This window comes from Gallinula chloropus, assembly GCF_964237585.1.
Source record: "Gallinula chloropus genome assembly, chromosome: 19".
In the NCBI taxonomy this organism is placed as follows: Eukaryota; Metazoa; Chordata; class Aves; order Gruiformes; family Rallidae; genus Gallinula; species Gallinula chloropus.
This window is the reverse complement of record NC_140104.1, coordinates 9,265,040-9,408,239: the sequence shown is the minus strand read 5'-3', so window position 1 is coordinate 9,408,239 and position 143,200 is coordinate 9,265,040. Positions and strand designations below refer to the sequence as shown.

At 47.0% G+C, this 143,200-nt stretch overlaps 1 protein-coding gene across 1 annotated transcript; it reads left to right on the top strand.

The window, feature by feature from the left end:
* Positions 1-24,763: 24,763 nt before the first annotated feature.
* On the top strand, positions 24,764-140,971 carry LOC311199131 (sphingosine-1-phosphate transporter SPNS2-like; the record flags this gene model as incomplete). Its single annotated transcript, XM_084273176.1, has 12 exons — positions 24,764-25,058; positions 63,108-63,173; positions 84,057-84,193; positions 102,948-103,099; positions 105,659-105,725; positions 107,951-108,093; positions 109,812-109,964; positions 111,584-111,773; positions 117,194-117,259; positions 124,552-124,650; positions 130,870-131,033; positions 140,929-140,971. 12 exons carry the CDS (start codon positions 24,764-24,766, stop codon positions 140,969-140,971), a joined length of 1,575 nt encoding a protein of 524 aa, XP_084129302.1.
* Between the last annotated feature and the right edge of the window lie 2,229 nt (positions 140,972-143,200).

The window sequence follows — 143,200 nt, the reverse complement described above, 5'->3', positions numbered from 1 at the left end:
CTCCCTGCCCCCCACACACCTAAGACCCTAGCAAACCAGCCCACAAACTGTCCTTTGATGCTCTGTAGCACTTGTATATTCTCAGCTGCCAAACACCTGTCTCCTCAGGATCCTCATCAAGCCATCTCCAAAAATAAAGAGGTAGGAACATACATTTCACTGTTAGAAAATGTGATTTAGAGTTTCATTTCACATGGTGCTTTTTGGTTACTGTTTCCAGTTTCATCACTGAGAGTTAGACCTTCTCCTTTCCTAGGATGAAATTGCTGACCTCTTGGTGGAGATCTGAGTAATTCTGGCAGCACAGGGCACAGATACTAATGGATGCATAGATCACATATGGATAGGTCTAGTTTGTAAGTCAGGCAAAAAGAATTTGAGCTGAATCCTTAATAGTAGTAAGTGGATTAAAATATATATATATCTATCTTTTCAATGACTCTATTGCACCATTATTCTGGCTGGGGGGGAGGGTGGGTTTGGTGGGGGTTTTTTTTAGCCACAACAATCTGGCAGGGTTCTGCCTTCCCTGTTACAGGGTTGCAGACAAAATGTGTCTGACAAGCTTATTTATGCTAATGAGAGCCTTCTTGTCTTACTAGTAAAGTGCTCTCCTTGCAGAGTTTTAACTGAAATCTATGAAAAAAGCCTTTCTCTCCTGAGCAATATCAAAGGCATCACCACCATTATTTTAATTTCTTTGTCTCCATCTTTCCTTCTCTAGTAGCACAGGTACCTGTCTTTCCTCTTTGCTCTAGTAAGTTTTAATGATTTGGACCTATGAATGGCAAAACATACCCCATTACTTCATATTTTTTTCCATTCAGACAGTAAAGCTATTTCTTATTGTGGTGGTTTAGGCCAGATGCCCACCAAAGTCAGTCTACCACTTCCCTTTTTAGTTGGACAGGGAGAAAATAGATATTGAGAGGCTTAGGAGTCGAGATAAGGACAGAGAGAGATCATCCTGTAACCAGTGTCATGGGCAGAAGAGACTCAACACAGGGTGAAGGAAGGAAAACTGATTTATGACACTGCCCTGCACCCCCAGTGACACCAGAGTCGGGGGATGAGAAGTGTGACCAGATCTTAAAGCAGCTCCCCCCACCCCTCTCTTCTTAGCAGACTGCACTTTAGTCAGGATTTTGCTCCCTTCTTCGCCCCCACTGTGGCACAAGGAGGGGCAGGGACTGGGGGAATGGGGGTTTGGGTCTGTTCCTCACAAGCTGTTTTCCTTCTGGGCCGGGAGGGACATTCATTCCTCACCCCCTGCCCCTGCTGCACCGTGGGGTCCCACCCACAGCAGACAGTCCTCCAGGAACTTCTCCAACCTAAGTCCTTTCCCACAGGGCTTCAGCTCTTCCCCAGCTGCCCCAGCGTGGGGCACTGCTATGGTGGGCAGTAATAAATCACAGCGTCTCTCAGTCCCAGACCAGGACTCCACCATCACAGCATCTCTTGCATGTCTCCACCTGCTCCATCCAGCATGGGGCCTCTCCATGGGCTGCAGGTGGGGTCTGGGCCTTTTCCCTGGGCTGTGGGGGGTCACCCGCTCCACCCTGGGTTTCTCCAGGGGCTGCAGGGGCATCTTTCTCTCCAGCACCTGGGGCGCCTCCTCCCCCTCACCAGCCTTGGTGTCTGCACAGCTCCTCACATCTTCCCACTCCCTTCTCCGGGGGCAAAATGCCTCTGCCTGCAGGTTTTTTTCTCCTATATGTGATTCCCAGAGGCTTTGTGACCATCACTGATGGGCTCAGCCTTGGTCAGCAGCAACTCTGGCCTTGAATTGACTGATGTTTACAGTCTGGGTCCTGCAGAGAGCTTCTGGCTGCTGCCTGCAGGAGACATCTCGGCCGCAACCCCCTTCTCTACAAGTACCCAGCTATGCACAACTGATGCTCACACGTGTGGCCTCATCCACCTGTGTGGTAAAACAGCTTTGTGTTTCTTTAAAAAAAAAAAAAAAATCAGTGTCAGGTGTTGGGTTTTTTTCTGATTTCACCATTTTTATAGCTGGTTTGTTTAGGGGTTGAAGTCTTGGAAAGTCTGGTTCACAATGTAGGTTGTGATGAAGACTTAAGCAGTTTAGAAAGCTGAACTCTGGTCTCATCTGGGCACTCAGAGGAGTGACATTCAAATTCACCTTCTGTGCTTCCCACAGGCTTGCCAAACGGGGGCTGGGATGGTGAATGCGTTGAGAGGCAGATCCTCACAGCACTGGGAACAGTGTGGGTGCTCCAGGCTTCTGAGATGTGGAGAATCTAAACACGTGGAGTGTTGCTTGTTACCTCAACAGGTGATTCCTGCCTGTTGCATTCCTTGTGTGGCTGCTCAGCCATTAAGCAGAACCTAAAAGCAGCTCTTCTCCCAGGGAGATGTAGAAGGCTCTTGCTGGGATCGTTCTGAACAGATATTTTTTCTCCCTTCTGCTTATGATAACATTCCCAAAAGCTTCATTAATATGCAGAGAGAGAAGGGAAAAGGTCAGTATTTCTGAAGATCTGCCTTGTGTCTATGATTCTGGTGAGCTTTTCCTGGCCCCCAGGTATGCTGGCACTGCAGCAATCAGGTGTTTGCAAACAGCAGCAGAGAGGAGGTGTGGATCAGACCATCACTAATAAGGTGTCCAAGCAACCAGCTCTGCCTTCTGTGCATGAGGGGGCAGTCCCTTTCCCATTCAGCCATCAGGTGAGCTAAGAGGTGATCTTAGCCCATACTGGCTGGCAGATTAGGGGTATGGCAAGTGCCAAAATGCTGGTGGTATGAAGGCTGCCATCCTCCCACTTTGCTGCTGAAAGTTAAATAACTTCCAATGAGGTCTCAGCAGTATCATTCCTACTGCCCAGGCAGATGTGCATTTTCCAACAGCTCTTGAGGAAATCAGGCCTGGAGCAGCTCAGAGTTAGTGCTGAGAAGACAGCTGCAGGTTGTGCCTCAGCAATGCAGAGATCAGGTAATGTGATGCTCCAGAGAGCACAGTAAGGTGGGGATTTGCTCCCCTGAGTGGTGATGTCTGGGGTTAATACTGCACTGCAAAGCTACTCTGAGTGCAGGGAGAGCGGCACAACGAAGCGCTGTCCTTGCTGTTTTGTCACTCTCTGTCTCTTGGAAAAATCTTACCAAACCCTTGAGAGGATGTTTTCTCCTTGCCTACAGAAAGTTGGGCTCTTCCTCACCAGTGAAGTGCTCACAGCTGGCACTTGCACAGACAATTCAGCTCTAAGATATTACAATAGCTTCTGTTTCGTTGCTGCTGTGATCAGACAGAGCTCTTCAGTTTCCTCTTTGCCACTTCCCAGCCTAACTATATCCAGACAAAGACTGTAGTGGAAGGAGAGTTGCTACAAAAAAAATCCTGGGCAGTAGAGACAATTAGGGGCATTCAAACATAGGAAGCTTTAGCTGTTCTCTGTCACTCCTCTTATGTTTCCTAATCCTGTTGTGCTGACCAAAGATTTCAGACAGATTAAAGCAGGAAATGAAAGGGGCTCCTAGGATATAGTGTTGATATGAGGTAGTCCCTAGTAGCTTAAAAAAAGTCATCAAACATGATTATGAACCTAATGGGGTTCAACACTGCCAAGTGTGAGGTGTTGCACTTGGGCTGGAGGAATCCCAGACATATTGACAGCCTGGGAGAAGAGCTCCTGGGGAGCAGCCCTGCTGAGAAGGTCCTGGGTGTGATGGGGGATGAGAAACTTCCCAAGGGCCAGCAGTGGCTCTTTTAGCTGGGAAGGGCGATGGGATCCTGGGCTTCATCAGCAGAGGGGTGACAGCAGGGACAGGGAGGGGATTGTCCCTCTCTGCTCTGCCCTCCTGAGGCCCCAGCTGGAGTCCTGTGTCCAGAGCTGGGGCCCCAGTACAAGAAAGATGGGGAACTGTTGGAGAGGGTTCAGAGGAGCCACAAAGATGCTCAGAGGGCTGGAGCAGCTCCCCTACGAAGAGAGGCTGAGGGAGCTGGGCTGGTTCAGCCTGGAGAAGAGAAGGCTGTGGGGGGACCTCATTGCAGCCTTCCAGTCCCTGAAGGGAGCAGAGAAACAGGAGGGGAATCAGCTTGTTCAAAGGGTAGAGACTGGCAGGACAAGGGGGATGGAGTGAAGCTAAAGGAAGGAAGGTTTAACTTGGATCTTAGGGGCAAGTTCTTTCCAGAGAGAGTGGTGAGGGGCTGGAACAGGCTGCCCAGAGAGGGGGTGGGTGCCCCATCCCTGGGGGTGTTCCAGGCCAGGTTGGCTGGGGCCCTGGGCAACCTTGTGAAGCTCCAGGCCTGGAGGTTGGTGTTCCTGCCTGTGGCAGGGGGGTCAGAACTCTCTGATTCTTGGGGTCCCTTCCAACCCAGACCAGTCTGGGATTCTATGATTCTATGAAACATCTACAGATTTATGTGCCAGAGGCAGTGGGTGAATCTTGAAAGGCTGGCAGAGGTGATAGTTTCCTTACCTCAAAAAGGAGAGTTTTAACCCAAAATTAAGCATAGAAATTGTAGCAGAGGCAAAGACTTGGTGAACTTGACTGCAGCTAGCATCAGTGAGAGTAGGAGTAGGGGCTTATGTTTAGCTTTAACGGGTTATCACAGAATCCCAGGGGTTGGAAGGGACCTGGAGAGCTCATGGGGTCCCACCCCCCTGCCAAAGCAGCTCCCCAGCTCATACTGCACAGGGCGGCGTCCAGACGGGGCTGGAATATCTCCAGAGATGGAGACTCCACAACCCCCTGGGCAGAACTCTGAGCTTGATCAGCCTGTGCTTGTTCTCCAATACCTTTTATCTCTCTTTGCCAGTTGGTATCTCCTTGGTCTGAAGGCAATGCTAAGGAGTAGTCTCCAGGAGTTTGTCTAGACTACCTGAAAGCCCATTGGTACTTAAAGCCCATTAGCTAAAATGACTTGATTATCATATTAAAAAAGGTGAAGCTGGCAGGATGGTTTGTGTTCTGTGGCTGTAGCTGGAGTGGTTTCTGGCACTGGGGAATCTCAGGGCTCTACTTCTGTGTTGGAATGGCCAGCAGTTCTGTGCAGAGACTGAAGTAGCCCAGCATCTGGAGTTCACCCACCTCTTGGCCAATGAAATGATACAGAATCAAGATGTGCACGTAGCTCTTGTTTCTGAGCATCAGTTAATAAAGTAAATAGCTTTGTTCATTCCCTACCACTGCAGGTTGTGAGGTCAGCTGGTGTTTTATGGCTTTAATGGTTGTGAGCTTGCTTGATAGATCAGAATTGCTGGAACAGACTGTGTTTAAAATTCAGATGATCCATTTTCATATGAAATCTCTGTGGGATTTGAGCAGTTTCCAAATGAATGCATGGCACATTTAAATACTGACTAATTAGACTTTAACAAATCAGTAAGAATCGGACAGTGGTGAGAGCTCAACCTATTGAAGGAACAGAACAGCAGTTCATTAGAATAATAATATATATATGTGTGTGTGAGAAAAGCCCTGATGTTTCATGTAGTACTTTCCATGCACATAGGCTTGGAAATGCTGGTTAAAAATGCAGTGACCTCTGGGATAAGCCTTGGCTGTGATATGCAGGGCACCAAGTTAAAATGAGCAAACAGAATTGAAGTCCTCACAGATAAAGTGCAAAGCTTGGGTCCATCATTGCTGAAGGATTTGTTTTCCAGACAGTAGCAAGAGATATGAAGTAATTATTTTAATGACAGAGAGGCTGAACTATTGATGTTTTAAAGTGACCCTAGGCATCTTTCCAGGGTGTAGTGAATATTTGATTGCATGCTATACTACATTGTTTTAAACATCTGAAAGGTGTAATCCAAGGAGATCCTGATGTATTTTTCTCAGTGAATTTTTTGCCATGCCTAAGTGCTCTCTTAATAGGAAGTGCCCTGAGACCCAGGACAAAGTTTCACAGGGAGGGACCAATGGGAAAAGACTGCTGTTGGTGGAGTTCTGCTGAGACCAGCTGGATTACTGAAGACAGGACACTCTACCATCAAACTTATCAAGCAGGCTCTGGGGTGAATAACTCTGTCAACAGTGTTTAAAACCTGGTAAAAAGGCCCTAGCTGTATCACCCTGTTTTGTAAATGGTCAGATCCATGACACTTTGCCTGGCCTCTCTATAGGGTTTGCTTTTTGCCTTCACATAGTCATTCATCAATATGTAAAACTGCATGGGCACCACGCAACAAAATTACTTCCTAACTATTTAAAAGCATTTTCCTTATCTTCCTAATCTGAAACTCACAGTTTAGATAGAGCCTAGAGTAAATTTTGCCTTGAAGTACAGGTAAACTCAATCTAAACAGCTGCTTCTCCCTGTGAATGGTGTTCATGCAGATGTTTAAGGAGGACTGGAACTGTATTGTCCAAAATAATCAGGTGGAGTTACAGAACGGTAACATACTAGCTTGAGAATGATGTTCTTTCTACCAGATGTACAATTAGCCCCACAAACACTGACCTACTTTCAACAGGGCTTGTATCTCCATATATTATTGATCTTCTAAGCTTTAATCCTTCATACTGTCAAACTGACACTGCTCATAAATCATGAATGGACCCTGACAGCTATTTCTACCAAGAAAGAGCCAAGTCAGCTTAACCTGAACTCACCTCCTTTCTTCTTCTGCAAGGACAGACACTTTAGAGTGTGGTTCTTGAGCATATGTGGAAGTAACCAAAAGCTACCATTCTGCCTGCATGTGTTTTAGAAAAGATGCCTAAGCTTCACTCTGAGTAGGCAGAAGCCTGTTAGTCCAAAGTGATAACATGGTGCATGGTGCTAGGAGAACATCATGTCAGAGACAGTCTGGAATGAGGTACTTAGGGATCTGGTTTAGCTTAGGATGGGAATGGTTGGACTTAATGATCTTAAAGGTCTTTTCCAACCTTGTGATTCTGTGAATTTACTAGAAATTGAAGTATGCCAAAGAAGGCCTAAACAGGAAAAGAGGATGGTGTGTTGCAGGGAGTGGGGTGTACAGTTCTGCCTAGGTCTCTTCAGGCAGCATAAAAATTTAAACAATAACTGATATTTCAGAACTCTAGCCTTTGTTTGAAGAATCCTGGTAGAAGTGAACTGTTAACCCCAAATGTCTTCAATGCTGGGGAGAGGACAAAGAGAGCTTTTTGTGAGGGAGGATGTATCAGTGCTTGTCTGCCTCCTGTCTGGCAGCACTGTGTCCCTGGCACTCTGAGACAGCTGCTCCCAGACAATCCCTAGCAAATGCCCTGTGAGGCTAAAGAAGGAGGCAGCACTGTGGTGGAAATCACTGAAAGGCTGGGCCCATGGCAGGCACCTGTAAGAACTGGTTTAGCCTTGTTTCACTGCTTACAAGCAGGGACTTAAAGGGGAGCTGATGTGAAACATCACTAGCTTGTGGCACTCAGCAGCTGCTTCTCAGCCTTGATTTAGACTGTGCACAGGAGTGGTGAACCCCACGTCTGTTGTATGGAGGCTGAGACTGCAGAAGCCTTTGAACAAAGGTAAATGGAGCACTTGAGGTAACAGCAGTAAGATATCAGTGTGCATTGACCTTCACCTGGTCAGACCTAACTAACCCCCCATGCACATCTGTTAGGGTGCTTTCTAAGTCCCACTGCATGGAAACCAGAGAGCTGAAGGGATTTGTAACATCAGTGTCACAGGTTTGGATCATAATGGCACATTTAAAAGCAAGGAACTGCAAAAGAGAGTGAGCCCAGAAGCAATCCTAGAACTTCAATGGGGACACAGGTGCAGGGAGACACCTCATGTGGCCAGTAGCTGTCAGCAGATCACTCTTGTCATGTAGCTGTCAGGAGTAAAGCAGCCGAGGACTGAAGTGCAGTGGTGTGCAGAAGGAAGCCTTGGTGAAGCTGTATAGGCTGCTGTGATTTCCTGACGGCCTGGAATGAATTAGGACAGGGATGTATTTATACTGCTTGATGGGTTATTTAGTGCACATACATATTTTAGCAAACCCCTGGTTAGTTCCAACAGCATGTATCTGTAAGTCTGTGTCTTGTGCTTGAGTGGCACTCCTGCTAGCCACTGTGGGAAGAGAAGTTCTCCTTGCTTTGTAGAACATAACGTGATGCCAGGAACAGAGTTTGAAAGACTAGTTGAAAAGAAAGTTAGGTGAAACCATTCACAAATGGATCCTGAATCCTGCAAATGGTTTTATTCTTAGCATTACTGACAAATGCATGTGAAGATTCCTGCTGCTATCCTAATGCTTTAGAAATAGCCTGTAAGGTCTGAAGGTAGTCCAGGATCTGTTTTTTGGCTGAAACTCCAGACTTGATGCTGGGAAGGAGAACAGGTCCTTGGAGTTAAAAATAACAGGGAAGACTGAGCAATAAAACATCTTTTCCAGGCTCCTTTCTCCACCTCTCTCTTGCTTTTTACTGCATCCTTTGTACAAGGAGATTATTAGGAATCCATTTCTAAGTCAATAGCAAATTATGAGCCATTGAGCACCTGGAACTATTCCTGGTTAGAAAAAGCAGAGACTCAATTCTGTTTTCCCTTGCAAGGACTGTTTCAGCTAACAGAGCAGACAGCTATGAGCAGCCTTTGCTGGCATTGGCAGAAGGGTGGGGGGAAGCAGGAGGGCTTGGGTAAGGGCATCACTTGTGGTTTTACCCCAAAACACTGGTAATGAAGGCCAGGGTGTGCAAGTGTTTCTGCAAGGAGCAAATGTTACTCTTACAAGGCCAGTAATCCAGTTAGGGACCTTCTGGTGCATCAAACAGAGCCAGATAGATTTATTTTATTATTTTAATGTTTTCCTTAGGTCCAGAGACCTTTATGTCTCTGGTATAACTAGAGGGAAGATACCTATACATGCAGAAGACTGAGGGTCACTGCAGGTCTCAAGCTCCAAAAAGCATAAATACTAGTGCTCCATATGGCACTGAACTACACACTGCACTGAGTTTCAATTCCAGCTAAGCCCATACTGCTTTTTCTAGATGCTTCTGTTTGCTTTGCCTAATCTGTTGAGATGGTTGGCAACATACTGATCAAAAATAACTCAAGTGTAACTATTGGTTCTCCACAGAATGGGGTCTTACATTCAGAGAAAGCTTGGAGATGTTCCTGTAAATGCTCTACCCCTCCTATAGCTTAGGATGGTATGTTAAGATAATTAGTGTGCTGTGTCTTCATGTAACCCCCAAGTACTCTCTACACACTCTTGTTGTACAGTATAAAAATAGCTTGTTACCTCAAAATACAAGTCCAGTTATCTGGATAAGGTGAGCCAGATATTTCCTTTTTCTGGGCTCTGTTTGCAGTGGCAAATGTATAAGGAGGGATGGAAAGAGGGAACATGTTCTTTACCTACCCCCATTGGGTTTTTGGGGTTGGCTTTTTTGGTGGGTTGGGTTTTTTTTTGATGAAATGGAAGAGGAGGCTTGGGCCCAAGTCAGTTAGATGGGGGCCTATCATCATTTTGGAAATGCTTATGTTCCTTCAGTAGCTACTGGCTTTCTGTTGCGCTATATAGCAGTTAGAGCTAAGGCACAATGACCTTGTATTTGCAAGCAGTGCAACTACATTCACTAAAGAAACTGGCTATCAGGTATGTTCTGGTTCAAGTCTGAGTTGTTCATAAAGTATTCAGATCTTCATAAAGTATCCTATGCAATTAATTCAGCAGGAAACAGTACTTTGTATATCTGTGGCACCCTCCACTTAGGAAGCTCGAAACTGAAGCATATTGCAGTTATATCCATGTCCATACAAGCATATTTTATAGACAATCACATCCAGGTTGCAGCAACTTGATTGTTTTAATTGGCTACTATTATGATGGTGCATATCTCTGAGAAGACTGTCCTGAATTCATACATCCCTGTATTATCTGGGTTTGTAAGGCACCCCCTGAATTGTTCCCTCTCCCATGTTTAGTCTGCAAAAGGCACAGACTGATTCCTCAGCAACCTGCACATGCTTGAGCTTAGGAAGGGTGAGACCAAGGTTAATATTTCCTCTGAAAAAACTTCTTTGCTCTCTGCAGAAACAGACTTACCAGTAGTAAAACCAAAGCAGACATATCCAGCTCCAGCTCTGCCTGTTCCCAATGCCATTTGGAGGCTGTTAGGATTCAGTTTCTGTTCATACATTTGTGTTAACTAGGGAAAGGCTGCGTTTTACTGGGCCAGAACTAGCAGTCAGTTTTCACTTCGACTTAGTCACCCTTCTACTTCAGACAAAGCTTGAACCACTAGAGGTCAGGGGAGGAATGGACCAGAGATACCTCCTGCAAAACTGAGGTAAGGATAGAATTTGGCAGGAATGCATATATCATCTAGGTGAATTCTGTCAGCCTTGGTATTTAGATAGTCCCCTGAGGGAAGCACAGGAGAGTTACTGGCATTTGACATCTTTATTTGCTCTTCAGCTGTGGTGCAGAATTACAGTGAGACCTTTAGCAAGTCATCGAGTTGCTACGTGCCACAGACCCCTCTCTGTCACGTGGGGATTTCTACTGTGTGTTGTGTTTTGTTACTTCACCATGTGGCAGTGTTTGTTTCCCACAGTATGTGGGAGAGGTAGTCTGGGGGAGAAGAACAGGACCCCACCATCCACTGGGGATGACTGAAATGCAGATAACTCACCACCTCATATCTCCAAGCATTTCCTTCACCTAGAAGTATCTGCAAACTGATCTGGCCTGAAGTTCATCTGCATGGTGAAGGCACCTGACATAGCTGGAGGACATATACCAGATGCTCTCTTCTATTATTTTTCTTCTATTTTTGCTCTTCATCTGGAACACGTTGGTTATATGCAGTGAAGTCAGTCAGAAGAAGACAAGGGACTGGGGAAATTGCTCCTCGTGCAACCGTGTCCATAGGTGAGCTGAGGGTGGCAGATGGCCATCTGCCAGGAGAGGGAGCTGCCTGTCCTCTGAAGGAGCAGGCACGGTGATGTGGTTAGCCGGGTATGCAGGCTCCGGGCAGAGCCTTGTCCCACCCCTCCCCGCAGGACAGTTTGTCACCTGGACCTGCTGCTTCAAAGGCTGGAGGAAGGCCAAGGAGGAAGGGAAGCAGAGGACATGAGCAGATCTTGCAGTGGCCTTTTTCAAGGCTGAGAGAGGTGTTTGTTCCCACCATTGTCCTTACAGCCAAACAATGGGGCTCAAATGCAAGTGACTGGTATTCTGCTGGGATGGCCACAACAAAATCAGTGGGTACATGGTACCACAGAGTATTAGCTGTGGGAGCCCTGTCCATGTGCAGAAGGAATGTTGAGGTGTAACAGGATCTGCATTGAAATTGTTGTGCCCGAGTTCCTGCAACAACAGTCTTTGCTATATGAGGATTTTCATATTGCTTTGACTATTTCCCCCCCCTTTCTATTTGTTCTGTCACTTTTTACAAGAAGTCTGGATGAATTCATGAAACCTTTACTTGTGCTCCAGGTTGAAGGCAGCCATGCAGGGCACTGCATGGCTACACCCAAACATTCCTCACAAAGGTATGCTCTACGCCTGCTGCTGACCTCCCAGGCTGAGCAAACTGCATCTCTGCCTCTGTACAGGGCAGCTGCCCTCAGGGCCTGTTAGGGGCTGCAGCATGAAAGGTGAGGAAGTAACAGAGGGGGTTTTAAGGCAAGTCATGTGTGCTGAGGATTTGGGATTTCTAGCACAATAGTTGCTCACGCTGCTCTGTAAGAAACAGAGTACTTCCTTGTTCCCACAAGGTGGTTTCACTGCAGTACTCAAAGCCTTCCTCCTCCCTTGCTGCAGAGTAATAGGATTGCAACCTGTCCCCTGAGGGTGAAGGAAAATACTTCACATATTTTTCTTCATCTGCTCCTTTGCTGTAATTGGTAGCCCTGATCTCTTGCAGCTCGTGGCAGCAAGGAGCCCCTTCCTAACTGCCCAGGGGAGCACCCCAGTATACTATCTTCTGGGTTGCTGTGTACAGGCAGGACTCTGGCTGTTGCAGTACCAATGATATGCATGCTTTTCCATGCTGAAAGAAGTGATTGCTACTCAGAGGAGTATTAGGCATGTGTGAATGATTGCACCCACAGCTTCAGTGTTAGTGCTACTCATTCTCCATCTGCTCCAAGGAAGATCTAGGAAAGCTGCCAGGAAAATATAGTAGTAAATAATGTTTCTATTGCACCTGCCATGAGAGACTTGCAAAGTGTTTTGCAAGCTATGCTGAAGTCCTGCTGCCACCAGGAAATGGCAGTACATTCTTGCACCTTCTGGTAATACACATCCTGGGAGGTGTGGGGAGAAGACTTAACCCTGGGCAGCACGGACCTGCTGAAGTCTGTCTATTTCTGGGCTTGCAGAGCGAGCTCCTTGTGATGCCCCCCAGGATCCCATTGGCCTTCTTGGCCCTGGGGGCACACTGCTGGCTCATGGACAACCTGTCACCCACCGGTCAGCCACTCCTCCCAGCTCTGGATCATCGGGTACTTGCTGAGGGTGGATGCTGTTCCCTCATCAAGGTCGTCGATGAAGATATTAAACAGGACTGGACCCAACACTGAGCCCTGGGGAACACTGCTAGTCACAGGTCTCCAGCCAGGCTCTGCCCTCTGAGCTCGGCCCGACAGCCAGTATTTGTAGCAGCTTTACCAAAACCTACTCAAGTCAAAGTTTAGATTTCTTTCTAAAACCTGTGTAGTTCAAACAGGAACGCAGCATTTCTCAACACGGGAATTTCAAGAACTAGAAGTGTTGGCGGGTAGCTCAGTGGGGTAAAAACCCCGCAGTGCCAGCGATGTTGGTGCTCCGGGGCTCTGCTATACCACAAGCGCCCACTGGGCGGGACGCTGCGCCTTCCTTCGCAGGCCACGGCACTTCGTTAGGGGCCCGGTTAACTCCCCGAGAGGGAAGCGCTTCACCCAAAGCTTCGTGAGACTCATCTGTGCTTTCTCTTATCGAACATCCGAGATTCAAAGATCTTAACTAAACCTCCTGGCTGCTTCTCGGCTCCTGTATGTTAAATCGGTAGCGCTCTGGCGGCAACAGGTACCGCGTTGTGTAGCCTGCTCTGCCACACGGTGCCTTGCAACAGGAGCCTCCCCCCACAGCAGGCTGGCGTTGTCATGGTGCTGCAAGGCCTGCTGCACCCCAAGGAGTCTGCCTCTCCCCTCAGGTGGAAGCACGGCTTTTCCAAAGAAGCCAGGAAAATAAAAAGTCAAGATGTTTGTGTGAAAGGCCTTGCCTAAAGGAGTGTGGGCCCCAAACTGTGGGCTGATGGCTGTGCCCTGTGAGAAACCCATTGGGTTCTGGCCTTAATGCCAGTGGATGCTGCGACTGGTGGGTGAGAGCCTGTGGAGAGCTCCTTCAGAGGGAATTCTCTCTGCCTCTCAATTCCAGCGTGGACAGGCCATCGGTGGCTTGTCAGGAGGTATCACAGGCCATCGGTGGCTTGTCAGGAGGTATCACAGGCCATCGGTGGCTTGTCTGGAGGTATCACAGGCCATCGGTGCCTTGTCTGGAGGTATCACTCTGCCTTTCGGTGACAGGTGCTGTGTTTGAGGACCTCACGTTAGGTTTTGCAGTGCAGTGAGTTCTGGTTGCTCCTTGAGGGCTGCCTAGTCTTTTTTATTTTTTCTTTTTCCCTTCACCTTGCTGCTTTTAGGAGCCATTCAGGGTTTTTTAGGCTCACAGCTGAGGCTTGAGGCCTGACAACACAATGGTAGTTACCTTTCCATTGTAGAATAGCTGAGCTGTAGGTCTTTGTGCTATTACAGATCAGGAGGATGAATCAGGTTGCTGGCAGATCATAAGTGATCCCTTCTTTCCACATCTACAAACCTAGATCATGATTTTAGAAGTTGCTGTCCCCTAGCCTTAGGCTTCCTACATAAGGAATTCAGATCCAAGGCTATCACTGAACCTATTTTTCATAATGGTAGAAAATGTTTTGTGGATGGGATCAACACTGATAAAATAAACTTCCTCAGCTATTATCCAGCTATTATCTTCAAACCATTGTTTGGCTGTGGTGCAATCTAAAGCTTGTCCAAACAGACCTAATGCCAGACTGTTATTTGTCTTTTCTGTCATAAAAGGTTGACTTTATGATGTGACTTCAAACTTCTCAATCTGCCTGCAACCCAAAAGTTGTGTAAATTACTTCTCTGAAATCCATCTGCAATATAGAGAAGAGTCTGACAACTGATCCCCTTTCTGTCTTGTTACAATGACAAGACAGGCTGTAAGGAACCAGAAAGGGACAGTGTGGATAAAAGGTTCTACCAGGTTGGTGCTAGAAGGCTTCTCTCTTTTATTAGAATCATATCTGCATAAAATCTTTGTAGCATTATTAAAGCACCATATATTACTGGGAACTAGCATGTGAAGACAAACCTCCTATATAATAGACTGAAGAGCAAATGCTATTAAATGTAAGGTCAGATAGTCTTTGGTATAATACCTAATAGATTTTTCTCATCAGAATATGCCTGAATCAACAAGAGATGTTATGACTTCAAATATGATTCTTGCAAGCGTTAAGGATCTGATAAAGAAGGTGCTGAAAAACATCATTCTAGCTTGGGTTACCATAAATTGATTGTATTTAAAGTAAACAAAAGCATAAATAAGGGTAGGCTTGTGATTTAATATTCTGTTTCAAAGGGAAAACTGATTAGGGAAACCATCACGTTTGGATATGGAAAAGGCCTGGAATTTCTTTGCCAGCCATTGTACAAATATTAACAGGATCTCTCCAGAGTACAAGACTCTCCACTCCAGCATACTGAAGGAACTGGAATGCAGCAGCAAAAAGTGTTTGAACAAGTCTCCCCTTTGAGAACAGGATGATATAGGTGGAGGAGACAAAACCAGACAGCGCTGAAATAAGGGTACTGAGTAATGATGTTCCTCACAATACAGGTGGTCATATCAAAATTTATATCGGTTTACATTTATGGAAAATTTTAAACTGCAATGGAATTGAAATGGATAAAATTCAGCAAAACAAAATGCATGAACAGATCAACAAGGATTTCTGTTTTATACAACATCTAGATGCAATCAAATGAGGGAGAAGAATAGATGGAAGGGGCAGCCAAAGGATGCATCTGACCTGCCAGATGGGAAAAATGAAATTTCACTTCTAGCAATCAGGAAAGGATAAGGGTGTATTAATGTGCTGTACAAAATAGGAATCACATCTTATCTACAGTTTTGCATCAGGTTCTTAATCTGAAACAAGTGCAGAAAAAGGTTATTCATTTCCCAGTCATTCTCAGAACACATTTTGTGAGAGAGGGGAAGTGTCTACCTTGTGAGGGTCAAGATTCCATCTATAAATACCCTATAGGAATGTACAACACAAGAGAAACATTTAAACCAAAGGATAGCACTAGTCAAAGAGCAAAAGGGTATGACTAGGCCAGAAATTAACTTAATCTGGGAACAAGATAAAGATTTATAATTCTCAGAACATGGAGGCTTTAAAAGACTCTCCAAACTGAAGATATGTGGAGAAGCAGCATATAGAGAATGGAGATCTGGAAGGCCTTTAAAGACCCATGTGTTATGGGGAGGATAATATAAATACAACTGAACTAGCTGACTTGAAAAGTACTCGGTGCTCTCAAGAGATAATTTTTTTTCTATGTGGCTGGAGACTGAACTATGTTTTTAGGGAATGCAGTAAGGTGGAATCTCATTATCTCCATCAATTGTTTAACAAATGCCTCTTGCTTTGGTGTTTTGGGATGACTGGGCAACTTTCTGGCTAATACATGTTTTGCTACAATGCTTTCAGATCTGCCTGTGGACATTGAACGTATGCATTCTGAAAGAACATGGGCCAGCCTCTCTCTTTACATTTTCTTCCCTTGGAAGTAGAAAACATGTTTCCTGATTCTACAACCAGGCTTTAATTCAATGAAAGGAACTGCCAATGGCAGTTTGTGCAGCTTATGAATAGCAGGAAAACGTGAGCTACAGTTGTATTCAACCAGATCCTCTGCTGCAAGACACAGACCTCACTTGCACAGGTTTATTTTTAATGTTAACAGTGATAGCGGTGGGGATTCATAATATAAGGTATAGGATACATCTGTGTGAATAGTGCTGCTTGAGTCATTTTAGGAAATGATGCAGGTTGCAGACCTTACAATATTCTTCCTGCTGGAGTGGGTTTTTCCAATCTGCAGCCCAGGCCTCTGCCAATGCTTAGTGCCTGGTCTAAGAAAAGGGGGAGAGAGGCTCTGTCTGCAACCAAATGTGTGCAAAGTTTTCTAGTGAACTGGGCTGTAGCAAGAATTGATCTGTTTGCAGCTTCATAACCTTAGCTATGCCCTGGATCTGGAGCTTTGAAGGAAAGTAGGCTCTGTTGTAGGTGTTCAGGCAGATAGCCCTGAGCAGCAGAGAAGCGACAACAGCTTCCACTGTTACACTTGTAGACATAATCTGGCCTTGTTTGTTTTACCTTGGCTTCCATGGTTATGGGACTGGATGTAAGAAAAGCTTTACATTGGTTTTCCTGCAAGTTTCACTTCAGGATGAAGTTTGAGAGGATTAATTCTGGCAGCTCAAATGAACAGTAGTTATGCTGATGTATCTATCTCAAAAGAATTAGGTGGTAAAAAGAGCCAGTTGGAAGTAGTAGTCCCAAGACATTTGTCTTTGGTCTCTCTTTACAAGCTGGACAGGGAAGTTCAGTAGTGAAGCAACCCCTGCACATTCTGTTTTGGTTGATCATGTGGACTTGTCACCGATGTGGGCTTTGGAGCTTGAAACCACCAAAAGTTGAAGTTGGTTTCTTCCATGCCATATACCTAGTTGTCAAATCCTGTCCCATACAATTGTAGGCAATCATTCAGTCTGAGGATGCAATTGCTCCTAGTCCAGAAGAATCCATCGCCCACCGCCTATGATAAACCAAATAGTTTCACTGTAAATGCTGAAAAGGCACAAAAACTACTGTGTGTGAAATAAAATAAACCAGTCTTACAAAAATCCCCATCAGCCATTCAGGTGCTGAGGCTATAGGTGTTTTTCTGACTGCAAATACTGTAGCCCACATGGAATTCTATAAATTCTAGTGACCCTGAAAATGTCTTAACATAAATCACATGAGGTTATGAGACTGGCATTGTCATTTTGGGGACTGGCATTGTCATTTGCCCCATGTCTGGGGCAATGGATACTGAGCCCTAACTACAGCTGCCAGTATGAAGCTGCAATTTTCAAAGTTGCTCAAGGAACTTTGTCCTAAAATGAGTTAAGTCAACTTGATTGAGAAAGCTATGCACGTAGAGCTGTACAGTTTAGTCTGTTCCTCTTGGTGTGACCTCATCTTTTTATGGGCCTTCATGTGGGCAAGAATAAACAGCGGAACCGTTTCTGTTAATACTGTTTTTGTAAGGATCCCCTTCTCATGGCTTGAGTCCTTTTGCAAGATGCCAGGAAGCTGTTTATAAATTGGTAACTGCTGGGTCTGTCCTTATTGTTTTGGGATTCCTCTGTTCCCCCACTGACCTGGCAGTGCCTTCCTAAAATGCTGGGGTTGTGCAAAAATGCTATTTCTGTAACTATCCTTTCCACACTGGATTCTTAAATGCTAGTTAATCTGACCTCAAGTATTTGGCTGTTCTGAGAAGTGGGATGCTAGCAGCAAATATGCATGTTATCATAGAATCGTGGAATGCTTTGGGTTGGAAGCAACCTCAGAGAGCATCTAGTTCCAACCCCCCTGCCATGGGCAGGGACGCCCTTCACTAGATCAGGTTGCCCAAAGACTCGTCCAACTTGGCCTTAAATGCTTCCAGGGCTGGGGCTTCCACAGCATCTCTGGGCAACCTGTTCCAGTACCTCTCCACTCACAGTGAAGAATTTATTCCCAATGTCTAATCTGAACCTGTCCTCTTTCATCTTGAAGCCATTACCCCTTGCCCTATCGCTGCAGAATCTGACTCCTCTGGTGGGAGGAGGTAGTAGTTCAGGCTCAACATCATTCAAACACAGGACAAAACTTGCCAAAAATGTGGTATACTAGTAATTGTAGTCCCTGCTGGGACCTGAGGTGAGACCACAAACTTTGTTTATTTGGACCATTGAGGCTCCTCTGAGTGTAATGATGGTCAGTACTTTTGGAGAGGGATCACTACATTCAACAGTCCTGCACTTCAAAGGCCATTCACTAAGAAATGGTAAAGGACAGCAGTGGTGTTTGCCTGCTGTACCAACTGCATCTAGCTACTGTGGCTCTGAGCAGTCTGCTGTGCCTGTACATTTTTTTGGTCTGGGGGTTGCACATGTATTTTCTTGTTGACTGTAGGGAGGGGAGAGGGTTTTTTAATTGTTTGGAGGAGGTTTCTTTTGTTGTTGGGCTTTTCCTTTAGTGTTGGCTGGCATGAGATAGATGCTAGGCTGGCTGGAACTGAAAATTCAGAAATATTCAGGCACTCCTGTAGGATTGTAGGGGAGGGTGAGAGCAGCTGCTCATATTGTTACAAAAGCTACATGTTTACACAGACATACAGCTTCTTCTGCATCCAATTTATCATTTCAAGCACCACAGTGCAAGGATTAGAAAGGAACCTGGCCTTGGGATGCCAATTTCTATTCATGGATTTCTTTCCTTTTGCTTTTATTCACCAATTCTGCCTCTCTTGTATTTCTGTTGAATTCAAGGGATTCAAACACCACTAGGCTTTAAATATTGAGATTAAGCCTCATTTACCTTCTGAGAAATTTTTAAACTTCTGTGCGTTTTGGGGCACTGTTTGTATCTTCTGTGCTTAATGGGATTGTTCTGAAGGGGATGTGCTCTGGCTGTGCTGCTCTGTATGTATGGCACCCTGCATAAGCAGGTTGACTCACACCAGTGCCCAAAGCTCTCCTCAGTGAGACACAGCACATAGGAGTGTGGAGGACAGCGTGGTGGTAAACAGAACAAAATCCAGCTGGAGGCCGGTCACGAGTGGCGTCCCCCAGGGCTCAGTCCTGGGTCCAGTTCTGTTCAACATCTTCATCAGTGACCTGGATGGAGGGATTGAATGACCCCTCAGTGAGTTTGCAGGTGACACTGAGCTGGGAGGAAGTGTTGATCTGCCTGAGGGTGGGGAGGCTCTTCAGAGGGATCTGAAAAGGCTGGACCCATGGGCTGAGACCAATGGGGTGAGGTTTAACAAGGCCAAGTGCAGAGTGCTGCACAGGGGACAGAACAACCCCAGGCAGCACTACGGGCTGGGGGAGACTGGCTGGAGAGCAGTGATGGACCTGGGGGTGTTGGGTGACTGCAGGCTGAACATGAGCCAGCAGTGTGCCCAGGTGGCCAGGAAAGCCAATGGCATCCTGGCTTGTCAGACATAGTGTGGCCAGTAGGTCTGTGGAGGGGATTGTGCCCCTGTACTGGGCACTGGTGAGGCTGCACCTGGAGTGCTGGGTCCAGTTCTGGGCTCCTCCCCATCAGAAGGACATTGAGGTCCTGGAGCGAGTCCAGAGAAGGGCAACCAGGCTGGGGAAGGGGCTGGAAGGCAAATCCTCTGAGGAGCAGCTGAGGGAGCTGGGGGTGTTCAGCCTGGAGAAGAGGAGGCTGAGGGGAGACCTTCTCCCCACCTACACTGACCTGACAGGAGGGTGCAGAGAGGTGGGTGATGGTCTCTTCAGCCAGGGGACACGAGGTGGGACAAGGGGCAATGGGCTCAAGCTGTGCCAGGGCAGGGTCAGAGCAGATGTGAGGGAAAAGTTCTTCCCTGAAAGAGTTGTTGTGGCTGGAACAGGCTGCCCAAGGAGGGGCTGAGTCACCTTGCCTGGATGTGTTTAAAAAAGGGATCTGTTTTAGCTTAGGATGGGAATGGTTGGACTTGATGATCTTAAAGGTCTTTTCCAACCTTGTAATTCTGTAATTCTGTGACAGTAACCAGGGGGTTACATCACTGAGCTCTGAACACAGCTAAACTAAAAGGTTGGTCTCTCTAGATAGTTTAAGGAGCCTGTTTGAGAGTGTGACTGATGGGGAACATGGAGGTACGTGCTAATGGTTACCCACCTTTGCTGATTGGGAAGACCTGCTTGATGCTCAGGTTTCCCTGGTACAGCATCTCACACAAGAAACCTTTGAGCTGGATGAGTTCGTAAATGCTGCTGTGTAATAACAATTGTTAGTAACAGGTTAGTTCAGCTAAGAACTTTCTGAAGAAAAAACAAGCCAGGAGATATGGTGGGCATAATGAAGAGTGTAGGCATGCAACTGCAGGTTCGTGATGCTTGTTCTTGCAGAGCTGCAATCTGTTTGAAGCCCAAGAATGGGTAGGGTTAGAGAGAGTTTGGTCGGCCTATGCTTTGCTCTTTCAAGCCTCAGTGACCACCTGACGCTATTGCCTTTCATCAAATGTGGTTAGGTTAAGGTGTTTTATCTGGATAACCTAAAATCTGGCATTTGGGATCCTGTAATTTGGTGTTTTGGCTCCTCAAACTATCTGGAGGAACCAACCTTTTAGTTTGGCAGCGGGTTTTTTTTCTTAAATTAGAGACTCTGTGTGCATGCCCCATGTTTGAGTCCTGATCTTGAACCAGATTAAGCAAAAAAAAAAAAAAAAGGGGCAAAAGTTGCTTTGAGTCATCATTATTTATAGTCTAACATGTTACACTGCCATGGGCATTACTGCTCCTGGTGACAGTGGTGTCTAGATTGGTGTATATTTTGGCAAAGGGTTACTTCAGAGAGGCTCCAGCCCTTGGAGAGTTGTGTGTTAGCAATTACTGTGACTTTGAAGGACAAAAAGTTATTTTTCCAAGGCTTTTATTAACTGAAGAGGGGATCTGGATTCTAAGTAAGCTGGGCTAGAGATGGAGAGGTGTTTCCTTTTAATTCTCGTTATTTCCAAAACAGCAATGTGATGTGGTCCCTGGACAATCTAGTTTCTCAGGCTGTAGTGACTGCTTAGATTAGGGACGGTCCATCTGGTTATCAACAGGGCTTATTGCCTGGGTTTTGGCTTCCACGGGTAGTCCAACTCACTATTTGCCTCTGCAAAGAGCCACCTCTTCCTCTCCCTCACAGCAACAGCTGGCAAGGGGGAAGGAGGTAAGAGAGAAGGTACTTGTTGGCACCTACCACCAGAGGATCGGCCCTCGCCCCTTGGGGAGAAGGTGGCAGGCTGGACATAAACATCTTGTAAGGCCAGGTTTAAACCATGGGTCAGCTACTGGGCACCTGTAGTTAATACTGGTGTGCTGCAAACATGGTTGTGTTTCCTCAAAGATAAGTTATAGCTGTTGTCAAACAGAAGTGCTTTTGCTCATATTGGTCACCTCTAGAACTCTGGACTGGGGGAAAAAAAATCAGTAAGTATAGGATAAAATAAAATAAATATTTTCAGGCTTTTAAGATACCCTGGAGGGGTAAATTGTGTTGACTGCACTGGGAGAAAGCAGTGCTACTAACAAGTGAATTTATTCCTTTCCTCATTGAACACTCAGCAAGATGCTTGCAGTACTTTTCAGCAAAGCATGGTGTTCAGGCCTTCTGCACAGTTTAAGATATTTTCATACCTGTGTTTGAGGCCACTGGGACAAGACAGCAATAGAGGAGGGGCTGAGGTGCTTCTAGAGATATGCCCAAGGCTACATTACCTTTCTGCAGAAAGGCTGGTTCTCTTATCCCTAGCTACTTATCTCTCAGCTGGAATCTACAGAAACTGGCCAGAGCTCATTCTGGAGCAGAGATGACATGCATAATCAGGAAGAAGAATGAGCTAAAATCAGGCTTGCTTTGAATTGGATCTACACGCCTCATGGTAGCGTTCCCAGTGTGAGGGACTCCTCTGGCTTTAAAAGAGAGTACAGTATCACCAGTATCTAGAGAGGCACTGCCCGTCTTTATCACCAGGGCTATGAGAACACTATTGTTTTACAATCACCATTTTGAGATTAGGCTGGTGTAATGAGCTTTTCTAGGGGCTCTGCTCAATCTACCGACTGAAGTGAGCGCAGAAAATATTGCGTGCTTGATAAGCAGAGTATGAACTTGTATCTTCAGGGTTGGGACTTTAAGGCATTTGGTCTGACCTCCTGTGTCATCAAATTACAGCCAGTTCGTTCTGCAGGGAGAGCCATAGGTGTTTGAGTTCAATAATGCACTGTCTAGAAAGGCAATCAACCTGGATCCAAGGATGGAAAGAATATAGAATACATCCCTTCTTTAGCATTTTGTTCCAGAGGATAATCATTCTGTAACAAATGTGAACCAGATGATTCATTAGGATTTTTCTAACTCCAGCTCTTGGGCATTGTTCTCTCTTGCTATGCCTTTACCCACTTGATTAGAGCTTTTAACTGGCATTTTTCTCCCCATGATAGAACTTGCACACTGTAATCAAATTGCCTCTCAGCAACCTGTAACAGCAAAACCCAGCAATGTCTCTAAGCTAGAATCTATTCTGCTCCTCTTACGAGGTAGTAACCACTGATTTTAGCTGTTAGGTCATATGAATCATCTGTCATTAAAGCCAATTCCATCACATTTTTTCCAGTTCCATTTGCTTTTTCTTTACATAAATCTCGTGACACGGATGTACTAGCAACTGCTGTTTGTCTGTGAGCTGCTGTGTGGAACTCCTGTGTCAGAAATGAAAGGATGTTGGCCATCAGGAGAGGACCTTTCATAATAAGGTCTTATTTGGGCTGGCTTCTTTTTTTCTAGAGGATGTGCAGTATCGAGGGGATTTGAAGGAGTCACTCTCCAGCCTTTTTAGGCAGTTATTTTAATGTGGAGTAAAACCACCTTGGTGTCAGTGTCAGCTGTATTTGTGTGCTGGTGTTAGTTAGAATTTAAAAGCAAGAATGGAAATAAAACTGTTTTTAAGAAAAATGTGCTTTCTTAGTTGCTTTCAGGGGAGTAATTTGATCCGTAAGACTAAGGTCTTTAGTTCTGCCTTACCTTTTAATCTTGTTAACATCTTCTGAACACTGGTTTCTGTGTGCAAAGCCCAAGGATCGCCCAAGCAGTGAAAAAGAGTGGGAAAAGACTTTGGAGCAGATCATATACATTTGAGGAGTCCTTGATACTTTGGCTGGCCTCTGTGGAACTCCTTAAGCCTGCGGTTCAGCTGTGTTTAGTGCCTGATATATCTAACAGTGCAAAAGTTTTGCCTCCCCTGCTAGCCAAGCCTTGTGGTCTTTGAGGTAATTCTCCCCCCCCCCCCCCTTTTTGGAGGGGGAGGAGGGGACAGGACACGACTCAAGATTTTTTCATTTTTTTCTTTCAATTCTAGTCTGTTTTCATCCTTTTAGGCTATAGAATAGTTCAGGTCAGCATTGTCACTTGACCACATTAGTGTAGAGCACTAGTTTTGGAAATTCTGAAATTAGTAGGAATGTGAAGAAGTTTTGTTAGTATAACCTTTACCATATAGTTGGCTACATCTGAACTGCAGATGCTGCTGTGGGGTAAAAAATGATTCCCTAGATTTGGACAAGTGAACCAAAACATTAACTAGATTAATCTAGCTACACTACCTCTGTGAATCTAGCCCTGGACCACCTGTGAGGCCTTGTTCTCAACATAAAATCTTCCTTTACCTCTATCTGGGAGTATTGTGTGCCATCAGAAATGGCACTCGCTCCTTTCCTCAACAGCTCAAACAGTGTTCTGACTCACCAGAAAGTACCTTTTTCAGCAGCCCCATCCTGGGGGTTCCTTCTGCAGTATCTCACCAGATTACAGGCATAGTTGGGCCCTGGTGTCATAGGTGGGAGCTCTGTGGGAAGGGAGTGACAAAGCCAGGTATGTTGAGCACACACACACCGCATTGTGCTGTGAGTAATGCCTCACCTCTGAGATGGGTGACTGGGGTTTTGTTTACGTGTGTATCCCAGGGACAAAGGCTTTAATCACGATGCAGTTTCGTAGGCAGCATCAACAGACTGAAAGAAATCTGAAGTCCCAGCCTACTGCTCTTTAACAAGTGCACTTGGGCCTTCTAGAAGTCATTTTCTTTCTTTGGTTTACGTTAGCTTTTGTAGTTTCACTACAGGTACGACAGGCTGGAGCCGCTCTGGTTGTTCAACACTTTTATCTCTTTGAAGACTTCTCCTTTTGAAATGAAATTTCTCTTGGCTGTTCTTAGCTCAAAGGTGGAACTTTATAGGGAGCGGGAGAGAACTCTTTTCAGTGGAGGAATCTCGGAGCAATTTTACTCCCTTTGAAGACACAGGCTGCTCCTGAAGCAACTCCTGTGCAAGAGGAAAGCTGTCTGGGGCCAAGCAAGAAGCCGTGAGCACACTTCAGTCCTTCCCTCCTAACACTGTCTCCTTGTGACTGTAGATAGTTCTGGGGATTGGAAGGAGGCAAGGAGCATTTTCTTGTACGCATGTTGTCAAACCCCGATCTAAGGCGGGGGGGGTACTCTGTGCGGGCGGCTCAGGCAGGGTTTACCAGTGCTGGCAGTGCCTCCGCGACTGCGGCTTTGCTCTGGTGTGGCTTGGTTTTGATTTTTTCACACCAGCAAAGCGTTCTACCGCTCACCGCGTCCTACTCCCCGCAAAGCAGCTCTGACAGCCGCCCGCCGGCAGCGCTGAGGGACGAGCCTCCCCCTCAGCACCCCTCAGCCCCTAAGGCGGCCTGAGCACACCCTTTCCCGCCCAGGGGGGCGCCAGGCGCGCGAAGCTGCGCGCGGCCACTGAGGCGGGAAGGAGGGAGGAGCGGAGCCTGCGCCGGGCACCGCCCCCCAGCAGCTGTCACAGGCGGCGGCGGCGACCGGTCCCGCGGGCAGGAGGGCTGGGGCGGCCGCGGGATGCGGCGCTGAGGGCGCGGCGGCGGTGGCTACTTCGCGCGGGCTCCTGCGCTCCGTGGTTGCCTCTTGCAGCCCATGATGTGCCTGGAAAGCGACGGTTCCTCCGGCAGCAGCCCGGGCTGCGGCGGGCGGCTCCGAGCCGGCGACGAGGAAGAGGAGGAGGACGGCGAGCGGGGCTGCTGCGGCCGGGGCGCCGAGGGCGAGGTGCAGACCCTGTCGGGCAGGATGAACCCCCCGGCGGCCGGCAAGCACCCCGAGCGCCCGGCCGCCCGCCACAAGGCGCCGAGCCTCGGTCGGGCCCGGGTGGCGGCCGCCGGCATCCTCAGCGTGGGCAACGTGCTCAACTACCTGGACCGGTACACGGTGGCAGGTGAGGGCATCCCTCGGCGTCCCTCCCCGCGAGGGGAGCCTGGGCCCGCTGCGGCGGGAGGCGTCCCCTACCGCTTTGCCCGGGCACGGTGCGGCCGCCTCCGTCGCCACTGCTGCTCGCCCGGTAGGGCCGTCGCGGGTGGGGGGGGGGGGGCTCCGGTTGGCCGCGCCCGAGCCGGGGTGAGTCGGCGGTGGGGCTGCGGCGTGGCCGGCTGCGGCTGGTGCCCATTGTGCAGACCCTCTGGTATTGTTCGCTAGTTTGTCTGAATTTTACCCCAAATAGAAGGAGGCGTCCTTTGTTTGTCGCGGCGCGGCAGCGGGGTGAGTGCTGGGGGGGCTGCAGGGGAAGGGCCGCCGCCGGGCAGGGCTGGCAGGGACGGGGTGGGGGTGAGGGGGACACTCGGGTGATCTTTGCGGGCTGACGGGAGAAGCGTCGCCGGTCTCTGGTGTGGATGCTGTAGGTTGACAGGTGCAGTCGCTGCCGGATAAAAGACTCCGCTGCGGAACGGGGGAAAGATAAGGACGCCGCCATCAGTTTTGTTTCCCTGGGTGACTGTCTCATTGAAACCGATCACCTCCGCTTTGTTCCTGCGGACTCCCCTCCAGCCCGGTGCAGGCAGCCTGCCCTCCCCTCAGCCCTTGGCCAAGGAGGGTCCCTTCCCTGCAGAGCTGCCTGGTAGTTGGCGCTGGGCGGGAGGCGCCGCACGGCAGCTGCAGCGCACTTCGCAGGGCGCCTGCTTTCGGGGGGTAAACACTCCCCAATCACGCACTCCCCGACGGATGGGAAAGACTCTGTGTGCCTCAGCGGTTACTACTACTACGCCGGAGCTGGGCTCCGAAACAAGCGTGTCAGGATGTTTACTGCACGGTCCCCGGGGGCGACTCCTTATGTATTCTTGTCAGGCAATAACAGCAGGGAAGATGGTGATTACCGAACTTTTGCTAATTAGAAGTGAAGGAGGCTTGTTGATATTAAACTGTCTCACGTAATTAAAACGTAATACATATTCCGTGTTTGGCAATACTGATAGTTTTATCTTCAGAGCTTGTAAAGGGCTTCATGCATGTATAAATCCTGCTCCGTGCATATACATATTGTAATCACCAGGGCTCGGTGTGGTGTTAAACAAATCAGGTATTTGTTTATAGTGCATCAAAGTAATGTGTGTTTGTAGGGCAGCCGTAGAATGCCAGGGACATAAATCTAGGTGTCGGAATAAAGTTGGCCAGGTTGGCTTTGTTTTGTCTGGGGTAGGGAGATGGGGGAGGGTTAGAACAAAAATTCAGCTGGCATGATTAGGGCTTTGTTATTGGTATATTTAGACAGGGTTTGCTCCTTCGGGAAATGTAAAGGCTGGTGTTGGGAAGTATAGAGCGCTCGGTTGGTAGTCATGCTGTAGGAGGAAGCTTAAAGGTAGGAGATTGGTTATTAGTGAAGAAAACTGCAGGTTACACCCTCACCCTCAAACAGGAATCTCTCCAGCAGAAAGTTTTACCACAAAGCACTATTTTCCTTTAATGTGTGGAAAGTTTCCTTTTCAGGAAGCTATCCTACATCTCATTTTTAAAAACCACTTTCTTGTTCACCTATTTGCTCTGGTACTTCCAGCAAGACCTTTGTCATCTTGACTTTTCTGCCTGTGAGAACAGAAGGTATGGGATGCTCTGGCAAAGGTAGGGAGAAGCATCTTCATTTCTGGGAAGTGCCTGACCAAGCAGAGGATAAAAATGCCTGCCTGCTGTGATATAGTATGGCCAGTCCCAGTGCTGTGACTGCCACTGTCTCTGGAGTAAGCTCTGGTTTTGCAGTGTGCAGTAAGTGCCTTGTGCATCTTCACTGCAAGCTTTCAGCTTGGTAGCAAAGCGTTAAGATCTCAGGCATCAGAGTGTCCTTGGGGGACAGAATCCCATTTTGCATGACCTTTCTGTCTTCTGTGAACCAGTATTTGTTTTTGAAGCAGGCCTTTTAATAAAGTGCTAATCCAAAACAAGGAATTGTTTAAATCCGCTCTTATAGTAGACTTTTGGTAATAAAAAGGATTTTTTTTTGAGCTCAGAAGTAACTTTTATAATAAAAGTTTTCTCCAACTTTGCTCTTAAGTGTGTGGATACCACATGCTTATGTGACATGTGCTCATATATGCATCAAGCTAGGACATTGAATATTCACCTGATGTTTCAAGACAGGTAATAATTAATGAATACAACTCTTTGGGTGTTCAAAGTACACTTAAAAACTGTTGCAGCAGCATAATAAGGGAATTTAATACTAGCCATGTTATGGCAGGGGAAGTATCATCAGAAGTTATGATCTGCCTAAGGCCAATGAACTCTTCTGAGAACTGGAATTAATTTCTGGTTCCAGCTCTATTTGAAATAAGTATTGGAGAAGAGCAGCAATACCCACACCAACTGGTTCTTGAGGGTTTCTGTGTCTCTAGGGTGATCCCTCCTGTGGGTTCTCTAACGTCAAAGAAGAGTTGACCTTTGGCATTAACCTTCCTCCTCTTGTCTCTACCCAACCATTTTGTTTTCAGATGGAAGTGTTGGGAGCTTTGGGACTTCTTCCTGCTGTCAAATTTAGTCAAAAGCGGGTCAGTAGAGTCAAAAGCCATTAGTAGACAGCTGACAGACAGGCATAAGTAAATGAAGAATCCAGTTATATGGGCACAGTGCTACCAGTGTATCTTCTGTCTGTCTTGAAAACTTGTTTGCAATCATTTTGGTCTTCCTGGTCACAAATGCAAGTATAACAAAAAAAAACCCAACAAGTGTGTGTGTATATAAAGTATACACAAGTATATATTTAAGCATCTATATATTTAAGAGTTCTTTGTTGCAAATGTAATTACCTGGGTGTCTTCCACTAGTTTCTAACATAACCATACAGAAGCTAGGTATCCAGTCAACACAAGGATATCTCATGTGATAGAATGAACTGGGGTGGCCTCTCCTGTAACATATCTTGCTCCTAAAAGTAAAAAGCAAATGCTTTTTGCATTGCTAAAAATTAAACAGCAAATGTGGTATTTCTTAGTGTTTATATTCTGGATACAAAGACACTGTGTCCAATGAGTAGTTCTCAGCTAGTATGTTTTTTTTCAGGTGCAAACAGGGCTGCCAGTTTCCCTAGATTTGATTTAATTACTTCCCAGTATGGGCTAAATGAACTTAGGATGGGCTGTGCCTTTTGGTATCTGGGATGTTCCGTGTCAGAACTGGAGCGCAGTTGCTGAGATACAGGACATAACACAGTGTGAAGATAAGCTGCAGCTCTTTTGGGAGGATACCTGATGAAACTGGGTCTTTGCTGAGGACTGGGCTGCTTCTTATGGTTTAAGAATAAATTTCTTTTGATAATTTAACAAGCCCATGCAGTGTCCTTGTGTTTATAGAGTGGGAAATTTCCAGCATGTACAAGGGATGTTAAAATATAATGCTGTTTGGGAGAAGCTGTCCCAGACAAAAAGTGGGAGTGCCTCTCTTGTGGCTCTTCTGAAGAAAAGATTGAAACCTCTGTGCTCACCATTACTGACTTGAAACGAAATGATCCTCCTGCAATTTTCTTAATAGGTCTTTGATCATACTGAGAAAACAGTTGCCTGTGGAAAAAGCATTCTTTCAAGAGCCATGATCTGCTGCTGCTGTTAGGAAAGCAGAGTATGGGAAATGGAAAACAGCAGGAATGGAAGGATTATAGATGACCTGTGAAACTGCAGCATTTGGGCCATCTGGTGATGCTGGGACATACCTTTTCCTTGATGAACTTTGGGGAAAAGTCATCCTACCCTTCAGAAGCTTGGAATGCGGTTTCACAATGATGCCATGGATGGGTGACCTTTTGCAGAGCTTGCTGTTGACGATGAAAATAGTCTTGCTTAATTAGGGTGTCACCTCCACCTTCTAATTCAGATGCTACTTCCTGGCATTTCTGTAGTGCCTCTAATTTAAAGGTAATGATTTAATTAAGCTGGAGAACTACCCAGCAAAGTCAATGAGTCTTACTATCCCACTACAGAAGGGGAAGCAGAGTTGTGGAGTGTCGGCAATTTGCCTGTGGTAATGTAGTTAGTGCCAAAGTCTTGGCAGGTATTGGCCCATCCTTGAGTTCTCTATCCCAGTGACACAGTATGCCATAGGCTTTGGTCGGCTGTTTTTGTCCTGTAAATGTCTGTAACTTGCTAATAACCATATTTGTGTTAATTAGCCTCTCATTACAACACATAGTTGCAAATCAAATGCCATTCTTTGAAGATACATGCATGCAAATGATTGCTGAAAGTTGAATGTCAAGTTTAGAACTATGCAGTACAAGCTCTAACTGAAGGGTGAGGAAAGGTTCAACACTAACTCTCAAGTGTAAAGACATTCAAGAGTTTATAAGGCAAAACAGCCTTAGTTTTCTTTTTAAACTTGTGATCTCACATTTGTGACAGCAATATATTACCTCATAGCATGTGTCATGCTGAATGATCTTTATGCAGTCTGAGATCTCATGTGGGTTATGTGGTAAGGAGAACCCCTTATCCTCACTGTAACATGAATATGCTCTGTGCTTATAGTTTCAGGGAGGAAACCATTAAGTGGCAGGGGTTTTTTCCCCTCTTGTTGAGCTAATCTCAACCTAGGAATGTCTCAACCAGCCATGGAGGGGCTGTAATGCTGCGTAATATTTGAGAAAAATATTGACAGAACCTACTTGACCCAGCAGTGCTACCAGTTCACACAGAAGAAATTGCAGAGAGTTGACAATGTTTTGCTTGGACAATAGATACTTGTTACTGGCTCAAAACTCAGACCTCATTGCAGCCTTCCAGTCCCTGAAGGGAGCAGAGGAACAGGAGGGCAATCAGCTTGTTCAAAGGGCAGAGACTGGCAGGACAAGGGGGATGGAGTGAAGCTGAAGGAGGGAAGGTTGAAATTGGATCTTAGGGGGAAGTTCTTTGCAGAGAGAGTGGTGAGGGGCTGGAACAGGCTGCCCAGAGAGGGGGTGGGTGCCCTGTGCCTGGAGGTGTTCAAGGCCAGGTTGGCTGGGGCCCTGGGCAACCTTGTGTAGCTCCAGGCCTGGAGGTTGGTGTCCCTGCCTGTGGCAGGGGGGTTGGAATTCTCTGATCCTTGGGGTCCCTTCCAACCCAGACCAGTCTGGATTCTATGATTCTGTGATCTTGTTCTGAGCACTGTGTTTTCCCTGGGTGATGGGCTGTATTGCATACCAGCTGTCTTCCTGTTTGCTGGGTCCAGTGTGAGTTGGCAGGATTTGTTCCTGAATATTCTACATTGCAAGTGAAGTCTTATTATGTTTAATCATAGTATTTTTCTTCCTTGTGATGTAGGTTTGCCAGATAGTAACTATCTTTGTTATTATGTGCAGATTTTCCTGTTTGACTTTGAGATCCTCTTTCACGCATGTTGATTAATTTTACCCCCAAAGCATCCAAATCATCACAGTCAGTGAATATGGTCTTTACTACATGGAGTAAAGATCCTCATAAATACTGAGTGTGTTCTTAAGAATAATGTGGTGATCTTACTAGTCCCTTGATCTCTGAGACTGTCACAATTAGAAGCTGTGCAGCAAGGCTCCTCTGGTCAAAAGTGTGGGAATTCTGTAATCATTCCTTCAGGACTTTTCAAACACCACACCAAGCTGCCACAGGGTTAAACTCCATCAGTCAGCTTGGTTTTAGTTGCTCCTACTCATTACACATTTATTCTTCTGGTGGGCTGTACACCAGAAGCAAATTAGCTGCCCATTAGGCAGCTATGGCTACAGACCACCATGAGGTCTCTCTCCCCTCAGCTTGCTGCTCTTCAGGCTGAACAAACCAAGGGACTTCAGCCTCTCTTCATAAGTCTTCTCCAGACCCTTCCCCATCCTCATTGCCTTTCACAGGACACTCTCCAATAGTTTTGTCTCCCTTTTGTACTGTGGCACCCAAAACTGCACCCAGGACTCGAGGTGAGGCTGTGCCAGTAGAGCAGGACGGTCAGCATCAGAGCTGTTGGCTGTGGATGGAGGAGTCTGAAGGAGGTGAGCCAGTATTGGTTAGTGTAAGGGGCCCTAGGAAATTAGCAGATATGGTTTATTTGGTAGGCAGCATAACCAAAGGCTGAGGAGGGATGGGGGGGGAAGATAACAGTAGCTCTCAGCAAGTGTCTACAGATGACATCTACCAAATGTGGTAAGCATTGCAGGAGAAAGCATGAAGATTAAATGGATGATGGAGGGTGACATTCTGCTGGTTGAGAGAGATTTATGGAAATGGGTGCTGTGGATGGAGGGTGATGAGTGTTCAAGAAAAAAAAATAATGTATGTCCAAAATGAGTTGTAAAAAGGACCAGTGAAGAGCTTGCAAGCCATGGAAGTTAATGGGAGTTGAGCAAAGTGGGATTGGGCTCAGAGCACAGAGGTGTCTGAGTGGGATGAACAACTCCTGAATGGGTTCCAGAGAAGTTTAGGTACTGAATTTGGCATGGACCTCTCTTAAATATTTTATTTATGGTGAACTGGTCTAAAATTCTTGGACTGAAAGTCAATAAGCAAACTTGAGACAGGTGCAAACTCTTAGTTCTGAACCTCCCTTTGAGTTTGAGGCTATTAAAATAGTTCCCTGCACTATTCATAGGCTGGGTGAGTCCTCAGAGTGGACATGCACAGTATCATCATCATCATGCACAGGCATCTCATACATATTTTTTTCCTTTTTTTGACACATCTGTTTTCATTGTTGTTTTGTGGGTGTTTCTGTCTTTAGGTGACCCAGCTATTTCCGTGGGGAAAGGAAGGGTGAGGGAGGGAACATGGATTTCCGTGCTGCTGCTTTCACAGCAGTATAAATAACCAGCAAAGTGAGAAGGTGAGGGATGCTGGATGGCTGAAGGGATGTGGACTGGTCATTCCTTTGGACCGACTTACTGCTAGCCAGGAGTGGCTGAAGGTTGCCTTGGGAAGGCCCAGGGATGAGTTGTTCAGGACTCTCTGGTGATATCTTTCCACTCTTGAGGATGCTGTGAGTTTCCTGAAAGCCTCCACGCAAAACGTGGCTGGGAACCACAGTGTTCTCTCTCAGTAAGTGACAGGGTAATGCCTGAAGCTCTTCTGCCAGTACTGCAGCATGTGGGGGGAGTGATGTAGCTGCTCCCACCTCTTCTGTACTTCTGTTTTTGAAGGAATACCAATCAATCCTCATTTTCCAGAACTCTTGTACCACAACTAAAGTTGTAGAGCAATTCTAGCTGAAGAGAAGGGGAAGAAATACAGGAGAAAAACCTCAGCTCTGTGCCTTGCCAGCCATTAATCCAGGCTTCAGGAATAGAAAAATACCAGGAATAGGAAAATACCAGGGTTATATTGCCAGTGAAAAACATTATCTTCTCCAGGCTTTTTTTTTTCTTTTTATTACCTTTTCTATGTTGGTGGCCAGTAACTGCAGTGGCTGAAGAGAACAGCAGAGGGAAAGCCAGAGAAGAGCTGCAGGAGCAGCTTGGAGCTTGGCTGACAGGATGAGAACCACAGGCTGGAATGAAAATCCCTTCAGCCTTGGCATGTGATGATGGCTTTTTATGTTAAGGCTGCACTGAACCAAAACTGTACTAATCCATTTTACTCCTTGTTCAGGCTTCTGCCAATAATTATGTAAATAACAGAACGCAGTTAATTATTTGTTTCACAGCTTCCCATTTTCTTCATTCAGATGGGAAACGTGTCATTGTCTCAGAATGAGCCCTGTGTTCTTGGCAAGGGGGAAACAAGAGTGGGTGAAACAGCAGAGACAGCAGGGCTTGTGTCCATGTGAAGCCTCCAGGGCTTGAATTCAACCTGCCTGGAGGTTAATGGGATTCATCTGGCTGTCCTATGAGTGATGCTCTCTCTGCATATCCTCACTTAGAGAAGTGATCCTTCGGGACAGTATGCAGCAGAGCTGTGTAGATTTTGGGAGGGGGAGGGTGTCTTGCCCTGTTGCTGAGCTCCAATTTTTCACTTCTTTCCCTCTGTCACCTCTGTATTTCATGGTTTGAGCCTGTGTGGTAGTGGCAACCTTGGGCACTTTGTGTTTTGGCGGGGGGGTGTGTGTGTATATATATGTATAGTGACTTCAGCAGTTCTGCTACCAGGTGAACAGTATGGAGAGCCTGCAAACCACTGTGTGCTCTTGCTGTACACCTCTTCAGTGAGACTCTTCACCTAAAAATGAGCTGATATGAAAGGATTTTAACATTTTCATTGACTGGATTTTCCTTTTCATATTGCCTTTAATGTTGAGTGGTTTTCTCCAACAAGCTTGTGCTGGTAAGCTTTATCCCAGGTAGACCCACGGTGGCTTGGCTATCCTGAGCAGCATGAGTTATTATTTAATTTGATGCAATATCAGCTGAGCAAGTTACACTGCTCTCCAAGATTTAGCAATTCAGCAGGTTGGTGTGTGAAATGCTGGTTATGGGACACTGAACCTGGGCTGCTTAAGAACTGTGGGGCAGGGACTAATTTTGTGCAGTTCCAGGCATACTGTTGGTAGTAAATAATAATAATAAGTAGGGAATTGCAACAGTGTTAATAAGTGCTGACTGTGTAAGTTAGGAAACAGACTGCAAGAAGGAAAAATATTTTCTAATGCACTGGTGTGCCTCATAAAACCTGGTTATTGCATGTGTCCACGTGTTAAGCTGTTAGACCTCAAATGCTGCAGCTAAACTAATGATTAAACATTTACAGTAGTCTTGTTATTTCTGTCTAGCAGCCAGAAGTGCTGAGTAACTTTCAGGATAGCAATCTTTTATATATTCAGGAAACAAAATACCCGAGGGCCACAGGTGACTGACTGACAGCTACAGTGCTCTGATTGAGCTGATCAGGAGCTGTCAGTTTGAGTCTTGGATATATTAGTTCCTTCTCTGACAGGGAAGAGGAGAACAGAAAGCAATGGAATGTGAAAGCATTGGGAGAGGAGACTTTTTTTCCCTGTTTGCACTTTGTAACTTGGAAGTACCAAGCAAGGTACCTGGTACCAGACGCTTGTAAGGACCGACATTGATCTCTCTGTGGTGTTCTTCCTATAATAAGACGAGCAAAGTACAAAGATGCCAGTTTATAGTCATTGATTTTTTTGAGTGTAACAAGAATGTGTTGAGTCCAGAGGAGGGGTATTAAGGTGATGAAGGGCCTGGAGCATCTCCCCTCTGAGGAAAGGCTGAGGGAGCTGGGGCTGTTCAGCCTGGAGAGAAGAAGACTAAGGGGGGACCTTCTTAATGCTGATAAATATCTGAAGGATGGGATGCAGGGTGAAATGGGCAGCCCCTTTTCAGTGCTCTGTGGGGACAGGACAAGGGGCAATGGCTGCAAGTTAGAGCACAGGAAGAACTTTTCCCTAGTGAGGGTGTCAGAGCCCTGGGACAGGCTGCCCAGGGGGGTGTGGAGTCTCCATGTCTGGAGATATTCCAGCCCTGTCTGGACGCCGCCCTGTGCGATATGAGCTGGGGAGCTGCTTTGGCAGGGGGGTTGGACCCCATGAGCTCTCCAGGTCCCTTCCAACCCCTGGGATTCTGTGAATCTGTGAAATGTAGTTTAGCATAAAAAAAAAAAGTACAACTCCCGAGGTTCTGGTGATCAGTCAAGAGATGGTTGTTTGGAGCACTGAGAAGTGTGTGTTGCTGCCAGCTGGTATTAAGGCAAGGGAGATTTTTATTTTTATTTTTTCTAAATGAGAAGAATCCTGACGGGTTTTTGCTTGTTTTCTTTGGGTTTTTTATTTATGCTTGCATACAGACTGCATAAACAATTACACAATCCCCAATGAAAAGCCTTGACTTGCTGGTCAAAACAAAAGGTGCCAATTCTGGCAGTCACCGGGTAGTATTCAGCACAGTGAGTGAATCTTTTGCCCTTTCCTCCTTGCCTTTCTCCCCAGCAGCATTTCTCAGCTGTCGAGGGAATAACCAACTTTATTTCATTTACCTCTCTGTTCATTTAATCTCCTGTTTATATGTATGCAGTTGCTGGGTGCTTGCAAGCCATTTCCAGTTCTTCCCCAGCACGTAGTGCTGTGTGCTTGCTGGCTCCCTGGTGCACTTTGAACTGTACAGAAATGCTGAATAAGCAATACACCTGATTTTTGCTACTTTAGCCTACTTCATTGTAGCAGGGTAGAACTGCTAAAATTTAGGGTCTCGTCTCCAGCGATTTCCTTCCTAAATCTTCTCCAGGCTGAACCAGGCCAGCTCCCTCAGCCTCTCTCCGTAGGGGAGCTGCTCCAGCCCTCTGAGCATCTTTGTGGCTCCTCTGAACTCTCTCCGCCAGTTCCCCATCTTTCTTGTATTGGGGCCCCAGCTCTGGCCACAGGACTCCAGCTGGGGCCTCAGGAGGGCAGAGCAGAGAGGGACAATCCCCTCCCTGTCCCTGCTGCTAGAGGGGAGATGCTCCAGGCCCTTCATCATCTCCGTAGCCTCCTCTGGACTCTCTCCAGGACATCCCTGTCTCTTTTCTCCCAGGGAGCCCAGCACTGGACACAACACTGCAGGCGGGGCCTGACTCATGCCATCTTCCCCTAAAACTCCTGGATCCTCAAACGCTTCTCCAAGTGTAGTTAAAAATACCTTTGTCCTCCAAGGTGTGTCAAGATGTGCGTGATACAAGGGTCTGTTCTTGGCAGCTACTCAAGGTGCAGTTGGTGTACTTCAAGCTACGAACAAGTACCAGAATCACCAGGATTTTGGACCTGATTGAGAGGGGTTACAACAGTAGCTGAAGACAAGGGAGGTAAATCCCGTTTGCTCTGCATGTCATTGTTCTTGTTAAATGTCCTTCTCATTTGGAAGTGACTCAAAATTAGTAATACCTCAGTAGTCATATTATGTTCAGAAATACATAGTGGTGTAAATGTCAAACTCTGCGCGCTGTCGCAACCTTACCTTTGTCTCACAAGCACACATCTAAACACCTGCACTGCTGGAAGCCACTCAAGAATAAATTAGCCATGGAGTTAATTTTTTAATAAAAACCCAAGTTCTATGAGTGGCTGGGTAGAGGTTTCTGTCTGTAAGAACATGGAAATCAATCTGAATTGAGGTTTAGCCTCCATTTAAATATTTAATCAAGTAGTATTATACCCTCTTCCCACATTTTCTCTACGAATGGGAAATACATTCATCACCATTTAGGAACTACTGGACTTTGTAACCTGATGTTTCATTTTATTCACGCCACAAGTTGTCCAGCTGAAGTACAAAGTGCTTCAAATTTAAGTGGGAGAGATTTGCTATGTGATTGCTGTCTGTAGTAAGTATTTGTAACTACAGAACAAGCCCAGCAGTGGGGGAGTTTGGTTGGTCTGGGTGGTCATGGACGTTCAGCCTCTGGGGTAGAGACTGCCCCAAAACAGCAGGGAGGATCAGTCGTGGGGTGGGCATCACTAGGTAGGAGATCTAAATCAATGATCTGATTGGTGTTTTGAAACTTCAATAGTTGCATTTTTGGCTGGCCAAACACCATGTTTCCCAGTGCTCCCGTTTCCTTGGTAGATTAAAAGAAATGCTTAAACCTTCTTGCTTGCAGGAGTTTGGCTTCAGTGAAAGAAGCTGGTAAGAGGAAAAATTATTAGCAGCAGTTTTCCCACTGTTTTCAGGGTGGGGTTTTTTGTTGTTCTGAAGAAGTAAAGATAGCTTTTTCTTTTATTTTTTTTAATCAGTGCCACTGACATAACAGATCACTGTTTGCGGCTTCCATTGGAACGTGTGGACTCCAGTTGCCTTGGCTAATCCTGAGTTGTAAAGACAGGAGACCTAAAATACAGAAATTAGTCATGCAGGAAGTTTTTATTTAAAAATAGGTTTGTAAGGATGGTGTTTCTGAAGTATACCTGCTCTTTTATAATTGCACACTTTAGATATTAATACATATAATTATGAAAGTATAATTTAGACTCAGGTAGGTAGTGTCATGACAATTTTAAGGTAGGTTTAAAAAGAAATCATACCTAAACATCTCAGCAAGAGTAATTTTCTTTTTTAGCAATGTTCTTAGGCTTAGTGTGGAAGACCTGATCCTAGATGCTGATGGGTTTTAGGTTTGTTTTTTTTTTCCCAGAATACTTTATAGGCTGAATTGTCCTGTCTTTTAAAGAAACAGTTCCAGGGTGCTTCTGTAGGATCTCAGGGTGAGAGGGAGGCAGGAGCACACTTGGAGGACTTTTAGCTTACAAGTTATGGTTAGAATAGAGTCTCTTGGCAGCATTTAAAAAGCCAGGTAGTAAAAGTGTTGGTAGCAAGCTGAAAAAGTGTATAATATCTGGGAGTGTTCTAGATGTGGGGTCAATCTGTGTGCATCTTCACATGCAGATACCAGGCTCTCCTGCTCTCTGATGCATGTAACAGATTAGTGTCCCTTTAAATCTGGGATACCATCTTCCCAGTCCAAATTGCTATGTGGCATGTGGTTTGCTGAGGGGAAAGCAAGTAATTTTTGTCTACCAAAGGATCATGCCATGTCAGCTGTCTGATTCCCCCTGTAATTTTGCTGTGGACCACTGTTCAGAACCCTTGGGGCCAAGGCTGCAGCTGCACGCGCTCTTTAAGCTCCGAATGGGTGCGTAGAGGGTCCTCACTCTTTTCCTTTCCTTGTCTCCCTCCCTCAGCCTCTGATTGGTGCATAATCAAATTAAACAGTGGCCCCAGCCCCAGTGGAGAAGAGCTCCTCTGTTCCAAAGCTGTCCCTCTAGGATTTGCCCACAGATTTCATCATTTGCACCTGCCGCTGCTGGCTGCTGCTGTGACCTCGTGTGCCAGCAGCCTGTGCTGATAAGTGTGCCCTGTTCCTTCTATCTCAGTAGCTTTAACGACACTTAATTCCTTGCCAGTCTTCTAAAGCTTGTCTTTGTCCATAAATACTCTGCATTATACTTTTACAGGGTCCGGTTGAAGAGTGCTTTCAGTGCATGTAATGAAAGCTAGAAAGCACAGTGTGATGAGGCTTCTGTTAAACACATAAAGGCAGCAACCCAAATCACCAGCCATTGATGTCAAGTGATAACTGTGTAAGGATGCAGGGTCGCTGAAGACAGCAGCAGTTGCTTGTGAAACATTTGCAGATCTCTATTTGAACACCACTGCAGGTTGGTAAAGCCTCTCTTAGCTGTTTCCATTCAGCTCTTCTGGGCATTGTGCCTTCTCTGGGGGGCTCTTCCCCATGCAGGACCCTGTGTGCCCAACACCTGCATCAGCAGCTGCGCTTGGGGTAGGAGTGAGGTGCAGCAGCACTTGAGTGGGAAATGGCTGTGGGGCTGTAAGATGTGCCAGCACAGCTCCTTCCCTTGTGCTTTTCACTGTTTCATGAACCTCTTAGACTCAAACTAACACTTTTTCAATGAGGAAAATTTGAAAACTGTTTCTGCATTGGTACCTACAGGGTATTTCCTTGTTTCATGAAGCCATGTCATTTACATATCTTACACTTCAAAGTATTCATTTGTTTCAATCTAGAATTGTTTGGTTCTATGCAGATTGTGTACCTGTTCTCTTTCTAGGACTGAGAATTGTTGAGACAGCTTAGTGCAGTGGAGCTTTTCAAGAGCCCTGCTTGCAGTAAGCAGCAAAAAGTGGCATTTAGTTCCCTGTGGGTTTCATTGCTGCAGGCCCCTCACTGTGGATGATTTTTGGGGAAGTTTTCATTTGCCCAATGGATGTTGCACATCTCAGTGATGGCTATTAGCAAGGTAACTGCACCCAGGGAAGGGATGGAAGATGTTGGTGGAATTGAAGAGGGTGCAGCCTGTGGTTAAAAACATTAATCTCTTTAGCTGCTAAATATCTCCCGTTGGTGATTGCTAAATGTAGTTACTTAGGTACAAGCTCAAACAATGGAAAAAATATGAAATATGAAACCTTTCTTTGTGCTCGGGTGAGAATATGAATCCTGCTTTGGGAAGGAATGTTCACCTTGCCTTTCCGAGCATTGTCTGCAGCAGATGAGCCGCTTCCTCCACCTCCTCTGGGCTGAGGTTTCTCCTTTGGAGAAGGGGGCTGAGAGGTGGTGCTTAGACTGACTGTTAGAGTAATTATCTAAATGAACAGACATGGTTTTAAAGATAGTGTTGTGTGGCTTTATTGTGTGGAAGGGGATAGAAATTACAGAATCAGAGTCACAGGGGTTGGAAGGGACCTGGAGAGCTCCTGGGGTCCAACCCCCCTGCCAAAGCAGCTCCCCAGCTCATATTGCACAGGGCGGCGTCCAGACAGGGCTGGAATATCTCCAGAGATGGAGACCCCACAACTGGGAAAGAGTTGCCTTTGGCCTCTAGCAGTGGCCCCAGCTGGAGAGCAAACTGAAGAATTCAAGGCAAACTTAAACCAAAAATAAATTAAAACACAAACCTTACAGCTGTCAGCCTCCTGTCAAGGGGCATGTTTGCAAACATTATGGGAACTTCATGTTTCTGCTAAGATTTGTGCTTGCAGAGCAACTCTGTTGCTGTTAAATTGCCCAAACCTCTTTGTACAGGCACGGCATCATTTCACACCACCTAAGGTAATCATGAGAGTAACTTATGGGGAAACTCCATTCCTAAACAGTTGCTCTCAGCCCCAGTTTCAGGGAAACTTAAACAATACAACAAATACAAAACCTTAAAAAAAAAGACCAGTGCTTAAAAATAGAGAGGAGGCTGTGTCTAATTCTGTTAGCCTTGTGGGCCTAATTTGTCGCTTCTGGTGACTTGAATTCCTCCCAAAATGCCGGTTTCTCTGCAGATCTGTAATTCCCATATGCTGTAATTTTGCCCCTTAGAAATTCTGACCACTGGCAGCTCCTTTCTGGGCTGGAGTTTTGCATGTTTTCAACTCCTCAGCATGGTCTTTTTCTGGTTAATCTTGGTGGAGATGCTTGCCTCTCAGGAAGGACTGAGAGGCTGTCTTGTGTTGTAGTAAGGCCCTGAGAAGGCGGTGGGGATGAGCAGGGGCAGGAGGTGCCTGCGCAGTGTGTAAAGAAGACACTTGGGTTCCACCTTGGCTGCAGAGAAGTTCGTGTTCTTCAGCAGCAGTGTAACCACCCAGCAAAAGGATGTGCTGGAGAATGAGGGTGTTCTCTTCAAAATGTGAGATTGAGAGCTGCTGCAGGAAACATTCTGAGGTGTTTGCTGTGCAAACCCGCAAGGATCTCCCAAATAACCTACTCTGTGCTTTAGCTTGTGTCAGCGAGCAGAAGGGTCAGATGGGACAGGGAGGGGATTGTCCCTCTCTGCTCTGCCCTCCTGAGGCCCCAGCTGGAGTCCTGTGTCCAGAGCTGGGGCCCTAATTTCTTTCCAGAGAGAGTGTTGAGGGGCTGGAAGGGGCTGCCCAGAGAGGGGGTGGGTGCCCCATCCCTGGGGCTGTTCCAGGTCAGGTTGGATGGGGCCCTGGGCAACCTTGTGTAGCTCCAGGCCTGGGGGTTGGTGTCCCTGCCTGTGGCAGGGGGGTTCGATCTCTGTGACCCTTGGGGTCCCTTTCCAACCCAGACCAGTCTGGGATTCTATGATTCTGTGTTGCTGGAAGTCTTTGGCTGGTCTGAAATCCCCAGCTATGTGCTTTGAGTTTCAGCTAGCACCTAGTCTCTCAGTTTAGGCCATGTGTTTAATTGTTATTCAGTAAACTGAAAGAATATATAATTTATTATGGAGTCTGGAAACACAAATGCTGAAGGGAGAGATGGATCTGAGCTGCGCTTTCATCTGGTTTTCATCATTTAAGTTGGGTTTCATCTTGGTGGTTTTTTGTTGTTGTTTGTTTTGGGTTTTTTTAGGAGCCCTGAGAAATAAAAACATATTCTTTGTTGTTTGCTTTTTACATGAATTTTATCCTCTGGGCATCACTTGCTGTTGTTTTAACTGTTCCTGTACTTAGTATGCCTTAGTGTGGATTTCTCAAGTTGGAAGACATGACAAGTAAATGCAATTAACTGAGCTATTCAGATCTTCAGGGGCTTAGGATGTAACCTAACCTGTGGGTGGAGGTCGGTCTTGAAGTGCAAAGCTACTTTAGGCTCCATCTATTTTTACTTTTCTCTTCACCTCTAGATTTTAGTAGAGTTTTGGTGCTTACTGCAGTAGTCATGGATGCTTCTGAAGTCTCAAATGCTTGGGGGAGGCTTTTTGGTTATGTGCTGTGTACTATTTCCACTCACAGTTGGGAATTGCGGTGAAGGGCTCTGTCCTGCAGTGATCTGTGCAGACAAGTAACAGCAGCAGCTGTCAGGAGAAGGGAGCTCAGCTCAGCAGGTGGGTTGCCCTGTGTGCCATACCTGTATGCACAAGTTCCTTCACCGGCCTTTCCTCACGTGTAGGAGGGGTGTCTACTGCTGGCAGCCCTCAGCCATTGAGGGTGACCGTTATTATCCCTGCTTTGATTCTGTGAAATTAGAAAGGATAGCATCATAATAACCCTATGTTTGCATCCTACTCATTACCTTAAAGGGGAATAAAGCTCCTTTCAAAACATGAGCTGTTTTTTGCATGGAAACCCACATTAAACTCAATGAGATCACTTCACAGTATGCTATTCCCTAAGTCCCCTGTCCACACATCTCAGTTTATTTTATAATCTCTTTTAATAGAGATTATAAGACAAAGACAACTTTTCAGTCTCTAAAAATGATAGAACAAGAGCAAATAGATATTATTCAACCTGTAGAAAATACTACCTATGCCAGGGTATTGGGAATTTTCCTGCAAGTCAACCCCTACATTGTTTATCTTTGCTAGAACCCGAAATTCCTGTTGTAAATAGTAACCAAGCTGTGACTGAAAGGGTTAGGGAAACAAAACTCTGGTGCTCTGGTTTCTTCCTCTGAATTCAATCTCAGGTGCTTATCCAGAGAAACACTGGTTAAGCTTATATGAGCCACAATCTGTGTTACAGACTTTCGAAGGAAACAGGTGCACACACACATACACACACACCCCTCTCCCACCCCCAAACCCCACCAAAGTCCTGTTTACCTGGCCTTGACCAGCCTCATCTTTGGCCTCAGGAGCTCTGAGTTCAGCCCTGAGCCCTCAGCGGTCACGAAAGCTGCAGTGGAGAAGTGTTGGCCTTCTGCACAGTCAGAGCCTTGCCCTGGGGTCTCCAGCCCGTGGGGTGACTTCTTATCTTGCTGTCAGCCCTGCCTCATTCCTGAGGACCTCCCAGCAATTGCTGGACCTTACCCTTGCCTGTGGACTGGTTCTGTGCTTTTGAACAAATCAGTGGGGTTCAGTGTTTGGTAGGAAGCAGGAGGCTGAGCCCAAGTGGTCTGTAGGATGCAGGTGTGGCTGCAGCAGCGACAGTGCTGCAGTGCTCTGCTGGGCTGTCCCTTGCACGGTGGGAAGGCAGAACCACCTTCTGTAATTTTATGACTGAAGAGGGTGTAATTTAAGCAAAAGGCTTTTCTTGATAGGCTGCAACCACTCATTTTTCAAACATGCTGTGAGATGAGTAGAGAGTTTGTATAAACTTATTTGATTGTGAAGAAGGAATATTTTATTTTGGGCTGAAAGGTTTCAGAAAGGAAACAATTCCTATCTTAAGCATCATATGAGAGTTGAGTAATGTGAAGTATACAAGGAAAATAACTGAGCTGAAGTCTTTTCAGGGCCATTGCAGAGTGTTTATAGTATACAACTGAGATCAAGATTTTACTGTTCTGTTTTCCTATATTGGAAAGGATAAATGGAGGCAGGAACAGAGAGCTCAAGCTGGGTTTTGTACGCTGCCATGACATATTTCAGAAACCAAATGTGGTTCAACAAAAGCAAGTGGAGAGTCTGGCACTTGGGGAGGAATAACTGCTGGAATCAGTACAGGCTGGGGGAGAGCTGCTGGAGAGGAGCTCTGTGGAGAAGGACCTGGGGGTCCTGGTAGATGACAGGGTGGCCATGAGCCAGCAGTGTGCCCTGAGGGCTGAGAGAGACAATGGGATCCTGGGGGGCATCAAGAGGAGTGTGGCCAGCAGGTCACAGGAGGGGATCCTCCCCCTCTGCTCTGCCCTGGTCAGGCCCCACCTGCAGTGGTGTGTCCTGTGCTGGGCTCCCTGGGATAAAAAAGCCAGGGATGTCCTGGAGAGAGTCCAGAGGAGGCTCCGGAGATGATGAAGGGCCTGGAGCATCTCCCCTCTGAGGAAAGGCTGAGGGAGCTGGGGCTGTTCAGCCTGGAGAGAAGAAGACTAAGGGGGGACCTTCTTCATGTTGATAAATATCTGAAGGATGGGATGCAGGGGGAAATGGGCAGCCCCTTTTCAGTGCTCTGTGGGGACAGGACAAGGGGCAATGGCTGCAAGTTAGAGCATAGGAAGAACTTTCCCCAGTGAGGGTGCCAGAGCCCTGGGACAGGCTGCCCAGGGGGTTGTGGAGTCTCCATCTCTGGAGATATTCCAGCCCTGTCTGGACGCTGCCCTGTGCAATATGAGCTGGGGAGCTGCTTTGGCAGGGGGGTTGGACCCCAGGAGCTCTCCAGGTCCCTTCCAACCCCTGGGATTCTGTGACTCTGTATTGCTGTTTATACTGCTGCAGAGTCCTAAGGCCCACAAGAGTGGATCCTATTGCAGGAGTTACTGTCCTCTTTAACCCTGCTGCATCCCTGTAAGTGGTGCTGGACAAAGAGGATAGGGAGGAGGTTCTGCCATGCCAGGGGACTTGAGCAGGAACACAAGAAGCACCAACAGCCTGTGTCCCAGAGTGATCCTAACCCCTAACCCTACCTGCTGTGTGCTCTGGGGTACCTGGGTACAACCTCTGTGGCTTGGCTTTCCCACCTAGCATTGCAAGGCTGGCTGGCATTTAAGAACTGCTCACAACGCCCTTGAAAATTAATTAATTAATATGAATGTCCTGATGTTGCTGATGTCTGTCTACCTTGTGTTCAGAGAGCACAGCAGCTAGAAGAGGTGGACGCTGAAATGGCTTCTCAGGGAAACAACGGTATCTTTGCATCTACCTGCCCCAGTTTTTCCCAGCTGCTGGAAAAACACTGCTTCTCCCTTTGCTGCTTCTCCTCTGGCAGGTGCAAAGCACCATGCTCTTACAAATGAATAGGCAGTTAATTTGTGAATGGGATGACTTGCATACCTAATTTCCTTTCACACTTCTTGTTTGCAGCTGATGTTGGTGTGTATTAAAACATGAAGCTTTCCCTGCATTGTGCTGGGATAGTGTGAGCTTCAGTGCAAAAGGGAGAAGGGCTTTTAAGTAAAAACATGGTGGGTGGCATTTAAATACCTGCACTCTGACAGAAATTGATGATGTAATTCAGAGCATTTCAATTTGTATGAAGGACTTTGAGAGGCCATTGATGCAACTGGAAGCACTTTAGAAGGCTTGGAAACTAGTCTGTTTAGCTGTAGCAATAGAGATGAGGATAAGGACACAGAATCATAGAATCCCAGACTGGTCTGGGTTGGAAAGGGACCCCAAGGATCAGAAAGTTCCAACCCCCCTGCCACAGGCAGGGACATCAACCTCCAGGCTTGGAGCTACACAATAATGACCAAGCTTTTTGAGTTTGCCATGAAACTTAGGAAAAAAAAGAAACTTAGAAAAAAAGTACTTTTTTGCATGTGATTGAGTGAGATTCTTGGGTTTGGAGCACGGTTTTTTCTGCTTTGGGGATTTTCTGCCCAACCATGTAGTTTTAATGTGTTGAGTTTTAAAAGAAAGCATTAAGTGCAACAAGAGGGGATTTCAAGAGAATGCCAAGTATCACAAGGGTAACCAAACACACGGGGGGTGGCAGGTCTGAAATCCTGCTTCTTAAAAAGTTATGACTGAGTCTGGAAGTGTTTGCAGCATGAGCAGGAGTGTATTCTCTTGTCAGATGGGAAGCTCAAACAAGACAAATGTCTGCTGGTGGCTCCGAAAGGATTTGCATTCTGTGAAGCTTCTGCTTTCCTTGCTGGAGAGCAGGTTTCTGGGGAGAAGGTTCTTATGACTGTCTACCTTTATTTACCTTTATTAACCTTCTTCCTTCAGTCCTACTTTCAAGACCACAATCTGCACCCTGAATTGGGCCATTTCCCTAAAACTTACTGTAAAAATAAGTACTTAAAAATTATAAAAGCATAAGGTTTATTAGGGAGTTTGTAGTAGGGAATCAAGACCTCTTTTGCCTATGTGTTTCAATAGCCCTTTCAGTATGACTGCTGTTAGTTTTAGACTATTTTGTTGATGCCATTGCTCCATCCCTGCAGAAATCTCACTCCAGCTGTGGATGTGAAGGGTGTAAATAGCAGAACCAGCAATTTTCTTCAGGAATTTTCTTTGCATTTGAATGGAACACACACACACAAAAAAAGGCATCTGATCTGACAAGCAAACCTAATGGTGGCTCTAAGAAAACAAGGTTTTGTTTTTGTTTTCAAAGCAATTTCTGCAGTTTTTCCTCCGCTTCTCTGTTGCACAGTGTAGCTGAATGGAGATGGATTCTGCCTCCAGCACACAGCAGGGGCTGTATGTCTGGAGATGTTTTATGCAGGCTTTGCTTTTCGCAGTACCCTGGGGTGGTGTGCCTGAGGCAGGTTCTTTCTCCTCACCCCCCAAACGTGGCACTAAAAAGAATTTAAAAACTAAGAAATTGAACACAAAAGAAGGTAGGAGTATCATAGAATCATGGAATCATAGAATGGCATGTGTTGGAGGGGATCCCAAGGATCAGAGGGTTCCAACCCCCCTGCCACAGGCAGGGACACCAACCTCCAGGTCTGGAGCTACACAAGGTTGCCCAGGGCCCCATCCAACCTGGCCTTGAACACCTTCAGGGATGGGGCACCCACCCCCTCTCTGGGCAGCCCCTTCCAGCCTGATTTAGGAAGAAGTTTTTCTGCATATATATATATATATATTCCAGTCCTGGTAAGCAGAGTATTTTTGGATTTGGTTAAAACAGTGCCTTTAGGAAAGGATAGGTGGTGACTCTTTCCCAACTGGGCTGTGTAGTGAATAAATGGGTGGCTGTGATCCTTCTGGCCATTACAGCAATATACGTTAGGAGGGTACTAATTTCCTCTGTGCTGGCTGCATGCCAGGCGACATGCAGCGGTGTGAGAGGTATTAAAAAACAGTAGGTATGTGATGGGCACTTCTCTCAGTGCTTTTGTTCTCTTAACTTTTCAGGAACAACCAGCTATATGCCAGTTCCTCAAAACGGCATCATTTTCTGCCAGGATCACCAGGTGCCTTCTAAGCATGCCTGGGGTGTTTGGAGGGAGGTGTTAATCAGGCTCATTTCCTAGGCAGGTTGCTGTTCCAGATTTACACATGTATTAGCACAAACAATTTCCCCCTCAGTGATTTCCAGTTTTCTATACATTTCTGATCCTTATGAGATCTGAGTCTGTGCTTGGGGACTGCAGGAGCCTGATGAAGAACTAGGAACAAGACTTTCAAGGTGATCTACTTTGGAGTTTTTGTTCCTTATTAATTACCATGGCTGTAATGAGCAGGTGGCTAGCACAGTGAGCACGAGTAGCAGGAAGAGCAGTTTTCATGTTTCGGAGAGAGGCATGGCAGGTAAGGGATGCTTACTGGTTTCTTTCTTTTCCCAAACCACTTGTATTTGGTCCTTCCTCATTTCAACTTTCTCTTCAGTGCCGAAGCAGGCAGAGGACAGTGAGTTGCAGGTCTTTGCAGTCATGCACAGATCTCTTTGGACTTATCACAGAGAGAGGAAGAAATTAGACAGCATAGATGGAATTCTTTTGTTTGGTTTCCTTCCTCCCATTGCTGCTGTCATGAGCACATGAAAATCACCTCTAGCAAAACACTTAAGCTGAGATATAATCTGCCAAGGGAATTTGGGCATACAGTACCTGCTTAAAATAACAATAAATTAGACAATTGGATGCTGTATTCTCAGTGCAGCTTTAAAAGTCTCTGGCTTGCAGTATAATTACAAATAAGATTTAAACAATGCCATTCATTCCTACAGGCTTGCTATGGGTCATGAATTACATCCTTCTAAATTAATGAAAAGATTAATTTTCTCTTGTTTTCATTTCCATCACCCCCAGTACCTTGCAGGGAATAGCTTGCAGAGTAAATCACTTCTGGGACCCTATCTTGAAAGCCATTCCAATGCAGAGGGTGGTGAGGAATGCTGCAGCTCCCTTGGGAACACCTAGTGTGCCTGTTCAGACCTGCACAGAGCTATCTCCTGGAGTTTGGGTGGCATTCATGGCTGGCTGTTGGACCCACTTGAAAGCGCCCCGGCGAGCTCGGCACCCGCCTGTTCGAAAGGCAAGTTCCTTGTGCGGCGGCAGCTCGCATCTCGTGTTGGGTCCTTGTGCATTCACCTCCCAGCTGTATCTGCTGCATGAGGGTGTGTTCTGCACCTCTGCCCAGACCAAACTTCTCCTGGGTCAGCGCTGAGGGATTGCCAGAAGCAGAGGTCAGCTTCCTCGGAAGCGTGGTGCACGCTGTGGTACCTGGAGCCGAGCGCGATGCCAGCCGCAGGAGGACTAAAGGCTTTGGCATGTCAGGCTTGTGCAAGACACCTGCAACGTGGGTACCCCCCAGCAGAACGCCTGAGAAGGAGGGGTTTTATCTGAGAATCACTTTATCTGACAGCACCCATTATGGTGCTTGGAATTTGCAGTACTTCCTCAATCATTTACTCTAAATTTACTCGCCACCCAAGCACTTTGCAAGACTTTTGTGAGTTCCTTTCAGTAATTAGACAGCACTGAGGTGTTTTCATCCCCTTTGCCTCAGACTGGCAGTGCCTTTTCTAATTTCACCCCCCTCTCTATTTTGGGGCATTCTAATACCCATATGACTAAAATGCTTTTCCTGCTCAACATCTAAATCAAGGATAAATGATCAAAAGGATTGACATGTATCCTAAAAGAAGCACCTTTAATACCAGTGGCTGAAGTGCAGGACCAGAGAGCGTGGTTTACCGTTCAGATTGAGGACCAAGTTGCCTGTTAATTTTAAAATAGATCTTTTTCTTCTCTAATCAGGAAGAAAACATGGTCACAGAACCCCAATGGTTTGTTTCTTCAAAAGGATCTCTTCTTTTTGGGTTCTCTACAAGTTCAGTAGCTAAGCATTTTCTTCCTGAACCAATCTCTTGGATGTTTAGTTGTATACTGTGCACAGGTGGGTTAGGGAGAGAAAGATGAATCCTATTTGTTTTACTTCAGTTACATCCCTTATGTGCAGCACCTCTGTCCAGTCTTGATTATCTCTGAAGATTTAACAGTTTTCCACTTCACACATAAAAATATCCTGAGGTAAGGAATGAGAGTTAGGGACAGTCGTTCCCAAAAGTGATGTTTTATTGCCCAACTATGAAACTTTCTGTTAAACTTCTTTGCAAGAACATCTGCCAGGTCTGTTTTTCACCACAGTTGTGTGGTGGTCTATCTTACCGCAAGGCTGATACTGTTGACTAACAGGTATGGGATAGTGTATGACTGTACAGATCCAGTGCAGTGGTATGATCTTGTTATGTATAGAGAGGAAAAGCCAATATGGCTGCTTTCAGATCCATAATCATAGAATCATAGACTGATCTGGGTTGGAAGGGACCCCAAGGATCACAGAGTTCACCCCTCTGCTGATGGAGCCCAGGATCCCATCGCCCTTCCCAGCTGCAAGAGCCACTGCTGGCTCATGGGAAGTTTCTCATCCCCCATCACACCTAGGTTCTTCTCAGCAGGGCTGCTCTCCAGGAGCTCTTCTCCCAGGCTGTCAGTATGTCTGAGACTCCTCCATGTTATTTTTTAACTTGCTGTCAGCAAGTCACCTACACTTCAATTTGTGATAATCAACAAGGCAATATAAAGAAAGAAAGGACACAGCCCCCGCTCATTTTAGGGGACACTGCAATACAGCTGGGAAAAGGAGGAGGTTGGGTTCCCCCTTTAACTATAGAAGGCTCTAATTTGTTAAGCTTCTGCTGAGGAAGTGTGCATTAATTCCTTACTGACAGGTGCACCTTAGACTGAGGACAGCTAATCACGAGATCAAGAGGTAACCATAGCACATAGCTCAGAGAAGCCCTAGGCTTGGCAAGGTCTCACAGACCAGTTCACAGCAAGTTCATCATAAAAAAGCTCTTTCCTGAAAGCAGCACAAATAATCCTTGTTTTCCCAGCTCTGGGAACAGCATTCTCCAAGCTTTTTTCCAGAGGTAGTGGATGTTCAAAACCTTTTGCCTTTGTGGTTTCTTTCACATCTAATAAATACCAACAGGTTACAGGGACTCCCTCATTTCCCTGGCTCCAAATTCCTATGAAATCTGAAGCAGCACTGTATCTTTGAGGTCTTCTTCCTTCTTCAGGTGAGGCCAAAACTAGCCAAAAGATTAAAACAGTAAAGGGTGAGAGGATAAAGAATAATGGGAGGGTGGGGGGTGGGGTAAGCAATTCACAGCTTCAGTTACCAGAATTGCTGAAGTTCTTTATTTTGGTCATAGTGGCCACATTTTTCCCCAGCATGACATTCCTGTTTCAGAACAGCTCTATGATTCTGGTAAGTGCAGGCTGCAGTATCACTCTGGTTTTGAATCCAGGAAACTTTGGGTGCAAGGTGAAGGTTTTCTTATGTCCTGGAAAGAATGTACAATTATGACTTTTTTTCCCCCAGGTTCCTGCACTCACCTGTTTTTACAGCAATTCATTACTCAGTGCCCCAAGGGATAGCTCCTGGAATTTGGTATCACTTTGAAGTTCACACAGGGAAGTTAGAGCTGTGTTTGTCACTGGACAGTGTCGAATTGAAGTGCAGTGTGTAACGTTCCTAGAATGCTGCTAGGGTTGGTCTTTGGCCAAGGAGTCAGCCCACTCCAGCAGACAGCAATCCAGGCTGAGAACTGGGAGAAAAGTCAGGAGGTTGAGTCTCCTGCAGTGCTGCTTGGTTCTATGTGAGCTCGGATGTGTCACTCTCACCCTGTCCCCTTCCCTGTGTCAAACAGGTCCTGCTGCTCACCTGCAGGATAAACGCTGCCTAGACAAGCAGCACCCTGGAGAAGGTTTGTTTGCACAAGTCTGTTATTAACAAGCACTTGGGAACTTGGTGTCATTGCAACACTTCTCACCAGTGCCTGTGCTTGCTGTGGTGTGTTGATCCACAGGAAATGTTTCCTTTTCCTCAGTGCTGCCTTGCCTTCAGAGTGGCTGGACGTTCTGGGTGCCTTGTTTTGCCTTGCAGCAGTTAAAGCACCAGCAGGCTTGTCAGCTCTGTCCTATCACAGATGCCAGTTGCTGTGAAATCAGGCCCCTGATCAAAGGCCTCTACGTTCACAGTGTCAGAGGCTTGGCAGCCTTTAGCACCTCTTCACAATCTACAAATAAAGTTTGACCATGGAAAGTGGTTAAAATGGGTCTGCTTTAGCAACAAAGAAAGAAGAGCTGCCCTAAATCAGAGAGATTCTCCCTCCTAATAACAACAACGTTCCTGACTGTTTTTTATTTGGAATGCACATGTCTTTTAATTAAATCTTCCTTCTCCTAATTTTCCTTTCATCTGGGACTCTTTTAAGCACTTCACAAGAAGGTAATAACCAAGCCCTGCTGTATCTGTGACACACATGATTATTGTTATTATCTTCATTAGGCTAATGCAGACTCTGAAATTCTGCATGATCAAATAACTTACCCAAGGTTAAAGAGTGGTGTAGTGTCAGGATTGGGAGCAGAGTAGTCCTGTCTCTTATGCCTGGGTTGAATTCAGATCTTGCTAACATGGGAGGAGTGAGCATCACTGACCTGATGCCACAGCCCTGCAAATGTTGCTGTGGAAGATGCTTAAATTTGGGAAGCTGCTGCAGCTGGTGCTAGGTAAAGCACTCTATAAATACAGCAGGGCAAGCCCTGTCCCTGCAGTGAGGATTTCCTGCTGTCGCTGCAGTCATGTGGCTGCACTGCTGCCCCCTCCAACTTCAGAGAAGCCCCATTTTAGTGCACTCTGTTCTCATCTGTCTATGTAGGTGTAAGGTTTTGTGCACAGATTTTACTGCTTTATCAGCCACAGAGCTCTTGTAGAAGATAGTAAAACCTTTAATAGGTCATATTTAAAGAGGCTAGACTGAGGCATTTAAATATCTCCTGTGATAACTCCAAAGCTGGTTCCTTTCCTCCTTTCCCTCATCGTGCTGTGGGTAAAGCTCTGGGTTTTTCTACAAGGTTTTGTGCCCCCATACAGATCATCTTGGAATACCTGTGTCCTTACTAATTAACTGTACAAAGCTGCCTGCCTTGTCAGCTAGAGTTATTTAAAGACACGTTGCTTAGAATAACTAATGCAGCCAATTGACAGTTGGGCACCATGCTGGATCATTTCCTAACAGAGCCTGACCAGCCCCCAGAATGTAACACAAGTGCTTACAGGAGTTAGGGAGGAAAACATGTGGGGGTCCAGGAGCCTGCACTGGAGGCATGTAGTAATATACCCTCATCTGCAGGAAGGATGTTCCCCGTGGGCTCTGTGAGGATATGAAAGCAGCTGGTCTAAACAGGGCCTTTGGATTGATTTACACTATGCATCTTGTAGGATTACTGTATGGATCAAGGGGCTGGTCATGAGAGAGTCACCCAGGTGGAGACAAGAAGGGGAGAGGGAAAGAGGGGTGAAGTAAGTGTTAGGTATGAGAAGCTGCTGTACTGATCTTGGTGTTCTCCAGCTGAGGAGATCCAGAAGGTCCTGGTTATGGTGCTAGTGAGGACAGGGAAAATATGTGGATGAAAGGGAGCAGCACTGTGCAAGGGTCGCTTTACCCTCCTAAGCCTGCTTGCCATATTCAGCAGTGGTGGCTCAGGGATGTTTAAAGCATATATTTAACAGTAAGGGCCATTCTGGGATTGCTAAAGTTAGGGCTGGTATTTTTATCTGCAGCTAAAAGCTTTTTCATCTGGAAGTTAAACTGAGAAGATTTAGGTAGGTGCTTGAAATAGTAGGGCTTTGGGGGGCTCTTCACAGATGTCCTCTTGGCCTAGAAGTGGGCTGCAGCACCAAGTCTGCAGCACAGTGTTACCCAGGTTCCTAACGGTGGAGGATATGCTGTAGGCAATCCCAGCTTCTCCTGCCTTTGCACTAAAAGTCTCAGGATCCTGTCCAGATGTAGGTTGCAGAGGGAAATTCGTGTAGTGGGCAGGAACTAGCATTGCAGAGACACTTTTCAGAATTGGTATGCAGCTTGACAGGGGCACTGGAGATGTACTCATATACCCCTCTGCTGGCATGATTACCAGAACTCTCTATTAGCCCAGGGCTGTGACAGGAGATGTATTGTGCTTTGAGAAACTGGCACTTCTGTGTAGCAGAAACCTTTCTGGACCCTGCCTGCTGTTCCCTGCCAGGTGCTGCTGTTCTGCAGCACTCCATGCAGGGCTCCTTTGCATCCAGCATCTTCCCCCTGTTTTATAAACCCTTCCTTACAGCAAAAAAAGAATAGAAAGCTCCCTATGATTAGATACAGATATGCCAGTATGGCCTGGACAGCTTGTGATGTTCCAGAATAGCTTGGAGGCATTGCTGAGCAGGAGTCAAATGCAAATGAGAAGTGAGATGCAGTGGCTCGGAAGCATGTCCAGTCTGAGTGCAGATTTGATAGAAGTCTTCCAAACTGGAGAAATTAGCTGTCCTCTGCTGTAAATCATCAGCTGATAATTACCCCAGTTGTTCACTCGTATCTGTCTTCTGTGCCATTAAAGCCTGTGTGGTTACAACATGGGAGGGGGTGGGTAGAAACTCCATGCTCCCTAGAGCCTAGGACATTGGCTTTATTCTGTTAGCCTGTTATAGCCTCTACAACCCTGGCATCTGTGGGGTTTAACATTAGAAATGTATTTTTTTTTTTCCAGTGAGATGTGATCTATTGACAGCCCCAGAGACACACAAAGTCACAGGATCACAAGGTTGGAAAAGACCTTTAAGATCATCAAGTCCAACCATTCCCATCCTAAGCTAAACCAGATCCCTAAGTACCTCATCTACCCTTTTTTAAGCACACCCAGGGAAGATGACTCAGCCCCTCCCTGGGCAGCCTGTTCCAGGCCCCAACAACTCTTTCAGGGAAGAACTTTTCCCTCACATCTGCTCTGACCCTGCCCTGGCACAGCTTGAGCCCATTGCCCCTTGTCCCATCTCCTGTCCCCTGGCTGAAGAGACCATCGCCCACCTCTCTGCACCCTCCTGGCAGGTCAGTGGAGGTGGGGAGAAGGTCTCCCCTCAGCCTCCTCTTCTCCAGGCTGAACACCCCCAGCTCCCTCAGCTGCTCCTCACAGGATTTGCCCTCCAGCCCCTTCCCCAGCCTGGCTGCCCTTCTCTGGACTTGCTCCAGGACCTCAATGTCCTTCTGATGGGGAGCAGCCCAGAACTGGACCCAGCACTTGAGGTACAGCCTCACCAGTGCCCAGTACAGGGGCACAATCCCCTCCCCAGACCTACTGGCCACACTGTGTCTGACACAAGCCAGGATGCCATTGGCTTTCCTGGGCACACTGCTGGCTCGTGTTCAGCCTGCAGTCACCCAACACCCCCAGGTCCCTCTCTGCCTGACAGCTCTCCAGCCAGTCTCCCCCAGCCTATAGTGCTGCCTGGGATTGTTCTGTCCCCTGGGCAGCACTCTGCACTTGGCCTACATACATGCTCGTGTGTGAAAGGTACTCCTGACAGCACAGGCATTTGGGTGGGCTTCGTTTTCCCAACCTGCCTGAAAACCTGAAGTGGGACAGGGACTATCAGGAGGTGACAGCAGAGAAGAATCCACCAGGAGACAAAGTGACCAGCTGGAAGTTCTGCTTGTGCGAAGTGTGGTTGAGAACTGATACTCTGATCTCACGCACACCCTTAGTACTCAGTTTGTGTGTACTTCAGCTGGTTCTGAGTGAGAAATAGCAGCCTGTTGACTAGAAAAGGTGATAGCAAGCATTCAGTAGGATATGGCAGTGTGGTTCAAATGTATTTAGTTAAAATACATGCAAGAAGCTGTACATGTAAAGGCATCAAATTGATTCTGAGAACATGAGCCCAGTCATGATGTATTGTCTCTCAAAGAACTTGTAAGTGGCTTTTTCCTTTGTTCATGTGTCTAGCCAGAAAACCATGAGAATGGACTTGTGAAGTCCATAGCCACATCCATACAAAGGCAGCAGAAATCTTCAAAAAGAGATTTTGTGGATGTTTCTTTGGATTTCCTTGCAGTCTGTGGCTTGTGCCAGTTCCCTGACTCACTGTCACTCCCGTACAGGGATATGCCAAGTTTTCCAATAAGGAAAACAAGGGAGCGGTGAGTCACTGGCTGAATTCATATGCACTTGATTTGCTCTATCATTATGTATACTGCTTTTATTTATTTTAATTAGCTCGTATACCGAGTCTCTGAGATATGTTTCACTGCATGAATTAGTTAGGCTTTGTTAGTCTCCTGTGAAGGAGCCAGAAGACGACTGGAGCTTTTAGTGGCAGCCCCCTTTTTTCTGCCCTAGCCTGTGCACAGGGATGGAGGTTTCTAAGATTTGCCAGTGTGCAATCATAATGCTCTTATGTGGCCTGAAAAGCTGTTAAAACTGCTGATTGTCCCAAGAACAGCCTTTTCCTGAGTAGAGCTTGTGCTTCGCTCTCTGCTAGAGCAGGGGTGTTGCAGTGCAGAGTGCACCTTCCTTGGTTAATTAAAGAACTAGAAAGAGGGTCTGAGCTGAGCCCTGGGTAGAGATGCTGGGTATGGGGGAAAGGTCTGGGCAGCTTCATCTGAAAGCTGCTAACGATTCCTGTCCTTTCAGATGACTACTGCAAACCTTAGCTACTAACTAGTTGTAACAGCTTCTGATTGTCACCATTCTGCGTAGAGGAATCTTGCCAAGTCTCAAGGATTGAGTTGGTTTTTAAGTTTGGGTCTAGGTGCCTAATTCATTTTTCACCTGTTTTTTTAGCCAAATCATGTCATTTATCTCTAATGAAAGCCTTTCCTTGGCTTGTGGGAACTGCAAGGCTGATTGAAGATGGGCTAAGGCAAGAATCTCAGTGTGAGGTGATGCGGGGTGCCATGAGGCATCTCTCTAAGGGGAGCTGTGTGGCAGGGGTGGGAAGAGAGGGAAGGGATGCTGTGAGCTTAGTCTCAGATTTGACCCGTGTCATTTTGCAGTGTCACTGGTAAGACCTGTCGTTGCACTGGATCATAAATGGAAAATCTTCCATGTTTTGGAGTTTATTGAAGCTCTTGGTCTCATGTTGGCTGAGCATCCCATGCTCCCTGTTTGAGAAGGGCTTCCTTCCCAGCTACAGTCCTGGGAACAGACCTACACTGTAATTAGGAAGATCAAGAATTTGATTAGGGTGTGGTTTTGCCAGCAAGACACCCAGTATTTGGCAGCTATGGTTGCATTCAAATCCCTGTTTGTTTTGTTTTGATTTGATTTGATTTTTTTTAATCTGAGCAGGACCAGCTGTCCTGTGCCGTGTTCCCCAGACGCCCTGACCCTGTGCTAATGATGCCTTGTGCTAATCGATTCTACAGCTGATGAACTTTTTTTATCTCCTCCCACTCTGGCAGGCTATTTTGTGCTAAGACTTTGCATACAACATTACAGTGGAGTTAGAGCTATGTTAGAAGAACCATCCTTTATTACTACATAGTGCCTGCCAGAGAGAGATGGAGAAGTTGTTTTTTAATATATTTTCTTATCCAACCCCTCAGTTAATTGCTTTTTGCTTTTGTTTTTCCCCTTAATGCGTAATGACTTGTTACATGCCATGCAGGTAAGCCAGCAGCCTTTGGGAATGAATGAATAGCTCACCTACTTCCCCACTGGTAGTGTAGAACAACGATAAAAACATTGAATGGAAAAAGTGGGTGTGGCAGGAGGTGCAAGTCACAGAACCCCAGACTGGTTTGGGTTGGAATGACCTCAGTCTCCCCAGTGCCTCCCTGCCATGGGCAGGGACACCCCCCAAGCCCCATCCAACCCGGCCTTGAACCCTGCCAGGGATCCAGGTACAGCCCCAGCTTCTCTGGGCACCCTGTGCCAGGACCTCCCCTCTCCCTGGGAAGGATTTCTGCCCCCCAGCCCCTCTCCATCCCCCTCCGGCAGCTGAAGGCCATTCCCCCAACCTGTCCCTCCCTGCCCTGGGCACCAGCCCCTCTCCAGCTCTCCTGGAGCCCCTCGAGGGTCGGGAAGGGGCTTGGAGCTCTCCCCAGAAACAGCCTTCTCTTCTCCAGGCTGAGCCAGCCCAGCTCTCCCAGCCTGGCTCCAGAGCAGAGGGGCTCCTCTGAGCATCTTCATGGCCTCCTCTGGACTTGTTCCAGCAGCTCTGTGTCCTCCTTATGTTGGGGGCCCCAGAGCTGAATCCAGTAAGGTCTCTGAGGATAACACTGGTTTTCCATTCATACTAGGAACATCACTACAATGCAGATGGAAAGTTTTATTCCTTTTCCCAAGCAGTCATGTGCTTGGCAGAGTGTTCAGCATCTCTGCTAAAGAAAAGCCCACTGCTCTGGATGAACAGCACCCCAGGCCTGTGTGCTCTCCATTTCAAGCAGTCTTCTGAGATGAGCCTTCACCCCATCACTGACCTGTATTCAGGCAGTGGGAGGCTGTCAGTGTCTGTGGAGGCTTTGGACTCTCACACTTACCTGCTCTGGGATTTTGTTAGAAGGTTTGCAAGCAGCTGTTTCATGGACAGGGAATGTCTGCAGTGCTGGGTGCCAAGATCCTGGCTTATTCCCATCCTCACCCAGAACTGCTGTGCTGGGTGTCTTTCCTCACAGCACTCTGCTTTTATTACTCAGGTCTGGGGAGGGGATTGTGCCCCTGGACTGGGCACTGGTGAGGCTGCACCTCGAGTGCTGGGTCCAGGTCTGGGCTCCTCCCCATCAGAAGGACATTGAGGTCCTGGAGCGAGTCCAGAGAAGGGCAGCCAGGCTGGGGAAGGGGCTGGAGGGCAAATCCTCTGAGGAGCAGCTGAGGGAGCTGGGGATGTTCAGCCTGGAGAAGAGGAGGCTGAGGGGAGACGTTCTCCCCACCTACACTGACCTGACAGGAGGGTGCAGAGAGGTGGGTGATGGTCTCTTCAGCCAGGGGACAGGAGGTGGGACAAGGGGCAATGGGCTCAAGCTGTGCCAGGGCAGGGTCAGAGCAGGTGTGAGGGAAAAGTTCTTCCTTGAAAGAGTAGTTGTGGCTGGAACAGGCTGCCCAGGGAGGGGCTGGGTCACCTTCCCTGGGTGTGTTTAAAAAAGGGATCTGGTTTAGCTTAGGATGGGAATGGTTGGACTTGATGATCTTAAAGGTCTTTTCCAACCTTGTGATCCTGTGATGCTGTGAAACCCTTTTGAAGCCTGTCACGGTGCGTGTTGGCAGTTTCTTTTCAGTGCTTTCTAGGTCACAAGCTGCTGGTGTGAGCACATCTTAGGAAACCCTGGTTTTGATTTGTCTAGTTGCTGGGTTTGTCTTGTTTGTCTCTCTCAATCCTTCCAACAGCATTACAAAACCAAAGGCTGTTTCACCAGTGCATTCTGTCACGGCACCGAACAGGGAATGTTAAGTTTGCAGGGGGAAAGCCTGTGAGTATGTCCTCAGGAAGCTCCTGTGAATGTTTTCAAGCAAGGAGTCACCTTCAGCAAGGCCTAAAGACCCATGCAGGACAGGGAATGCTTTTACATTGATCCAGAGAAGGTGGTACTGTGTTTTACTTCCAGCCTTACTAGTTCTGGTAGCAGTGGGAGTTTATCTTGAGGTACAGATATCAGCAGGGCTACTTACCCCTGTGGTTTTCTGCAGCTGAGCATTTAAATAGGGTCCAAATTATGAAGCTGGTGTTTAATAGGTGGTGGGTGGCTGAGCTGAAGCCAGCTTGTTTGAAGCTTAGGGATCTGTGTGTGAACTGCAGTCACACCTTGAGGTTGCAGTGAAGATACAATCACACAGACCTCAGAATAAACTTCTCTCCACCTAATCTTTTCACATGTCTCTGAGCAGACAGGTGTGTACACCATTCCAATGTCTCCTTAATGCCTTACTCCAAGCAGGTTGAATATGGCTGCAGGCATGAGGAAGAGCCTGAGAATAGGAAGGTGCCTTGTGCCTTGAATGACTAGGAGGCCAGGGCTTGGCTTAAATACCTCCATCTGAGAAAGCTGGCCCTGGAAGACCCAGGGAGTGTAATCTGAGAAGGGAAATGCCTTGGTAAGGAGGAGAGGTAGGCAGCAACAAGTAAGGGAGGATGAGGAGTTGTCGGTGCAGTCTGCTCTGGCTGTTCGGGAGGCAAGAGTGTGTGAAAGTGGGTTCTCCTTACCCCAGGAGATGTGCAGTTCCAGGGCTGCAGTGGGGCAGGAGAGAGCTGGGCACAGATGATTGCTGCCAGTGCCCAGCCTGCATTGTGTGCAACGTCTGTCCTGATTCTTTTCAAGCACCATAATTTTTCCCCATTAAAAGACATGTGTTTAAAGGCATGTGCTTTGCCAGTGAGTAGTTACGTGGAGCAGTGGTGTTGGAGCATGCCCACAGCCTTCAACCAATGTGTATTGGCATTTCTGATGCAAGGCCACCTGAAAACCTGTGGCTTTGTGTCTCTAGCTTTGTGCTGTGTGCACAGCCTGACTCTGTGTTTTGCACCTGCCTTGGAAGCAGTTTGAAATCAAATCAGGATGTTTTGTTTCAGTGAGTGGAAAATGGGATGCTCCCAGGGAAGCTCGAATGTCTTTTTGCTTTGAAGTTGTGATTTCCTTGTGGCTTAGCTTATGAACGCTGGTGCCTACCCTGGTGACTCTTTATTCATAGATACAGGGAGCAGTACTTAGGTGAAGAGCCCACGTTTCTTTCAAAGATCAAGGATAACCAAGGCACTCTGCACATTGGATCTGCTGTGGAGTATGTCTGTAAATGATGGTTGAAGCATCTGTACCTTCTGTTCAGAGCATCTTTTTACCCCATATCAGATGACCTTACAGTGATCTATACCACCTACGTCCCTGTTTGAAGCATCAACTGCACACTTCCAGGAAGAATGGCCTTCCCCTAAAGCATTTCCCCTAAATCAGAGATAATGTGGGCCATTTAGTGTGGACCTATCCCACACTAAGTGGCCAAACCCCTCAGAATCAGGACTTTTATTTTTACTGTGTGTGAAGTGGCCATTGAAAATGACAAAACTCTCGGATCCTGTAGTAGATCCTAGAAACCTTCTGACACTGTGAGGGAATGAGGTCATCCACCTATTTACTTGACATTCCCTCCCTATCTAACACTCCACACCCAAAGATCTTTTGTCCTCCCAATTGCTCTTAAAAGTCCTGTTCAAACCCAGTGCCCACAGAAATCCGATAAGGACCTTGGTGTCTTTGTCAGGATCTTAGACACCGGTTCAGGGGGCCTGGTAGAGTAACCTAGATAGGGCTGAAGTAACTAGTCTTTCCTCTGACTGGGTTTCCCAGTAAGTCCTGTCTCAGTGCCCATCTTGATGAGCACTCCTGGCTAGGTGCTGCCCGTGTTTCATCTCATGGAGTTCCAAGCTCTACATCAGCATTAACAGTGTCTGGTTCATCTGGTGAGATGCTTTGGGAGGTTGGCACCATGTTTCCTCTATGTTCAGTCCTGGAAATGCCAAATGTGCTTATGGAAATAATAGGTGGCAGGGCTAACCTGTGCCATGCAGTCATGAAGACAGCCCAGATGGCTGGCAGCCCTGCTGCCAGGCTGTCTCAGGAAGAGTGGTGCCTGTGAGATGCCCATGGCTATTTTGAAGTCCTCCAGGGACACAGGTATGAACTTTAATCCAAGAAAGGCCTTTGTCAGCCACATGTGATGGCTTCCCTTTCTGGGGTTGCATCAGGTGTTGAGAGACACCTGGGAGCACATCTCCACAAGCAACATGATCATTGTCTGGAGCCTGGCTCCAGCTATCTCTGCCTTCCCATCACCTAGAAGCAGAAGGGAAAGTCAAAAGCTCTCTAATTTTCTTGTATTCTCCCCTTCTCTATCATTGCTTAATTGTATCCCTAAATCTTATTAAAGTTTGGGGTGAGTCATTGTCATGGTGAGGTAGAAACTGGGCTGAGCAAATTTAAGACAGGAGGAGTGTCTTCCCATGTGAGCGTGCTGAGCAGGAAAACTCCCACAGCAGAGAGAAACTCCTATCACTTCATAGCTGTGTTGCATCATCTGCTTGCTGCTGCCTCTAATTTAATGCTCTAAATCCCATATCAAAACACCTATAGTCCAAAGTGAATCTAAAATAGACTTGGAGTAGGAAATTCACTCCAATTAGACATGCAGATCCCTCTTAATCATCTGAGACCTTCTTCCAGGCTCACACAGGACTTATAATTCTGGTTCTATATTGTCCTGTTGCAGTGCCTATCCACAGGAGCCACTTCCCTCTCCACTGCCAGAATAAAGTTGTAGGCTTAATCCAAGGTGGCTGCACTTCAGGATCTTAGATGTATTTCATTTGTTGCTGCAGTAGTTGAAGCTTGTAAAACACATGATGATCTCTAGAAGGAGAAAAAGCACTGTAAAGCTGTAAAGCCATTGTTGTGGGAAAGATAACTTATTTATAATGAACTGGAAGACCTCCTCTGCTTTACTGTGGAGGCATTGTTGCAATCTTTTGCATGTTCTGTTCTGTTTTCTGATGGAAATTAAACAAATTTCTTCTTTCTTGAGGCTATATTTTCCATCACATCCCAGGCTCCTGCTTCTTGTAGGATTAGGAGCACAGAATCCCAGAGCAGTTGAGACTGAAAGGGACTTGTGGACGGGCTGAAGAATAGCATGGAAGCCATCTGCCCGTGGATGGGGAGGTGAAGGGGCATCACTTTGACCACCCAGGGATGTGTCTGATTAAGTCTTGTATTGAAGGTGTTTGTAAAAGTAAGGAGAGCTTGGATCCCTCTGACTTGGCTTCTTGGCTGGACATTGGTGCTTAGCTGGAAGAAGTTATCTCCTCCCTTCTTCCCTGTTCTTGGGAATATTGATGGGTTTATCTTCTATAAACTTGTAGAGTACCCACAAGTTGTCCTGATATGCTGAGCTTCACCTGATGTGGGCAGCCTGGGACCAACCAATAACTGAAGGTGTCCAGAGCTGGTTAAGCCAAGGAAGGTTTCTAGGTTGTGTTGCAAGAGAACTGGGTTTTTTTGTGAAAGGGTGGGATGCCGAGGGGGGTGTGTAAGTCATCTGAGCCATGGAGGGTTTTGATCATCAAATATTGCCTGGATAATGATATTTGAGTTATGAATGGCCAAATAAGGGAAGGAGAGTTAAAAACTGCCAGGGCAGTTGGAAAATGGAGGTAAATCTGCTATCCAACAGGAAGCTAAGAAATTTCTGTTGGAATTATAGTAAACAGGTAGACAGCAATGCTCTAAAGGAAAAGAAAGGCCACACTCTGTTAGTCTGAATGTAATCAGGTACTTAATACTTCCCAAAATCACAGAATCATTGAGGTTGGAAGAGTTATTGCCCAAACTCCTTGCTAAAGACAGGGTCAACTAGAGCAGGTTGCTCAGGATGGCATCCCGTTGAGTTTGGATATCTTCAGTGATGGGGAATCCACACCCTCTCTGGACAACCTGTTCCAGTGTTTGACCACCCTCCCAATGAAAAGAGGAGGGTTTTTTTTTAATGTTTAAATGGAATTACCTGGATTTACACCCTTTTGCCTGTTTTCACTGGGAGACCAGTTTGAAGAGCCTGGTTCTATGGTCTTTACCTCCTCTCTATCAGGTGTTGATAGGCATTGATAAGGTTTACAGCCTTCCCCACCCAGAGCCATCTCTGCTTGGGGCTGAAGAGTCTGGGAGAGTGCAGAAGTTACAGGAGGTTGATCAAATGTTACTGGGAAGATACTGGTATTCTAAAGCAAATCTGAATGCTGCCCTGAGGAATGGTGATGTACAAGTAATACAAAATAGGAAAAAGGAGATTTCTTGCTTTTTCCTTTAGTACCTTTAATTTATGTCTGTTTTCTTGGCATTGCCCCAGATGTCTTCCCGGAATAGTTATCTCTGGGTCTTTTATCTCTTTGTCACTTAGTGTCATCCTGGCAGTCCCAAAAGCCAAGATATTTATGATGAGTGAGTTCAGGGTGGTGCTTAGTTGATTCCTGTGACCTGCAATGATCAGCAGAATCACTTTGGATAAAGCCTTGGATAAAAGTTTGAACTGGAGGCAAACTTTGATGATGTTCAGTAGAGTTGGAGAATGGTGTTTCTAATTAAAGGCAAAAAAACAACCAAACTTGCACATCCTCAGTTTTGGGGAAGACAGTAGCCTAAATAAGGAAGTCCCAGATATTTAGAGAGCAGTTGTCTCTGTTCCAGACCCAGGGACTGGCAGGCTGCAATGAGGTCCCCCCACAGCCTTCTCTTCTCCAGGCTGAACCAGCCCAGCTCCCTCAGCCTCTCTTTGTAGGGGAGCTGCTCCAGCCCTCTGAGCATCTTTGTGGCTCCTCTGAACACTCTCCAACAGTTCCACATCTTTCTTGTATTGAGGCCCCAGCTCTGGCCACAGGACTCCAGCTGGGGCCTCAGGAGGGCAGAGCAGAGAGGGACAATCCCCTCCCTGTCCCTGCTGCCACCCCTCTGCTGATGGAGCCCAGGATCCCATCGCCCTTCCGAGCTGCCAGAGCCACTGCTGGCTCATGGGAAGTTTCTCATCCCCCATCACACCCAGGTCCTTCTCAGCAGGGCTGCTCCCCAGGAGCTCTTCTCCCAGGCTGTCAATATGTCTGGGATTCCTTCAGCCCAAATGCAACAACTCACACTTGGCAGTGTTGAACCTCAGTAGGTTCACCCAGGCCCACCTTTCCAGCCTGTCAAGGTCTCTATATCTGCCTTTACTAAGGTATTTAAAGTTGATTTTCTACATTTGTTCTGGAAAGAACCCCCCTTCCAAACTAGTTCAATGGGAAAATGTCCATCATTGGTCCTATCTACCTCTGCTTTATTGTAGTAGCTCAAAACTATGGAGTGTGCACATGTAGAAAAGAAGGTGCTGACTTTACAAGTGATGTGTCTGAACTGCTGTGGTTTGAAGCTTTGCTGCTGCTCCACAGAAGGTTTGGGTTGCATGGTTTGCAAAAACTGAAGGCACTGAATTTCTTCTGTCTGTTTTCCTTGTAGGTGTGTTACTAGACATCCAGCAGCACTTTGGAGTCAAAGACAGTGGGGCTGGCTTATTGCAGACAGGTAAGAACATTGGTTTTCTTGTTGGTTCTGTCCTCCCTCTTCTCAGCAGGGTCTTTCAGGTTTCTTCAGATATGGCCCTTGGGCACATTGGCTGTGAAATACTCTTACTAGGAAGATGAAAGAACATGAAGGTTTGGGGTTTTTTTGGTTTGATTTGTTGCTGGGCAGGACATCGTGGCTCAGAGTGACCTGAGGATACAATGGGCCAAAAGCAAGCAAACCTAAAGATATTATTTATGACCACTGAATTCAAATAGGAGATGGCTACTTCCCCTAAATCAGAAAGCTTCTGATTAAACCAGCAGCAGGATCCTGTTGTTCTCACTTATCTTAACTCTGTAGGTTGATAAGAAGTGTGATGTGCTCTACAGAAAACCTGCTGAATGTACAGTAACTGGGAGTGTGTTGTGGCACGGACATGTACAACTCATCAGGACAAGTTCCTGTGCATAGAGACTGCAGGGAAGCCTAACAGCCACTGCATTCCTAGCAGCTCATGGATTAACAATGTCCCAATGATTCTGGGGCTGTTACCTTCAGACATTTCTTTCCTTGTGCTCAAGGGAGAGGAATTATTGCAGTTGTGATGTTCCTTTAATGTTTGCACTCTGCAGACACCAGCAGACAGAACTCTACAAACTCAGGACAAACCCAGATTTTATGGCCTGAGGTGAACATGGGGAGTGTCTTTGCCAAAGGCTGGGTTTGATGACATTGAGGAGCAGTGCCATGCAGCTATAATAGCTCATTTATCTTTATGGAGAGGTGAAAGGACTAGCCAGAGAGAAAGTGCAATGTTTTAGGCAGACAAACAGTCTGGTTTGGAAACTTCCTACAGAATTATTAGTTGGGAGTCAGAGTTGTGATGCTGTGGTTGTCTTGTCACTGTCATCTGCCTGAGGGAACCACACTGGAAAAATTTCATCTCCTTTTTATTTTCTGCAACCCATGGCACTGCAGGTTCATCCTCTGTGGTTCCAGCTTCTTGGTAATGTTGCAATACAATTAGTAACAGCTCATATTAGGGATTAAAAAATGCTCTCCTGGTGGGACAGCAGAGTTCAGCGAAGCTGATGTGTGCAGCATGTTCTACTGATGATAAGTAGCACCAATCAGTTTTGCCCAAAGTAGCACTGGTTGTCCATCAGGCTCTTTTCTGCAGTAATTATTTGTATTTATTTATTGTGCTTGGAGGACCAGGTCCTCAACGTGTCATTAGGCATGAAGTGCCTTCAAGAAAACCTTCTGGTGGAAAGTGACACTTTCCAAAGCATATATTTCATTTTCATTCTCTTCAGTGGATGAAATCCTTCTGCAGGTGATTTATTGACAGCAAGTAAGAGCTCAGCTCCAACAGGGCCTTTCATTTGTTAATTGCAAGAAGTGGTACTTATTTCTTTAGCAACCACACAGAGCATCTGAGAACAGCATCGCTGAGATGCTGCAAGATTGCTGCTGTGTGAGAGTTCTGGAACTGGTAACTGTTGCTTTAAGAAAAGCAGTATTTTCTCATGTGTCTGTCACTGGTTGACTTTGCCCCTGTAATGTAGATAAGAGTGTGTTAATTGCAGTGCCATCACAGGAGGAGAGTGCTCACAATAGAAACCAGCATTTCGTGTAAGAAGCAGGGTGGGACATAACTGGAGACTTACTAAATGTATTACTTCAGCTTAACAAGTTTCTGTGTTGGCAGCTGGCTCATGTACCCTTAACCCCAGTGAAATAAAACATGCTGACTACACCCCTATAAACACTACTTCTAATCCTTTGTCTGTTCTCCAAGTCTGACCTCTCTAAATGTGCAAGTGGATGCAGAGTGTCAAAGCGTTTGACCAAGGCTGCAGAGGAAGCTGATGGTAGGGCTGGGCCCAGGACTGATGTCTCTCAGATCTCTGCCTTAACCTTGAACAGTTCCTTTGCAAGCAGAGCCAGAAGTATCATCTTATTCCCAGGAGGTGGTCCTGCTAACTAATCCAGTGATGTGAGACGAAAGACATCCTGAGTATGTCCTCTGAATAAAGAGTGGGTTAGTCCTCAGGTTGTTAATCCTGCTTCTAAATGAGTCCTAAATTAATTTACAATGTTAATGAGGGGGACTGAAACGTAGTCTTCACTTGGCAGTTCATATCACTCATCAAACAGCCTTTAAACAATAATAAAGCAAATCCTTTTAACCAAGAAACAAGGCTGCAGGCAGGGTTTTCAGGAGAGACCAGCCAGGGGAGAAGGAATCCCCTGTCTGACTCTGCATTCACACCCCAGCCCATCCTTTAGAGCAGGTTGCCAGACACTGGAAAGCCAGTGCATACATTGCCAGCTCCTGCTCCTCTCTGGAAGGAGAAGGTGACTGTGTTCTTAAGGATTGCAAACACAGGATCTGGATTTTTGTCACCTTTGCATTAATCTCAAGATACAAGCTGCATTTTGCCTCGGATACACAGAACTGGCTGGAGGAACACACTAACTCCCTGCACAGAGAAATCTCAGGGACACCCCACCCTTGTCTGTAATGGGAAGGACTAGAAGGTGGTAGTCTCTGCAGCAAGGATCCTATGACAGCAAAGGACACGCTGAGGGATGGATCCCCACTGCTGCTTGCTCAGTAGCACTGTAAAGTAACAAGTGTTGATTCCAGAGCCTCAGTTATCTCTTAATGATCCTATAATTCTGTGCTCATCTTCCTTTTTAAAGCACTACAGGCACAGCTAGATAAGTATTAATTTCTCTTGCCTGTCCTGCAGCATTCGAGATCCCTTCTGCTTTTCATTTCTTACTGGTTATTTTCCCAGCTGGAGAAGGGATAATCCTGGCTGATCTCAGAAGCTAATAGAGCATCTCCTTGCCTACAGCTGCAGCCAGTCCATACACTTCTAAGCCAAATGAGATGAAAAGTCTTTGGCGTGAGTGGAGTTAGATAGGAGCAGCAATTTGGACTCACCAAAACAAAAGGCCTCTCTAAACACCGAGACTGAGCATATGGACAACTGGATTTGTAGAACTGTATCAAAACAGTGTTATCCTTCTGTATCGTGGGCTGGTTCAGCCTGGAGAAGAGAAGGCTGTGGGGGGACCTCATTGCAGCCTTCCAGTCCCTGAAGGGAGCAGAGAAACAGGAGGGGAATCAGCTTGTTCCAAGGGTAGAGACTGGCAGGACAAGGGGGATGGAGTGAAGCTGAAGGCAGGGAGGTTGAAATTGGATCTTAGGGGGAAGTTCTTTGCAGAGAGAGTGGTGAGGGGCTGGAACAGGCTGCCCAGAGAGGGGGTGGGTACCCTGTCCCTGTGGGTGTTCCAGGCCAGGTTGGCTGGGGCCCTGTGCAACCTTGTGTAGCTCCAGGCCTGGAGGTTGGTGTCCCTGCCTGTGGCAGGGGGTTTGGAACTGTGTGATCCTTGGGGCCCCTTCCAACCCAGACCAGTCTATGATTCTATGATCCATTTAGACCACTGGAGTAGTGTCCCAGACCAGTACCTAAGCCGTTTCTCCAAGGGTTTTTCTCCTCCTTTCTTCAATTTTTGTGCTTTATTGCTCTGTCTGCTCTTCTTACCATTGCATTTAGTTTGCTTTTGTGTTTCATGCCAGTGTCTATTTAGCATGCCAGAGCCCTGCTAATAGTAGTGCCTGGCTCTCAGTACAGTTTGTCTTCATAGATCTCAGGATGTTTTATATAGGGAGGCTTGCCCTTTTCTACAGATGGGGAAACCAAGAAACCAGATGGGAGGAATGACCTGCCCAAGGTCACACAGCAGGTTGGAGGCAGAGCCAGAAGAGAACTGTGGTACCATTCCTGAACATGCAGCATTCAACTAGGTTAATGCTTAGACTAAGAGATCTGGTCCTCCTTAATGGGCACCTTCATCTTCCAGCTGAGGCAGCTCAAGCTCAGGGGAAGGCCCATAAAACAGTGGGGACTTCTGCAAGTGGAAACTGTGAGGCATCAGATGGGTGTATGGCAAGGATTTCACTGAAGTGCAGAGGGAAACAGTGCCTGCCCTCAGATCCAGCAGAGGGATGGCACTAGAGGAAACCTTGGGAACCAGAAGTTCATAACATAAGGTCAGAAGCAAGGAAATGCCAAGGAAGCAACAGATCTGGAAGGACTCATGAAAAGTGAATTATCACAGGTAACTGGGGCTCTGAAAGAACTTGAGAACATCTCTCAGGTGGAGAGATGGGGCTTCTCCCAAATGCCTCCCAGCCCCTGGTTTCCCTGGAAGCCTAGCAGTGCCAGGTACTTTCGTAGGTCTTGCGGGCTCGTTTTTCCTGTAAGGGTCAATTCCAGCTAAAACCTGTTTATTTGAAAAGCAAAACCTTCACATACCCAAGTTCCCCTGCCTCTTGAGCCAACCTAGTGAAATCTTGCACTAAATTGCAACCTTGCAAATCTGTCAGCAGCTCTGGTGTGCTGTGATCATACCAACTGAGCTGTATGCAGTTGAGTCCCACGATGGGATAAATCAGTCTTGCTGAATTGAAGGGGTTTCTTTAAACTCCCTTTGACTCCTGTTTTCTTGTCCTTTTTTTATGTTGATAGCCCATACTGCTGTAACATTTTTACTCCACACAAAGATGCTGACATTCAGTACGTGCCTATTACATGAGTTGCATGTGCCACGTGTTTCTCTTCTCCTTACCCATGAGTAGGTACTATCTTGCTTTTCACCTGTGCTAAGCATAACAGAATGAAATCTTCATCTTTCACTTCCTACTGCACCAGCTTAACTGGGGTCTTCTTGCTAGAACAGAGGAACTCAAATTCTGGACACTTTCCCATTTTCTATTTAAAATTCATGGGGTTTCCTTTTGAGTGGATGAGTTCATGTGCCAGAGCACCTCTTCAGGCCCTGGTATCTCAAGTGTCCAATCCAGAAGGAGAGACAGAATGCTTTGTAGCTGTTCTTCATTTATGACTGCGAATGGTTTGGACAACTATGTCTTACCCAGAGCAGGTCATGCTGTGGTCATCTTCCCTTCCCCCAGCCATGCAAAGCATTCTTAAATCATAAAATCCCAGACTGGTCTGGGTTGGAAGGGACCCCAAGGATCAGAGAGTTCCAGCAGGTCACAGGCAGGTGTGTTTGTGCCTGTGCCCAGTCCCCCCCACGCCAAGGACCACCGTATGAAAACCCTGCTTACAGTCTGCACTCTCCCTGGGCAGCCCTGTATTGCAAAGTAACTGATCTTTGGTGGGGGAGAAGGGGTAGGGGAGGGAGGGAGGGAGGGGAAGATGTCCTTGCCTCCTGCTGACTGGAGGTCAGTGCTTGAGCCGGTGCTGCGCTGTGTTTATTGTAGGTGTCAGCAAGGGAGTGCAGGCCACTGGCACAGGGAAATTCTGCAGGCTGGCTTGTCTTCATTAATATCTTGATTTTATGATACTGCATGGCCACTAACACAACATAACAGTTCATTTTCGAGTGCTGCCTGCTTTGCAGGAGGAGGGTTTGTCCTGACTGTTGGCGTTTCAGGCAGGGCAGGTACTAGGGCTGGTTTTTGAAAGAGAAGCTTGTGCTTGTGCTGCCTGTGGCATGTCTGGTCTGTGAGTAGATATTGGCCCATTTCCCCTTCAGCTGTAGTTCAAGCACCTCTTGCCAAGGTTGTGTTCACTTTTGTAATTTATTATAATAAAGAAGGGAAGGATTTCCCACAGATTGGAGAGGAGTAGCTACTGTTCCACCCAGAGTCCTAACAGCTTTTAACAGCCTGTCCACCTCCTCCTACACATATTCCTCAAACCTCAGAATTTCACTCAAACTCTTTATAGTGGGAGATGGAATCTTTGTTGGTATTGTGTAATTCTTTTAAAGAACAACTTCCCCCTGATACCAGCTGTGCAGTCTCACGTGGCAGGCATCTGCCCTTGTGCTGTGTTTCATGCACAAATAGCTGCTCTTGGCGCCTTTGCCTTCTCCATTGACACCTTATTTGGAGTTTTGAAACAGGGAGGTGAACAGTTGAGTTACATTAACAGGTATTTTAATGCCATGATTAGCGATTTAATAGCTACCAGTTGCTGGAAGAGGGATATGTACTTATATTCAGTAGCTCAAGAGTAACTCACATTTTTCCTCGCCCTCTGCAAGTGCCACTAAAAGCTTTTGGTAGTTAAGTGGAAAACCTGCTCAGCTTTAATTCTTGCTGTTCACTAAGCCTGGAATTTTAATTTTCAAGTGTGGTGACCAGAAGAGTGGGGTTTTTTATGGTATAAATCAGAAGGAGCCCTGTATTTTTTCCTCTGGACCCTAATCTAGGTCTGTGCATGGAATTGCTACTGATACCTACTGGGCTCAATGTAAAAGTGTTAGCCCAGAGGGGAAGATTTTTTGCCTTGACTTCAAGGGGAGGTTGGATCAGGGTCTTCTATGAACTGGTGGTGAGGAAACAGAACCAACTTTGATAGTACATTTTGTATATTTAACGTGGTTTTGTACTAGTGGGAATGGTGGTGTCTGAGCTCAGTTCATGCCTCTCTGCTGTCCTGTCTTGACAGGAGAGGTGGCTTTTCCTTCAAACCAGTGCTTTTCAAACCTTTTGGGCTGTTACACCTTTTGGGGTGTTACCAGTCTGCAGAGGTAGATTTCAATGAACACAAGGAAGTCTGAATTGCACATGTGCTGGATTGTTACACTCCAGATCTCCCAGTGCACTGCCCTTGACCCCAGTACATTCACCACGTTCCAGAATTTTTCCTTTATGCTGATGCAAGGATACAGAGAAAAGCTCGATTTTCTGCATAGATTATGCAGGGAAGCCTGTTTTTGGAGGAGGAACAGAGTGGACTATAGTCCATTACTTGCCTCAATTCAAAGTTCTCACAAAAAATGCAAGTTTTTTGCTAAAACTCTCCTATGATGTTTTCAAGTTTGAGTCAAATGACTGGGGATGGCTTAGGTTTTTAAATCTCAGGTGAAAACCAGATGTTTATTTGATGGTATGAGCAGTAGGAGGAGGGGTTTACACACAGGTAGGGAAAGGCTTTGCTTTTCCGTGGCAAGGATGCTTCCAGGGAAGGTTCAGTTCTGACATCTTTTATTCCCCCACATAAAATTAAATGGTTAATGTATTCCTAATTAACCATTTTTACAGTTTTAACCATTTCCTCCTTCCAACCTTTTCATCCACTAATGTTTACAGAAGTAATATTTACCTTGCATATCGTCCTACTGCATCATTCTCCTTGGTCTTTGTAGATGAACTGACTTGGCATGTTGGGTTTGGTTTGGTTTCCTTCAGGGATGTCTCTGAAAGATGCTCCAAATTCTGGGTTTCTAATTCCACCTTAATCACAGTTGCTGGTTTTAGCCTTGCCTCTACCCCCCCTGGGGTGTGAGTGGTGCAGGTCGCCGCTGCGATTGATGGTGTTACCTGTCAGCTCCATGCTCGCTCATTCAGCACTCTGTGGTTTTGGCCAACCTACCTGGCAATATAAATAACAATAAAAGTGCCTGAGTGCCCTTGGTTACACCTTTTGAGCTCAGGAATCGTGTCCAAGGTCTGAGAAAGAAAGGAACTATTTTATGAGTCATGTAAGAAGGATGGGGTGAGTTAAAGAGTAACTTGCCTCCCAAAAAAGTAAGGTGGTGGGTTTTTTTAGTTACTCTGAAAGTGGAGGGTCCTGGAGAGATTTATGTGTCACTGAGCTCAGCTGCATTCAATTTAAGGGCTGTTTTTAAAAGCAGCCTTCCATTTTACAGGTGTAGTTTAAGATATATCAATGCTTAACTTACTAATTGTACCTGCAAGTCAAAGTAGTTAAGTGGCACTGATTCCACCATCAAAATTGTTCCTAGGGTAAACTGACTGAGTTGAGGAACCTTTAAAAACCTGGTACTAAAAATAGATACTAGATCAGGAGGGCTGTTGTAAAGGCTTATTATGGTGAGAGCCCCATGAGTGTTTGACTAGATAAATCCAATTCCTTTATTGATCTTCTTAAAGGTAAAATTACAGTACAGAAACATGAAAATGTATCATCATTTCTGCTGGTTTGATGCCTCCCCACTTCTTTGTTTTTAAATTGCATTCTGCCACCATGAGGATGCTGCCCCTGTGACTTCCCCCAGGCAGGAGCCCTGCAGTGTATGAATCCAAGGTGTATGGCTCTTGATGTCCAAAGTGCCATTAGCTGTGTGGTTGTTTTGCTTAGTCATGTGGCTCTAGAAAGTGGATCTGTCTCTAAGGGTTGGGTTGTTTGGGGTTTGGGTTTTTTTTTCATTTTAAATAAAATTATGAGATCTTCTTATGAAGAAATCTACTTCTTCAAGATGTTTAGCATCCCTAGTATCTGTCACAGCCTATCAAAATACCAGCCTTGCAGGTCAGAACTTGGAGTTTGTTGGCTACAGAGCGACTGTAGAAGGACAGAGGTTTTAGATGTGGCTACAGTAATAAGTGGGATCTAGTAGACTGGTGCTCTGCTCTGGCTCTTGTGCTGCCTGGTGTCCTGGTCAAACATGAGTTCCACATGCTTTGGAAACACGACCTTCCAGCTCCTCACAGGATTGCTGAGGCTAAACCCACAGATAAGTATTTAACCTCTCAACAGTTGAGGTCCTCCTGCTCCATCTCAGCGTGGGTCTGCAGAGCACCCTGCACCCATCAGAGAGGTGCAGCTGGTTTCATTTCTCTGTTACCCATTGGGAGTCCTCAGTTACTCCCAGCTTTCTGGCTAACACAGCCATCATGCTGTGGGATACTGCTTTGAAACCTATGGATGTAATGATATGGCCAGATATTAGCAAATATGATGCAAAACATGTCATATTTGGGGGGCAGGGTGGAAAGACAAAGAGAAAAGACTACAAGAAAATATCTCTGGAAAAAAAATGAGCAGAGAGAGAAGAGATATTCCTGAAAAGCAAGCTGTCTGAAGTTGCCCTTGTTTCCACTGAGGATGTTTAATGGCCTGCAGAATAATGCAGGATATCATACAGTGGATGGTGAATTTTCACTAAAAGCTCCCCAGTGAGATATTCCAGCCAGCTGCTGGTGTTGAGCCTTCCAGTGACTCAGACAATACAGTATATGGCACCCTGAGCTGAGAAAATGTTTTACTGTATATCAAAGGCATGTTAGTGCCTGCTGAACTTGTACTTTATGGATTTGTAGTCCAGAAACTAGAGTCTTTTGTCTAATAAATTGCTGCCATGACAAATTTTCCCCCCAGGTTCATTTTTTAGCTGTATCATGCTGCTAATAAGGAAGCTCAGCTGGCATCCTGGGGCATTTATGTTGGTGAGGTCTCTAGGGAAGTAAATGGAATAGGTGCTGAACACAGACTCATGTTAGATGGGCCACTGCTCAGTCATGACTCTCACTTTCTACATCTTTAGGCCTGATTGAAATGGCTTTCTTAATACATCAACAATCCCCGGATTCACCAAATGCTGTCTTTCCTTTTTTCCATTAGTGTAATTGAGGATGTATGAAGACATTGCAGTTGCAGACCTTACACATTGCAGTGTTCATTTCAGCATGTTGTTTTCCAGTAGCACACATTCCACCAGAAAGATACTAGGCAGAAGAAATTTAAAACAAGGACTTATTTAAACCAGTGTCCCATCATACACCATGGCTATTGAAACTCCTGTTCAATGGGATCTTTTACAGAGGTCATATTCTTCTATCCACAGATGGAAGTTTAGTTGCAGAGCTCAATCTGGGTTGAACTTGGTCCTGAACTGTTTTTGCAAGTCAGGGAGGACACTTTGGAAATTCATGTGGGTGATAATCTTAGAAAGAACAACTGTAAGAGAGACAGAGACCTGATTCTTCTCCAGTGTAGTTATGATCCTTTTCCTTTTAGAAGCCAGGGCAAATTAAACATTGGGATATGTCAGTATTTCAACAATTTCCTTAAATGAATTTATCCTTTTTTTGAAGGCCACCCAGCCGCTCCAAAACACTTGGTCTTTGTCTGAATTGCTGTTTATATCAGCAAGAGGCAAAGAGTGTTCCTAAATACTGCCAGCAAAATGGAAACAGGGAATCATTTCTGTGGAAGAGCACCAGCCACTTGCAATGGTGAGGGGCTTCCTTACATACCCCGTGATCCCTCTTCATCGCAGGATGAACGCTGCTGGTCGTTGAAAGTGTGTGTTTGTGACCTGCTGTTTCTTCAGCTCTGTTGCCCTACTTGTCAGTAGTAGGCTACAAATTGCAGTGGAGAGTAACGTTTCTTCCTGTGTCCTGTGAGGTACAAAGGCTCTTGAAATATTGCCGGCGTTCGGAGAAATCGCTGGCTCAGCCCATGGCTCTGTAGCCTGGCAGAGTGTTGTTTAAGTGTGCTGGTGAGCATCGTGTAGGTTTGGATACCATGGAGGAAGCATTTAGGACCCTTATCCTGTGCTCAGACCACTGCTGCTTAAACGATGATGAGACTCCTTCCAAGCCACGGGAGTTGGTGCTGTTCTGGATGTCACAGGTTCACGTTCCTAATGCCTCTGGATCGCTCATTGGTCTTGTTTGGATAGTGGGGTTTGGTGGCTGTCTGGTGGGTGTCTCTGAGGAGAAGGACCTGGGGGTGCTGGTAGATGACAGGGTGGCCACGAGCCAGCAGTGTGCCCTGGGGGCTGAGAGAGACAATGGGATCCTGGGGAGCATCAAGAGGAGTGTGGCCAGCAGGTGACAGGAGGGGATCCTCCCCCTCTGCTCTGCCCTGGTCAGGCCCCACCTGCAGCGTTGTGTCCAGTGCTGGGCTCCCTGGGATAAAAAAGCCAGGGATGTCCTGGAGAGAGTCCAGAGGAGGCTACGGAGATGATGAAGGGCTGGGGGGTCTCTCATTAAGCCAAGGCATTTCCTTTCCCATTGCCCTAGGCTTTCGTACTTTCCCAAGGGATTGCTGGAACATGCCGTCAGCAGGCCTGTCTTCAGCTTTGACTCCCAGTAGTACAGCTTTGGTGGATGTCAGTGACAGCTATGAAAAGCTTGGGAGCAAAGTAGGGTAGGGAGGCTCTTCAGAGGGATCTGAACAGGCTGGACCCATGGGCTGAGACCAGTGGGATGAGGTTTAACAAGGCCAAGTGCAGAGTGCTGCCCAGGGGACAGAACAACCCCAGGCAGCGCTACAGGCTGGGGGAGACTGGCTGGAGAGCTGTCAGGCAGAGGGGGACCTGTGGGTGTTGGGTGACTACAGCCTGAACATGAGCCAGCAGTGTGCCCAGGAAAGCCAATGGCATCCTGGCTTGTGTCAGACACAGTGTGGCCAGTAGGTCTGTGGAGGGGATTGTGCCCCTGTACTGGGCACTGGTGAGGCTGCACCTCGAGTGCTGGGTCTAGTTCTGGGCTCCTCCCCATCAGAAGGACACTGAGGTCCTGGAGCGAGTCCAGAGAAGGGCAACCAGGCTGGGGAAGGGGCTGGAGGGCAAATCCTGTGAGGAGCAGCTGAGGGAGCTGGGGGTGTTGAGCCTGGAGAAGAGGAGGCTGAGGGGAGACCTTCTCCCCACCTACGCTGACCTGACAGGAGGGTGCAGAGAGGTGGGTGATGGTCTCTTCAGCCAGGGGCCAGAAGATGGGACAAGGGGCAATGGGCTCAAGCTGTGCCAGGGCAGGGCCAGAGCAGATATTAGAAAAAAATGTTTTACTGAAAGAGTTGTTGTGGCTGGAACAGGCTGCCCAGGGAGGGGCTGAGTCACCTTCCCTGGATGTGTTTAAAAAAGGTTAGATGAGGTACTTAGAGATCTGGTTTAGCTTAGGATGGGAATGGTTGGTCTTGATGATCTTAAAGGTCTTTTCCAACCTTGTGATTCTGTGATTCTGTAGAATAAAATCTCCTTTAATACTTCTGGCCAAAGCAGATGATGTCTGTAACAATGCCTTCAGTGCTGTGACAGTTGATAGCCAGCTGCATAATTAAAATGAGAGTAAGACTGTTTTCCCTTCAAAAGAGGGAGCACGTCTGTTGCCAAGCCCACTGTAGATGCTACAACAGCCCCCTAACGAACTGTAATGATAATTAAAAAGAAATCAATTGCTCCCACTGGCTGCCTGGGGAGAATGACAGCAGAGAACTGTGTCCCCTGTTTCCAGGGCAAAGCTCTGGGGTTTTGTGAGGCTTTCATGGAGCTTTTCCTCACCGCTGGCAGCATCCCTCCCAATTCCCACCAGCACAGCCCTCAGGACCGACAGCCCCAATATCCACTCCCCCCATCCCCATCCTACAATTTGCTTGTAGTACACCATGTTTTCAAAGTGTCTTCTCTCTCTCTCCTGTCACTGCTGCGGGAAGTAGGTTTCAAGATTGATTTCTCTTTGAGGCAGAATACCTCTTACTGTACTCTAGTTAATTATTGGAAATTAAAATGTTAGCTTAGGTAGGATGCAGGTTTAGTGGTGCAGTTGGATGGCAAATCTCATTTTAGGCAGAAGAGAGTTTGTATCAAATTTGGAGCAAGGAAAATTGTTTCCCTTTATCCCAGATACAAATGATGCATCCTTGGATTCAGAGAATAACAGATTTAAAGCCTTTCATTGCAAGTTAAACATAATTCATGGTACTCAATGCAGATTTCAGGGATCATGGGATTTAGATCATTCTGCATTACCAGCTTTTGGCTGTCAGTTCTTGGTGTGTTTAAGTGCTGCCCTGAGCCATCCCAGGAGACCGGGGCCCCAGTACAAGAAAGATGGGGAACTGGTAGAGAGGGTTCAGAGGAGCCACAAAGATGCTCAGAGGGCTGGAGCAGCTCCCCTATGAAGAGAGGCTGAGGGAGCTGGGCTGGTTCAGCCTGGAGAAGAGAAGGCTGTGGGGGGCCCTCATTGCAGCCTGCCAGTCCCTGAAGGGAGCAGAGGAACAGGAGGGGAATCAGCTTGTTCAAAGGGTAGAGACTGGCAGGACAAGGGGGATGGAGTGAACCTGAAGGAAGGAAGGTTGAAATTGGATCTTAGGGGGAAGTTCTTTGCAGAGAGAGTGGTGAGGGGCTGGAACAGGCTGCCCAGAGAGGGGGTGGATGCCCTGTCCCTGGGGGTGTTCAAGGCCAGGTTGGCTGGGGCCCTGGGCAACCTTGTGTAGCTCCAGACCTGGAGGTTGGTGGCCTTGCCTGTGGCAGGGGGGTTGGAGCTCTGTGATCCTTGGGGTCCCTTCCAACCCAGACCAGTCTGTGATTCTGTGATTCTGTTTCTCCATCCCTGTGTGGCAGTGCACAGGGGGTGTGAAGTCTCTCACACCTGTAACATTTCCTACTCACCCTGTACAGATCAGCAGTACTGTACTAGCACAGGTTTGATAGCAACCGTGGTGGTTGCTCTTTGCCCAAGATAGTTCATCTCAAAATTAAGGTGTTATTAGACTGGTTTTCTGGCTATTCTTATCTGATTTTCTGTTTCCAAGCAGTGGATTTCCCAGCAATTCCCACTGAAGCAATTATTCTTGTTGGCTAAGGGGAACAAAGCAATCCTTCAGGATATCCTCTGCTGGGAACACAAGGGCTAACGAACTCTTGGAAGACTCTTGTATCTGCAGTGAGGAAAAGGGGTGGAATTGTCAGTAATGAATTCTTCTCAGGCTTGGGTGTCATTGAGTCAGCCTTGCCAGGAAAGCTGCGTTCAGGACTTGTCTGTCTTTGTGAGCATGTTTTTGTAACTGGGTTCTGACCCTGTCACAGCAAATGAAATCGAGTGGTAGCACACAGCAGCCGCCTTCTCCATGGAAATGTGTATGGCAGCTCTGTGTGTATGTAGCCAGCCTAAACATAGTGTTTATATTTTGCATCAGTTTTCTCTGAGGAGAAAACTGGCACCTCGTGGTGCAACAGGCTCCCTACAGAAAAGACAAGCTAGGAGCTTGAATACCAATGGGTGGCACCTACAGTGAGGGAATGGCAATCTAGTGTCCTGCCAGACAGGTACCAGAGAAAGCAGTACAGGCTGGGGGGGAGCTGCTGGAGAGGAGCTCTGTGGAGAAGGACCCTGGGGTCCTGGTAGATGACAGGGTGGCCATGAGCCAGCAGTGTGCCCTGGGGGCTGAGAGAGACAATGGGATCCTGGGGGGCATCAAGAGGAGTGTGGCCAGCAGGTCACAGGAGGGGATGCTCCCACTCTGCTCTGCCCTGGTCAGGCCCCACCTGCAGTGTTGTGTCCAGTGCTGGGCTCCCTGGGATAAAAAAGACAGGGATGTCCTGGAGAGAGTCCAGAGGAGGCTCCGGAGATGATGAAGGGTCTGGAGCATCTCCCCTCTGAGGAAAGGCTGAGTGAGCTGGGGCTGTTCAGCCTGGAGAGAAGAAGACTAAGGGGGGAACCTTCTTAATGTTGATAAATATCTGAAGGATGGGATGCAGGGGGAAATGGGCAGCCCCTTTTCAGTGCTCTGTAGGGACAGGACAAGGGGCAATGGCTGCAAGTTAGAGCATAGGAAGAACTTTTCCCCAGTGAGGGTGCCAGAGCCCTGGGACAGGCTGCCCAGGGGGTTGTGGAGTCTCCATCTCTGGAGATATTCCGGCCCCGTCTGGACGCCGCCCTGTGCAATATGAGCTGGGGAGCTGCTTTGGCAGGGGGGTTGGACCTGATGGGCTCTCCAGGTCCCTTCCAACCCCTGGGATTCTGTGATTCTATGAAATCCACACAGGGTGTGTAGTTAGGTCCATACATTCTGAAGCGCTGAGGTTTTTTTTAAACGCTCCTGTGTTTGATGCTGTCACTAGATGACAGCTTCACATGGCATATGGAACTGATGGTGGGTTTCAAAGCTCCTTACACTTGTCAGAAACTTCTAGCCTGCATGATAGTCTGGAACCCAGGGATCTTGTGTTTGGCACTTAGCAGCACACAGTAACAGGATCCATCTGTTGTCTGTTGAATTAGCAATGAAGTAAAACAATGTCGGTGCAGAGGGCTGTAACAGTGTACCTATAGTAGAGTTTGTGGTGGTGATGATGATGATTTGAAGGGTCATATTTTGTACAAGCAATTATAAGAATTCATCTCTATCAAGGGGTGAATGCTTCATCTCATATTGCTGAGAGTTCCAAGGGCCCTGGATTGCCCTGTAGTCAGACAGCACTTTTGCCTTGGTCACACCACCCCATCTTTCTTGTATTGGGGCCCCAGCTCTGGCCACAGGACTCCAGCTGGGGCCTCAGGAGGGCAGAGGAGAGAGGGACAATCCCCTCCCTGTCCCTGCTGCCACCCCTCTGCTGATGGAGCCCCGGATCCCATTGCCCTTCCCAGCTGCCAGAGCCACTGCTGGCTCATGGGAAGTTTCTCATCCCCCATCACACCCAGGTCCTTCTCAGCAGGGCTGCTCTCAATATGTGTGTATGTGCTGAGTAGTTAAACAGAAGCAGCATTGCACAACCAAGTCTTTGAAACAAGGGGGGGGTCCTTATTCCCCATTGCAGGTAGATGGCAGCTGGTCCCATAAGCACCTTGAGAACCATGTGGCAGCCATGTCCAGGAGTCCCTGGAATAGAAGCGACTTGAAGAAATCCCAGCAGGCCAGTGTCTCATGCAGAGAGAGCAGGATGGTGCTGGTGCTGGTACAGACCCATAATTTATCCCAGCTAGAGCTACCTGGGTGTTTAGGTGTTCTCATTGTTTGGAAATTTCTTGTTGGGAAAATATTAGCAGCCTCACAGCACATAGTTTTTTACTGTGTGCCAGTGGATTGCCAGTCCCTGGAGGCAGGGGCTCTCTGGGTTTGCCTTCCCCAGAGCCAATCCCCTTCTCAGCTCTCCATTAGATATGTACATATGGTTTCATGCTGGCTCACAGCTCAAAGATAGCCACTGGGTTTTTTTTTTCTTGTGGAGCTTTCCTGCATGGAGAGAGCTATTTTTACCTGAACCTGAAGCTTTCTAGCATTATTCCTGAGAGGAAAACATAAACCCTGTGTACTTGAAGTCAGAACAGAAAGAAGGGATCTTTCCTTGGCCGTGCCCATGGTGCTCCTCACCTTCAGTAAGTGAGGAAGCGCATCCTCTGCGTGTGCTCTGTGCCAGTGCCTCCCTCCCTACGTGGTCCCACCCCATGGATGACCTGCTGGCAGGAGAAGCCCCTCTCTGAGACAGAGAAGTTTGCAAAGAGTGAGACAGAGGCAGCAGGAACTTTCCAACCAGGGGCTGGAAAACTGATCGGAGCCGTTTCAGGGAGCAGTTGTAGAGTCAAGCCAGCCCATCTTTCTTTGGAGGGAAAGAATAGAAAGCTAAGGTCAATGAAGCCTAGTTCCAGTAGCCAAGAGCTTTTTGTGACTGTTAAATACAAAGTCTCAGTGTCTCCCTCTCCCCTCCTCTCCTCTGCTCCCACTCTCTGGGGTTTACTTTTCTACTGGGTGCCCAGACAGCTCTTGGGAGGGGAAGGTGTGGGCTGAGGGGCTGCTCCCTGGCCACAGTCCCTGTGCAGGAAGTAGGCAGAGGAGGCTGAGGAGGCTCCTTCCCTTCTCTTGTGGGTGTTTGGGCAGAGGAGAGGGAGAGAAGTGGAAGATTTTTTAAAACTAATTTATTTTATTTGATGCTGCACATTTTTGTCATTCCAGCCCTGCACAGAAGCTGGGCAGTGCCTGTGCACCTGGACAGGGTGGGACAGGCATTTGGGAGCAGAAATAGACACTGAGCCACCCTGGCTGGGCAATTACCCTCTTCCTGCCTTCTCACCACGGTCAGCATTTCAGCTGCTCAGCCACCAAGGGAGGCACAAAGACAAATGTGATGTCCTTTGGAACATACCTGTACTTAAAAGAACCTCCCTCCTGGGATGGCAATTACTCTGTGTCTGTTTATTCATCCTTTGCTGACGTGTAATTTGCTCCTACAGAAACATCTCTCAGCTCCACCCAGTGCTGGGACCCGGCCACTTCTGCTCCACTGGATCTGTTTGAGATCCTCTACCAAGAGCAGTGAGCTGTACGCTCTGCCTGAAGGTGACTGGCAGAGCTGGACCTGCCCATAGCTGCCACGCTGCCTTTTCAGTAGCTCATCCCAAATCCCAGGGAGTTTCTAACTCTTCCTTGGCTTGTGCTGTACCTCTCTCTTCAAGAGCTGGTAACATTCTGAGGTGGCTCGAAGTGTAAGTGGGAGGAGGCAAGTGAAACACCAGGCCCTGTCACAGCTCCCTCCTCCTACAAAAGGTCTGGGACAGCGGTTTGAGCTGAAGCTGCAGCTGCAGTGGTGCCACTTGGGTATTAATTGGGGAGTGGGGGCGTGCAAGGAGCAGAAAATGCTGGGGGAGAGGGGTTAGGAGCCAGATAGGAGGAGGTTGGCACGAGTGCCAGGCTGCTGACCAGAGCACACGCTTCTGTCGTATGCTGCTGCTGTCCTCTGCAGATCAATCCTGTCTCTGCTGCCCTTCCCTCCAGCTGAAGGTGCTGGCAGTCTTCTCTTTTTGGATACCATCTTCATGGTGCTTTGTTGTTGCAGAACCTCAGCGCCTGGTCTAGAGTAACTCAGGTTTCCATCTCACCCAGTGATGTGCCCCAGATGTGTTCAGCTCCATCCTGCCAGCCCAGCCTGTTGTTCTGGACACTCATCTGTCCTTTGAGGGAGTAATTGCAAAAAATTGATCCTGGGGAAATGCCTGTAACCAGCAGATCCTTTTGACAGACCACACAGCCATCACATTCTGCATGTATTTGAGTCAGGATGTATATTTAGGTCATAAATACTCTGATATAAATTGCATTTATTATTATGACAGCTGTGTTCCATTACCTGTTATTTATTAGGTTCTGGTGTCCTCTCAGTTTACACCTCATGGAGCTGTCAAGTCAGCTGCTTACCAGTGAAAAAGCTCCCAGGTCGGTTCAGAGCCTTCCAAAAATAAAGTCTCTGAAGGGATTTTGGTATCAGCAGGGTGTTTGTTGCTGGAAAGGCAATGGGCAAGCTTTTTTGGGTTTGGTTTATTGGAAGGAGGAGGTTTATGCTTTTTGCTTTCTTTTGCCCAAATTCGGGAATTAGACTTAGCATTTCTGACCCAGAGACCATTGAAGCTGCTACTAAGAATAACCCACTGATTAGTGTGAATTTTGGATCGCACCCTCCATGTCCTGAACTGCAATTAATCAGGTTATTCAATATTTGAAGCGGTGGAACGCTGACTTGGATGTTTCTCATTTTCCCTTAGAAGCTTTTTTAGCTTCATGTCTTTTTACCTGGTAAAAAAAGGCAGAATATGGGATTCTGAGATGAATGAGTTTCCATGTCCTTCCAAGGGTGAAGCCAGATTGCAATGGGCATGCTGCTCTTCACGAGCCAGAGGCATTTCCTGCTCCTCACTCCCAATAAACAGCCACACATCCTTTGTGCCAGGTTGCTGCACCAGCTTTACAAGGTGCCAAGCACTTTGGTGTTCATTCAGGAAAGCACTTAATCATGGAATTGATGACTCCAGAGTGGTTAATAGAAGCGTGTGCCTAAGTGCCTTGTTGGACTGGGGCCAGTGCAGATGTACCCTTGCAGAGTAGAGATTTGTGAAGCAGCCACGTTTGCTGGTGCTGAAGGGTTTCAGGGGAGCAGACTGTGCTACAGGGATGGGTGGGCAGGATACAGGGTCCTTCTGCAGCAACCAGAGCATTGACCCAAGCAGACTCTCTCATGTGACTAAACAGGGGACCAGGGGCTGCAGAACGTTGGGTCTTTGGGGCTGTGAGTGTGATAGTGTTGCATGTGCTTCTTTTCATGCCTTAATTTTTTTGTATTATCTCCATTTATTTTGTTCTAAGTGTAAAAACAGTATAAAAAAGACAGGGATGTCCTGGAGAGAGTGCAGAGGAGGCTATGAAGATGATGAAGGGCCTGGAGCATCTCCCCTCTGAGGAAAGGCTGAGGGAGCTGGGGCTGTTCAGCCTGCAGAGAAGAAGACTAAGGGGGGACCTGCTTAATGTTGATAAATATCTGAAGGATGGGATGCAGGGGGAAATGGGCAGCCCCTTTTCAGTGCTCTGTGGGGACAGGACAAGGGGCAATGGCTGCAAGTTAGAGCATAGGAAGAACTTTTCCCCATTGAGGGTGCCAGAGCCCTGGGGCAGGCTGCCCAGGGGGTTGTGGAGTCTCCATCTCTGGAGAGATTCCAGCCCCGTCTGGACGCCGCCCTGTGCAATATGAGCTGGGGAGCTGCTTTGGCAGGGGGGTTGGACCTGATGGGCTCTCCAGGTCCCTTCCAACCCCTGGGATCTGTAAATTTGTAATTCCTATCAAGCAGCACAATTGACATACGCACAATCGTACAACTCACAAAATACAGATGCAAATGAGTATGTGTATTATTTATAAAGCAGCTTTGACATCTTAAAATATTAAAAAAGTAGAGACAGATCATTTCATAGTGCAGCATTCTGTGCATTTTTGAGCTATCATATATCATCAGCCATGAAAAATTCATCATTTTGGGTCTTAACCACTTGAATTTTATGTACACATTCCAAGCAAAGGGGTGTGTGGCCTCCCACCTCCCCCTCCCTCTCCCTTTTGTACAATTAAAAGTTGATGGCTGGGCTGGTTAGACAATGCCAAAACCCAGCAGGTCTTCCAAGAACTACCTGATAATTAATGAGAATTGTAACGCTGTGATTAAAGAGGGATCTCCAGGTATTCAAGTGTCCCACCCAATTCCTTCTGGGTTTTCTGAGACTAAGAGAGTCGGTGAAAGTCAGAAAGATCACACTACTCAGTAGGGCAATCAATGTAGTTCCTCTCATCCAAATCTCATGTGGACAGACAAAAGCCAGGTTAAAACACATAGTGTAAAACCTGTCAGTTCCTGCCAGGACAGGTGGGAACATGGTGTGTGGGGGTTGCATTTCAGGTGTTTTTGGTGGTGGCAGTGGACAGATTGTGTTGAGCTGGCCTGGAGGAGTTGAGCTCTGAGAGTCAAGGAGATTTTGCAGAGGTTATTCTATTAAGAGCCTTATTCCTGCCTGACAGAAGTCTAGTGTTAATGCTCTGAGGCTCTTTACAGGGGAAGGAAAGGCAAAAGGTGAACTTGCCTTTCAAGTGATGACATACCTGGCCTGGTAGGGCTTTGTGTGTTAAACCCCTTTTTTTTAGTGAAGCTGTTGCTCAGTGATGTGTCTAAGTACAAGTAGGGTAGAGAATGGCAGGACAAGGGGGATGGAGTGAAGCTGAAGGAAGGAAGGTTGAAATTGGATCTTAGGGGGAAATTCTTTCCAGAGAGAGTGGTGAGGGGCTGGAACAGGCTGCCCAGAGAGTTGGTGGGTGCCCTGTCCCTGGGGGTGTTCAAGGCCAGGTTGGATGGGGCCCTGGGCAACCTTGTGTAGCTCCAGGGCTGGAGGTTGGTGTTCCTGCCTGTGGCAGGGGGGTTGGAGCTCTGTGATCCTTGGGGTCCCTTCCAACCCAGACCAGTCTGGGATTCTGTGATTCTAAGTTCAGTGCTGGTGAAAGGACCTAACAATGAGACAGGAGTTTTCTGTCTAACTACAGGTCTGGGGCCAGGAGCATGATAGTAGTGATAACATTTTCCTCACTGTCTCATGGCTGCCTTAAAACACTGCTGGAAAGGTGAGAGAACCTCAGTTTCTGTAGCTGATTTGTCTGCAGTCTCTGCTAGAAGAGCCAACGAGGAGCCCTTGGCTTGCTTTCTCCTTGCTTGAAATTCCATCCAACCTTCACTTCATATTCTTAGTGACATTGGGGCAGAAGTTGTTAATTTATTCTGTCCTGGTTTTGCCCATCCCCAGATGCCAAGCTCGTGGCAGACTTTGAGGGGCTGATGCTTTCAAATGTAGCACGAAATCACCGGTCTGAAGTTTTTCTGGGAATGAAAAAGCTGTTTGATTAAGGAAACACTGAGTTCTGAAAGCCTGGGCAACTTTGTAAGTCAGGGCTGCACAATGTCAGTTAAGTGGAACTGCTCTCTGGAGGATCTGACTTGCAGAAAATTACTGTTCATGTTCTTGGCCTGATGTTTATTAAACTGGGTTTTTTTCCCCCTTTTTCTCCCCTTTGCAGTTTTCATCTGTAGCTTCATGGTCGCAGCGCCAATCTTTGGGTACCTTGGTGACCGTTTCAACAGGAAGATCATTCTCAGCTGTGGCATCTTCTTTTGGTCAGCTGTCACTTTCTCAAGCTCCTTCATCACTGAGCAGGTAAGGCCTTTGCAGAGGGGGTGTGTATTCCTCTGGTGTGTATTTGACACAGAGTGTGTGGCACTATCTGACCTTTTGTGGGTGAAGTGTGGGGTGTGTAGCTGTGTTTTCTTAACTGTGGAAACTGTTATTCATTGATCATCTGCATTCATAAAAACAGAGTAAGAGAAGCATACTGAGTTTCTGTTGACAGGAGGGCTTTGTTTTGAGGGATGACCTAAAGAAACCTTAAAAAGCTATAAAAATTACTGGAAAAAATACCCATGGATATGCACATATATACCATGGTGTGTGTGTATGTATACATATATATACCATGGCTCTATGATCCTAGGTGTCCCTTCCAACCCATACCATTCTATGATAGGGGTTCTCCTGTCTTTCTGATATGCAAGACAAGCTGTTGGAGTTGGTTGAGAAGTCTGGTTGGGGTGTGTGGGATGACAAAGCTCATCCAGGGCTGGTTTTACACATGCAACTTGTTCCCTGTCCAGCAAGGGCAGCGATGGAGGGTGACAGCACAGAGGTTAAACCAGGTCTCGGTTCCTTTAGCACTAGTTGATGGATATATCTGGGGAACTGCTGATGGAGTTGTCAGGCTCACTTAATTTTGTCAAGCTATGCACAGCATCCCTCACCTGCTCTCAGGACAGCCACAGCACCCCAGTTTGAGGACTCGTCATCACACTCATTATCTTGCCTGTCAGAGGGACTCGTAGGAACCAATGATCTGACAGCTTCTGGGGAGAAATACCCTCTTCTTTAAATCATATGATAGAGGAGTTTTAATTGCTGCAGGTGGCAACATTCCTAGAGAGACAAATCACAGCTCCAGGCATTATCAGGCTGCTTTCCCCACGGGAGGCAGGGGCATTCCTCATACTCTCTGTCCAGCTGCGTTCCAGAAATCGCAGCATCGTGATCATGCCTAAAGAATGACGACCAGGAACCCAACCTCTCCACCCTGCTTCCTCCTGCCCACACACGTGCTCTGCAGCTTCTAATAAAAAAGAATTTCCCCTGGGGTGGGCAGTGGCAGTTGCAGGTCTGTCTGACTGTCATGTCGGGTTGAATCTTACTGTATTTATAAAGAAACAAATCATATGACCAAATGTAGAAACCTTTAACTGGGTGGCTTGTTCTGCTTTATAATTGGCCAGGAAGCACCCCTTCAGAGAAAGAACATCCCCCATCTAAATGAAGAGGGGGTTTTGGCTTTCTTCTTGTTTTTTAAATTTGTCTTCATAACATTCTGCAAAAGCAGCTGTGATAGGAGTCCAAAGAGGGGAGCATTGCATGAAGGAACCAGGTACCTGCTTATGAACACACATCTGTGCTCAGGTTCTCAGCACTCTGCAATGGACCTAGTCCTGTAGTTGCAAGTAGTGGCACAGTGGAACTGGAGGGCTGTAATCTATGTTTGCAGGGTTGGTTTTTAGTTTAAAGACATTGAGCTTACTTGCTGAAATAGCTTAGGGATGAGTATCTACAGTCATCAGTAGACAGGAGTTCAGAGTGAAAATGGCATATTTTTACCCAAAGAAAGGGAGGGTGATGTTTATAAAGATAGATTATGCTTGGAATCCAAACCCCAATAATTTGGAAGTCACAAGATCAGAACAGCCAGACCTGTGTTACTTCCTCCAGGACTTGCACCAGTACTGTGGACCCGAACTACAACCTGGGAAAAACCCCACCACAGCACTGAGAAAACTCCCATCCTACTTGTACTGTGATCCTCTCCTCTACTGGAAAACTCACCTATTAAGCTAGAGGTCTCATGCCCAGCTATTGTTATCGACTCCAGGAGCCGATACAGATTTTGCAGCTGCTTTATGGATGTGCTCAACCCATTGTGGCTGCAGCAATTGAGCAAGGTCATAAGAATAATCCTGACTTCACATAGTGTGCTGACACTTTGGTATCCTTTTTGGAGGTCTGCTCTCTAATTGGGAAGACATGCCACATATAACAAGGTGAATTCCTGGAGTACTAATGAGAAAAAGGGTCAGAGAGGAGCTCAGGCATTTTTCCTGATCTTTGTCTTCTAGGATTCATTTGAGGAGCAAAACACTGGCTCTTCTCTCAACATTTTTGCTTTCTTTTAAGATTTTACTTGTGTTTTTCATGGAGGAAGGCTAAGAGCTGACATAGGAAAAGCTCTGCTGACAGAAATAAAAGCGGTAGTGAGGCTACTCTGAGTAGATAAGTACTCACACCCAAGTCAACATGAAAACACAGGGCTGGAAGGAGCAAATTGGAGCAGGATGAACTGTGCAGAAAGCTGGTGACAGTACAAACACTCAACGAGGTGAGAAAGAGTCACAGAATCATTCAGGTTGGAAAAGACCCCCAGGATCATCTAATCCAACCATCCCCCTACCACCTATATTACTTCCTAAACCACGTCACTGAATACCTCATCCAACCTTTCCCTGAACACCCCAAGGGATGGTGACTCCACCACCTCCCTGGACAGCCTGTTCCAATGCCCAACCACTCTTTCTGAGAAGAGATTTCTCCTTATCTCTAACCTGAACCTCTCCTGATGCAACCTGCAGCTGTTCCCTATGTCCTATCACTGGTTACATGCGAGAAGAGGCTGACCCCAACTCCCCACAACCTCCTTTCAGGTAGCTGTAGAGAGCAACTCTACTCCCCTGAGCCTCCTCTTCTCCAGGCTGAACATCCCCAGTTCCCTCAGCTGCTTCTTATCAGACTTGGGTTCCAGCCCCTTCATACAATCATAGAATCACAGACTGGACCATCCACAGGGTTCAGATTGGGAGTGTGAAGGGAAGGAGACAGCTAAATGAAGGCAGAAAGCAGCTACAGAGCTGGTGGGCTTGGGGGGACCCAGTTTGTAAAGTTTTTTGGCAGTGTGTTGTTAATGCTGGGTGCTGGCTAAAATTTGGACACTTACAGCAAACAAACACAATGCTGTAATTTGATTGAATATCTAGATTGCCTCTAATTTACTGTGCAAACAAGCATACAGAGAAAGTTGTGCTAGTTGTTGCTTGTCATGTTATTCAATAAAGAAACACCAGCGTGGCAAGAAAAGGCCATGGAGTAAGAAACTCCCTCAGAGAGATGGATTTTGATCTGGAAAATAAAAGAACTGGAGCCCAGTGGAACAGTTCATCTCAGATGCTATCTCAACACTGTTTGGGTTAAAAAGATAGCAACTGAGAACTGGCAGATAAAGCAGGGAATTGGAAAGATGTGTCATGCAGACAGGCAGCTGCTGGGGAGCGCTGCTTTAAGGCTTGTAACCATTTCTTAGAATACCCTTAGTTATTTATTACCAAGTATCTTTGGGTTTTTAATGTGGAATAATGACCATCAAATGAAGAATGAATCATCTGCTAGTAGCCACTAAATAGCTAAATAATAGGCCCTCATGGGAAGAAGAAAATAAAATCTGACCAAAACTTAAAGATCGTTCCAGAGTATATTGGGAGGGAGAAAGGGGGTGGGTGCCCCATCCCTGGGGGTGTTCCAGGCCAGGTTGGCTGGGGCCCTGGGCAACCTTGTGTAGCTCCAGGCCTGGAGGTTGGTGTCCCTGCCTGTGGCAGGGGGGCTGGAACATTCTGATCCTTGGGGTCCCTTCCAGCCCAGACCAGTCTGGGATTCTATGATTCTAAGAGGGAGAGTAGTTACAGAAAACAAGTGTGTGAATTCCATGTGGAGCAAAACAGCCACAGGACAAATATGTAGGTAAATGTTTGGTTACTGTTCACAAGGTCTTAAATTACTTTTAAACCAAATCAAAATAAGCAACCCAAATAAGCACATAACAGAGGCTCATGAGAAGCAATGAGACTAGAATAATACTGAAAAAGTCACTTTTTATTCTGTCAAATAATGGGATTTCACCATCCACACTGGTGCAGGTCTCTATAGGAACACGTGAAATGAATCCTCCTGCACTTTGTCTCTGGCACAGGCACCTTTCTGCTCTGGAGCAGTTTAGCACTTTCTAAAATAAAAGTGGCATTAAAAAAAATCATTAACAAATTTGTTAACTTTGTTAACTTTGTTAACTAATCTAAAATTAGTTAAAGTTGGTACATACTGAGACACATCTCTAGATTAACTCCATTTATAGAAACCAATGAAATATGTATCTATCTCACCTCCCTTTCTGCATGCCCTTCAATGAGTTCTCTGCCTGCAAGAGTACAGATTTTGGACCTTTCACCTGCCTAACCCTTTCTTGTGTTGTATTGCCTTTTGGCAAGTTTTTGGAGAAAACACTTTTTCTGTTTGTTGGTTCATGCTCTGTAATAAATCAGAGAAAAGATAAAAGCTGTGCAATATAGAGTCATGTCAGAGAGGGATGCCCTGAGCATGCAGGTAGTGGGGACTTTCTTTACAAGGTGAATTTCCATCCACACAGAAAGCTAAATATCTGCCTGCCTTCCTCTGTACCAAGAGAAGCTCATTTAAGTCACCAGGCATTCTCCCCTCTGAGGAAAGGCTGAGTGAGCTGGGGCTGTTCAGCCTGCAGAGAAGAAGACTAAGGGGGGACCTGCTTAATGCTGATAAATATCTGAAGGATGGGATGCAGGGGGAAATGGGCAGCCCCTTTTCAGTGCTCTGTGGAGACAGGACAAGGGGCAATGGCTGCAAGTTAGAGCACAGGAAGAACTTTTCCCCAGTGAGGGTGCCAGAGCCCTGGGACAGGCTGCCCAGGGGGTTGTGGAGTCTCCATCTCTGGAGAGATTCCAGCCCCGTCTGGATGCCGCCCTGTGCAATATGAGCTGGGGAGCTGCTTTGGCAGGGGGTTTGGACCCCATGAGCTCTCCAGGTCCCTTCCAACCCCTGGGATTCTGTTGAATCTGTGCTGTTGGAAAGGGTGTAATCCCAGTTACACTGTTTCTCTCTTCACAAACAGTTGGCATGAAGCGACTTGGTTATCAGGAGTGATCAAGCCATGTGCTGAGAGTTTGTTGCTGGCTGCTTGGATACCCACATCTGTTAGGCAGAATAACAGTTCTCACAGCTGTTTACCAGAAATTTGTCATAGAGGTAGCCTTGCTTTTGTTAGTAACCTTCCTACCCCTTGTAGCACAAACTTCTGAGAGATCAGGACACTTCTCCCTCGTGGGCAGACACCAGTTTCTTGAAGCAAAAAGTAGCTGGGAGGTGGAAAGTTGCCAACTCTTCTCCCTGTCTCATGAAATACTGCTTATTTCCCATGTAAACATCTTGAAGAAAGCATATTTCTGTGTAGAATGGATGCTGTTTTACAGCTGAGCACAATATTCTGCTAAGCAGTTTGGCTCCGCTGGTCAGGATCACCAAGCGTACCCAGTAATCAGCCAGCCCAGGCTGTGGTGGTGGGGGTTTGCTCAGAGGCAGCAGAGCTGGGGAGGGTACAAAGTTGGGCAATGGAAAAGCAAAGAATTAACAAGGTCAACCAGGAATGTGCTTTTGTATCCTCCAGTTCTTGGTAAATATTTCTGTTTAAAAGGTGACAATGTGATAGATCCTTTCTGCTTCCACTGCCAGTTAATCAGGATGAGTATTTCTACTGGTGTGTTGGGTTCTTTCCTTCCGTATCCTTTTCTGATTTATCTCTGAAAGAGGCAGCAAATACTCCAGTGTGGAACTCCAGTTTGCCTGCAGTGCTTACTACAGTCCTGTCTTTCAGACTTGACAGATGTTGTTTTTATTTCCAAAGCTTGTCTTTCAAGGAGTGCAAAACCAGAAAAGCAACGAATTATGTGCTGTATGAAACAAATGGTTGGCTGGGTTAATTTTAAAAACCATAAACATAAACCAACCCCACCCCCCTACACATGATGATTCACTGCAAGGAAAAAAAATACCCTTTAGTCTTATGTGTGCTGGCAGCAGTTGTATTTTAAAACATACAACTTCTGTTCCTCAGCCTCTGCTGTGTCAGACATAGAATCCCAGACTGGTCTGGGTTGGAAGGGACCCCAAGGATCACAGAGTTCCAACCCCCTGCCACAGGCAGGGACACCAACCTGCAGGCCTGGAGCTACACAAGGTTGCCCAGGGCCCCATCCAACCTGGTCTTGAACACCCCCAGGGATGGGGCACCCACCCCCTCTCTGGGCAGCCCGTTCCAGCCCCTCACCACTCTCTCTGGAAACAACTTCCCCCTAAGATCCAATTTCAACCTTCCTTCCTTCAGCTTCACTCCATCCCCCTTGTCCTGCCAGTCTCTGCCCTTTGAACAAGCTGATTCCCCTCCTGTTCCTCTGCTCCCTTCAGGGACTGGAAGGCTGCAATGAGGAAGGGATATGGGCTCTCAACTATCATCTGTCAGCGAGCAGTAGGATGATGAGATGCAGCCTCAAGTTGTGCAAGGGAAGGTTGAGGTTGAGTATTAGGAAAGGGTTGTTGGTCACTGGCACAGGCTGCCCAGGGAAAAGATTGAGTCCCCATCCCTGGAGGTACTTAGAAAATGTGTACATGTGGTGCTTAGGGACAAGGATTAGTGGTGGGCTTGGCAGTGATGGTTTAATGGTTGGACTTGATGAACTTAAAGGTCTTTTCCAAGCAAAACAGTTCTATGATTCTCTCTGCTTTATACTGCAAAGTGAAATTCTTGAGCAGCCTGCAATGCAAAAGCTTTACTTGCACCACAGTGTGTTGGTGATGGCATTGCTCATTAGGGGAAGAGATGAACTCACCTCTAGTCTGGTTATATGTACCTGCACCTGTATGGCTGCTGGAGATGGGGACCAGATCTCCTAAGCTGCAGGTCTTGGGAAGTAGGACTTGTTGGGTTCCTGGAGCAATTCTGCACTCCCACTGTGTTTTCATGGCTCCTTGACTCTCAAGCCTCTAGCTACAAGTAGACTGAGAAATAAAAAATCACAGAACTCCAGACTGGTCTGGATGGGAAGGGACCTTAAAGCCCACCCAGTGCCACCCTCTACTAGCCCAGGTTCCCTGGACAAAGAAGTGTGAGAGCTCCTATGGGAATTGAAGTGCACCATTGCTCTGGCTCCTCTCCAGCAAAAGGCACCTGCTGCTGCTTCCCAGTGCTGTTCTTGGGGGGGTTCTTGTTTGGTTGATGGGTATTTTTATAGACTATATGAGGTGTACTGTAGGAAAAGAATACTTGATTGCTTATTCCTGCAATAAAAACATTGGCTGAGCTGGTCTGAAGGTATTTGGGGCATCTGTGAGGTCTGCTAGCATCTTCAGCACAGCTCATACCAAATACTATAGGAGAAACAGTTTTCATGTCAGTGACATCTTCTCTTGCCCAGATAAGTGTTTCTCTAGTCTTGGGTCCTCATTGTTCCCTCAGATTTTGCTGATCTAGGACAGAAGAGATGGGAGAAGATTCATATAGATGAAATACTAGCAGTTTGCTGATCTAAAGTGCAAGATCACTGTTGTGTGTTTGTCTCCTAGCTGCTTTGTATTCCTGTCCTACCCATCCCTCTTCCAAGGGCAACTATAAATGAAAAACAGGTTAGGGTGTTCTCAGAGCATTGGTCCCAAAAAGCCAATCTATGAGAGGAGTAAGTTTTTCCTAGGTGTTATGAGAAATGGAAGTGGTGTATTTTCCACTCACAGTGTTGGGGTTTTTTTTTTTCCCTCTGATATCTGCATCTCTGTATCTGGAAAGCGTCTGGAAAGAGTTATTGCAAACACAGCTGGTGATGGCTGCCAGGAGAGAGACAGAGTATAGCTCAAAGCTGACTTGGAAAGCTTATTTGTGTGAGGAGAAAAATGAAGTTCAAGCAACTCTCATAAGGAGTATCTCTACCTTACCTTGTCAGTGGTGTGTCTGAGCAGGATTGGTTCTGCTTTCCCCTCTGGGATTACACCCCACAGTAGTAGGTAGTTCAGCACCACCATGTCACATCCAAACTTCTCAAATCACTACAGTCAGACTCATCAGTGTGCCTCCTGCCCTCTGCTGCCTGTTCTGGGGTCATTAACAGGTCTGGAGTCATGCAGTGCCTGAATCAAACGCTCTGGATGCTGAAAGAAGATACCTCTGTTGCTGAGTGTTGTAACTCACCTGAGCTGCAGTGGTTTGCCCTGAAAAGTCAGAACGGCTCCTCAGAGCTCAGGCACCTCTGGAGCAGGTGGGCAGAGGCTTGTGCTGGGAGAGTATCAAGAAACAGGCTGGAGACATGGTGCTGGTCTCCACGAGGACTTCCTGTCATTGCCTACCCTCTTTTCTAGAGAATTGTTGGTTATCTAGGCTGCTGGGAGATGTCAGTGTCATTTCCATAGTGTCTGTGATTGTGGTTCTGATCCAGCTTCTCCTTTGGAAGCCTGTGGGAACCTTTGGTGTGTCTTTGTGGGAGCAGCATCAGACCCCACGTCTTTTGGAACCAATATGCTTGTACTTTATGCTGTTTCATCAGACCATGACAATGCCCAGAGACAGCAGCTGGTGACTGTGGTCCCAGCATGAAAGATCTTCACAGCCCAAAGACCTTCACACCTTTGTCCCATTTTTATCCAGAAACCTGAATTTATAGTCTGTAGGTTGAAAAGTAGGGAAGCTCAGCTGCTATGTGAGTTAATGGATGGTTTGGAAGCAATGTGTGCCTGTAACCACCACCTTGCCTGTCCTGCTTTTATAGTCCCTGGGCAGGAAATCTCACCTGGGTCAGTTACTTGCTGAGGAGGCAGAGGGAAGAAGGCCTCATTATTTCACTGACAGGCTGTGAGTGTCTATTAAAACGTACATTCAGCTTGCCATGCCACACTGCAGCAGAGGCTGAAGCCCAGCACATGCTGATGGAACTTGAAAAGGATGGATTTGGGCCTTTCTTTGCTTCAGCTCTTGGTTGCCTGTTGACACAGGAGCATCAGTCGTGCTTCTCCAGTGGCACACGGGATCTGTGGCCTCCTGGCTCCCACATAAAGGCTGAAAAAGGGACCATTGTGTTCTGAGTAATGTGCAGATAGTGTGAAGATGGGAAATATCTTCCAGTATCAGGTGCTCAGTTAGCCTTTGGAAGTGTTGACATTGCTTTTCAAGGCATAAAGCTCACAAACCACCACATCTGCAATTCAGATGAGATAGAATTAGAGTACTAACCTCCACTCCTGTAGTAGATTTTGAGCTGGAAATCCCTGGGAATGGTGCTGATCATCGTGTCTGAAAAGAAGATTGACGTTGTCTCATCAGCAGAGAGTGACAAAACATGCATGTGCATTTAGTGCAGTTCAGTGGGATTGTCATTTTGTCAGGCAGGTTGGCTGTGTGGAAGGAAATGAAGCTACAGCATGACAAAGCCTTGCCAATTAACAATGCTTCAACTAACAACATAATAACTGCTCAAAGAAGATAGTGAATAAGAAAATAAACCACCTCATAGATAGGGGGAATTGTTAGATGCATCAGTTTACCTCTGGAAATCTGATGCTGAAAATGAGACATCTCTCAGGCATCTGCCAAACATTCAGCGCTGCCTGAAAGGGCTGACCTGGTGGTGTGCTGGGGCTTCCAGGCTGTGCTGAGAATTGGTGAAATGTGCTGAGAACTGGTGAAAACAACAGTGTAGGTGAAGATGTTGGGACTATAAGTTTGTGGTAATTTAATTTAAACCTCAAAAAAACTTGTTCTGCCCTTAAAATTGCATACAGTGAATGCAGCCCGTTCCCCCCGGAGTGTCACAGGCAGTTGGCTGATGCTTTTTTTAGCTGCCCAGAAAGCACAGTTTCTGCAGTTGACTCAGGGATAAGAACATGGGATTGTCCTCTCCAAGAACCAGACCTGTCTGTTGGATTTGACTACGTTTTGGTTTAAGAATTGGTCCAAACCAAAGAATGTTTCAGCAAGGACAACGGGTTGGGTTGATGTGGTTGGATCTGGGGCCTTTCTGTAGCCATCACTGAGAGTGGAGGTGTTAGTGTTGCCTATCAGTGGCTGCAACTATTTGTTCTGAAAAACCTGGTATCTGTTTATAGCTGGGTTGCTTGGATCCTGTCTTTGCCCGTGACTCATCTGTGGCTGGAAGGCAGCAGCCTGCTACTGCCTGTGCGTGTTCTTCAGCTCTGTGTGTGCCTGGAGAGAGTCCAGAGGAGGCTACGGAGATGATGAAGGGCCTGGAGCATCTCCCCTCTGAGGAAAGGCTGAGGGAGCTGGGGCTGTTCAGCCTGCAGAGAAGAAGACTAAGGGGGGACCTTCTTAATGTTGATGAATATCTGAAGAATGGGATGCAGGGGGAAATGGGCAGCCCCTTTTCAGTGCTCTGTGGGGACAGGACAAGGGGCAATGGCTGCAAGTTAGAGCATAGGAAGAACTTTTCCCCAGTGAGGGTGCCAGAGCCCTGGGACAGGCTGCCCAGGGGATTGTGGAGTCTCCATCTCTGGAGATATTCCAGCTCCGTCTGGACGCCGCCCTGTGCAATATGAGCTGGGGAGCTGCTTTGGCAGGGGGGTTGGACCCCAGGAGCTCTCCAGGTCCCTTCCACCCCCTGGGATTCTGTGATTCTGTGCTGCTGGGATCTGAAATCTCTTCCCTGTCAAGCACCTTGCATTGTCTCCACAGAGGCAGAAATTCCTTCCCCCAGTTGCTATTCTTGTGATGTTTTTACAACTGTCTCTGCACGGCGCAGGAAGGGGATGGTGATGGTGCCTAACACCAGAGGTATTTGTTGCAAGTGTTCATAAGTGTGTCCCACCTGACACATCTGGAACAAAAAGCAACAGTTTGCTTCCCACCCAGAACTATTAAGGTTCTCAGGGGAACAGTTTTGGAAGATACATTCCGGCTGAGCTGCTTGTAATGGGTTTGTAACACGGAGAAATGGCCACGTGAAATGTGATGGGCTCCTCTGAGTCCTGCACCAGAGCCACGAGGACAGGAAGAAGTGCTTTAACTCAGTGTTCTAGCAGGCACTGGTAACCCAAGGGCTCTTTATGATCCCTTTGATTTATTTGAAAACATCAACTTTTTTCTTTAAGGTCTGTTTTATCAGTAACTATGCCTGTAGCGCTCTGCTGGATGGTGTTCTGGTGAATAAGCAAGCTAATCTGTTATATTCCTTCCAATTATGTTCCAGACCCATCATTAATGCAGTATTAATGACCAAGAGTGTAAATTGAGAAGAACATAATCCCACCATTTCAGTGTCATGTAATATTTTTACTCCAGGCAGGTTAAGCAGATGAAAACTCCTTCAATTAGTAAGCTGAAATGCTGCTTTGTCTTAACTGAGGCTGTTGTCAGGACCTGGTGTCTTGTAATTACATTACCTAATGGGCTGCAGAATAGGAATTGGGCTCACTCTTTTCCCTTCCTTCCCTTCACTCCCTTCCCTTCCTTCTTCTTTCTGCTACCCAAAAATGACTGAGGAGTACTAGCAGAGCCCCTCGGGCTGCCCCAGTTTGCAGTGATGGGAACTTCCATTTCAGACACTGAAGTTTGAAGCTTCACACCTTCAAAATGTGCAAGTAGCTAAGGAACTCTTGGCCCTGAGTTTTATACCTGTGGAGCAGACAGCAGCTCCCTGCTGACTCTGGGAAGCGCTGTGGGAGTCTCACTGCTTCCAGGGTGGCTTTGTTTTTGTCTTTTCTCCAGAGTGCTTAATTAGGTGCCTTGCTTTAGAGCCTAGCTGTAGGTATCCAGTTGTTAAACACTTTAGCTGCTGATTGAAGGGTGTGATGAGGGAAAAAGGAGTATCTTACAGTCTTACTGGTTATTTTTATGTACTAAATAATAATATAAATCTGATAAAATAAGGACTCTTTAATCAGCCAGAATCTCAAGTACATTCTCAAATGAAACTTTCTACATTCAATTAAGCCTGCCTCAACAGGTCACCCAGGAGAACTAAAGCCATTAACAGACACTAGAGACAATCAAAGGAAAGGTGAGTGGACTCTGCTTCATCTTTGCTCATTTCTATATTTAAAGATGTATTTTGCTCTTGTCCAAGCCTCTCTTCTCCTTGTGGGCCTCTGAATACCAGCTGAATTGTCCCAAAAGGGAGTTCTTCAAAGGGGAGGTGCTCAGAGCTGAGAACTGGAAGGACACTGAATGCATCCAGATGAGCTGAAGTTTTGAAGGGTTTGACATAGTGTAGCTGGACGCTGTTGAAGAATAGAACCTGCTGTAGTCCATCCTATTTGCAAAGGCTTTATGTATTGAATCTTGAGCAATTGATTAATGGAGTGTATTAACTCAGTAACTCAGTATCTGGCTGTTAAATCTTGGTATGGTGTCGTGGTCTCATCTGTAACGTGCTCGTAGCCTGTGGCCAGCACATAAATAAGCATGTGTGGATAAAACAAGTGTGAATGTATGAATACTTGAAGGAAAGCCCAGAGCATTTTCACTTTAGTGATAGTGACCTGCCTGTCAGAGTTCAGGGGAAGACCTTCAGATAGGAGAAGTGGCCTTTGTTGAACACAAGTAATTGAACTTGCATCCTTCCTGTGCCCAAGCCAGCTTAAGGGAAAGAGGGGGAAGAAAAACCTGTTAATGGTGAATGCAAGAGGCCCAGGAGATGAGATGGTGTCTGCCCTCTGGATTTAACTGAGACTTTGCATAGCTTACCTTTGGCAAAGTGACATCCTCACTCTAGAACTGTGCTGCTGTCCCTACAGAGCCTGTGGTATTGCTTTGATGTGTATCAGCACCTGCTTGGAGGAAGTAGAGATGGAGCCAGGCTCTTCTCCATGGTACCCAATGAAAAGATGAGGCACTGCACACAAATGAAAATGTGGAAAAAATTCCTTTTAAACATAAGAAACAATTTTACTGTGAGAATGGCCAAACACTGGGACAGCTTATCCAGCAAGGTTGTGGCTTCTCCAGCCTTGGAGACAGTAAAAACTCATCTGGACACGGTCCTGAGCAACCCACTGTAGTTGGTCCTGCTTTGAGCAGGGAGCATGGATGGCTGTCAGCAGACATCCCTTCCAGTCTCAGCTCTTCTCTGATTCTGTGATGAGCATGCAAAGGAGAAAATGGTGGTGAAAGATGGACTTAGCATCAAGAGTTCAATCTGAAGGGAAGAAACTTTAGAGCTTAAAGAGAATCAAGGGGTGGTGGAAGTTATGGGAAAGGTTATGTGCAGTAGTGACTCAAAAGACAGTTGTGATTCTGCAGAAATGGGAAGGGAGAAGTGGTAAGTGGTGACACACCTGAAGAGGGAAGAAAAGAGGAGTCTAAACCAAATTATTTCTCTGCAGTGGGCCAGATGGCAAAAGAACCCACAGCTGCAGTGAATCTCCCCCAGGCTAACGTGCTCTCATGACTCATGTCTGATAAGGGAAGAACATCTTGATGGAGGTGAGCAGGGTAGTTTAAAGATATATTCATCAGACAGGTAACTGTAGCATAAACTTCTAAGTGCACTTGTATCTTTATGGAAAACAGATAAAATACTAACAGCTCATGGCATTGAATCAGAGCTGATAGCTCATGAACTGACGGGACTCCACAGAAGCCTGTATGGCCACCAGCCACTGTCTGTGCCACCCAGGGATTAAACACAGCCAAGGCCTCTTGCTTGTAGGAAATCCTGGAAACAATGCTTACCCACCCTGATAATGAGGGAGAAAAGTTCTGGCCAACAAGCCAGCACAGTGAACAGTGCTGCCCCTGTGGTATTCTGTGCTTGGTCTCTGCTGGCAAGCTCCATTAGGGATTAGTTAAGTTTACTTGAAGATAAAGGTAGATGCTCATCTTCCTTTGCTCCTGCACAAAGTAAGCCAGCAATGAGCCAAAATTTGGGATGAATGAATTCAGTTGCTTAAAATTTGGGCTGGACTTGACAGGAGGAGATGTTCTTCAGAATCAGCACTGATACTAAAATGGGAGGCTCTTCCTTTTATTAAAGAAGAGTTAGAACTGTTCATGGTTGAGAAGGTAGGGCGCGTGACACTGGGGTCCATCTAGATGTGACACTGCATTCCTGTCAGCTGTGTGGACCCAGGACTTATATCCACCAGTGGAAGCCAGGTGCCTTGGTTATACTTATGTAAATTTTGTAAAGCTTCAGGAGTACATGGTATATGTAGGCTTACCTATTCTGCTGTAGCCTTCTCATCCATCCAGATGCAGAAAGGGATTTAAAACATCAACAGCATCCTTTAATGTCATCTTGTCTTTCGTGGCATGTCACTGTCTCTGTGTGACTTTCAGATTCTTAAAGGTGACCCCATCGTTGCTGGGAGGGCTGAGAGAATTGGAGTGTTTAGTGTTTAAGCTGATACATTACCTGCATTCCTGATGTCATTCCATTGCTCAGCACTTGTGACTCTCAGCTAATGAGCTGGAATTTGCACTGTGAGCTGACAGGAGTCAATGCTCTTAGTCACAGAACCGATACTCAGCAGCATGTTCCTGGTTTGTGTCATGGTGAATGGAACATCTTTTGGTACCTGCAGTGAAGGGTGTGGTGTGTCCTCTTGAACCACTGATCTGCTTTGGCAAACCTCAGCAGTTCAAATGCAGAATTTCATGGTGCAGGTTAAATGTAGAATCCACAGGAGGGGAACTCAATATCCTCCTACAGAACAGGGCACAGGTGCAGTGGCTGGAGCGATAGAGATCATCAGCAACATCAGTTCATGCCATGACTTGCACTGGTGCTGTGCATCCATACTGGTAGGTTGTAGTAGGTTGGCTGTGTCTATGTTATCACATGGGTCGGTGTGTCCCTGATCTCATGTGTTCAGCTTGTTTTATGAGACCTTTGCAAGCTACTCCACTTTCAAATGCAAATACTTAAGAACCAAAGCTTAAGGATCATATGATTCTTTAGCCAGTAAATCTGGTGGTTCAGAGTTGTACACATATTTGGCAGATTAGAGGTTTATCACTGACAGCTAATCTCCTAAAGAGCTGTGACTTAATTCCTTTTGTTAACTAATTAAAAAAAAAAAGAGAAGTTAAAGCTGTAATTAGACTATTAAAACACATATTGCTCACTCAATGGTCTATACAACTAGGATAAATGTGTAATTAGGAGGTTTGTCCAAACATGATTAAAGCTAGTCACATGTCCTAGCCCATCAAACATTTATGTGTGCATGAGATTGAAAATGAGAATATAAACCATCTCATTCTCTGCAGAGAAAATACGTGAACTGTCTCTTGGCATATTATGAATATTTAACTCCAATTATGAAAGCTTTCTTCAGATGAAGATTCTGGGAGGATTGTGTCACACCAGTAGCATCTACTGGGATAGCAGCATTGTCAACAGTGACCAGACCAGGTCTATCTGTCCCCATGATCTATCGTTGCTGTTGCCTACAGCTTACTGACAGTCTAAGAAATTCAGGCATTAGCAGGTTGCACATTCCTTTCAGTGGTGAGTGCATTCCCTGCAGCATTTCTGTGCCTTCCAAAGCTTCCATCTGGGGGATTGGGTTTCTTTTTTTTTTTTGTTTGGGTTTCTTGGTCTTCAGATTACAAAGCACTCAAGTCTTCAGTTTTAGGACTAGGACAGATTTTCCCTTCCACAGAGTTAAGAGATGGGATGAAGAGTGCAGGACCAGTGACCTGCCTCACAGAGTCGTGTATGAGTGTTCTCTCTGCGTGCTCACTTCTGGTGATGCCACCTCCTGGAGGGGAATTCCAGGGAAAACCATGGTACTTTTGGGTCCACCGTTCTTTCCATACATTGGTGGTTTATCCTGCACTGGAATCTTACCTGGCTTCTGTTTCATCAGCCCCTCCATGCCACATGTAAGGTGGAGAAAGGGACTCAGAGCACTTTTGCATCCTAAATTGCCCCCAGAGTTCATAGCAGTCATATTGTATGGCTCAGGTCTTGCTGTGAAGGTTTAAATTAGATATTAGGGGGAAGTTCTTTGCAGGGAGAGTGGTGAGGGGCTGGAAGGGGCTGCCCAGAGAGGGGGTGGGTGCCCCATCCCTGGGGGTGTTCAGGGCCAGGTTGGCTGGGGCCCTGGGCAACCTTGTGTAGCTCCAGGCCTGGAGGTTGGTGTCCCTGCCTGTGGCAGGGGGGTTGGAACTCTGTGATCCCTGGGGTCCCTTCCAACCCAGACCAGTCTGGGATTCTGTGATTCTATGAGAAGTGTTCACACAGATGAACAAATTGCAGATGAGTTTCCAAAGTGATGTAGAAAGGAATAAACTTCTTTAATGTGTATCAGCTGTTGCTTGGGGAACAGTGAAATCCAGTGAGAAGGTTTAGCTGCCCGTCCTGCTTCGAGTGCAGGTAACGTAGAGAAGAACTTGGCTGGTGTCAGTCTTTTTGTCTCACTGAACTGATGACAGTCCTGGGGTAGGAGGACAAAGAGGGAGGAGAAGCGTTTGGGGGAAACGTAGTGCAGAGGAAATGGTAGAAGTGCAGTCTGCTAAGAAGAGAGGGGTGGGGGGAGCTGCTTTAAGATCTGGTCACACTTCTCATCCCCTGACTCTGGTGTCACTGGGGGTGCAGGGCAGTGTCATAGAGAGTTTTCCTTCCTTCACCCTGTGTTGAGTCTGTTCTGCCCATGTTGTTGACGACAGGATGATCTCTCCCTGTCCTTATCTCGACTCCTAAGCCTCTCAATATCTATTTTCTCCCCTATCTAACTAAAAAGGGGAGTGATAGACTGACTTTGGTGGGTGTCTGGCCTCCAACCCAGGCTAAACCACCACACAGCATAAGAATTTTGGAGTTGGTTTATTGTATGTATGTATTCTTTCTGTATGAAAATTGAGAAGATCAGCCCTGCCTCTGAAAGGATCGCGTTTTATTTGGGCATCTACCCAGTTGTCTCTCTTCAGAGATGGTAAAACGTGAGTGTTGACTGAGCGTGGTTAGAGATGGAAGGTTGGGGGATTCTAGTTTACTCTAACAAATGACTGCATAACTTTATTGCAAAGGTCCCACTGGGAGTTTGCTAGCCAAAGATCCAGAAAAGAAATCTTCCAGTGAGATGAGGTGTGATCTCTTTAATCCTTGATGTAGAGCTCAAAAACCAGGCACGATTCAGAACTAGTCATGAATAATGCCCTAATGTTGTGTACTTCTCTGGTTTGCCTGTATATGCTTGTTACACCTACATAGCTGCATTGTCAGTAGCCTTGAATACATCATCTCAGAAGGGCAGTGCTGTTCATGTCTTCATGCAGGTTATGCTTGTATAGAGACTTTTTATCATCAACTGAAGTCAGAATCTCATTACTTAAATTTGGATACTGCTGCTTCAGATAATATAGTTTAAATATTAAACAGATATTTGGAGTGTGTAAGGATTGCAAGAGCCAGGGGGAACTGGAGAAGAATCAATGTGCTACTTGTTGCAGATGATTTCATTGTAAAGGGACTTTGATTCTGTGGTATTGATGGAACCAAGTCACTCCTTCCCCCTTTACACAAGGCAAGAGGGACCTGATACCAGAGGAGTTTGAGGAAATTCATGCCTGGTGCATGCACTGGGATTGGGAGTAGCTGGGGCACAAACCTGTGTCATGTTTGTGTTGGAAACTTCCCATGAGCCAGCAGTTGCAGCTTGGAAAGGCGATGGGATCCTGGGCTCCATCAGCAGAGGGGAGGCCTGGAGGTTGGTGTCCCTGCCTGTGGCAGGGGGCTTGGAACTCTCTGATCTTTGGGGTCCCCTCCAGCCCAGACCAGTCTGGGATTCTATGATTCCATGATTTGCAAACTTGTCATTCTGCAGGTGTAACTAGCACTGTCTTCATACTCACTGCAGGCCTGGCAGGTGACTGTTTTGCCTGTCACCCTCTCCAATCCAGATCTGAGCCTCTTAAGAAACCACAGGCAGCCCCCAGTTTCCCAGCTTTCTAATTCTACATGACTAAGCCATTCAGCATGTTCTAAATCCTGTTGCTCATCCCAAGTACATTGGTTACCTGTGTGCCAATCCCTGCCAGCGTGTTCCTGCAGGGGAGTGCTTCTAGCATTGGGTAATTGCCATACATTAAAAAGCTTGAGTCACAGTATTGCCCTTTCTGCCTACACCCACGTGTCTCTGTTACGTAGGTGCAGTGTATGGAAGATGTAGGAATGATAGCAGCCCTGTGAACGCCCAGCCAGCAAACAAGGAGCCCACATACCCTCAGAAAACGGGTATTGATGCAGAATTTGCCTCAAAATAGGAGGAAGTGAAGAGCCTGCAGACGTGTTTGTTTTGAGTGACTCCAGGAATCCTCAAGAAATTCTTTTCAGCCAGGGGATAACAATGAGGATGTGTCAGGAGTAGAGTTTTTGTCTGCTGATGGATGTATTTCTGACCGGGGCGCGTGTCTTGATGGCACTTGGGTATTTAAGAATGAGCAGCCTGTGTTCTGGCTTATCTTTGCTGTAGGGCACAAAGTCACTTCTCTGTAGCTCCAGTTTTTTCCTGTCTGCAGAAGGGGAATCAGCAATTGCTCATTGTTCTCAAAACACTTTTGTGTTTGAGGACATATGATAATCCCTGCTGTTCTTCTCACAAACGATGTATAGAATAATAACATTAAATTGAGGATTTTTGGAGGTTACATTTGTAAAAACAGATTTCCCTGCGCTGACACTTGGCTGTAACTTTGATTTCTGCACCTGCAGTTGCTTCTGGGTGTAGCTCAAGCTGTTTGGGCGCCTGAGAACTTGATTGTGTTCATCTGTTGGGTACCTAGGCATCCAAGTACTATGCCTTACGCCTTCCCACAGCAGCACCCAAGAGCCCAAGGTTTTAAAACTCAAGGCACACAAGGGGGGGGTCACTTCCCAGTCACACCAGTTTACATTTCCCTTTTGCTGTCACCCACCCTGAATCTAGAGAGACACAGGGAGACCTGCTAAGGTGTTTTTATTTCTTTCCTCAGTATTTCTGGCTGTTTGTGCTGTCCCGAGGGTTGGTTGGCATTGGTGAAGCAAGTTACTCCACTATTGCACCGACCATCATAGGAGACCTCTTCACCAAAAACACAAGGACCCTTATGCTGTCTGTTTTCTACTTTGCAATTCCTCTTGGCAGGTAAGTGACACAATGCCTCTTTCATCTTGAAAATCACAGGTTTTTAATTGCTAATGATAATTAGAAACTGGAAGGGACCCTGAGCAACCTTGTGTAGCTCCAGGCATGGAGGTTGGTGTCCCTGCCTGTGGCAGGGGGGTTGGAACTCTCTGATCCTTGGGGTCCCTTCCAACCCAGACCAGTCTATGATTCTATGATAATAGCTCTCTCTTTGGTTGGAAGGGCTTAGACAGGAAAATATTGTGAGCAGTGACTAATTAGTTGCAGGAATTGGATTCTTTTTTCTAGCCCTGTTACTGGTTCCTACGTGACTTTTGGGAATTAGTGGGAAGGATTTGAATTTTCTTTACAGCAATTGGGTGGGAATGGAATCAGAATATTTTAGGTGACATTTTTAAAGCATTTTTAAATTAAACCATTGTTTTGAATAAGGTTATATTTGTTTTCTGAGCTGTTGCTTTAATTGATAGAAGGTCTAGGTCCTCTTTAGACAGTGTCTTTCAGGTTCCTGTGAAATCAAGATCTCTTAGGACATGGCTCAGTTTTCAGAAGTGAGAGAATGGATGGCTGGTTGTGTGTGACAGTCCTAATACTAGAGGCTTCAGGAGGAGTGTGCTCCTACACCATCTGACAATGCCTACACCATCTGAAATTTTAACTTTGAAAAATCTCTTTAGTTCCCATAGTTTCCATACTGGTACCTAGGATGGTACAACACCCTGGGCAAAAGTGGCGTCGTGGATTTGGTTCCAGCAGGGAAAATGCAGGCAGCAGTTTAATCCCTCCCAAACCAGGGAAAAACTTCTGTTTTAGGGTGGTGCATTTCACAAGCCAGAGCACTCCTTCCTGAGATAAGAGTCCCAAACATCCACTTGCTCTTGAGGAAAGAAGAGAAAGCCAAGTCCTTAACTGGTGAAAAGGATGTTTTCCTGAGAGGGCCAAGGATGTAGAGTATCTCCATACAGAACTCTATGAGCTGTGGCTAGTAAGAAATGACAAGTATTCATCCTGGTAAGCTTGATTCTAGGACTTGCTTCCCTCTATCCCCCAGAGGCTTGGATCCATGGTTGATTTTGGGTCCTGTCTGTGTTTAAAGCCCAGTTTGGGGTTGATTAGAGATGACAACCTCCAAAGTTCAGCACAGCATTCAGTAAAGGCATGTGATGGCAACACTCCTGGCAAGCTTTAGCCAAGGCAATCTCAGCAACAAATGCAGGTGTTTGGAAGAAACAGCATTCCCATCCCTTCAGGTCACTTGGAGAGATGCGTGGCTGTATTCACCTTGAGCCCATCCCTTGGGAGACACCACTTGTTCCCACAGTGTCATGAGCATGTAGCTGAAGGCCCTGCTGCTCCTTTATCTTCAGAGGGGATTTCCAAGCTTCAGGACTGGTGTACTCCCAGCAGACTGTCTTCCATATTCTTTTTGGGTTTTTAAGAAACTAAAGGAAAATGTTGTCTTCATGAGTAATTAGAACCAAGTCCTATTAAATAGCAAGGAACAACTGAATGATAGAATATGGTGTGTCCTTTAAGGGCACTTCTTAGCTGAGAGCTTCAACATAAATGCATTAATTTTTTAAGTGTTCATGTTACAGCACAGAGAGGCCTGATGTAGGAATCAAATTGGGAACTAAATTCTCTTTGAGGCTTTGCTCCCATCCACTGTAGATTGAAAGGTCAGCTATGAGCTCGCTGTCAGGGTCTGAATTCCCAATTGGATTGGGACATTTTTAGATCAGCAGCACTGGGGAGAGTTACAGATTAATCACCACTGGTTTTCATCTTCACAGCATCACAGAATCACAAGGTTGGAAAAGACCTTTAAGATCATCAAATCCAACCATTCCCATCCTAAGCTAAATCAGATCCCTAAGTACCTCATCTACCCTTTTTTAAACACACCCAGGGAAGGTGATTCAGCCCCTCCTTGGGCAGCCTGTTCCAGGCCCCAACAACTCTTTCAGGGAAGAACTTTTCCCTCACACCTGCTCTGACCCTGCCCTGGCACAGCTTGAGCCCATTGCCCCTTGTCCCATCTCCTGTCCCCTGGCTGAAGACACCATCACCCACCTCTCTGCACCCTCCTGTCAGGTCAGTGTAGGTGGGGAGAAGGTCTCCCCTCAGCCTCCTCTTCTCCAGGCTGAACACCCCCAGCTCCCTCAGCTGCTCCTCACAGGATTTGCCCTCCAGCCCCTTCCCCAGCCTGGTTGCCCTTCTCTGGACTCGCTCCAGGACCTCAATGTCCTTCTGATGGGGAGGAGCCCAGACCTGGACCCAGCACTCGAGGTGCAGCCTCACCAGTGCCCAGTACAGGGGCACAATCCCCTCCCCAGACCTACTGGCCACACTGTGTCTGACACAAGCCAGGATGCCATTGGCTTTCCTGGGCACACTGCTGGCTCATGTTCAGCCTGCAGTCACCCAACACCCCCAGGTCCTTCTCTGCCTGAGGGAGATGAAAGGCTGGGACACCCAATTGAGTGTGACTTTTTTTGCCTTTTTTTAAGAACAGCTGTGACTGTGGTACTCTGACTCTGGTCTTTGTATTGCTTGCAGTGGCTTGGGATACATCACGGGGTCGAGCGTGAAGCAGGTTGCTGGAGACTGGCACTGGGCCCTGCGGGTAAGCAGCTCTTAATAACGGCTTGTTAACGGCTGCATCGGTTGATCAGTGTTAGGAAGAGTTCTATCACATCATTCCCCAACCAGTTATTATATCTAACAACCTGTAATTATATACAGAAGGTAAAGGATTGGAAACTGCATCTATGCTCTGAATTGCACAGCAGATGCATTCTCTAAGCAAACAGGAAAGGGACGTGGGTTTGGCTCCTTGTACTTGTTTTTTTCCCTGCCTGGGAGCAAGAATTTTCCAATCACTTTATTATCAGTTGACCATGATTCCTTGATGGGGATGGGAAGACGAGGCACTGGCCTTAAATCAACTCCACAGCCTTTTAGTCCCCTGCTGTCAAGAAACTCTGAGAATGGCTTCCTGCTTTGAGGAAAAAACACTTTGTTCCAGTTTCCGCTTGTTTTGCTGCCCTGAGACAGTCGGTTTCCTTCTATTATAACCTCTTGGGACCTTGATAAATGTGCTGAACAGATAATACTCTCCGATCACACACCACAAACAGGTCCTGCAGACAAAGATGTCTTGAAAGAGCTGAGGGGAAGTGGCCCAGCAGAGCTGTTTTCTGACCTTTGGTGGCCTGGGTGGCACAAGCCCCGTGTGGTGCCTTCTCTGGCTCTGGCACTTCATGGAGACAGTGACTCTCATGAAGCTCAGGCCAACACCATTTATATCAGCAGGTGATGAAATACATGGGTTCCCACCTCAAGCAAATGTGCCCTTCTGTGACACACACCATTCCCTCCCTGTCCAAGGCTAAGCAAAGCCAATTTCCAATAGGAAAATCACTGTGAACAGTTCATCTGCAGCTAGGGGAGGGGACAGTTGTTTCCAGCTGTGAACCTGAAATGAGAAGTTTAGTAGCCTGCAGCTTCACACCAAGGGAGTGGCTGTCTCATTCAGTAGCAGGAATGCTTTAAGGGTAAAATTAACTTCTGAGCAGAGGCCAGCACAAAGAATAAGAAACCCCAAAAGCTTTCCTCCTGGTTAGTGAGCTTTAAAGAGGTTGGTGCATTGGAACACTCATGTGTTTCATTCCCTAAAACCCATATCATTAATTTGTTCAAAGAAATCCTCACTGGTGTCTTTCTCTTCAGATGAAGTCTCCATAGTTATCCTGTGAAATCCGGGCTCTCTGCAAGCCTGCACCTCTTACAGGGTCATGATTTCCACTATAAATAACACATTGATGCATGATTCCCTGACTCTGCAAAATCCTGGGGAATATGACAAGCTGCTCACTTTGTGGTGGTGGCTCTGGACAGCACTGGGTATTAAACACTGGGTAGTAAAACAGCAGACGTGGAAAGCTTCCAGGCATCAGTGTTGAAAGCTTCCAGGCAGCCTCCCTCCCTGTGGCATTTATTGTCCTCTTGCAGGATATACAAGATCCCCCTAGGTGATGCTTCCCCTCATGATATCCTGTGGTCTCCAAATCCAGGGGAGGTCAGGAATAATCTGTACTTCAATGGTCCAGAGAAGACAGAAGGATGCTTTGGCAAGTGGCAGCTTTGTCTCCAATCTAGCCATAATGTCAGGGCTTTGTTGGAGCACTGCTGGGTTTTCATGGGTATTGTTCTGTTGGGAGGTTAAGCCTTTAGATAAAAATCAAAGAGACTTCAAATTATATGACCCTAGAAAATCCTGGTGTTTCCATTTCTTTTTGGTAGTGCTCTGTCTTGTTTCAGCTGAAACAAGGATGCTATATCAGGCTTCATTTATCCCTGGATGAGGGATGCTCCTGACTTTCCAGTTCTGAAATATTTGTCTTCCCTTGCTTTGAAGAACTCTGGGGGTTTCATCTTTGCTCTATGTATAAAGGCCAGTCTCAGGTTATTATTGGAAGCATTAGGGGCTTTTTTAACAGCAGTTTATTTTTAAAATGGCATATATAGAAGGGATGATAGTTGGGTGAGAATCCCTGCCCTGATTTCCTAACAGAGCTATTTTCCATTCTGACAGTGGTGAAATCTCAGTGGTAAAACAAGGATCATGGTTTGTAGCTTCCAAAACCCTGTGGGATCTTTGTTTTTGTCTAGTGAGTGGAAGGATGAAATGGAAACTGGGAGACCTAAACCTTGAATCTGTCATTTCCCTGTTTTCCAGCCTGAATTTTCAATGGTTCTTGGTCTGCTGTATGCTGAGGTGGTCTGAGGAAGCTGCCTGGAGATGGAGTCTGCTGACTCTTGAGCTAATTCCCTGTTTCTTTCCTGCAGGTATCTCCACTCCTGGGAATGATAACAGGGACTCTCATCCTAATATTTGTACCTGCTGCTAAGAGAGGAAATGTGGAACAACTTGGCGGGCAGCTGAAGGCTAGGACCTCGTGGCTAAGAGACATGAAAGCATTGATTAGAAAGTAAGAGCACTCTAGTAAAAAGCAGGCCTCTCACACTGAGTTGGATGGTCCAGCAGCCTGTACCTCTTAGCAATGAGAGACTGGAAGGTGGCAACACACAGGGAGTTGCAGGAAGGTCTGTGAACCTGGGAGAGAAAAACAGTTGGGTTTTCATGAGGTGTTGCCTGCAGTGAGAGCGATGGATTCCAGCTTTTGCTCTAACCTTTCCAAGATTCAGACCTAAGAAAGCCTCCTTTCTTTAGCTTACACTTCAGACAAATCTAGGCTTTTCAAGTGTTGAAATTGCTGTCTTCCTGTATTAATTGTTGTGCTGCTCTTGTTCAGACACTGAGATCTTTTTCTTCCTTGAAAGAGCTGCTCTGCTGGGGGAAAAAGAGAATTAAATGCCAGAGCAATTTAAGAGGACAAAATACACAAAAGCTTGCACTACATGGCAAGTTCAAATATGTGTGTTTATACAGTATATATTGTGCAATATATATTATACAATATATATACAATATATATTTAGCCCTGGGTGTGATGGGGGATGAGAAACTTCCCATGAGCCAGCAGTGGCTCTTGCAGCTCGGAAGGGCAATGGGATCCTGGGCTCCATCAGCAGAGGGGTGGCAGCAGGGACAGGGAGGGGATTGTCCCTCTCTGCTCTGCCCTCCTGAGGCCCCAGCTGGAGTCCTGTGTCCAGAGCTGGGGCTAACAGCACTGTTGGAGAGTGTTCAGAGGAGCCACAAAGATGCTCAGAGGGCTGGAGCAGCTCCCCTACGAAGAGAGGCTGAGGGGTTCAGCCTGGAGAAGAGAAGGCTGTGGGGGGACCTCATTGCAGCCTTCCAGTGCCTGAAGGGAGCAGAGGAACAGGAGGGGAATCAGCTTGTTCAAAGGGTAGAGACTGGCAGGACAAGGGGGATGGAGTGAAGCTGAAGGAAGGAAGGTTGAAATTGGATCTTAGGGGGAAGTTCTTTCCAGAGAGAGTGGTGAGGGGCTGGAACAGGCTGCCCTGAGAGGGGGTGGATGCCCCATCCCTGGGGGTGTTCAAGGCCAGGTTGGCTGGGGCCCTGGGCAGCCTTGTGTAGCTCCAGGCCTGGAGGTTGGTGTCCCTGCCTGTGGCAGGGGGGTTGGAGCTGTGTGATCCTTGGGGTCCCTTCCAACCCAGATCAGTCTGGGATTCTATGATATGCATATAACACATGTCGATCACGTGCTCACGAGGGTGTAAGCAGCTCTGCTTGCTTCCAGAAGGCTTGCCTGGGAATGTGCAAGTACCTGCACTTGTCAATTCAGTCTTGTGTCAGAATTCCGATGGGAAACTTGTGGTGTCCTTCACTTTTAGAACTGCTGGCTATAATGCCTTCCTGGGGTTGTCACCTGGTACCAAAGGGCTAAGAAAAGTGGTGGTGGTTAGTTTATCAATATCTCAATGTTACTTACTCTGTTAGTTTTTCCCAGTAGTAACCATATAGTGGCCCATGAAATGGGCTCTCTCTGAAGCACCTCTGGAGAGTTAAGAACGTTACTATCAATGGAGCATCACATATGAAGAAATGCTCCATGCTTCTTACTCTCCATTGCTTTGGACCTTGTCCTACCTCTGCCCCTTGGCAAAGGGAGGTGCCTGGTATGGGGGGGACACTGTGTTTTGTCACTGAAGAGCTGGCTCCCTCCCTGGGGCTCCCACTCTTTGACTAAAGCTTCTCTTGGTCTTGCCTCCTGTGCCTTGGCAGCCGCAGCTATGTGTTCTCATCGCTGGCCACCTCAGCTGTCTCCTTTGCCACGGGGGCACTTGGCATGTGGATCCCTCTCTACCTTCACAGAGCACAGGTTGTGCAGAAGACAGCAGAGACCTGCAGCTCGCCGCCCTGCAGCACCAAAGATAGGTGAGATACATCTCTGCTGCTTTAAAAAGAGGGAAAAAAGGGGGTGGAGGCTAATTTGCCAGAGGAAACAGGCAAGTCCCACAGAGTCAGGTTACTAGAATGTCTGTAATTTCCTCTAGGTCTTTGCAACAATGATAGGAAATGCTGGGATTGTAAACTAGGGTTTATTTCTCTTCTTTTCTTCATGACATGAAGTCAAACCAAGGCAGAAGCAGTGACCTCAGCTCTTAGTTCCCAGGCTCTAGTGCAGAAGTAGAAAAAGAGACTCTGGTCTTTGTCTTAGAGGATGGATGGAGTGCTGAGAACTGGGCTCCTTACAACCCACACTTCCCTGCAAAGAATGAGCTGGCAGGTTGGGTAGCCAGTAGTGGCTGTATTTCATGGTTTGGACTAGTTCCTCTCCAGGCTTCAGGGACTAACCATAAAGACTTGGATTTCTGTGGGAGGGAGTGTGTTTCATTGGTCTGTTACACTAAACTGTGTCTGCTGAGTTGTGCTGAGAAACGGTGCAGAGGTGTGGGATGCTGTGGTCTGGGTTGCTTGATGTTACAGGGTGGTTTGATTCTTTCAGTCCCAGTTATATAGTATCACTGGCAGCACGTCAGGTAGGGAAAGCAGTCCCTCATTTAGTGCTTTTCCCATGATGGCACAAAACACAAAGTGCTAAAAAAGCATTTCTCCAGGTGAACAAAAGATTCAGAAATCTGCCTTTTGTCAGCTCTTTTGCTTTTTGGCTTGTGAGGGGAAAAGAGCATTAGGAAGCCTTCCTGCTCTAGCTGACAATCCCATCTCAAGTGGTTTGGAGTCCCATCAACCAGACCACCCGGTGGGCAGCCTCAGACTGCTCTACAGAAAGCAGTGAGCAGAAAAGAGAGCTCCAGTCAGGCTGCCCATCTCTCTCACAAAGAGAAGTTTTCCACTCCTTGATGACACCTGTATTTTGAGCTGCCCCGGAGCTATTGTGATGTAGTTGCCAAAGACACTGTAACCCAAGTCACATACAATGGGAAGAATTCCTGACAGCTCCAGCCTCTTTAAATTGAAATTAACTTGATTCAGATGTGTAACAGAGCAGCAAAATAATCTAATCAGGCTTCTCTGAAGTGGCCTGAAAGGAGTTAGAAAGTGAAAGTATGTTGAAAGTCTTGTTGGGTTTCCTTTCCCTTAAGCTTCCTAGGGCCTGTTGTGTCCATGATTTCCCACTACATGATCAATGTGCAGCCCATGACTCAGGTCTGTGCATAGATAACAAGCTGTGTACTGGGCTTGGCAGGGAGCTCAGTTCCACCTGGACCAAGCAGCAGTGTGAGCCCTTTGCACCGCTCTGCATGTCCAGCAGTGCCTGGGTACAAGGCTGGATTTCATAGGCTGTGTTTTTCTGAATTGAAGGGGAAGAGTGCTAAAGTGGCAAGGGGGGAGCTCATGTGTTTTATTTAAAATTTCCAAAGCCAACATACAGATTTCCATTAGGCAGGTTACCCTTTGATCAAAGACCATGCCCATTTTGGGGAAAAACTTTTAACCCCCCCCCCCAAAAAAACAAAACAACCAAAAACCCCAAACAAACCTGTTTTTTCATGCTTTGTGGTTTTTTCTTTTGTTTTTTTCCTTTTGAATAGCCTGATCTTCGGAGCAATCACATGCTTCACTGGGTTCCTGGGTGTCATCACAGGGGCTGGGGCAACCAAATGGTGCCGGTTGAAAACCCAGCGAGCTGATCCTCTTGTCTGTGCTGTTGGCATGCTGGGATCAGCCATCTTCATCTGCCTGATCTTCGTTGCTGCCAAGAGCAGCATTGTGGGAGCCTATGTAAGTATATAATCTTTGCATATGCCAGTATTGCTGTCCATACCAAACTCCTTAGAAGACTGTGTGCATCATTCTGTGCATCATTCATAGCCTGGAGAAGAGAAGGCTGCTGGGGGACCTCATTGCAGCCTTCCAGTCCCTGAAGGGAGCAGAGAAACAGGAGGGGAATCAGCTTGTTCAAAGGGTAGAGACTGGCAGGACAGGGGGGATGGAGTGAAGCTGAAGGAAGGAAGGTTTAAACTGGATATTAGGGGGAAGTTCTTTCCAGAGAGAGTGGTGAGGGGCTGGAACAGGCTGCCCAGAGAGGGGGTGGGTGCCCTGTCCCTGGGGGTGTTCAAGGCCAGGTTGGATGGGGCCCTGGGCAACCTTGTGTAGCTCCAGGGCTGGAGGTTGGTGTCCCTGCCTGTGGCAGGGGGTTGGAACTCTGTGATCCTTGGGGTCCCTTCCAACCCAGACCAGTCTGGGATTCTATGATCAGTGCTTGTAAATCACCTGGAGTGTGGAGCCATCCACTATTAATTAATATAAATAGAAACCAACCACACAACACTTGCTGGTGTGTAGCTTCAGAGGGCCCAACCCCACTGAGAGAACAGGTCTGTGTTGGAGCTCCCAGGGTCTCATGGCACAAGGTGTTAACTCTGCTGGTGCTGCGTATCAGCTGAATTGACTTTTCAAGACAAGTTTCTGACACAAGCCCTTGTGCTTCCATGGCATTCGATGCCATTGCAATCTTGGCAGGCTTTCAGAGGCTTTAATCCCCTTTTATTTCACTAGGAGACCTGTTTTACAAGGCTGCATAGTGTAGCAGATTCTCCTTACTCTCTTTTCAAGTCTCGTTGGTCCAAAATGAAGGAAAGAGTCTTCTCTGGAGTTGGAAGACATAGATTTAGTGGACAGCATGATGGACTAGGTTACCTTATCTCAAAGTCCATGATAGCTTCTTCTGGAAGGAGTACAGTAAAACCTATGGGTGGATTTTCTCATCCCTGATAGCATTCTTGTCAGCTGTGTCCTGGCTCTCATCCTGAAACAGCACCCTTGAGTCCTGTGTGACTGTAAGGCAAGGGCTGTTCCCTGACATGGTGGTGTTTCCAGTCCTTCTGTACCATGACTGTCCTTAGGCTTCTGAAAAAGACCTGCATGTCCATTAGCATGATCACCTTGTCCCTGACAGGCTGGCAGCTGTTTGCACTCTTCCTCCCCTGCTCAGTCCTGTCTTGCAGGTGGTTTTAGTCCCTTGGGACAGCTGCTATTCCAGTTCTGTAGCAGCCACTCCTACCTGCAGCAGGGACACAGACTTTTTTCCATCCAGTCTTTTCATACTAATCCAGTAAATTATTGGCAGTGGCTGGAGAGGTGGAATAAACCAGCATTCCATATCACTTAGACACTTGTATTTCTATTATCTCTTACTGCCTTGCTTGGCTGTATAGCCCAGGAAGTTCTTGTTCAGTTTGCCTTGCAGCACGTGTACATGTGTTGTAGTCCAGCTCATTAAAGCAGCAATTTGCCTATCTTTAGTTCCTGCTCTTACTGAAATATGTTCTCTTTGAAATACTGAGTTTCAGACTTGTCTCTTGGAACCTATTAGCTGTATGGCTCAGAAATTTCAGCAGCAGATTTTGGACTAGTTTAAATTTCCAAATGACTGGAGAGGCATTCTCTGCTTTGCCTTCCTTTTGACACTGTTCCAAGTTCCTGTTGTACCTCAATTTCAACATCTACTTCAATTCCTCAAAGACATTTTATGATCTTGCAGAAGCTCCCAGGGTAAAACTGCAGTGAAACTTTTACAGCATCTCCATCTCAACTCCAGGGACTTTCTGTTGACAGTGTCAGTGACTTACCCACCTCTGGGACATCAGCATTGCCCAACACTGAGATGGAGTTAGACTTGCTTCGAATTCAAAGGTACATGTGGGAGTGTTACCCACCACATCAAACAGAAATGGGGACAGTGAAGATGTAGACAGATACACACTTTGCAGATGGTGGTAGAAGGAGTTTATAACGTGCTTAGATCTTTCTGGAGAGCTGCTGGAGCGACCACTCTGGAACTGCTGCTTGGTTTGGGGAATCAGAAATTTGCTAGTTGATCACAGAAACAGAAGGCTTGAGGGGGCTGTAACTTCTGCCAGCTCATCAGAGACACTGAATGGAGGTGGTGAGATGTTACACAACACAGCTGGACTCAGAAGAGGATGTAGTTAGTGCTGGAGCTTGAAATGAGGCTTTGCAAAGTATCTGTAGAGTCCAAACCATGCCTGCTGTGGGAGCTCCTAATCTGCTGGGGAGGCTGCCCTACTTGCAGGAAGCATCCCCAGAGCCTCTCTCCAGCAGCAGTGCCACATATCCTCATGTGCCCTTTGCAGTGGATGAACTAATTTTTATAATCCCCCTTAGCAGCTGAAGGACCGACCTCTTTTAATGGCAGGAGCTTTTGTCCTACTTTTTGATCTTGCTCTTGTTCCTCTTTCCCTTTTACCAGAAGTCCCATATGCAGATTAAGGACGTGTTTCGTGGCAAAATGTTGGGTAAAATACACACTCAGCAATCCAAAAGTGGTGTGGTCTGAAGTTTGTGGCATCTCAATGATTTATTTATAGGACTGGTCCTGAATTCCTGCAGAAGAGGGCAAGTGTTCCTCCCTGCATGCACCAATTCATGTGTGAGTTACCTGTTTGCAATTTATATCACCTTAAGGCAGGCAGTTGCCTGTTCCCAGTGCTGTATGAACAGGCAGGGCGTGTTGGGGCTGCAGGCAGAGGTGTGATTGCATCTTTCTCAAGCTCAGTTTAATCTGTCTGGCTGCAGAACCCCAGCACCTGCAGCTGCAGAGCTGCTGTAGGACAGATGTCAGAGCAGGTCCTGTACACCCTTGCTACATGACACATGGCTTCAAGCCCTGTCAGTGCCTTGATTCATTGGATCTGTGTTTCTGAGCTTGGCAGGTGTCATTCCCAGTTCAGGGCAGACAAGTGGACAGTGGGAAAATGGAAAGAGGAGATTTCCCAGCTGAGTGACTGTCTCAGACACCATCACAGAGGAAGCAGATTCAGTCACAAAAAGAGGGGATAGGGAGGGAGAATGTGAGGGAAGCAAAGACAGTTTTAGAAACAAAAAGAGGAAGCTTTCGTTTCATCAATGTGTAAGACTTGCTAAATAAAGCCAAGTATTCCTGGCAGCAGCATGATGGTCTTGAGGGGTGGAGGCAATCTCCACCAGCGTGTGGGAAAGGTGGTGGTGTGGTCCCATCAGAGCCGTGGATGCCCATCTTGGAGGCCTTCCTCACACCCCAGGCTGTGCCTGTGCAAGCAGCAGGGACTGGGACAGTGACTGACCGTCAGCCTGTCCAAGCTCACAAGAACACCACAAAACAACGCTGCTGTTTCCTCACAGCAATGTGTACTGTGGATTTCTTGCCAGCCTTGAGAAGGACAAGGCTGGGAAAGGGTCTGGAGCACAAGTCCTGTGAGGAGCTGCTGAGGGAGCTGGGGCTTTTAGTCTGGAGAGAAGGAGGCAGAGGGGAGACCTCATCGCTCTCTACAGCTCCCTGCAAGGCAGCAGCAGAGGTGTTGGGGTCGGTCTCTCCTCTCAGGTGACAAGCAACAGGATGAGAAGGATTGGCTTAAAACTGCCTCAGGGGAGATTTAGGGCAGGTATCAGGCAGAATTTCTGTACTGAAGGTGTTGTCAGGCATTGGCACAGGCTGCTCAGGGAGGTGGTGGAGTCCCCATCCCTGGAGGTATTTAAAAGGCGTGCAGATGTTGTGCTTGGAGACATGGTGGGCTAGGCAGGGTTAGGCTGTGGTTGGACTTGATGATCTTGAAGGTCTCTTCCAACCCAGGTGATTTCATCATTCTATGATTCTATTAATGAATTGTAGCCTGAATAGACATAAGGCAAGTAAAGGAGGAGTCTTCAACTACCAGAGTCACAATCTCCATAGCTGTTATCCCAAATTCCTAACGCAGATTCCAGAAATCATGGTTTCTCTCTAGATGCCACAAAACCAAATGGATTAGCAGGGAGCATTGAATAGATAAGTTTTGCTTGCCACCTTGCTGCTGGGGAACAGGGGAGCTGATTTTTTCAGGTGTGGCTGTACACATGGCATTTGTCTGCCCTTTGTAATGCACAAAGGAGGAGGGAAATGTGACCGTGGAAGATTTGCCACCCTTGCTTTTTTATCCCATTGAGCCTACATTTCTTGGCTAAATTGTTAGTATAGGGCATAAAAGCAAAAGGATGATGATTGAAACATGAGTAAAAAGCTTTGTGATGGGGGCAGTGCTCCTCCTGAGGCATGTCACCCTTGCTTCACTGGACTCAGATTGATGAACATTCAGTGATGAGCCCAGGTGAAGTTATTTTCTCCTCTTGATCACTTCCAGTTCTTCAACTGGTAAAACTGTTTGTAGAACCATTTAAATAACTGATTTGGGTTAAAAATTAGCAAAAAGAGCCCCTCTTCTCCTACCTCCCCCCAACAAAAGATCCTTTGCCCCATCTCTGTTTCCTGCTCTGAAGCCCTGCTTGCCCATGGTACCAGCACAGCAGGGAAGGCAGTGTGAACTGGGATGAAGTGAGGAGGAGTGCCAGGGGTGGAGAGGAGATATGGTGGCTGCTCATACCACACCACTGCAACAAGCAGCTCTCATCCCACTACATGCACAGGGCTCTTAATGTGTCTCACTGTCTCCACAGAGTCCAGAGTTACATTTCACCATGAGACACTGATGTTGTAAAACCCATAATTAAGTCTTGTCTTGACGAGACGTAGATACTACCAGTGTAATTCTTGAGTTGTTACAGTGCCTAGCCCTGTGTGCCCTGCAGAAGGGACAGCAATGTGCTATCAGGGGAGGAAAGGGATCTTGCATGTAGTGGATAGAGAACCTTTGGTTTGCTACAGAGATAGAGAACCTTTGGTTTGCTACAGAGATAGAGAACCTTTGGTTTGCTACAGAGATAGAGAACCTTTGGTTTGCTACAGAGCTTAGCACAGAACTTGTCTCCCAGTGATGAAAATGACCCTGTTGGGAGTTGTGGCCTTCTTGCCTTCTCCAACTGACAGAATGATTTCATTATGGAGGCTTAGGGCTACCTCTTCTTGCTGGCTTCTCATATTCTTCTGTTACCAAGCACATCAGCCTTTGCTTTGCCTGCTCTGTAGATTGTGAACAGTTCATACTAATGAAGCTGCAGACCAGCCCTCTAGAGCTGTGTTAAAGACCCACAGTGTTCTAATACTCAGGATGAACCACAACAGTACCCAGGAGTGTACTGTGCACAGAGGGATCCTTTGTGTAGGTTTGAGACAACTAAGCACCAAAGGCAAGTTTGTGACAGGTTATTTTTCCCCTTGAATGTCAAGTGAATAAATCTTCTCCTTTCTCTGTGTTTTGTTACAACAGATTTGCATTTTTATCGGAGAAACTCTTCTGTTTTCAAACTGGGCTATCACAGCAGACATACTGATGGTGAGTGTGCTTTGAATCAGCATCTTTCTTTTCTTGTGGCCAGAGCAGTTTGTCACTTGCAAGAATAACCTGAAGTTCACAATTTCTTCAGATGCCTAAGCCCTACTTCAGCCTCTTCTTTTTTTGTTGTTTCTTATTTTCCCCTTTTTTTTTTCTTATTTTTCCCTTTTTTTCCCCTTATTTTTCTTTTTTTTTCCCCCTTGCTGAAAAGGAAAGTGAAATAGAGAGAAAAAATTTTTTTAACGATTCTTCTTGTGCTTTGTTCTGAGCACCAGGGAGAGGAGATGTCCAGCAAGGACACCATTACTGAATTCAAATAGTTCCCCCAAACTTTAAGTATTCATGCAAAAGCCCACATACAAGGAATCCTGCCAGCATTTCCTAATGGTCAGCACATTAGTGGATTTTGTTATCAATAACTCAGCTTTGTTCTGCAATAGGAAATCCTTCCCTCCCTCCCCTGCCCACAAAGGCGACCATCTAACTCTTTCATTGGCTTCACTCCAGCAAACCTACCATTCAACACATAGACAATAGAAAACCACCTCTGGGAGAGGAGAGAGGAAAAGAAAGTATAAAGAATTTTTGGCCTGTGTCCACCTTGTCCAGGAGGAAACTGTCAGGGGCTTTTCACTTCATGTCCTTCTTTTTCTATTCTTTCTCCACCGTAGATCTTTTTAAGTCCTTCAAATCAGCACGCTGACCTCAGCAGCTCAGTTTTCATATGAAGTGGTCTGGATGTTGGTTAGAGACCCATGCATGTTGTGCAGATGCTTCCATCAGAGATGTGCAGAGCCTATCAAACACACTGGGGTTTGAAATCACATTGTTAGGGGGCTTACTGGTTGCTTGTTGTATGACAAAGAATCCAGGGCACAGAACCGTTACAGGTTGTTGACAGAACTAAAAACACAATCAGTCTGGCATCAATGGAAAACTCCCTTGGCTTGTATCTGTTGCTTCTGCAAACATCAACAAGCAACCAATCTGGCTCAGTATTCCTAGATGTGAAGATAAGGGTGTTGTAGAACTTCAGGCTTCTGCTTAAGTTCTGTTTAGGGCTGAAGTTCAAGGCTGTGTGTACATTTGGATGTTGCCAGAACTGCTTTGCCTGATGAGCTTTCAATCCTTAACTCATCTGTGCAGAGAACACTTGGAGAAATGGGGTGGGGTGGTTAATCCCAGGTCTCTAAGATGTGGGTAAAGCCCTGGGAAATGAAGGTTATTGGTGTCCTTCAGGAGTGTTAGCTGGCTTTAAATGACCCAGGTGCATTCCTGCTCCCAGTTCAGCTTCCATGTGGTGGAGCTCTCCATGGGCTGGAGGATGTTTACTCTGTACTTACGTGGGGTTTTCAACCAATTACTCTGTTACATCAAGTGTACTAAGGATGCCATCGTTGTCTCATTGTAGTTACTGAGGCTTTTTGTGTTCATTTCAATGTGACTTCAGGATCCTGAAGCTTGTTAATAACTCTTTATGGGGTTTGCCATCTGCCTTACCTGCATCCTATCGGTGGTTGTGTTTTTGCAGTTATTTCTGTTGCTTTAGTGCAAAAGAACTCTGTAAGAAATGATTGGAAACAATTGGAAATCATTTCTTAGTTACAATTTCCAAAACGTGGGAAAGGAACTAAAACCATGTTAAAAAATCACATTTTGGTAATGGATGCCAACTGGAGCAGGCTGGTCTCTTGTCTGTTTAGAGAAATGAGCTGAGTGTCATATATAATGCCCAGCTTAATGTGTTTTCAGCATGAGCAGACCTGGAAAAGTGCTATACAAATAAATGTAAACATCCACTTAGATGAGTGCAGGCGTGTAAACAGATGGTCTGGAGTGTGTTCATGTTACACAAGGGGGTTGAGAGGATGTTCAGTCAGACAATAGGTGAGAGCCAGGGCTACAACCATCTTTGACAGACAGCTTTACAAGAATTCCTAGCCAGAGAAAGGTGTGGATATGCTTTAGCAGGATGCACTTGAAATGTTTGGCAAATTAATTTCTGCTGATTACTATTTATTTGGTGTAATCAGAAGTGTGTCTGTTCTTGCCTGAGGCTGGTAAGGAGTTTAAAAGCATTATTAGTGTAAGCTTAACAACACTTGCATCATATACATAAATATTGCCCTGTTTTCATGGATAAAAAGCTCTCAATACTGGCTGAATGCTGCTCCCACTGATTTCATTATGCCAGAAGTGAGGCTTTTTGGAAACTGCATCCCAAATGACTTACCACAGCTCTCCCAAGATTTACAGTCTCCTGACTGCTTAAGAGCCCTATCAGGCAAGTAAGCATCTTCAGAGATTTTGCAAGTTTAATTTCATTGGCAAAACAAGAATGTTTGCATATTATCTTCAAATTTAATTGTTGGCTCTTCACAGCTTCGTGCTTCCATTGCACCTACTGTTGTTGGCAGTGTAACAGTGGGTGCACAGCTCCTCAAGCTGTCTGCCCTAAGAGGTGCTGAGTGCTGGGCTTGATAAACTGTCAGCCCTGCAGAACACACTGCACTGCCTGAGACTTCCAAAGGCTGATGATCTTTGTTCCAAATGCAAATTTGTACAACACAGGCCTCATTCTCCTGAGCACAACTCTGGGAACCTCCTCCCAGGCACATGCTCAGATGGTGCTGAGGGAAGGGGGAGGCACGTTTCTTATGGAGCATGCTAATTATGAAACAGATTTTATCAGCCATCATTGCAAATTGGCCTCAGAATTACAGGAACCCCCAAAGCAGCATTAAAACTGCCTTGTAAGAGCGATAAGGAATGAGCAGGCGAGCGTGGGAGGGTCTGAGGTGTGCTGAACGCTTGGGACTTGGTGGAATCTGGTCCCAGTGCTGAGGTTCTTCCTCCATAGCACATCTCAGAAATAAAGCTGATGGGCAGAGGCTTGGTGGCATTTCTGTGTAAAAGCCAGTAGGCAGTTTAAAGGGCCTCAGCTATTACAATCTCTTTGGGTCTTTGCTGAGAAAAGCCATCCTCTGGTTTATGCAAAGTCCTGACATTTATACAAATATAAAATGTTCTGCATATTTCTTTTTTCTTTTAAAACATGAGTTCTTTTTAAATGGCCATGAGCTGCCATGCAGGAGCTGCTTTAATGCTTTGCTGTTGCATCTCTTCCTTTAGAAGCAGGCATAGGCTGGTGCTCAGCTGTGCTATGGGCATGGAGGAGTATTGCTTTTATTCTGATTACTTCACCTATAAATAAACCCCAGTTATGAAATGCTGCCCTATTTTTACAAACAAAAGAGAAATAGCATTTCCTCAAGGTCTGGTTGCTGCTTCTCTCTGCACGTCAGTGATCTGAGTGCTGTGCTCTGGTCAAGGCAGGGCAAGGAGGGGGGCCTGTGAAATGACTGACACAGCCCACTTCCAATTCTTGAGCCTGGGAAGGATGTGCCAGGGGGCATCCCTGCTCATCTGCTGTGGGCCAAGGATTGCAGATGGGTGCATACTGCTCCATGTTGTGCTGTGATGTGGGGACCAGGTCAGACTCCTTTGACTTCATTTCACAGTGTTGTTTTAGATGGTGTCTGCCTAGCTTGAGTGATGAAGGGTCTCCCTCTTTGTCTTTCCTTGACAGCAATTCCAGCAGTGACACCCAGACTGCTTCCAGGCGCTGCCTGTAGCCAGAGCACAGTTAGTGTCTGTTTGCCTTGTCTCTCAGAGAGGTCAGTCTGCCTTGCCCTGAAGATTACTGGCTGACCCAAAAGGGTAGCAAAGTGTTTCAGAGAGGAGAGTTTTCTACTGAAGATCAGACATAAACATCAGAACTTACTTTTTGGTCCTTGGCCTTTCACTGGGAGAAGGTTTTCCTGCTTAACTTACTTCAGACCAACTCATTCTGCTGGTTTCTCTACAGGAAAAGGATGTCAGCAGTAAACCATTGCCTTTCTGAACTCTATTTAAAGAGCAGAGGTTTGCCAAAGCTGCTGGGTCAGCCTCCCTGCCCATCCTTGTGCTGAACCTGGAGTCAGAGACGAGCCAGGACGATCCCACGGCCTTCCGTCCCGGCTGCTGTGGCTCTGTGGCTCTCCCACCTCCAGTTTCTGTGGGATGTTCAAAACAGGCCAGGGATGGTTTGAATTTAGGGCTATTTTAGCAGCAAAATGTCCATTTAGAGCTGTAATTTATGTCTTCCTAGAACAGTAGATAATGTATGCTACCAACTGCTTCATCTCCATCAGAACAAAATGCTTTTTAGGCAGGGATAGGGAGGAGAATTTTTTGGTGTTTTGGAGGTGATGGTTTAAGCCTTTTTTCCTTTCCATTATATTTTTAGAGGAGTTAGAGAAATCTCATGTTTGTTTGCTTGTCTCATGCTTGGTGTTTATTTTTGTGGGAGTTTATCCAGCCATTTGAACTCCAGACTAGATTTACCATGTTTTTTGGCACTTTATAGTGCTAAAACCATATCCATGGTCTCAGCCATAACTTCTTTAGCTAAGCAAACTGAAAACTTGCTGGGAATCGTACTGCTAGCTGTAAATCTGTGTGTGCATGATACATATATATATATATACATATATATGCAAAACTATGACTATAGAGCCAGGCAGGCTTTCTTCTCCAGACTTGTTAACATAAAAGTTATAGAAAGAAAAGTATTTTTGCATAAGTTTAGAATTCCCTGTTTCCCAGATCTACACTCTTGATTTAAGGCCAGGTTGGCTGGGGCCCTGGGCAACCTTGTGTAGCTCCAAGCTTGGAGGTTGGTGTCCCTGCCTGTGGTAGGGGGTTGGAACTCTGTGATCCTGGGGTCCCTTCCAACCCAGACCAGTCTGGGATTCTATGATTCTATGATAGGTAGAGCTTCATTTTGTCTTCTAAGAAGCGCTCTTCTCAAACAGCGCTCGCAGAGTGCTTCTCCATTGTACCTGTATGAGCTGGGGCCAGGTGGGGAAAAGATCAATAACTCTTCTTTTTTCTTTTCTCTTTTCTTCTGTCTAATCTATCCAGGTTGCACCCATTACCCTGCCTCTTTTGGGGATGGTAATGAATTGTGTGGCTCTCTGCTGTTTCACAGCGTGACCTTCAGTATGTTTCTGTCTCTAATAAAATCTAGACCTTCTTTTCCTCTTGGGATTTCTGTAAGTCTTCAAGTCTCTTGAGCCCCTGGATGCCAGAGGACAATGGTGTAAGATCCGTGGCTGGGTGGCTGCTGCAGATCTAAGCATCTTTTGCTCTTCTGCTGCACAAGAGGAGCTTAAAGGGGACCCGTGGAATGTGTGGGTCAGAGACCATCAGCAGTGTGTGCTTGCAGCTTTGTCAAACCAGTACTGAAAGAACTGACAGGTCATTCTGAAAGCACCTAGTAAAACCCTAAGGAATACCATTTCACCCATTATTCCTATTTGTCCCTGCTTGGGATGAGTTCATCATCCTGCAGAGGCATGTCAGTTCTCTTCTGGCACAGATTTCTCAGCACAGTTTCTTTACTTTCCTGTTTTAACTGCTGGCAGCCCCCGCTGCAGACAGGGCAGCTCACCTCACCTAAGAGCAGGGGTGAGAGCACTGAAACGGCGCCTCGGCTCCTGTGCCCTGAGACATCACAGAATCAGAGAATCACAGGGATTGGAAGGGACCCGGAGAGCTCCTGGGGTCCAACCCCCCTGCCAAAGCAGCTCCCCAGCTCATATTGCACAGGGCGGCGTCCAGACGGGGCTGGAATATCTCCAGAGATGGAGACTCCACAACCCCCTGGGCAGCCTGTCCCAGGGCTCTGGCACCCTCACTGGGGAAAAGTTCTTCCTATGCTCTAACTTGCAGCCATTGCCCCTTGTCCTGTCCCCACAGAGCACTGAAAAGGGGCTGCCCATTTCCCCCTGCATCCCATCCTTCAGGTATTTATCAACATTAAGAAGGTCCCCCCTTAGTCTTCTTCTCTGCAGGCTGAACAGCCCCAGCTCACTCAGCCTTTCCTCAGAGGGGAGATGCTCCAGGCCCTTCATCATCTCCGTAGCCTTCTCTGGACTCTCTCCAGGACATCCCTGTCTTTTTTATTCCAGGAGCCCAGCACTGGACACAACACTGGGGCTTGACCAGGGCAGAGTAGAGACATGTCGCTGGTGAGCAATGAATTCACCCTGCCTCAGTCAGTCAAGGCAAAGGCATCTCTGTATCTTTAGCTAGGGATGTGTCAGGCATAAAATGTCACAGTTAATTAACAAATGACTTCAGGGAAGGATTGCCAGAATGAGCTGAAGTCTAGGAAGACATCCCTTCTAAAGGAAGACTAAAGGCAGCCTGTCAGAAAGTGGACAATATAAGGGATCATGGAGTAGGAACAGCTAAAGAAGAGTCATGTCTGGCAGGGCAGGTAGCTCTTCAGAGAAACAGAGAAAGGGAGAACAAGGTTCAGCACTTAGCAGTGGAAAAAAAAGCTCACCCAGAGACCATTGAATTCTTCATTACTGACAGCCTTCAACTCAAGACAGGATCAGTTTCTTAACCAGGACAATGTGGACATGATGCAGGTGTTCTGAGCTAGCTTCTTCCACAAGTTTTATGCAGGAGCTACATTCTTCTCCTCCTAAATTTGTGTTACAAAATTGATGTCGATCCGCAGGATGAGGGTTTGTTGTGATGTGGTTTCTTTCTCTTACTTTCTGTGGTTAGGCCTATTTTCTGTGAGCTCTGGTTCCTTAATGGGGAAGTAATTTGTTTTTCCACTGGTCCTGTGCAGTAGGACTGATTCTGCATGTCCTGACTGAGGTCCTGTAAGAGGACTGGAGACCAGCCTACAGCATCTTGGCTATTAAATTTTTTTAATGTATTTTTGTCACTTTTCACATGTGGAATTGCAGATTTTTTTGAAAAAAACCATGAAGTGGCCTTTCATACAGATGGGAATTGCTCATGGTTTAGGAAACAAAAAAACCCCACGCTATCCCAGGTTGCCTCCCAGTCCCTGTTTAGGAGGCTGGCGGTGTGCTGCCGGCAACTGCCAGCTCTGCTCTCCCCAAGAACAATACAGGCTGAGGAGCAATCTGGAGGTGTCTCATGGGCTAAGCTGTTAGTCAGACTTGTGCACTCAGTGCTGCTGCAAGGCATGCAGCCTGGAGAGAGCTTCCTTCCATTGACACCTGCCATCAGGAGCACTAGAAAGCCACGAAGGACTTGAGCCAGCCACGAACCAGACAGTGGCTGTGTCTGCCACTGCTGTCTGGGGCACCTTCTTTACCTTGTTCTGAGCTGGGCATAAACTGAGCAACACCAGACAGCTGGACAGGTTCTTACTTGTTTCCTTACAGTTGTTTTTTTTTCTTTCCCCTTCTTCTTTGCAGTATGTGGTCATTCCGACACGCCGTGCAACCGCAGTGGCCTTGCAGAGTTTCACTTCACACCTCCTGGGAGATGCTGGCAGTCCTTATCTGATTGGATTTGTAAGTGCTCACAGCAGGTTCTGGCAGGGGCTTGTGCCTGGGTTTGTTTTTGTTTACTGACTGCTTATCTGAAATGCCAAGTTCACCCGTGCAGGGAAGGAAGGCCCATATCTATCAGCAAGATGGGAAGTGGCCCAGCACAGTGCAATTTTTTTACACACTTGGGTGGTGGTTTGACCCTGGCTACAGGCCAAATGCCCACCAAAGCTGCTCATTCACTCCCCTTTTCAGCCAAAAAGGGGAGAAAATACATTGGGAGGCTCAGGACTTGAGATAAGGACAGAGGGATCACTCTGCAGTTAGTGCAATGGGCAAAACAGACTCAGCACAGAATAAAAGAAAGAGAAGTGATTTATTACACTACAGCTACACCCCCAGTGAACCAGAGTCAGGGAATGAGAAGCGGACAGGTCTTAAAGCTCCTTCCATAGGGTGCGGACCTTCGGGCCCAAACTGCCTCGGCCTGGTCTCCCCCAGAGTCACAAGTCCCCTGGTAAACCTGCTGTGGTGTGGATCAGTCTCTCCACAGGCTGTCTGGTCTGGAAGGGACCCCAAGGATCACACAGTTCCAACCCCCCTGCCACAGGCAGGGACACCAACCTCCAACTCACTGTCAGCAGCTCTGAGATGCTCTGCTGAGTTTTGGCAAGGTTTTGTGCAACTCCTAATCCTACCTGGAGAAATTTTAAGAATAAGCCTCTTACTTGTCACCCTTCACTTTCCTCCCTTCCCTGATTTTCTTATGTGAGTAGGTTGATAAACTAGGTCTAATGAGCTACTTAAATAGCAAGAATGCTAATGACCTTCCTTTAGCAAGTAGTTAGCAGGATAGTGTTAATTATCACTGATGCAGAGCATCAGGGAAGGCAGATCAGCATTTGATTAGGGGCAACTCAAGGAAAATTGTAGTAAATGAAGCAATTAAGATACTTTTTTAATGAAAGTTATAATTGGAGGTGTAGATTTCACAGCCTTCTTGTCCTAGTTTGAGACAGCCTTTTTGTTGACAGGGTTTCAAAGGTGTTTACCCATGAAGTAAATATATATATGTATAGAAAGCAGTTCTATGTGGAAAGACTTGCCTGGCAGAGGAAGCTGAATTCATATATTATGGTTTAAAATGATAGTTGTGTTATAGTATTCATGTCTTATAGTTTAAAACTTGTGTTTAATAGTTGAAAATGCTCTGGCTGCTGATGTTCTGTAGCCCTAATGCTCGTTCCTCAGAGTCCTTCCCTGCAGTTGTGCTTGTGTATGGCCCAGATTATGGTGGGCAGATGGGGCTTGCCTCACAGTCTGACATCTGATGGACATGTGTCAGGGCAATACTGTGAGGAAGCCCCACCTGGAGTGTTGTGTCCAGTGCTCCCTGGGATAAAAAAGACAGGGATGTCCTGGAGAGGGTCCAGAGGAGGCTACAGAGATGATGAAGGGCCTGGAGCATCTCCCCTCTGAGGAAAGGCTGAGGGAGCTGGAACTGGAGAGAAGAAGACTAAGGGGGGACCTTCTTAATGTTGATAAACATCTGAAGGATGGGATGCAGGGGGAAATGGGCAGCCCCTTTTCAGTGCTCTGTGGGGACAGGACAAGGGGCAATGGCTGCAAGTTAGAGCATAGGAAGAACTTTTCCCCAGTGAGGGTGCCAGAGCCCTGGGACAGGCTGCCCAGGGGGTTGTGGAGTCTCCATCTCTGGAGATATTCCAGCCCCGTCTGGACGCCGCCCTGTGCAATATGAGCTGGGGAGCTGCTTTGGCAGGGGGGTTGGACCCCAGGAGCTCTCCAGGTCCCTTCCAACCCCTGGGATTCTGTGATTCTGTGATCCTCTTTCTTCAAGCAGTGACTTTTAAGTTGGGGATTTCTCTGGTCCTGACTGAGCTGAGTAATAAAAACCCACCTTCATAGCACTTGGAAATGCTTGTGCTCCCCAACAGGCCCAGAAAATGGTTTGATTTGTTTTATAAATCCCTTATTTTTTGGGTTTTGCATTCATATTAGATTTTTTTAAAAGCCAACCAAACCAACCAACCAACAAACCCTTTCATAATGTGTTTCTGAATTCAGAGGAGATGAACCCCAAACCATGGTGGTGACACTGGGGATTTACAGGGAGTGCTGTGCTCGGGAACTGAGCTGAAGAGAGGAGCCAGGGTGAGCCTGGCTGGTATCAAACTGCTGATCAGATATTTGTGCCAGATGCTGCAGTGGAAACACCCTTTTGTGGAGCAGGATTTGTGCCCAAGAGGCAGCAATGCCAGAAATTTAGAAAAAACAAGGAATTGCAGAGGAACTGAGATGTTTGACTCAGCAACAAGACAGAGTAGATGAAATAAGGATTTCAAAGATCTTGTTACCTTTGCATTGTCTAATTAGCAGATCAGTTTAATTTAACCGCTTGTGCTGTCCAGGAGAGCCAGTACCAGAGAAACAAGCTGCCTGTCCAGGGCTTCAGCCCTCCTGAGCTTTTATTCCATCAACAGCCTGTCCAGGGAACCAAAAGACCCAGCACTGCTTTAACATCTTTAACAATGACATTGATGATGGAACTGAGTGCACCCTCAGCCAGTTTGGGGCTGACACCAAGCTGAGTGGTGTGGGTGACAATACAGAAGGAAAGGAGCCATCCAGAGGGATCCTGACAGGCTGGAAAGGTGGGACTGGGTAAACCTGAAGAGGTTCAACACTGCCAAGTGTGAGGTGTTGCACTTGGGCTGGAGGAATCCCAGACATATTGGGAGAAGAGCTCCTGGGGAGCAGCCCTGCTGAGAAGGACCTGGGTGTGATGGGGGATGAGGAACTTCCCATGAGCCAGCAGTGGCTCTGGCAGCTGGGAAGGGCGATGGGATCCTGGGCTCCATCAGCAGAGGGGTGGCAGCAGGGACAGGGAGGGGATTGTCCCTCTCTGCTCTGCCCTCCTGAGGCCCCAGCTGGAGTCCTGTGTCCAGAGCTGGGGCCCCAATACAAGAAAGATGTGGAACTGTTGGAGAGGGTTCAGAGGAGCCACAAAGATGCTCAGAGGGCTGGAGCAGCTCCCCTACAAAGACCAGTCTATGATTCTGTGATTCCCAGTCAAGGTAATGAAGCTTCCCTTTTCCCCTCCATGCCCTTCTGCACTCAGATTGAGGTACAAGCAGATATTTTGGGTGTTTGGATGGTGCCTGCTGCAGCTGTACAGTTTGTTCTCCAGAAAGTGGGCATTTCTTTAGCTGGAAGCCAGTCAGTTGGCTGCCACCAGCTGAACACACGCTGTTTGTGTTGTGCTGTAGCAATGCCACGAGCTCAAGTTTGTTTTAGCACAGTCATTCTTCTCCAGAGATCTTTGTTACACAGTGAGGGAAAAGATGTGAGCCTTCCTAATTGGGATGTTATCAAAGGCTTTTGATAAGATGGCAAAGCAGCAGCAAGATTTCCTTACTGATGTTCCACCCCCACGTTTTGGGTAAATGTTTTGAAGGGTTTTCTTGCCACCTGCCAATTGGCAGAACAAAGAAAGGGATCCCACACACACAGCCCCACGCTGAGGAACTGGCACCCACCATGCATCAACCCCCATGTCTTGCTGCTCATGACAGACAGAAGGTGCCAAGGATGGTGCTAGATTGGGGCTTTCCAAATCACAGTTAGAAGGCTGGGGATGCTATCACAGAATCCCAGACTGGTCTGGGCTGGAAGGGACCCCAAGGATCAGAGAGTTCCAACCCCCCTGCCACAGGCAGGGACACCAACCTCCAGGCCTGGATATTATTATTTGGAGGAGTCTGGAAAGCCACAAACTGGCAGTCTGGAGCAGGCCATTTGGCAAACAGTCTGTCCTTCTTGGAGCCCAAGTCTGTAATTATGTCCTGGCTCCTCTTGAGAGGAGATGCCAAGATTCCAGTATTAGCAGGTGGCTTGTAACTGAGAGGAACCAAACAACAGGGAACAGTGACTGTTAGGTCACCTGATAGAGTTCTGGAGTTGAGAGATGCAGGTGGGTGAGAGGATTATATGAAAACTAGATGAGAAAGCCCAGCTGGCTTGATGGGAAGCAGTATACCTTGGATGGGAAGCATTATACCTTGGGTGGGAGGAACCACTGCTTCTCCTAAAATATGCCTGTAATACATTGGGATAAACATGAACAAGGTGGCATATTCAGTATTAACATAATCTGTTAGTGTAAAAGCTTGACATGATGCCTTGGAAGGGAAGGTGCAGGGCAAGCTGCACTGGGAGCTTTATTTGCTGGAGACTTCATGTTGCCAAAGCTGGCTTTCACCTAGGATGTCATGTCATCCATGAGAGAGGGCAGTGGGGACTGCATGCCTGGCATTTCATCTTCTACTGCTGATTTGTCATGTCAATTTGTCTAGTGATTTATTGTCTGGTCCTTTCAGGGGATCGTTGTATCCATTCCCAAACAATGAGAAATGGTTTAGAATTTCTAAATTCCTATTTTAGAGTAGCCTGGATTCTGGCTCTTGCACAAAGAGGGGCTGATTCAGTGCCAAAATTTGATTCATAATGAAGAGTGAGGGAAATATGGGAATTAAGGTGTCTGGATACAAGAGGGAATAAATTACCAGGTGATGTCCCTGTCTTGTGGGTGCATGTTCTGCTAATTTCCTGTGGGTGAGTTCACATTCAAGTCTCATTGCTGTTTTTTAATCAGTCCCTCAGACTAATAGCCACTGTTATTTGCCTTCAGCCTAAGGACTTTTTTTTTCCCCTACATGAGACTTTGTTTGTACCACTCGGTCTTGTCTTGTGTGTATGTTACACACTGAATTAAAATAGTCTTGGAGAGGACAGGAACACTCTTGAGGTCCCCTCCAACTCCTGTGATTCTGAGATTCTGTGAGACAGGCAGTGCTCCTCTTCTAAAACACAGGCTGCCACCTGTACCTTGGAGTCCCCACAAGTGTCACCCCTCTGTGCCCTGCTGCTGCGCTTGGCCTCTGCTCAGCCACCGGGCTGGGAATCGCCGGTTCCTCCTGCACGTGGCATTTCCTCACTCCATTCTCCACATTTACACCTTGAATGTCAGATTTTGCTTGTAGCCTCTGCCTGACACCACCTTCCTTAGCAGCAGGGTAGCAGTTTGGAAGCTGCTGCACAACCTTTGACTGTTTCAGGAGCCACTTTGCCTGTGCACACAGCAGTGGGGTTTTATGTTATGCAAATTCCCTGCAGTCTTTGGATATAAACCAGTATTTATGCCTCAACAAAAGGTCATGGCTAAAAACAGAGCTGGACATTTAAATACCCGATGCCTTGAGACTTGTCCCTGCTGCTGCTGCTGCTCTGTCAGGTTTATGAAGAGTAACGTTGTTGGCTGGGCAGTAAATATTAAAATGTGGTTGTTTTACCTGCAGTCATTAAATCTTGCTGAGTTTTAGCAAAAGCTTTTAATGGTGAACTAAACACTGCCATTGCACCTCACTGCTCCCTTGTGTAAGTGCAAACTTGTGTTTGCCTTCCCATAAGGAGGCTTTTTGGCTGTCAGAAGGGGCAGGTTGCCGGAGCCCGTGAACTCGGTGGCACGTGGATCCTTGGTGCGAGCGCAGCCCCGATGCAACAGACCTTGTGTGGGCCCTGGGGCACAGGGTCACACCTTGGATGCAATTACACTTCAGAGGGCAGCAATCTTAGGAGCTTAGAAGCAGGAATGAAGCCCATGCCTCAGATAAAAACCCCACGTTTGAGTTGTTGCTGAATGCTGGCTGGGGTCTCTGCTGGTTTTGTTCTATGAAAAACGTTTCCCCTTTCCCACTCAATACACAGGAATGGAACTTCACACCTCCTTTTGCTGAGAGGTGGGTGAGGCGTAGAGGTTAGCAGGGCTTGATGGAAATTGCAGAATACTGATCACTCCCTCACCTGCTGAGCAATGCTGGTGTGGTCCTGTCGGCATCCTGGGAGGCTTGGTCAGTACAACAAGGTTAGATACCCATGGGTGTGGTCACTGAAGAAGCCAGGGAGAAGATGAAGACCAGGCCAGAAGGGCAACAGGGAGAAGAGAACCCCTGCCAAGCTTCTGATGGCATGAGTTGCACAGGCTCCAGAGTGGCTTGTTGAAGGCTGAAGAGTACAAGGGACATCCCGCTTTGACTGAACTGCCTGTTCCATTTTCAACCTCAAGCATATGTTTGGTGGGAGGTTGTTGAGGGTGTTGTGTTCCCTTCACCATTATTGTGTCTCTCTCTCATCTAAGTAACTCATCATTGTGCCTGTCTCTCCTAGATCTCTGACCTGATACGACAAAGCACAAAGGAGTCCCCAGTCTGGGAGTTCCTCAGCTTGGGGTACGCGCTCATGCTCTGCCCGTTTGTCGTTGTCCTGGGAGGGATGTTCTTCCTGGCCACAGCCCTCTTCTTCCTAAGTGACCGAGCCAAAGCTGAACAACAGTGAGTAACCTGGCAATTGCAGATGGGGAGGTACTGCACCCTGTTTTCTCTCTTGAACGTTATGCTTGTCCTCTTTCCCTGGCCATGGTCTGTAGAGGTAAAGGATGCCGTGTGGTGTGTTGAGAACCTCAGCTCAGCAGAGTGCATGAGGCTGCACGAAGCACAGGGGCTTGGGTCATGCTGGCTGGGCATCCTTTACATGCTTCTGCTCTGGCAGATCTCAGTTGTTGGCTGTATGGCCGGGAGGGGAGCACAGTATTTGAGGTCACAGGCTCCCTTTTACCCTTGTGTGAGCATGCCACAGCCCAGAGTGTTGGTTGGTCAGGGCTGCTAGGTGAAGAGCAGGAGATACTTTCCAGAGCTCGGTGGTCAGCGTTGAGCCTGCAGCCTCGTGCCAGCCTCCTGTGCCCTGCTCACTGTCTCCAATACACAGGAAGCAAGCTGTGTGTGGGGACAGACCTGCTCAGGGGTGGCTGTAGTAAAGACAGGCTTTTCCCAGTCCCTTCTTGCAGCTTCTAAAAAAAAAGCTACTGTTTTTCAGTAAAGAGACCGATTCGGATCACCTCACAGTTGGCAACTACAGTAATTCAGAAGACGCTTCCACATGACATACAAACTCCTGGGGTTAGTCTCTTTCTCATCATTGTCAAAAAATTTAGAGTGTTTATGTGTAATGTCATGCTGAATATGTGGGTAGGGGACTGATCTGGTGTTGGCTATAGGTTGCCTTTGCCTTTCTCCTTGGAGGAGACAGGCAGACACATTCCGCAGGCGTTACCGGCCCATCGCACTCCTGCAGCCAGAGGGAGCAGAGCACACCTCGTTGTACCTTCAGGAGAAGGGCCCTGGTGTATCCCTGTCGCTGGATGTAGTGCAACTAGAGGGAAAATATGATGTTTGGGCGTTGATGGAAGTGTGTGAACAGTTTGGGTGATACCTTCTGGCTCAGACTCTCATATCAGATGGACGCAAGAGCTTTGGAAGCAGTGCTACAGATGGTGCTCTGCCCTCTAGGAGCTGTTCCACCTTCCTTTTACTAAGATGCACAAATACCAGAGTAAGGAAGGGTTTTTTGTCTCCTGGTGCCTTTAGATCTATACAGTCCCCCTATACTGAGATGTTTCAAAGAAGTATGGTGAGATGTATGGCAAACCAAGGCCTCCTTGTGAATGTTGGGAAGGAGGTTAAGTCCTGCACAGCTGAACTTCAGTGTGCCTGTGGAGATGTGACGTGGCTGATGTGTGCCTGGCTTGTTATCTGCATCTAAGGGCTTTCAGTTGCAAGAAGTGAGATTGGAGATTAGATGTTAGGAGGAACTTCTGCAAAGAAAAAAAGGAGGTAAATGCTACAGTAGATTATTTGGAGAAGCTGCTGTGTGTTTCTGAAGGCCTCCCTGGCTCAGTCTTGAGGCAGGAGGATGGGAGTTCTCTGGTGGCTTTCCAGCCTGACTTCTGTCACTGTGCTCTGTGTAAGCTAATGCAAGGCTAAGTAGTGATCCATCCCCTGGGCACACAGCAAGAGGAATGTAAGCTTCTAGGTGCTCAGGGTGGCTTTGTTCTTGCAAGGAACCAGAAGTTGGATGTGGTGACAGGGTGTAGTCACACAGTGCAGCAGATGAAATCCCCCTCATGTAGCCATAGGTTGGCTGACTCTGCTTGGGTGCCAGTGTTGGTGTGTGTTACAGGCTGCTCACCAGAACACCAGCTCTGCAGTAGTGTTACTGTGGGAGGGAGATTGCATTCCATGGCTCTGCTTTCTCCTGCATACAAGTGTTGGTATCTGCCTGCTGCTCTCTGGTCCAGGCAGCCTTGGTTGTACTGTGTTCACAGAATTGTATAATCACCTGGGTTGCAAGAGACCCATCTGACCATCAAGTCCAGCCACAGCCTAACCCTGCCTAGCCCACCTCTTAAAGGCTTCATCTCAGCACTCTGACATGCTGAATAGGTGGGTAGGGGACTGGTCTGGTGTTGGCTATAGGTTGCCTTTGCCTTTCTCCTGGGAGGATGGGATACACACAGACACACACCACAGGCATTAACAGCCCATCACACTCCTGCAGCCAGAGCCAGCCTTTTAAACACCTCCAGGGATGGGGACTCCACCACCTCCCTGGGCAGCCTATTTCATCTTCAGGACATGCCAGCTTCCCAAACAGTCACTGGTCCACTGTTCTGCTGAGGAGACCAGTGAACCCCTCGGCAATGGGGAGAGCTTGTTTGCTGTTAGCTCTGTGTTACCTGTGAGAGAGGAAAGACCCCAGAGCATTTTGCTATTAGCAGCTTAAAACTCCATGCTAGCTCCTGCTCCTTCAGCGAGCTCCCCCTGTGTGACAGACCATCTGCCCTTTGGCAAGGCTGTCTCTCTGCCTTGGAGCCTCCCTCATATCCCACCTGCCACTTGCTGGGTACAGGGCAGCATGGCTTCCTCAAGATGCCTTGTTTTCCCTCTGCAGCCAATCCTGCTGCTGGGACAATAGGGCTTGGAAATGAGCTTTGCCAAAAGAAATCAATTAACCTGCAGGGATCCCAATGGCTGGTGTCACACGCCAGAGATTAAACCCATTCATCACCCCTGGGGTCAGGGCAGGCAGGGCAGAAGCTACAGACCCCTCTAATGAACCAGTGTGGAAGCAGAGGGTTGGAACACTGCACTGCACAGCCCTGCCCCTGGAAACTAAGCTTTCCCTGCTTGAAATTAAGCTTTCCCTGCTTTAATTTCCACGCTTCTGCCAAAAGTGGCTCAGGGTTTTATTGCTGGGATTTTGTTCCTTTGTTTGTTCCTTTGTGTACTGGTGTCTGGGTGTTTGGTTAGAGATAATTTCTCCTTCCAGGCAGGACAGGGGATCAGGATAGCAACCTCTCTTTCCTGTAAAGCTTCCCCCAGTTTCCACCACACTTCCTTTCAGACACAGAGTTTCCAGGCTTTCAGTGCCTCGTGACTTTTTCACACATCACTTTTTATCACTGCCACAATTCCTGGCATAGTTGGTAGATGACTTCTTGAAACCGGAATTCCCAGTCAGTAAGGCTGCCCCCCCTCACAAAAAACACTCAGGAGAGACTTTTTTTACTGCAGATCATGTTTTTTAAAAAACAAAGTGTCACAATTCTTTTAGAACCATTGTCATGTTCAGAAGCCTGACAGCTTCAACAGGCTTTTAGTAAGTTCAGTACCAGCAGAGGACACGATCCTGTGCATACCCTGTAACAGAATCCAATCCTTTTCAGTCTAATTTTTAAAACACAAATTTAATCCCACCCTTCCCAAATGGTAAGAGAGAGAAAAGGCCTAAGATTGGTTTCTGTTAGAGCTCTCAGGCATCAGTAACAATAAATACTTCCGTTCTTTTTTTAAACCACTCAGCTACAATTCCTGCTGTGATTTCACTCCACTATTGTTCCTTTCCCCTTCTGGAGAACTGCAGAGGAGGGTTAGAGCAGTCAGATTTTATTTCCAAACACGACTGCACTCTGTGGTGTGTTTCCTACCTGCTGATGAAGATCTGTGGCACCCAAACTATTCCCTGAGACCCTCTGGCAGACGATACGCACGTGTAGAGTCTTGCCATGGCAGAGCCCTACAGAAACAGATCAGGAATCAAATGAATCACAGACTCACAGAATCCCAGGGGTTGGAAGGGACCTGGAGAGCTCATGGGGTCCAACCCCCCTGCCAAAGCAGCTCCCCAGAGCTCATACTGCACAGGGTGGTGTCCAGACAGGGCTGGAATATCTCCAGAGATGGAGACTCCACAACCCCCTGGGCAGCCTGTCCCAGGGCTCTGGCACCCTCACTGGGGAAAAGTTCTTCCTATGCTCTAACTTGCAGCCATTGCCCCTTGTCCTGTCCCCACAGAGCACTGAAAAGGGGCTGCCCATTTCCCCCTGCATCCCATCCTTCAGATATTTATCAACATTAAGAAGATCCCCCCTTAGTCTTCTTCTCTCCAGGCTGAACAGCCACAGCTCACTCAGCCTTTCCTCAGAGGGGAGATGCTCCAGGCCCTTCATCATCTCTGTAGCCTCCTCTGGACTCTCTCCAGGACATCCCTGGCTTTTTTTATCCCAGGGAGCCCAGCACAGGACACAACACTGCAGGTGGGGCCTGACCAGGGCAGAGCAGAGGGGGAGGATCCCCTCCTGTGACCTGCTGGCCACACTCCTCTTGATGCCCCCAGGATCCCATTGTCTCTCTCAGCCCCCAGGGCACACTGCTGGCTCATGGCCACCCTGTCATCTACCAGGACCCCCAGGTCTTTCTCCACAGAGCTCCTCTCCAGCAGCTCACCCCCAGCCTGTACTGACTTCTATTCCTTAGCTCCATCGGTGATACCTGTGCAGCCTTGGCAGGTATCAGGTGGAAGGCAGCTCTCAGAGGTCAGGAGTACTGCAGGGACTTGGCTTGTTACAAGTAAAAGCTCAGCACTACTGAGAATTGTGCCCCTGTCTCTGGCCTCTTCCTCCCTCATAATGCAGATAAAGGGGGAAAAACAAAGCTTCACTCTAGAAAGCTGCAGAAGAAATGCCCTACATTGGTACTTAAGAAGCAGCAGCTTCATCAGCAAGTGGGAAGAGTGTGTTGGGTTTATTAGGAGACAGACAAAAAAGGCTCTTTCCCCAAGCTGTGAGAGCTCTTGGGTGCCAGGTCATTCTACATCTCTGGAGTGTAATTAGTGTGTAAGGTAAGTCTCTGCAGGGCCGGCAGCAGAAGTGCTGGGCATCTGGAGCTGTGCTGAGCCCTGATGCTGTGTCTCTGCACGGGTAAGGCCCGGCAGGACCGGGGATGCTCAGTGGCAGGCTGGGTCTGCACTCCTGTCTCCAACAGTGGCCACTCCCAGCTGTGACTGAGATAAAAACCCAAACTCACTCTGACTGTTCCTGAGAATCCCCACCCTGTGCAGGACAGGCTCCCTCAAAGGATTTCTTTTTGGTTTTTTAATTAATCCCTGGGTTTATACCTGGAAGCATGAGGTTTTTCTGGCTTTTCCCCGTAGCCTTCCAAGAGGTGCAGAAGGATGCTCTGGATGCACAGCCAAATTTTAGGAGTGTTCAGTCCCTCTCTGCATGATACGTGCTGGGTATTTTCACCAGAGATACAGCAGTGCAGATCAGGCAGCAGGATGCAACTGCAGTGTGTATCCCTGGTGCAGACAGGGACAGGAATAAATCTCTGCACTGATGCAGCTGCTCAAAAGAAAAGAATAGAAGTATTTAACTAGTTACCACTCAGCACTTGAGAGAGACCTGCAAGTCTAAATGGTTCACCCATTTGTTTACATGACAAGAAGCAGGGTCCTTAAACACCTCTAGTAGGTTTTTCTTCCTCCTAAAATTAAAATGAAACATTTAATAATAATAATAATAAAAAAACCTCAGACTTACTCTTACCACACATTTGATCAGGTGTGGAAACTCCTGCCGAGTAGCAGTGCTGATGAATGTTTCATTTTGAAAGGGGTGGGTACAGACACTGGAAAGCAAATCCTCATTGCAGGCTAGATAGAGTGCAAGCCACTGAAAGAACAAGCCCAAGTCCACACACCTTTTCCCTGTCTTAAACACAGCACATCTGCAAATTGCATTAGAGGAAAATGAGAATAATCCATTTTCAGGCTCTGCCTCCTGTCAGGCTTATTTTTAGCCTTTTCTAGAACAAGCTATAAAATGATCTTCCAGTTCTCCTCTTGCAGCAATTTGAAAGTGTGTCTGACCTTATTTTTTGCTTTACAGATTCTATTATGTGGGGCAGGGGAAGGACTCACAGAGTTGCCAACCCTCTTCTCTCTGCTTTTTCTCTGGCAGCAGTTAGAGACAGAAAGGACCCCTCAGACAACCTCATGTTGTTACCAGCAAAGGATGGAGTCCCCTCCAGTAATGGTGTCATGGGTCTTCAGCTGGCATGTTAGACCAGTTCTGCCCTGTGTTATTAGAGGGAAAGGTCCTTCCCATTGATTCATCTGTTGCTTAGATCATTGCTAAAGCTTTGTTATTAATTCCAAGGTGGATTTTGGGCCAGCAAGTGGATTTTACCAATTCCCGTAAAGGGATAGTTGAGGAACAGTTTGCTCCCTGCTCATATTCAGCTGATTTAGGGGAAATAATATGAGAGATCTGCTTGTTTTTTAGTTTATAAAAGAAGAGCAGTAATTTAACATTTCCTACAGTGATATAAACTCACAGTGCTTTTTTAGCACAGATAAGATGTCCTTGGCCTTTAAAGGCATGTGAACTTACAGCAAAAAGCCCAGATTAGGATGCAGAGGATCTGAGATGCTGGTAGAAGAGTGGCAAGGAGAGTGTTCTGGATATCTGAGAGTGGCATGATAAAGATGCATGGACTGCAGATGGAATAAAATTAGACTATTAGATGGTTTATATGGAATTGAAGGGTCAGGAATACGAAGGGAAGAGGTAGGGAGAATCTAAGTGGGTTTATTATTGCTGGAAAAAGCTCGCTGGGTTTTTTTCCTCCCCTGTTCACTAGCCATGTTTGCAACTCCATAAATGGAGCTAACAAAGGATGTTAAAAAAAGCTTGGGACCTGCTGCAGTTTAGATGCTGGTTTGCTGCTTGAGTTGCTGGTTTCATGCAGATGGAAAGCATATGGCCTCAGAGGGCACGGAGCCGCTCTGCGTCGACCTGCGCGTGTCCTCAACGCTGGGTTGGAGGATACCAAAGGTCAGCTTGGCTGCTCACTGACACTTTGAGCTCAGTTGTGGTCCTCACACAGAATGCTCACAGCACTTGGAATGCCCTGTTCAGGCTGGCAGCAGGAGCTTTGCTTAAGCACAGGCAGAAGGACTGAGCCAGCTGGTGCTGGCACAGCCCCGCTGCGAGCTGCAGAACAGGCTGCAGGGAGCGTCACAGGTCCCCAAGCCCATCGTGCATACTGTCCTTCTGGGGTTAATCTCCTGTGCCATGCAGAAAGGAAAGTCTAATCATAGAATCCCAGACTGGTCTGGGTTGGAAGGGACCCCCAAGGATCACACAGTTCCAACCCCCCTGCCATAGGCAGGGCCACCAACCTCCAGGCCTGGAGCTACACAAGGGGGTATCCACCCCCTCTCTGGGCAGCCTGTTCTGCAGAAGTCATACAGCTGTGGAGGTAGAAATGATGATCCTCAGCTGCAGGCAGCAGCATCAGGTTTGAAGGGTTGTGCAGAGCTTCAGCAGCAGGGTTTGCCTGGGCTGCTACACGTCACTGATGTGCAGGTGGAGAGTGTCATTGGCTATGCAGCTTTGACCCCCAATCCCCCCAGCCCTTAACTAGCTGTATCTGAGAGATTGGGTTTTCACAGAATCCAGGCCATAGTGACCCTTCAAGGGTATCTGTCTGTTGAAACATCACCTAGAACATCTGGTGTCAGTGTGTTCACAAGGCCTCTTCCAAACACAGCTTGCCTTGGGGTACTTGTAAAAGACCCAGCTGGCTTCTGGCAGAGCTGGGTGCTTGGGTCTGGTGTTCCCCATCAGCATGTGTTCAGCATTAGTCAGCAGATCTTTCTCCAAGGCTGCTGTCACCAGGCCTGTCAGCACTTCCCAAGCAGGGTTTCAAAACTTCCTTGAACAGAAGTTTACCCCCCACACACAGCGTCTGCAAGAGTTCAGATGGGGAGGAAGGTGCTGAAGGGTGCCACTGGTGTTACACCAGTACCCCTGCCTGAAGTGCTGCTTCCAGGGGGCCTGTCCTGGCACCCTGCAGGGCATCTCAGAAACAGAGCCCCCCACAGCGACGTGAAGGAATCACAGGCAGAAGCTGCTGCTCAGCACAGTCCTCCAGCTGCCCCTGTATCTCTGACATCTGCTGAATGAGCTCCTGCTCGTCACAGAATGAGTTATTTGCAGGCTGGAAGGACCCCACCAGAGCATTTTAGTGTTGGCTGTAAAAGTTAAGTGATGTTCAGTACAGCAGGCCATAAAAATTAGGACATTATTTCCTAGTTCTGCTTCTCTGTTACAAAAAACAGAGCTGGACTTGTTTAGATCACCAGGAAACAGGACTGTTGGGAAGCTGTAGGATGCTGAAGTGTGTGTGCTGAGTTACATATGAAACTGAACTGGTCTCCTCCTTGGCATCCTGTTACTTGCTTGAGTCTGAGCTGATGACCAGGGAGGAGTCATGGAGCTCAGACATTGGGTAGCCTGTATTTTACAGAGTCAGTGGGACATATATCCCCCCACTGCCACTCACAACTTCACTCTGAAGTGCTGGGAGAGATGGAACTGCAGGTGAGAAGGGACATCTGGGGTTTGTTCTTGCTGGCATGGGGGTGGAGTGGAGCGTTCTCCAAGGATGTGAGCAGCAAAAGCTCTTTCAGATGCCCTGTGAGGCTGAGGTGGTGCCAGGTACTGTGCAGCAGTGTGGCTGGACCACAAACCCTAATGCCCAGTATCTGTCAGCTCAGTGAGCAGCTGGACTGGAAGGCAGAGTCTGCTCAGCACAATCCTGCAACAAAGTAGAGGACAGCTGACCTGTAAAGGATCCTGGCTGCTCTTGTGTTACCTTAAATTCATCCTCTTTTCCTTACACAGTTCTCTGACTGGCTGAGGTGCTGTGAGATTAGATCCCTTTTACACAGTATAAATATTTAACAGCTCTAGAGCATGTAGTTTAATACTGAACAGCCAGTCTCATAAATACTTCAGAATTATAGATGCTGTCCCACTGCATGGAAATGGCTTGATAGGATCTAGAGGAAATACCCAGGTTTGACAGGAGAGGAAGAGATGGGGTTAGCAGGAGTCAGCCACGTTTTTAACTGCTGGAGGAGCCCATAAAACCAGCCCAAAAAGTTGTACAGCTTCTGTTCTTGAAAGGCAATCAGGGTAAGTTTCCCCCCCCCCTCAGGAAATAACCAAGTGGTTCCCACCCTGCTCCCTTCAGGGAATGAAAACATTCACAATCTTAAGAAAACACTGCAGAGAAAATAAAACAACTTAGGACCCACTGTTCAGTCAGCAGAAATCCCCATGTAGGAAGTGACAATCTATTCAGGGTGGGATTAGAGTTATTAGAAAGACAAGTGGGATTTAAAGAGGGATTTAGATGCTCTTGAGCCTTGTTAGCTCAAGTCCATGTGCTACTTTTTACCACCTAAGAGAATCTAAACTTCATTATTAGTGGTTTTGCTTTAAAAAAATAAAAACCTGGGAGCTGACCTGTAGCCAAGTGGGAGCTGAGCCTGGCTGGAACCAGGCTGGAACCAGGCTGGAACCAGGCTGGAACCAGGCTGGGCAGAGCCAGGGACCCCCAGCACGGGGCTCCAGAGAGAGTGAGGGGCATCTGTGCTCTCTGGGCTCTGGAAGGTGCTTTCAGCTCTGTCCTCTGCCCACGAGCTTCCTATGTGAGCCCTGGAGGTCACTCCTCTCCCCAGCAAATTCACAACTCCACGTGGGGTCTAATTTCCCATGAAATCTTCCAAATGCTTTGCAGGTTGGCCCCTCTCAGCCTCTGTTCCCACCAGTAACAGGGAGATAACACAGAGGTTGAGAGCAGCGTGTTAAGGTGCAGAGAACGAGCAGCTCTTGGCACACCCTAAGGACTTATCTGGGAGGTACTTTTTAGCCTGTGGGAAGATGAACTCTTAAGCAGTACAGGAAGGAAAGGCTTCTGTCAGTGTTGCCAGTGAGTTTTCTGGGCTAAAGTAATGGCCAAAGGCTTTTGGGACCTTCCCAAATCCTTGTCAATTAGAGTCAGTGATGTTACTGCTCTCTGGCCCCCCTGCAAAAGGGTTTCAGCTTTATGCCACTGTGCAGGACAGTTACTAATGCCCTGGCTCCTTAGAAACTGTTAAGCAACAAGAACCTGGGTTTAAGAGGCTGGGCTGTTTTTAGGAGTCTGCTTCTTGGCAAAGTCCAGCTCTCACATGTCACGTTTGTTTTCCCTTCACCAGGGTGAATCAGCTTGTGATGCCACCAGCCTCTGTGAAAGTCTGAGATGGTGAGTGACACAGACCCTCAATTGCTCTCTCAAGTTACCCATCTGCCTACCAGGGCTCAACTCAAGTGTCTCTTGTTGCACTGAGTTGCTTCCAGAAACCTAGTGCTCCCTTCTTTGAGCAGGTGGGACCCTGCAGCCCCTATGGCCTGGCCCAGCACCCAGCAGTTAGCACACATCTGGGCCTCACAAATGGCCATTCCTGGCATATCCCACGTTTTCCTGGAGAAAAATGCTTTCTGACAGCATTGCTGGGCCTGTCCCCACTGTAACCCTGGGGCCAGGGTGACAGAGCTGAGGCCTCAGTGGTGAGCCAAGGGAGGGGTCCCACTCCTGCTGCCCTTTCCTCTCCCTTTGTGCTCTTCCTGTGACTCCTCAGCAATCACAGTGCTGCAGTCAGAGCTGCAGTGATTGATAAACACGTCCCAGCATCTCCCTGTAGCCAAAATTAATGAATTAAAGCAAGTTCTTGAAAAGGAGATTGCTTTCCCATCAATTAAATGCATTGAAAGAGTCATCATAAAATCAGAGCTCAGTGACACACTTAAGAATGGCCTTTTGGGGCAGGGGTGTTATTGCCACAGAGGAGGCTCTACTCTGGTACAGGCTGAGGGTGTGACAGGCCTGGCTGCACCATGCAGGCTCAGGACTGGGTGTGCACTCACACTTATCAGTAGCTTTTACACACAGCTGGGTTGGTTTATTTGTTAAAAAAGCCTCCACACAGTCTGGAAGCAAAGACAAGGTGGTGATGCTGAGATTTGCCTTACCTAACACTGAATGCTTTGCTTCTGCACCCATCAAGGTTTTTCCATGGTACTTTCTTCTCCTTTGGTCCAGTTTTATGGAGGTTGAGAGAAACCAGGTCCTGGTTAGAAGGGCTTTTTCTGTGCCCCAGCACTCACTGATTCCTAAGTTGGGGGTGATTTCCTGCGTACCATCGATCACAAACCCTCTCACAGGAAATCCTGCAGCAAGGGACCTGCTTATCCTTCCCACTTAATCTAGGAATGCTGCTGGCCACTTAGATAGGCCACAGCATGCACACGGGGTATCTCTCCAGTCAGTAGAAGTGCTGACAGGGCTCTTTAAAGCAGGCAGAGACCAGCAACGTGCCTGGCAAAAGCCAGTGTCTGCTCTACCTGTTAGCAGCATCCCTGAGCGCTGGGGATGTGCATGCTGGAGTGACTCCCCAAACTGGGCTCTCCCCAGGACAGGAGTTTTGGAAAGTTTAGGGCAAGAGCCAGTCTCTGATTTCTTCAGTGAACTGATGTGAACAAAATGGTTTAGCAGAAATTAACCTTGTTACCTGCTGAGCTGTTCCAACCCACCTGATGTGAGACATGACCGATGCTCTTCAGGACCAGGAGACTGAACCTGCTGCTGGGTCACTTCCTCAGGCAGATTCTGTCTGGCTTGCAATGTTACTGGTGTTTCCAGTTCCAAAAGCCTCCAGACCATCCTAGTGCTGCCTCCAGCCTGGTCAAGCCTCCACAGTGCATAGAGGCAAGGGGCTCAGCTGGCCTCCCCACAAGCTGGGGTGCACATGGTCACCATTAGCAATCAATCCCTTAACCACCTTTTCCCTCTTCTATTTTTTTTTTGGCAGCTGCCAGTGAAGGAAACAACATGTGGACTCCTGCTCCCCACCCCACCTCACACATCTCAAGATTGAAGCCCTTCCATACTGGAAACCAGTGGATCCTTCAGCTCCACAGCACCCTGGAAGGGTCGTCCTGCACCAGACCAGTCCCAGCTCTCCAGCCTGCAGGGTCAGGCACTGGGAGGTGAGCAGGGCAGCCTGGAGCACACCTAATTCTTGAGCATAAGGACAGGCACAGGTTCCTCTGAGCACCCAAAACAACTGCCCACTGGGACCCATGATGTGCTCCCCCTGTGAGTGAGTAGATCCTGTGTATGGTTTTAGTTGTAGCCAATGAAGTCTGCGTCCTTTATAGGGCAACTTACGTCCTGTTGAATGCTGCTGTCTCTCAGCACTCCCACACCCAGAGACTGCACTAGCTGGGGACCTGTTCTGTACATCACCCTTTCTTGAACACTGAAGGCACCATTCAGATTATTTTTATTATTTAAATATGTCATAAGATGCTTTATCTCTGCTGAAGACATTAGAAGACATATATATATATATATATATTTAGATAAACAGTTTTTATTTAAACATTTAAAATCTGGAGGAATCTGTGCACCCAAACCAGCCATGAATA